At 36.8% G+C, this 143001-nt stretch overlaps 14 protein-coding genes and 2 long non-coding RNA genes across 38 annotated transcripts in view; 13 read left to right on the forward strand and 3 right to left on the reverse strand.

Annotated features, from left to right (window-relative positions):
• Nucleotides 1-6721: 6721 nt before the first annotated feature.
• On the reverse strand, nt 6722-7922 carry LOC125192336. Its single transcript, XR_007171367.1, has 2 exons — nt 7842-7922; nt 6722-7106 (listed from the first exon to the last, which is right to left on the reverse strand). It is a non-coding gene; the product is annotated as an uncharacterized LOC125192336 (long non-coding RNA).
• Nucleotides 7923-17169: 9247 nt separating this feature from the next.
• LOC125195565 (4-coumarate-CoA ligase 2-like) lies at nt 17170-18594 on the forward strand. Its single transcript, XM_048093702.1, is given in 5 exon segments — nt 17170-17308; nt 18141-18256; nt 18346-18374; nt 18376-18411; nt 18483-18594. Coding segments are annotated over 5 exon segments (432 nt in total).
• Nucleotides 18595-21851: 3257 nt separating this feature from the next.
• On the forward strand, nt 21852-22562 carry LOC125191659 (norbelladine synthase-like). The gene is made up of 2 exons (XM_048089054.1): nt 21852-22091; nt 22172-22562. The coding sequence occupies exons 1-2, from the start codon at nt 21908-21910 to the stop codon at nt 22459-22461; spliced, it is 474 nt and encodes a 157-aa protein (XP_047945011.1). The 5' UTR covers nt 21852-21907; the 3' UTR covers nt 22462-22562.
• Nucleotides 22563-23286: 724 nt separating this feature from the next.
• Nucleotides 23287-48826, forward strand: LOC125191660. 4 transcript variants are annotated; one of them, XR_007171201.1, is made up of 5 exons: nt 23482-23770; nt 25210-25347; nt 25669-25974; nt 26403-26472; nt 48688-48826. It is a non-coding gene; the product is annotated as an uncharacterized LOC125191660 (long non-coding RNA). The 4 variants fall into 4 exon arrangements; XR_007171203.1 differs by lacking the exons at nt 23482-23770; nt 25210-25347 and adding an exon at nt 23287-23405; XR_007171202.1 differs by lacking the exon at nt 23482-23770 and adding an exon at nt 23298-23405 and having other exon boundaries at nt 25210-25974.
• Nucleotides 43468-45412, forward strand: LOC125191658 (12-oxophytodienoate reductase 1-like). The gene is made up of 5 exons (XM_048089053.1): nt 43468-43594; nt 43671-43811; nt 43909-44039; nt 44238-44393; nt 44738-45412. Exons 1-5 carry the CDS (start codon nt 43521-43523, stop codon nt 45328-45330), a joined length of 1095 nt encoding a protein of 364 aa, XP_047945010.1. The 5' UTR covers nt 43468-43520; the 3' UTR covers nt 45331-45412.
• A 9545-nt stretch (nt 48827-58371) lies between the features above and the next one.
• Nucleotides 58372-67772, forward strand: LOC125192558 (histone acetyltransferase HAC1-like). 2 transcript variants are annotated; one of them, XM_048090169.1, is made up of 18 exons: nt 58372-58551; nt 59543-59891; nt 60039-60150; nt 60407-60689; nt 60789-61307; nt 61450-61613; nt 61686-63242; nt 63727-64023; nt 64102-64380; nt 64563-64691; nt 64956-65156; nt 65261-65403; nt 65475-65784; nt 65954-66093; nt 66322-66400; nt 66501-66887; nt 66968-67185; nt 67268-67772. In XM_048090169.1, the coding sequence occupies exons 2-18, from the start codon at nt 59698-59700 to the stop codon at nt 67377-67379; spliced, it is 5124 nt and encodes a 1707-aa protein (XP_047946126.1). In that variant the 5' UTR covers nt 58372-58551; nt 59543-59697; the 3' UTR covers nt 67380-67772. The 2 variants fall into 2 exon arrangements, with proteins under 2 accessions (XP_047946126.1, XP_047946125.1); XM_048090168.1 differs by having other exon boundaries at nt 61450-63242.
• An 882-nt stretch (nt 67773-68654) lies between these two features.
• LOC125196420 (probable disease resistance protein At1g58602) lies at nt 68655-78719 on the forward strand. Of its 3 annotated transcripts, none has more exons than XM_048094931.1 (6): nt 68655-68742; nt 69854-69955; nt 73467-74214; nt 76033-77788; nt 77868-78125; nt 78216-78719. In XM_048094931.1, the coding sequence occupies exons 3-4, from the start codon at nt 73491-73493 to the stop codon at nt 77763-77765; spliced, it is 2457 nt and encodes an 818-aa protein (XP_047950888.1). In that variant the 5' UTR covers nt 68655-68742; nt 69854-69955; nt 73467-73490; the 3' UTR covers nt 77766-77788; nt 77868-78125; nt 78216-78719. The 3 variants fall into 3 exon arrangements, with proteins under 3 accessions (XP_047950888.1, XP_047950887.1, XP_047950889.1); XM_048094930.1 differs by having other exon boundaries at nt 73472-74214; XM_048094932.1 differs by having other exon boundaries at nt 73472-74214; nt 76033-77724.
• An 841-nt stretch (nt 78720-79560) lies between these two features.
• LOC125193560 (probable disease resistance protein At1g58602) lies at nt 79561-83740 on the forward strand. Its single transcript, XM_048091383.1, has 3 exons — nt 79561-79658; nt 80514-81277; nt 81939-83740. Exons 2-3 carry the CDS (start codon nt 80533-80535, stop codon nt 83648-83650), a joined length of 2457 nt encoding a protein of 818 aa, XP_047947340.1. The 5' UTR covers nt 79561-79658; nt 80514-80532; the 3' UTR covers nt 83651-83740.
• A 6849-nt stretch (nt 83741-90589) lies between these two features.
• On the forward strand, nt 90590-94921 carry LOC125197055 (disease resistance protein RPP13-like). The gene is made up of 4 exons (XM_048095754.1): nt 90590-90691; nt 91565-91646; nt 92236-93017; nt 93104-94921. Exons 2-4 carry the CDS (start codon nt 91594-91596, stop codon nt 94828-94830), a joined length of 2562 nt encoding a protein of 853 aa, XP_047951711.1. The 5' UTR covers nt 90590-90691; nt 91565-91593; the 3' UTR covers nt 94831-94921.
• A 320-nt stretch (nt 94922-95241) lies between these two features.
• On the forward strand, nt 95242-99520 carry LOC125193827 (probable disease resistance protein RF9). Of its 2 annotated transcripts, none has more exons than XM_048091736.1 (3): nt 95242-95358; nt 96557-97312; nt 97698-99520. In XM_048091736.1, exon 3 carries the CDS (start codon nt 98196-98198, stop codon nt 99399-99401), a length of 1206 nt encoding a protein of 401 aa, XP_047947693.1. In that variant the 5' UTR covers nt 95242-95358; nt 96557-97312; nt 97698-98195; the 3' UTR covers nt 99402-99520. The 2 variants fall into 2 exon arrangements, with proteins under 2 accessions (XP_047947693.1, XP_047947694.1); XM_048091737.1 differs by having other exon boundaries at nt 96557-97308.
• A 1348-nt stretch (nt 99521-100868) lies between these two features.
• On the forward strand, nt 100869-106729 carry LOC125196141 (probable disease resistance protein At1g58602). Of its 7 annotated transcripts, XM_048094530.1 has the most exons (6): nt 100869-101267; nt 101627-101706; nt 101804-101864; nt 103701-104479; nt 104582-106328; nt 106397-106729. In XM_048094530.1, exons 4-5 carry the CDS (start codon nt 103717-103719, stop codon nt 106303-106305), a joined length of 2487 nt encoding a protein of 828 aa, XP_047950487.1. In that variant the 5' UTR covers nt 100869-101267; nt 101627-101706; nt 101804-101864; nt 103701-103716; the 3' UTR covers nt 106306-106328; nt 106397-106729. The 7 variants fall into 7 exon arrangements, with proteins under 7 accessions (XP_047950487.1, XP_047950489.1, XP_047950488.1 ...); XM_048094532.1 differs by lacking the exon at nt 101627-101706 and having other exon boundaries at nt 103696-104479; XM_048094531.1 differs by lacking the exon at nt 101627-101706.
• Nucleotides 106730-113746: 7017 nt separating this feature from the next.
• Nucleotides 113747-128971, forward strand: LOC125192539 (probable disease resistance protein At1g58602). Of its 5 annotated transcripts, none has more exons than XM_048090145.1 (7): nt 116553-116678; nt 122330-122488; nt 123070-123153; nt 124159-124245; nt 125218-125950; nt 126758-128550; nt 128640-128971. In XM_048090145.1, exons 5-6 carry the CDS (start codon nt 125242-125244, stop codon nt 128527-128529), a joined length of 2481 nt encoding a protein of 826 aa, XP_047946102.1. In that variant the 5' UTR covers nt 116553-116678; nt 122330-122488; nt 123070-123153; nt 124159-124245; nt 125218-125241; the 3' UTR covers nt 128530-128550; nt 128640-128971. The 5 variants fall into 5 exon arrangements, with proteins under 5 accessions (XP_047946103.1, XP_047946104.1, XP_047946102.1 ...); XM_048090143.1 differs by having other exon boundaries at nt 125223-125950; XM_048090144.1 differs by having other exon boundaries at nt 125232-125950.
• Nucleotides 128972-129800: 829 nt separating this feature from the next.
• Nucleotides 129801-134358, forward strand: LOC125193382 (disease resistance RPP8-like protein 3). 2 transcript variants are annotated; one of them, XM_048091157.1, is made up of 4 exons: nt 129801-129918; nt 130827-131569; nt 131681-133431; nt 133526-134358. In XM_048091157.1, the coding sequence occupies exons 2-3, from the start codon at nt 130837-130839 to the stop codon at nt 133408-133410; spliced, it is 2463 nt and encodes an 820-aa protein (XP_047947114.1). In that variant the 5' UTR covers nt 129801-129918; nt 130827-130836; the 3' UTR covers nt 133411-133431; nt 133526-134358. The 2 variants fall into 2 exon arrangements, with proteins under 2 accessions (XP_047947114.1, XP_047947115.1); XM_048091158.1 differs by having other exon boundaries at nt 129817-129918; nt 130818-131569.
• A 1019-nt stretch (nt 134359-135377) lies between these two features.
• Nucleotides 135378-136539, reverse strand: LOC125195566. The gene is made up of 3 exons (XM_048093704.1): nt 136390-136539; nt 135773-136263; nt 135378-135699 (listed from the first exon to the last, which is right to left on the reverse strand). Exons 1-3 carry the CDS (start codon nt 136537-136539, stop codon nt 135378-135380), a joined length of 963 nt encoding a protein of 320 aa, XP_047949661.1.
• Nucleotides 136540-137389: 850 nt separating this feature from the next.
• LOC125195567 lies at nt 137390-138997 on the reverse strand. Its single transcript, XM_048093705.1, has 3 exons — nt 138682-138997; nt 138001-138284; nt 137390-137875 (listed from the first exon to the last, which is right to left on the reverse strand). Exons 1-3 carry the CDS (start codon nt 138995-138997, stop codon nt 137390-137392), a joined length of 1086 nt encoding a protein of 361 aa, XP_047949662.1.
• A 1500-nt stretch (nt 138998-140497) lies between these two features.
• LOC125193092 (probable disease resistance protein RF9) overlaps nt 140498-143001 on the forward strand; it is a 9412-nt gene continuing 6908 nt past the window's right edge. For 3 of the 5 annotated variants that reach the window (XM_048090827.1, XM_048090824.1, XM_048090822.1), the window contains exon 1: nt 140498-140612. The gene's annotated coding sequence lies outside the window, so the exon portion shown is untranslated. The remainder of the gene's footprint in view (nt 140613-143001) is intronic. The other 2 variants (XM_048090823.1, XM_048090825.1) reach the window with 2 other exon arrangements.

Consider the following 143001-nt stretch of genomic DNA (forward strand, 5'->3'; position numbering starts at 1 on the left):
AGTGACACCGTAACACCACTTATACAACAATATTATAAACGCTACACAACAATATTCAATACGGTAGACAACAATCTTTAGATTGCTGTCTAGCGTGTTGGAAATTGTTGTTCAAGAAAAATTGTTGTATAAGGTATTAAATATTGCTGCCCGTCTTTTTTTAATCTTGAAAAAAACAAATCGGCCACGTGGCAGCTTATTATTCGTCCACGTGTACAAATGATTGGCTAGGAATGGTGGTATGGTGTTATTTTAAGGGGTGGTGGCACTCTAACACTCCTATATATATATATATATATATAGGGGTGTGATCAATTGCTAACTTTCTTAAGTTGCTAACTTGCTAACTCCTCAACGCAGTGCATTAAAAATGTCAACACGATGACATTAAAATATCAACACATAATTTTATTGAACTTCAATATAATGTGTTGATATTATGTATTGATATTTTGATGTCACCGTGTTGACATTTTTAATATTGATGAGTTAGCAGAGTTAGCAACTTAAATAGTTAGCAATATAACGCACCCATATATATATATATATATAGGGTTTTGATCTATGAAGACCAGATTTAAATACAGAAACGTAGAACAAAGTCATACGTAGGGCATTTTTAGGTCATAGTTAGTTTATTTTTAGGTCATGCTAACAAAGCATGACCTAAAATGATCTTAATATGACATAAACCCAAATCTTATAATATGACCTAAAACTACTTAATTATGACCTTCCGTATTTTTGGTTAATTATTGACCATTAGATCATCTAATCTTAGGGCCAAGATTTGGGCTGCATTTCTGGATTTAAATGCATTCTTATTTTGATCATCTCCATATATATATATATATATATATATATATATATATATACGGGTGCGCTATGGTCCATAAGTGAAATCCTGTCAAAAATCAAAGCGAATCTCAGCCCTTGGATCCTTAGATTGGATGATTGTGATCATAATATACGAGCTACATTATTACAGTATAAGCGTTACATTATTAGCCGAGTTACATTATTAGACTACACAATCTACATTATAAGACTAAAGCGCGTTACATTATTAGCCGAGCTACATTATTAGACTACACAATCTACATTATTAGATGACACGTGGCATTAATCTAACGGTTACATCACAAGATCCAATGGCTGAGATTTGCTTTGATTTTTGACAGAATTTCACTTATGGACCTGATCACATCCCTATATATATATATATATATATAGGGTAGTGATATAATGCAAACTTATATATTGTACAAACTCAAAACTCCTCAATACAGCTTCAACACTGTTTCAATACAATATCAGCACAGTGTAAAATTTCAAGATTTTACACTGTCATCACAATATCAACACAACATCAATCATTGACTACCATTGAAATTCTGTTGAAAATTTCCTGTTGATGCTTTTTTTTGATCTGTTGACATTTTTCAATGGTCCAGATCATAGTTTTGAGTTTGTACAATATTTAGAGTTTTCATTTGATCACATTCCTATATATATATATATATATATATAGGGGTGCACTATGGTGCCACCATAGATAGGATAATACCATACCACCAATATAGTCCGTTAGATCTCATTTATGGATGCCTAGGATTAAGTTTCGTGAAAAAACACGGGTTTGCAGTCTACTGTATTAGATATTGCAGTCGTGGTAAACTGCAATATTGTTGTGGTAAGACTGCAATATTCAATGAACAACACTGCAATCTGGTAACGTAAAATTAGAAATTTCCTATTTTACCCCTCCGTGTTTTTACACGTGGCAGCATGACAAGCACACGATTTTCAGATAAAATGGCCTAAAATGGTGGTATGGTGTTACAATAAAGAGTGTTGTCATCTTAATACATCCATATATAACCCATAATTATGGTGATAACCTAATAACCCTCATTTTATGGACGAAAAGTATCATTTTATGCATGCTGAAAAAATATCATTTTATCGTATATAAATATCATTTTTACTAAAAATGATACTTTTGACCCATAAAATGATAGGGTTATTAGGTTATCACATAAATATGAGATATAATCATATACTTTTCCCATCTTTTGTGCTTTTTCCTTTTTAATCTCCCCCATCCATTATTAAGATCTAAAGGCTGAAATTAGTTCCTGATTTAATCATTTTTATTCATTAAAAAATTATAGAAGGGCGTTTAGGGGATATGCATTGACGTCGGTTATGGTAAGTCCATGATTCTCTCCCTCACAATATCTTGCAGCGGTTTTTTTCATTCATAGTACAGAATTGTCTCTTCTCTTTCATCGTTCTCCATTCTCCATTCTCTTTCATCTTGCAGCGATTAATCTTTCATCGTTCTTCATTCTCGAAAATTCTGGTCTTAACAAATAGTGCGATCGTGCGAAACTTGTAGAATTATTTTTTGGAGAGTTTCGGGAAGAATATCTTTACTACAATGGAAGAAGGTGGTTCTTCAACAATGGACGAAGCTTATGATTCAACTATGGAAGAAGGTAAATTTGTCGAAAAGTATTTGATTATTGTATCAACGTTTCATTAATTTCCATATCACACATATTAACGCAACCCTTTTTGATTTGATGTGTTTTGTACCAAAAAAATTAGTTTTGCCTTGTATTCAGTTTTTATTATTTGCTTGTCTTAGTTTTATTATTTCAAATCGGAACATTTTATGATGAAAATTTTCTTTTTTGGGGAGTTAATGTGCTTTTGATTAATAGCCTTGCATTAATAATGATTTTTCGGCATTCCCTTTTTTTTATACCATTATTCCTTTTTGTTAAGGCATTATCGAACAATACCGCATTTAAGGGTTTTTCCTTTAAACCCCTTTTTTATTTTACCATTATTCCATTACTTTTTTAAAATTTGCATTATCGAACAATAGTCTTGATTAATAATGTTTTTCTGGATTACTCCCTTTATTTAAGTACAAAAAGTTAAGTGCTTGTGAAATAATGCAACTTGTTACTAATAATGTACATTAAACAAAAAAATGTATAATTATTATGCATAAATTGTTGAAAAGTGGTGGGATTAAAAAAACACATTCAAAACAAAATTTGATAACTAAGACTAAACCAAAACTAGAACTAAAAATTTTTTTTTGGGTACAAGATACATCAAGATTTCCTCTTGCCCTTATGAAGCTCTTTCTCCTTCGCCATCTCTTTAAACTTTGATGTTTCAGAGTCGGATGTTCCATCTCATCGCAAGCCTTGCACTGCCTAAGAGGCCTAGTAGCCCCTTTATACCCTTTTTTCCCTTTTGGAAATCGACGGGTGGCAATAGGCCCTTTTGCTCCAAACCAACCTCCCCCAATTTTTTGCGAACCCAAAGTGGAAGAACATCATCCCCCGGGGCTTCGTCAATATCTAACCAAGGCTCCCTTCCTGTCCCAAAATCAATAATGTACCCAAAATTAATGCACAATACTAACTGTATAATGTACAAAAGTAAGCAAATAATGCACCAATGAATATTACATTCTATCAACCATTGACCTTTTAAAAAACCAAGCATTTAAAGTAAAAAAAAAAACATAATGTACACCACTCCCTACAATAATGTACAAATGGCAACAAAAAATGAAAAATATGAATACAAATTTAAATTAATTTTGGGGCATTTTTATCAAACCGACCGATGTAAATTCAAAAAAAAAAAGTAATGCACACCACTACCTACAATAATGTAAAATTTTTCATCAAATAATGCACGAATGAAATAAAGGCAAATGCAAGACAAACCAAAAATAAACCCGATACGATTTCATCTACCCCAAAACGCCCCCAAAACATAATTGGGAAAACCAAAAAATTTTACTACAAACTTCAATAATGGACAAAAAAAACCCCATAAAAAAAGAACACGATTTTACCATTTTTCGGTGGGTATTAAGGGAAAAAAAGGCACAATTGGGGGTTTTTTTCTAAAAATGAACCATATCAATAATCGGATTTGGTTGGGTGGCAAAGGAAAATAGGCAATTAAAAGGTATTACAAAAATTTAATCATTAAAAGTGTCGACTAAAAGTGAAAAAATCGCCAAACGGTTTTTAAAGACCAACATTGACGAAAAGGTTCCCTTTCCAAAAAAACGGAACTTTTGAAACCTTCCTTTGGGCCCATCAGAATCTATCATCGCGGGGGCGAAGGTATCCCCATTAGAACTATGAATCTTAACGGGGGGTGTTTACCGGGAAAAAAATTTGGGGGAGGGGGTGCCCCTTCAATTTGGGGTAATGGTTGGGGGTTTTTCATAGTTTGAATTTGGGGGGGACTCCCTTTTGAATCGTTGATTTGGGGAAAAGACGCTTTTGGGGTGGGGAAAAGAGTGGGGCATATGGAAGGATTGCTTTAAAACTCGCCCCGGGGTTTTAATTCATGGCCCCTTTTTTAATTTTACCATATAATGCACAAAAATGAACCCAATAATGCAAAGAGGATTATGTGAGGCTTCATCTAGTCCATCCATCATACTAATCTAATGGATGTGATTAAGAAGGAAATAGTATCTAAAGGGGCAAAAGGAGTTTAATGCTATCCTATATATATATATATATATATATATATAGGGGTGCGTTATAATGATAACCTTTTATATTTAGGATAACCTAAATTTATCATTTTATTTCAAAAAATATCATTTTTAAAATATTTATACAGATAAAAGATATTTTTTCCCGCATAAAAGATACTTTTAATCCATAAAATGATATTTATACGATAAAATGATATTTTTTCAAAAGGAATAAAAGAAAACTTTTAATCCATAAAATGATATTCTGTTATATAAAATGATACTTTTCGTCCATAAAATGAGGGTTATTAGGTTATCACCTTAATTATGGGTTATCATATGATCACATCCCTATATATATATATATATATATATATATATATATATATATATAGAGTTGTGATCAATGTCGAACCAATTTTATTTATTCAAATTCATTGACATGGGTTTTTGCTTGATTAACATTTAAAAATGCAATTTATTCAAGGAAATTTTTTACTTCATTCAAACGGATTTCTTTATTAGATAAGATTTTTTCTTCATTCCAAAAAGGATTTTAAAGTTTTTACACATACTTCATTCCAATAATTTATTTTTCATTATTCCATGTGTTTATTTTAAACCATATTTTTGGCAAATAATGCAATGGGATAGAATTTGAGGGAAAAAAAAAACCAAATTTCGCAAAAACCCCATTTACGACCCAATGAAGTAAAAGCCTACTGAAGAAGTAAAAACCTACTAAAAGAAATAAAATTCTGGGCGAAGTTAAATCTTCGTAACATGTTAGTATGACTTATTTACCTTCGGGTGAATTAAAATAGGCTCGGGATGAAGGGAAAATAATTTATAAATTTCCTAAACTTATCCATAAAAAACTAGATCTAAAAACCCTAATTTGGTGGGGTTCCCCCGGTTCGGGCTTTAAGAGTGGATTTGTGGGTAAGGGGGCCCCTCTATATATATATATAGAGAGAGAGAGTTGTGATCAATGTCAACCATTCTTAAGGCCAACTTAGACTTAATTATGACCCCTTTATTTTTTTTATCTTGTGGTTAGGGTTAATTTACCATTATTTAATTATTTTATTTAAAAAAAACCCTTTTTGAGGGGTATTTTAGGGAAAACAATTTATTAACTTCCTAAAATAAAATACGGAGGCCCTTCTCCCTCAAATCTTCGAATTTTTTTCAATCTTGTGATCTCCATCGATTTTCATCGATCTTCTTCCTATAATCTACTTAAATCTTCATTTATCTCCATCGCGGACAATTTTGCTTCCTCAATTCACGATCGTTTTGCAATTTCACCCAATCCACACCGCATCGCGGACAATGCGATCTTCATCAAATTCTCGATCGTTTTGGGGGTGCGGAGGAGGTTGGCGGAAACGGAGGCTTCATCAGATCAGCCGAACGGTCCTCTTGCGGGTGATCTTCCGGTAGAGGACCGACGGATACAAATATAGCGCCGTTTCAGCGCGCAGCGGCTGAGAGAAGGGGGGGCGGCAACGACAAGATTGTCGTGAATCTGGATACAATCGGATAGAAGAAAATAAAAAATAGTTCATTCAGTACGATAGTTACTTCATCATGCTGAAATATTACTTCAAACAGAGTTAATAAAAGACAAGGTAAAAGATAGTTCATTCAGTACGATAGTTACTTCATTATACTTAAATATTACTTCAAACAGAGTTAATAAATAGTGCATTCAGTACGATAGTTACTTCATCATACTGAAATATTACTTCAAACAGAGTTAATAAAAGCCAAGGTAAAAAATAGTTCATTCAGTACGATAGTTACTTCATCATACTGAAATATTACTTCAAACAGAGTTAATAAAAGGCAAGGTAAAAAATAGTTCATTCAGTACGATAGTTACTTCATCATACTGAAATATTACTTCAAACATAGTTAATAAAAGACAAGGTAAAAGATAGTTCATTCAGTACGATAGTTACTTCATTATACGGAAATATTACTTCAAACAGAGTTAATAAATAGTGCATTCAGTACGATAGTTACTTCATCATACTTGAAATATTAATTCAAACAGAGTTAATAAAAGCCAAGGTAAAAAATTGTTCATTCAGTACGATAGTTACTTCATCATACTGAAATATTACTTCAAACAGAGTTAATAAAAGGCAAGGTAAAAAATAGTTCATGCAGTACGATAGTTACTTCATCATACTGAAATATTACTTCAAACAGAGTTAATAAAAGGGAAGGTAAAAACCGTTTAAACAATATGTGAAAGTTGTAAACCAAATCATCCTCACTATATAAACCCCATAACCAATACAAACTCTCCATTACAAAAAAAAAGGAAAAAACACAAACTTGTCCAATACAAGAAATCATCCAAAATTGACACACAAGCACATCTCAATCGGCTGAGCCGTGATTCTGGGCACCACCCATTTGTTAGGCGTGGGAACGGACTGCACAAATGTCCTCATCAGCATGTTACCATGACTCAACTACATCTCCCGAAACTCTTTATCTCGCTCCTCAAATTTGATTTCTCACCCAACTGTGAGTTAGAGGACCCCACTGTTTTCTTCACCTATATACAAGAAACACATAACAACAATTCAACATTTGAAACATAGTTTATGTTACATCATTAAAATAGTTCGGAACTTCATGATTTAGGTTCTTTAGTTCATTAAAGGTATAATTCACAACTAAATGTACATACAAAATAGGTCAGTTTATATTACTTCATTCCATGAGGTTATTACTTCATCAAATAGCTGAATTGGTTCATTCAACTGTTATTTCTTCACAAAATATGCATACAACACAGTTACTTCATCCTCTGAATACTACTTCATCAAATAGGTTAGTTAGTTCATTCAATGTTATTTTCTAGCAAAATATGCATACAACACATTTAATAAAATTTATACGAACATCAGACGAACTTTCCTTTGCGATTTGATCTCCAAATTATGAAGTAATAAATCACATTAAGAAGATGCATATTAGTTTTTGCCACATATTTCAAATGATTCAAGCACCAAACTCATAGCCTCATCAAATGAAGTAGCCTTGTGAAATGAAGTAACATCCTCATGAAATGGACTAAATCGATTTACACAGCCACATTTTTTTATACCTTTTCTCCCAAATATCAAAAGTATTGTGAAGTAATCGATTTACATTACTTCAGTACGTGAGGTTATAACTTCATCAAATAGGTTAAGTTGTTCATACAGTACAGTTAACAAATTCATAAAACACAGCTAACTTCATTCTATGAATTTACTACTTCATAACAACTTATCACTTCATTTACCTTTTGGTGGAGGGATTTGACTTGCAATATTTGCTTCCGACCGACCAGTAGAGAAACTTTCCTCAGGATTTGCTTTCTCGACCAGTTGTGATTTGCCCATCGGCCTATGAGTATATTTGAAGCTTATGTTGACCTTCCTCGGCTCTACTTGATAAACTTATAAGACAAAAATCATAAACCAATTTACAAATAGATGAAGTAAATTAAACTTTTGAACTATGCAAAGCTTCAAAACAGTGTATTACCTGATGCAGTAGAGTTGAGTGTTTGAGTCATTTTTGAATCGTCATCGGATTTGAACTCGTTGGCTGTAGATGTTGAACTCGGCGACTCGAGATGCTGAATCGTTGGTACAATCGATTTCAACTGTCATGAAGATGTTGAATCGATTACTGAGATGAAGTTGTTGAATCGATTTCAGTTGATGATGAATCGATTGGAGTGAGATGAATCGATTTGGAGATTTGGAGATTTGGAAAAGAAGAAGTAGCGCAGGAGCAGAGGCGGGAATATGAAATGAGTAAAATTTTTAGGATGGGTTTAACCCTAAATTTTTTATCTCCAATGCGAAAGGACCTAAATACCCCCGCATTGAAGTAAATTATTTATATAATGAACTACGAAAAATAACCCTTAATGATCTAATCTCATCCATCAAATTTAAGATCTAAGGGCCCAAATTTGGTCTCTAGTTCGGTCTTTAAGAGTGGATTTGTGAATAATGGGACTATATATATATATATATATATATATATATATAGGGGTGCGTTAGGCTCCTTTGCACCCTAAGTGTCCTATTTCCTTCTTAATCTCAACCCTTGGATCCTTAAATTGGATGGTTGTGATCAATGCATTATTAGTCTATAATGTTGCATTATTAGCCGCTGTGCATTATTAGAATGAAAATGTGCATTATTAAATGACACGTGGCATTAATCTAACCGTCAGATGACAAAATCGTGGGACTAGGATTAAGAAGGAAAAAGAACAAAAGATATGAAAAGGATTTGAATACATCCCTATATTTATATATATATAGGGTCCTGTTAGGTTGAGATTATTTAACTAAATTGAGAAATGAGATGCAATATGGGCCACTAATCCATAAGATTCATGAAATGTCAACAGCTATCATATTATGTCAACACGGGGGTATAAGTGCCATTTCGTTGTGTAATTTTTGGATTTGTTGAGGAAAAATTTTGGATTGAATTGGATGAACTTTGTGCAGTACCGTTTTTTCCGCAAAATTAAAGCTGAAGAATTTGTGCAATTGAAACATGAATATAGGAAGTAAACAGAAGTAGAGAAGACAATTGCATGGCGAGGAGGTAGGGGATGAAGACGAGCGTGTTGGCGATTAGGCAGGAGAAGAGGCGGTAGACGCCGTTGGAGGCTTCTCAGAGGAGGATTGGTCGCTCGTTGATGAAGATCAGGAGGGTTTCGGTGGTGGAGGAGAGGGGGAAGGTGAGTGTGTACGCGAAGAGACCTAATCTCTTCTCGATCCCCTATTTGACTAATCCGATGTTGATGTAGATCGTGCCGAGCACGATTCCGACTCCTATGGCTTGCAATGTGTTGGTGACGAGCAATTGCTTCGTTTTATAAATCATTTTCCAGAATCGGAAGGATAGGAGTGTGATTTCGTGGATTCTCGAGCTTCTAGATCTGATTTTGTGTTCAATTGGAGGAGGAGAGATGGATTCAATTGATTTTTCCGGCTTCTGCTCCGGCTGTTCCGGTAGTTGGAGGTCGGTGAGGATTTCCATGGCGAATTCGAGGGGATCGAGCTGAGGGGGGACGGTGAAGCCGTTGGAGAGGAGGAAGGCTTCGAGGGAGGAGATGTCGTCATGGTGGATCTCGAAGCAGCACCAGACGCCGCAGGGCGTGCCGCCGGAGCTCTTCTCTGCTGTAGTAGGTGAAGAGAGCGTTGGTGCCGTTCCGGAGCCACCAGCAGCGCAAGGGGCAGCGGAGGTGGAGGAGCTCGATCGGATTCTCCAGGTATTTGACGAATTGATTCGGAAGGTATGTGTGTTTGTGCGTGTGAAAGTTTAGAGTCATTTGTCTGGCTAATCTAATTATCAAGATTTGATTTTAAAATGTTCTTTTTTCTTGTTCACAGTGATGGTTGAATGTGTTCTGTTTTTCTAGCAAATGTTTCCTTTCTTTTAAATGAGGGATTTTTTTTGGTGGATTGTTTTTCTTATTCTTGAGCTGAAATTTTTCTTGCTTGCGTTGCTGTCTTACTTAATTCTGCTGATTTTTTATTGGTCTTGATATCTCACCATAGGTAATCTCTCTCTCAGTTTGCCTCTTGAGCTAAGATTTCCATAGCTTCTTGATTCTTGTAAGAAACATATTGATCTATTTGAGAGAGAGAGTGAAAAACATCTTGATCTTATAAGGAATAGAGTGAAAAGCAACACTCTTAATATTGATGATGACGATGATAATGCACATAGCCGTAAAATAGTTGTTATTTTTCAATTGCTTTCAATTAATGTCGCACTCCATGTCTAATAAAAACATACGCTTATTTACATTCAGCTAGTTAAATAGCACTACTTGCTATGAATCAAAATAGTTGTTTTGAAATTTGAATGTATTTAAAAAATTTGGTCAATATTGAATTTGTTGGTGGATTTAGGTGTGTACCAAGTGAAGAGAAGCAGAGCAACAAAGGGTGAGTGTTTCAGGCAACGTCGATTCCGCAACTCTGGTGAAGAAACTGATGAAGTCCGGCAAACACGCCGAGATCTGCTCTCCAAAATCCAACCAAAACCCGAAACAGAACACCGCTTCTATCAAAGAAAACAAGAAACTGCACGTGCCTAAAAACAATGAACAAGACGAGATGCAGCTGATCAGGAACAAGATCAATCAGCTCTCTCGCCTCAAGTCCAATAATGGGAAAACGAAGAAGAACGTTGCTGGTAAGAAAGGGAATGATCAGATGGCCAATACGAACGACATGTGTGTAAATGATATTAGCGCGATGATGAGTCTTGCCGGTTTTCATGGGAATGGTGTTTTAGGAATGGGAGATTTGGAGTACTTGAGCAGCAGCCTCATGGGAGTGATGCATTTGTGAGCCGGCATGGGGGTTACCCATACCAGCTGATGTTGTATAACTGGAGCGCGTTTGTGCCTCTTACCACCGGTTATTACTACAGCTATGGTGCTGGGGTTTGAATCCCCTTGCACAGCGGAAGACTTGTACAAAACAAATAAATCAGATAAGGATCTATTTGACTGATTAGGCGATTAATCAATTCACATGTTTAACAGATAATTGCATGCTAGAACGCAAATAATTCATGCTTAGAAAATAAATCCTAAACATGAATACTACGGTTTAGAGTTACCGATTTGATTCTCCAAAGAATCGACGATTGCTTGCGCCTTCTCCACGTTATGATCTTCAATACTAGACCACGGATCTTCTGACTGGTTCCCGAACTATATCTCGATATCAGGGTGGGCTGATCTTATCAAAATACTAGGACTCGAATAAAGAAGACAGAAAATTCCTCACGGAGAAGAGCTGAAGAATTTTCGAACTCCTCTACTAATTAGAGAGGGGGCGAAAATTACATCTAATAATTAATTGTGATTCTGTCTCTCCTTTATTCTCCTATTTATATTAAGTTCATATTGGGCCCAGTCAGGGATCTATAGAAGGTTTTGGATATGGGCTCTCCCAATTAGCTTTTTACTAATTAAATTAAACCCACAATTTAATACAAGCTTATATTGGAATATTACGAGCAGCCACTACAGAAGTAATATTGCACTCCCCATCCAAATCCGAAATTACAAGTAATCCGGGTTTCCACTTTTTTTATTATTTATTTCCCGCGCTTAAGATATAAATGTCCATTAATTAATTAATGTCTGCTATGGACTTAATTAATTAATATCTTATTAATTCCAAGAGTGGACTTAGCAAGAAGCACTTATTTATTATTTATAGAGTAATAAAACTCCAACTGGCCAGTTTCCCGAATAATAAAACCTTGTTCGAGCTCCTCTTGAGGACATTATCAAACGAGACTCACCTCGTGCGCGGTTCAACGTAATAGCAATCCTAGCACCGCTAGATATTAATCACCACTACCCAATATATCGGGATTATTGGGTTGCGAAAAACCCGCACCATTTGATAAGTCAAAGTAGTGCATAATCAATATCGTATGCTCAATGCTAACGTATGTAGATTAAGAAATAGTTATTTATCAAGACCTAGTCTTTCAGTAGATAGCATAAAGACACGTCTTGCTGTTAGATCCATTTAGTGCTATACCACACCAACGTCATTTTATTTCAGTAAGGCTAAGAAATAATCGGACTGACATTGCAACCTTTCACGATAGGTAGTCTAAGCCTATCTGGGTTGTGAAATTCTTCTTTTTCTTTTGCAAAGCATTGCATAGAACCGACTGTGTTACCTTAAAGTGGACGACGCCCACAACCAATCTACTAAGCAAAAGACTTAGACTTTGTTTGCTTCTTATACATTTAAATGTTTATAAAACATCTTATAAATGCACAAGCAAACACAATGTAATAATATATTGATTCTATTCGTGCGAAACTGCTCGAATAATACTGAATCGGGTTAAAAGTGGATTATAGAGTTTTACGTATACAAGCAAGATTCTATTCGAGCGAAACTTGCTCGAAACATGCTTTTCAGTATACCAAACCTAACATATGGCAGCGGTGATTATGCTGGTGGAGGTGATCATGTGTTTAGTGATGAGATTGGAGGTGGTTGTAGGGTTATGTAGTTTGGACTTTCTTGAATTTCTTCTCTTTTTTGCATGTGAGAGTTTTTATAAACTATTTATATTTTTATGTCAAGATGGTAGTGTTAGCTATTAAGCATAGTCTATTGCCTCATTTCTTACATCTCCTAGTGGATGTTGACACTATATACAAGTTGCATCAAATGTCAACAATTTATAGTTGACATTATATATGTATAGTTGACATAAATTGTATATGCAGTTGACATAAATTATATATGTAGTTGACATGGATTGTACACATAATTGACAAAATATTAGTGTAGTTGACATGAATTGTTAAATAGTTGACATTACATGTGTATAGTTGACATAGATTATATATGTAGTTGACATTAGGGATGTAATCAATTAAGATTTTTAAGGCTAATTGAGAAATGATGCAATATCAGCCACTCATTTTTATTAAATGAGTGGTCAAGATTTTGCCACATAAAAAATTATCTTTTTATTAGTTATACACAATTATGTTTTTATTTTATCATTACAACTTATTCACAACAAATCTAAAAAGAACATGCACTTTTTGTCCTTTAACAACTAAGGCCCTTCTTGGTAAGATGGAAAGAAATGTGATTCTTTTTTTCATTTGTTCATTTGATTGGTACGATGAAATAATGAGAAAATGAAATGAAAACACAAAGAAATTGTATTTCTACCTTCATTAATATTCCATTCTATTGTACCAAAAAGAGTGATTGCTCTCTAGAATGAGCATCCTTATTCAAACTCACTAGTCACAATAAACAACTGGGTACTTCTACACCTCTGGAGCTGTTTCAATGGTATACGTATGTGTATACGCACACAACCTTACAAGTATAATTTAATACTTATACGTGTCTCTCTCTTTTATTTCCTCAAATTTAAGCATGAAATATTTTGCACTCTGGGTGTTTGGTAATATTTCTCATTTGAAAATTAGTTGCTAAGATTTAGTTATCTCCCCTTTTTTAATATCAACTATGCATGTCAACTACCTATATAATCTATGTCAACTACATATACAATTAATGTCAACTACACACATATAACGTCAACTACATTTACAATTCATGTCAACTACACAAATATAATGTCAACTATGTGAACAATCCGTCCCTAATCTACTACCTCATCTCCGCAACCCGAAACCACCTCAAATTCATCGCTGATTACGCTGCCAAACCCTACCACCCCCTCCCCTTCCCTGCCGCTGTGGCTAATCACCACCGATTGCGGCACCTCCAGCTCCACCTCACCATCCTCTGCCTCCTAATCCCAATCGTCCACCACCTCCTCGCCTCCTCCGACGCCGATCCCCTCGTCAAAGGCCGCACCGCCGTCCACCTCTTCACCTCCCTCAATCCGCCACCCTCCTCTCCGTCGGGGCGGCGCCGACAAGGGGCTGACAGCTTCGGCTGACGCAACTGCTCAATGCTGTCGATTGGAATCGTTGGAATCCAATCGTTGGAATCGATTGAATCACAAATCTCACTGAAATCGCGATTCAAACCTGAAGACCCTATATTAAAACACGAAATGACCATTATACCCTTTCATAATAAATTAATCTAAAAATATTTTTTATGTGGCAAAATCTGGACCACTCATTTAATAAAAATGAGTGGCTGATATTGCATCTCATTTCTCAATTAGCCTAAAAAATCTCAATTGATCACAATCCTATATATATATATATATATATATATATATATATATATATATATATATCAAACCCATAATATTATAACAAGTGGCGGATGCAGGATTTTAATGGTGGGGAGTCTAAAAATAAAATTAAAAAATATTTCCTCCTTCCCACAAAAAAAGCATTTTTTCCTTTTTAGTCCATACCACAAGAATATGCACTTTCTAAATTTGAAAAATATTTTTTTCCTTATTACTTTACCAATTATGCATTAAAACTTGTGTCTAACCAAAAGTGCATATTCTTGTGAAACGCATGTGGTATATATATATATATATATATATATATATATATATATATCATAATGTATAAATATAAAAGTCAAAATACAATCATATCATGACACTTCCACTCTGGCGGGAACCGTCCCTCAATCATATCATGACACTTCCTTATATTGAATCGTGCGCATGGTGAGTCTCATTTGATAACTCCTCAAGAGGAGCTTGAAATAAGGTTTTATTATTCAGAACCTAGCTAGTTGGAGTTTGATTACTCTACGAATAATAAATAAGAATTTCTTGCTAAGTCCACTCTTGGAGTTAATAAGATATTAAATAATTAAGTCCATAGCAAACATTAATTAATTAATGGATGTTTCTATCTTAAGCGCGGAAAATAAATATCAAGCAATGGAAACCCGAATTACTTATAATTTTGGATTTGGATGGGGAGTGCAATATTACTTCTGTAGTGGCTGCTCGTAATATTCCAATTAAAAGCTTATATTAAATTGAGGTTCAATTTAATTAGTAAAAAGCTAATTGGAGGAGCCCATATCCAAAACCTTTCATAGATTCTTGTATGGGCCCAATATGTGACTTAATATAAATAGGAGAATAAAGGAGACAGAAAACACACTTGTTTACTTCAAAATTTTTGTCCCCCTATCTATATTCAAGAGGGACAATTTTTCTCTCCTCCGTAGGAAAGGTTTTTCGTCTTCTTTATTTAAGTCCTAGTATACTGGTGAGATCAGCCCACCCTGATATCAGTTTACAGTCTGGGAACCAGACAGAAGATCTGTGGTTTAGTACTAAAGATCTTCACGTGGAGAAGGAGCGTCATCAAGTTAAAATAGCTAAACCGTAGAAAAGCATGTTTTAGGTTTTAATAAATTTAAAGCATGATTTATTTGAGTAATGAGCATGATACATGTGATTATTGTATGAATATAATTTATCTAAATAATCGACTAAATAGATCTTGATCATCTGATTTATTTGAATGAAAAATTAGCGCACGCTTCCGCTGCTAGTCCCTTCACTACAAAGAGGAGTTGTGATTGAGAGGGTTATTATTTATAATAAGGGAGTGTTTGAATTGGTAAATATGGTCATTCATAAAGCATTTAATGGCCCAACGTAGTGTTTGATTCGTTGGTTAAATTTTCTGTATGACTCGTTTAATGAGCAAGGGCCTGTTGAATTAAGGCTGAAAATGACTGATTTGTTATCATGAAAAATTTAGTGACAATAATATGTGTAACACTATTTCAATCTTAAATATCCCTGAAACATCTATGTCAATAATAGTTCCGCTGGTGGATAACTTCGACCTGAGCTCGATTAGGATGGTTTCATCAGGGGCGGCACCGCTGAGGAAAGAGCTGGAAGAGGCTTTGTTCAGCCACGTGTCGCAAACGGTTTTGGATTGGTGAAAAGTGAAAAATAACTGATATACCTAACTTTGTTTTTCATGTCCTTTAAATGACCATTTAATACCGGAAACAGTAAATTCAATTTAATTACTCCCTATATTTGTGTAGAGATTATAAGAATTATACTAATAATTGATTTACTTTATATACTCTAAATTCAGTGTTAGGAAAATTAGTTGGGTAGGTGGAGGAATGTGAAGTTAGGTCAGATTAATTTGTCCTTACTCCTTATTGATGTGTTGCATATATAACTAATCGATTCAAATCCTTATTATGGTATCGCTTGCATCTAATACTTTGACAATTTTGAATTATAATATAACTAAATATTACTTACGAAAAAATATAGTATGGACAAACAGACTAGGAAATTTATGTTTATTAGGCAGCCCATGAATTTATTATTTTTATCTAATATCATGAATTCCTTGTGGTCTATCAAACCCACCTACAATAATGGACAAACAAGTTAGGAAACTTATGTTTATTAGTCAGCCCATCTGCCCATGAATTTATTATTTTTGTCTAATATCTTGAATTCCTTGTGGTCAATCAAACCCACTTAGAATAAAAAAGGATAGAAATTAATTTATTATACATGGCTAAGTACATAGCTTTGTGTACAAATTTTTAATATGCATGTTGCATGGTAGCAACTGCAGAGATTGCGAGTCATTCTATAATTAATTAAACAATTTATTGAAATTATCTGACTAAGACGCTGAGTCACAATAAAAGAATAGGTTAAATCAAATGAAATCAAATTAAGTAAGCCATTCTATTGTTCAATAAATTAAATGTTGAATTTGTTGAATATTCGGTGCAAAATCTCTCTCTAGTAACCGTGCAATTATTTTGTATACATCCAAAAAATTGCATTTTGATTTATGTATTTGGCAATAAAGTAGACTCGTATAAGAGCATCTTACACGGGTCTATTTTATTGCCAAATACATAGACCCATATAAAATGCACTTAAACGGATCAAATGTGGTTGGACGGAGGTAGTACTACTTCATGTATATATATATCTGTTTTATGTTACTTAATCTATTTCTTTAATTAAAGAAAATAAGTAGGTGTGTTCTGATAAATTAGGGATACGGCATGACTTAGGTCGGGCCAGTCTTATCTATGTTTCCGTCCTTCGCCAAGTTGCAACTACCAACCATGTCCGGCTCATGCGGCAATGTGATCCGCAACGCCGAACTCAAGGTCGTCGACCCGGACACCGGCTGCTCCCTCCCCCGCAATCAACTGGACGAAGATGATACGTTTCTTTTTCGGCAGGGGATTTTAGGAGTTGTTGGTCAATGTGTTTAATTAGAGAGATAAAAGGTGGGTGTAAGAATTAAATAGAGAGAGAAGATAGTTGAATATTTTAATTGGAGTGAGAAAAAATGGTTGTGTGTATTAATTGGAGAGAAAAGGTTACTAAAAATAGAAATGTGTCATCTTATTTGGGACAAACTAAAAAGAAAAGTGTGTCGCCTTAGCTGGGACGGAGGAAGTAGTAATGTGCAACTATACTAATATATGTAATTTATTTCATGAAACAATTAGTTGATTCATAAATATGTGAAAATAGGGTACTTGAAAATAGACATGGACGGGTGGCTCATATATTATTTAATACTCCTTTCACTATTATAAGTTCACATATATGGCAAGACAACATTATTTGCGGAGATAACCTTTTTGAAAATATTACAATATAAAATAAAATACTAATCAAACTTCAAAAAATTATTAAACTTTAATAGGAATGCTTGCCTCCTAATTAAGCCCTCTCATTTTCTGCTTATCCTTTAAAACTTTTGAAACTTATATATTATTTAATATTTAATTTTAGAAAATGAATGAAGATTAAACGAAAAAAATAGGATACCCATTTGACATCCTTTCAAGATCAACTAAAAAGATATGAAAAACTCGGGATGTTACAGAGAAAAAGTGATTAGGTGTATTAATTGGAGGGAAAAGTATACCAAAAATAGAAATGTGTCATTTTATTTGGGACAAACTAAAAAGGAAAGTGTGTCATCTTAGCTGGGACGGGGGGAGTAGTAATTTACAACTATACTAATATATGTAATTTATTTCATGCAACAATTAGTTGATTCATAAATATGTGAAAATAGGGTCACTGAAGATAGACGTGGATGGTTGTCTCCACACCGGATACATCGGGTATCTGGACGACGATGACGATGTTTTCATTGTAGACAGGGTCAAGGAACTCATCAAATTCAAAGGCGTTAACTTACTTATACTTGTACTAGTATTTATTATGTATATATGTGATTAAAGTGTAGATATAACTTATGTATTGTTTATGATGAGTAGGTACCACCAGCTGAGCTGAAGGCTCTTCTCATCCCATCTCCAAATTTCTGATGTTGTTGTTGTCTCGTAAGTCATCAATAAATAATTTTTTATTTGCCATCCACATATCTAACTATTTTGTTATATATATGCAATGGGAATAAAGATGAAGCTGTTGGTGAAGTTCTTGTTGCCTTTGTAGTTCCATCAAATAGTTCTGAACTTACAGAAGAAGTTGTTAAGGAATTCATCTCCAAACATAAAATTTAAATTAAAACCCTAATGATTTTTATATGCCATTTCTAGATATAAAAAAGTGTAGTATATATCATCAAATTGTATTGATATCGTATTGATTCTATGTTGATTTTAAAATCTGTGTTGATTTTTTTGTAGATTTTTGGTTGAATCTGTGTTGAATCAATCGTGTTGCTTTTCTGTTGCGTGTTGATTTTTTGCGCCGAAATTTCGTTGATTCTTTTGTTCTGCTATTTGTGATTTTTTGCGTTGAAATTGCATTGATTCTTTCGTTTTGCTGCAGCTTCACAAATAATCGTCGCCGCGGCCGTTGAATGAGGGTTGAGATAACAAGGGGGGAGAATAGTCGAAAAGGATAGAGAACGACAAAAAGGCAAAAGTTGGAATGGGGGGGGGAAGTAATTGAAACGATTTAATTAACATGAATAGTGGAAGGAGAGAGAATGACGAAATCGGGATTACACAATTATTCTATAATTAAATGATTCATAGTATTATGAAAGTGTCTAAAATACCCTCTATTAACAGTTTTATAAAAGTTATTGAAATTTTAATCTTGAAACATAATAAGCTTTGATCTATAATAATTAGTGGCTAGGATTAAAGTTTTGAGTTTGTATTAGATATATGGTTTTCATTATATCACTACCCTATATATAGGGGAGATGTTCAGATCCATAACTGATTTTATATCAAATATCCATTCAGATCTTATCCCTTCATTTTATCTATCTATCATTATTTTTAATGTCTGTTTTTGGTACTGGGTTTAATGACTTGGATCTAGCTAATATAATTATTGTTTTATCATATTCAAAGTTTTTGCGAAACCCTTTAAGAATCTAAGTAAAATTATTCCAACCTAATGATTCAATTGTTAATAATGTAACGATGCAGCTCTAGTAATGTCATTATGCAACACGTCTAATGTAATGATGTTGCACATAAAATTTAATGATACAACGCTTATAATGTAACTCTATTAAACACATTAACCAACAACTCCTAAAATCTCGTGCCAAAAAAGAAACGTATCATCTTAGCCGGGACAGAGGGAGTAATTAAGAAGTGCCTTTCATGATCTGGGGTCCACGGATGCAAATTTTGCCCGGTTGGTTGCGAGGGAGGGAGCAGCCGGTGTCCGGATCGACGACCTTGAGCTCAGCGTTGCGGACCACATGATTGCCGTATGAGCGAACTTGGTTGGTAGTGGCAAACTTGGCGAAGGACGGCAACATAGATAAGACCGGCCCGACCTCAGTCATGCCGTAACCCTAATTTATCATGAACCCACCTACTTATTTTCCTTAATTAAAGAAATAGATAAAGTAAAATAAAAGATATATATATATAGGGGTGCGTTAAAATGACAACACTCTTAAAATAACACTGTGACACCACGCTAGACTGCATTATTATAAATGTTAGACTGCAATATCCAATACACTAAATATTGCAGGCAAGAAAAATTGCAGTCTTGCGTATTGGATATTGCAGTCCGCAAAAATTTACCCTTGAGCAATTTTTATGATTTCCACATGGCAGCTGATTATTCGTCCATGTGTACAAATGATTGGCTAGGATTGGTGGTATGGTGTTACCTTAAGGGGTGTTGTCATTTTAACATAAACCTATATATATATATAGGGATGTATTAAGATGACAACCCTCTTTATTGTATCACCATACCACCATTTTAGGCCATTGGATCTAAAAATCGTGTGCTTGTCATGCTGCCACGTGTAAAAACACAGAGGGGTAAAATAGGAAATTTCTAATTTTACTTTACTGGATTGCAGTCTTACCACAACAATATTGCAGTTTACCACGATTGCAATATCTAATATAGTAGACTGCAAGGTGCCACCATAGATAGGATAACACCATACCACCAATATAGTCCGTTAGATCTCATCTATGGACGCCTAGGATTAAGTTTCGTGAAAAAACATACTATGTTAGATATTCCAATCATGGTAAACTGCAATATTGTTGTGATAAGATTGCAATATTCAATGAACAACACTGCAATCTGGTAACGTAAAATTAGAAATTTTCTATTTTACCCCTCCGTGTTTTTACACGTGGCAGCATGACAAGCACACGATTTTCAGATCCAATGACCTAAAATGGTGGTATGGTGTTACAATAAAGAAGGTTGTCATCTTAGTACATTCCTATATATATATATACACATGAAGTAGTACTCCCTCTCTTCCCACCACAAGTGATCCGTGTAAGTGCATCTTACACAGGTCTACTATGTATTTGGCAATAAAGTAGACCCACGTAAGTGCATCTTGGCCATGTATAATAACATCATAATTTCTATCATTTTTTCATTCTAGGTGGGTTTGATAGACTACAAGGAATTCATCATATTAGACAAAAATAATAAATTCATGGGCTGACTAATAAATATAAGTTTCCTACCTTGTTTGTCCATTATTCTAGGTGGGTTCGATAGACCACAAGGAATTCATGATATTAGATAAAAATAATAAATTCATGGGCTGACTAATAAACATAAATTTCCTAGCCTGTTTGTCCATACTATATTTCTTCTTAAGTAATATTTAGTTATATTATTATTCAAAAATGGCAAAGTATTAGACGCAAGTGATACCATAATAAGGATTCGAATCAATTAGTTATATATGCAACACATCAATAAGGAGTAATGACAAATTAATCCGACCTCACTTTACATTCCTCCACCTACCCAGCTAATTTTCCTAACACTGAATTTAGAGTAAAATAAAGTAAGTCAATTAGTAGTGTAATCTCTACACAAATATAGGGAGTAATTAAATTGAATTTAGTGTTTCCGTTATCAAATGATCATTTAAAGGACATGAAAAACGAAGTTAGGTATATCAGTTATTTTTCACTTTTCACCTGTCCAAAACCGTTTGTGACACATGGCAGAGCAAAGCCGCTTCCAGCTCTTTCCCCAGCGGCGCTGCCCCTATCAGGACCATTCTAATCGAGCTCAGGTCGAAGTTATCAACAAGTGAAATTATTATTGACATAGATGTTTCCGGTAAATTTAAGATTGAAATACTGTTGCACAAATTATTATCATTGAATTTTTCATGAAAATAAAACATTCATTCTCAGCCTTAATTCAACAGGCCCTTGCCCATTAACGAGTCACAAGAAAATTTAACCAACGAATCAAACACTATGTTGGATCATTAAATGCACTATGAATGCCCCTATCTACCAATTCCAAACAAACCCATATTATAAATTATAACCCTCTCAATCTCAACTCCTATTTGTAGCGCATAGACATCTCCTCCGCCACAACCGGAAATCGAAGATGTACGGAACAATATTCGATGAGAAGACGGTTGACGTACCGGCAACCGAAGCGTGGAAGCTCTTCAGTAGTCACCAGCTCCCCAAAGTGATGAAGGAAGCCATCCCCGACTTCATCAGCCGGGTCGACGTCGTCCAAGGCGACGGCGACGTCGGAACCATTGTCGAGATCGTTTTCCAACTAGGTACCATCCACATTCAATTCAATTAAATTCCACTAGATTTATGTAATTATCCGAATTAATTTAATTAATTAATTGAGCAGGAGGAACATGGAAGTCGCTTACGGAGAAATTGATGGTTTTGGATCACGAGAAGCGTGTGAGGGAGGTAGAGGTGGTGGAAGGTGGATTTCTGGATCTAGGGTTCACGCTGTATCGTGTGAGATTTGAAGTGATAGAGGTGGAGGGAAACGAGAAACAGTGTATAATTCGATATACGATCGAGTACAAGCTCAAAGAGGAAGCTGCAGCGAATATTGCACTTGTTTCCATTCAACCACTCATCGCCATCGTGCAACATGCTCAGTATTTGCTCCGCAACAATGGCAATTGATCTACTATAGGCCGCAACAATGACAATTGATCTACTAATAACTTGGGGCTGTGTGTTTTGCTTTCATGTTTACTAAAATAAATTTCTATCCGCCTACTATATATCTCTGTATTTTATTTTCTCTTTTCCATGCTTTTAATAACAACAATCAATATATATATATGGATATATTCATATCAAAATGCTAAGTATAAGTAAAACTCAAAACACTTGTCGTAACATCCCAAAAATGAGTCTAGATGAAAATTAATATTTTGTATATATATGCGTGTATGAATTAGTAATTTCGCTATATTAAGAGAATTTCGACCTCTACTTACTAAATGATCCTAGAATGTGGTGCAACAAAAGTTTGGAACAATATAAATAATCAAGTGATATGTATATTTAATTCAAATAAAAGGATTTATAAATATATTTTCCAATTTTGATGATACACGTGTTATGTACATAGAGTGGTGAAAATAAGTTTCCAATGTGTTGTATATGTGGATAAAGATTAGTTAAATAATTGTACCAAACTAAAAAATGACATTTGTCCACTCTTATCTCCATAAAAATAAACAAGTAGTTAATATATGAATATAAAGAAAAGGTTGCTAGAAACAAAAAAAATAAAGGGTTAGCAAAATAAAAGGCCTTCAAGTCCCTCTTTAGGGTACTCTCTCTCGGTCTCCCTCACTCAACAAAATTAAGAAAATTTTAATTTAGGACATATTTCAAAGAGAATTCGCTATGAGATCGTTTCTTTGGGAGTAATCGAGATTTGCTACGAGTTCATGTAATCGAGACCATGTTTCAAAGAGAATTAAACAAGATCATGTCTTTGGGAGTAAATTAAGTAGGGGTGCTACAAGTTTGGTATCAGAGCTAAAGGTTTAGGCGGTTCTGGGAAGAAAAAAGTGTAGTTATGCACCTGAACTCGTCTAATCTTGTGAAATAAGGTAAAAATATTCTTCTCTACATAGTAGTGCTATTATTTATGTCTTCTAAGCATACAATTGTTAAATATATTGGAGTTTCAATTTGGATTGAGGGTGGGTCACTGAAACTTTTCGTTTTCTTGATTCTTGATGGGTCTTTCTTTTTTTAATTTGATGGGGGAGAAATAAAAGTATATATATGAGATGCTGGAAGAACTTTGGCAAATGGTTGAATGGGTTTCTCTTTTAGAAGCTTGATAATTTTATGTTTTTTTTTAATCGATTGATGGAGTTATGTTTGTATTAGCAGATTAAGCATGAATTAAGGACGAAATCACATCTTGAGTAGAAAACGTTGAGTTGAACGAAAGCCTAAAGTTTATAATGTAGGATGTTACTTCGTATAATTGATTATGATTTGGAATTTTGAGTAATGATGGAGAATGAGTTGGAAATTAAATTTATAGGTTGAGTTAAGAATACTTTTTGACAAAAAAATCAATATGGGATAAGATCATAAGAATGATGTAGAATATAATATAGTAATCACACTTTTTAACAATATACAGAAAGGATAGAAAACTTGGTCATCTATTTGATGAAAATTTTGATCACATTGATGAATCTAAGGAATATAATTTGGTTTGAACTGATTATAAATTGGTCAACCTTATAACCGAGTTAGAATGCATGTTGCTGATAATTTAAGTATGATAAATAGAAGGAGAACTATGGATTATACAGATATGGAATTTATTTGCACAATTTGGTTTAGAATGTGAATCTGGAACTAGAATAAATGTTGAGCTTTGTCAAGAGTGATTTTATATATAGTGGAGACTAAGGTTATCAAAGTACGAGACATATCTTTTGATATGTGACTGATATAGTGATTGTGCGGATTCGGTGACTCCATATAACTCAAGTTTTGATAGCATACCCATCACTTAAAAGACTTGCTTTATTATCCAAATAATATGTGTGATTCTTATGATGTTATGTGCTCTTATGTGTGATATATTTAATTATATGTTAACTGTTAAGAGTATGCTTAATAAATTATACTCATACGGTATTTTATGATTTGAGTGAAATTAATTGGCGCTAATTGCTTGAATTTAATTCTAGTTGACAATAATATGAAAGTTGATATGTTGTGATCTGCAATAGGACACTCTGCGTTGATACTTAATTTTCTTATTTAAGTTAACTATAATGTTTATATGCTTACTGATGTATTTAGTGCTAATAATATGATTTGGTATGAGTATTATGTGTTAAACATGAAATTGGGTAATTGATGTAACTTTCTAAGTTGCACATTTTTTTTTGGTTGATATATGTAAAACAGATTTTGATTTTATATGTAAGACAATTTATGGTTTAAGCTGTAGGATCACGGTAAACAATGTAGTATAATCGTTATGAATATGATGATTAAATGGATAACAAATGAATTTAATCACTTATGTCTTATACCATGTGCTTAGTTGATATCTTTGGGTATAGGTGTTATATTATAAAACTGTAATACTGCTATATGATAAATGGTGTGATGGAAGGAAATATTATGACTATATATGGTGTGATGGATGGAAAATACAATGTGATACATGGTGTGAGGGGTGAAATAATATGTGATACTATATGGTGTGATGGGAGGAAATGTTATGTGATACATGGTGTGATGGAAGGAATGCGATGTTATATATGGTGTAGTAAGGAGAATACTATTTGCTCTTCGGAGCGTCTGATACGATTTGCTCTATAGAGCATCTGATCTGATTAGCTCTACGGAGCGTCTGATATGATTTTCTCTTCGTAGGTCTGATACGATTTGTTCTATGGAGCACTTAATCTGATTATATCTTTGGAGTGTTTGATAAGATTGGCTTTTTGGAGCGTTTAATATATTGGCTGACTGCACTATAAAAGGGGTGGTCTGTGTGGCATCCTCTCGAGGGTAATAGTCCGGCCTGTATTTGTTGAATTTGCATCTGATCTGGTATATGATGTGAATTGACTACTATGTGTTATAGTTGGTAGCTATATGATGTGATTTGGTAGTTGTATGGTGTAATTTGGTTGCTATATAAAATCCGTGCACGTGAAATTATGAGATCTAGGTTGAGAAAGATATATGTTACATGAGTTGGTGTGATATTGTATGATTATATGCAGGTGAAGGTAATTTGATCCCAGGTTGAAATATTAAATTATGGAATCCTATTAGTGAAAGGTGAATTGTGTGATTAGTAGTTTGACATATATGCTTTTGCAATAGGTACCGTGATCAATAATCGCTATGAGATGATTATTCACCGTATATGGGTTAGTGACATTAATATGGGTTATCGGTAACCCTATGTGGGTTAATGGCACCATCATATGGATTATTGTTGATGGATATATAGTTATGTGTTGAGACCAAACATAGAGTTGTAATTGTTAAAGGGGATACAGAAATTGTTGATTATATTGTGGTTATCACCTTGGACGACGTCGATCCGGCCGATTAAGTCGGGGAAGGCTTCCTTCATCACTTTGGGGAGCTGGAGACTGCTGAAGAGCTTCCACGATTCGGTTGCTGGTACGTCAACCGTCTTCTCATCGAATATTGTTCCGTACATCTTCGATTTCCGTACATCTTCGATTTCCGGTTGTGGCGGAGGAGATGTCTATGCTCTACAAAGAGGAGTTGAGATTGAGAGGGTTATTATTTATAATAAGGGTGTGTTTGAATTGGTAGATAGGGGCACTCATAGTGCATTTAATCGTCCAACGTAGTGTTTGATTCGTTGGTTAAATTTTCTATGTGACTCATTTAATGGGCAAGGGCCTATTGAATTAAGGCTAAAAATGACTGTTTTATTATCATGAAAAATTCAGTGATAATAATATGTGAAACACTATTTCAATCTTAAATTTACCTGAAACATGTATGTGAAACATCTATGTCAATAACAATTCCGCTGGTGGATAACTTCGACCTAAGCTCGATTTGGATGATTATGTCAGGGGCGGCGCCGCTGGGGAAAGAGCTGGAAGTGGCTTTGCTCAACCACGTGTTGTAAACGATTTTGGACAGGTGAAAAGTGAAAAATAACTGATATACCTAACTTTGTTTTTCATGTCCTTTAAATGATCATTTAATACCGGAACACTAAATTCAATTTAATTACTCCCTATATTTGTGTAGAGATTATAAGAATTATACTACTAATTGGTTTACTTTATTTTACTCTAAATTCATTGTTAGGAAAATTAGTTGGGTAGGTGGAGGAATGTGAAGTTAGGTCGGATTAATTTGTCATTACTCTTTGATTTGTTGCATATATAATCGATTCAAATCCTTATCATGGTACCACTTGCATCTAATACTTCAATTTTGAATCATAGTATAACTAAATATTACTTACGAAAAATTTATGTTTATTAGTCAGCCCATGAATTTATTATTTTTATCTAATATCATGAATTCCTTGTGGTCTATTGAACCCACCTAGAATAATGGACACACAAGCTAGGAAACTTATGTTTATTAGTCAACCCATGAATTTATTATTTTTGTTTAATATCTTGAATTCCTTGTGGTCTATCAAACCTACCTAGAATAAAAAAGGATAGAAATTAGGATATTATTATACATGGCCAAGATGCACTTACACGGGTCTACTTTATTGCCAAATACATAGTAGACATGTGTAAGATGCACTTACACGGATCACTTGTGGTGGGACGGAGGCAGTACTACTTCATGTATATATATATATATATATATATATATATATGTATATATATAGGGGCGCACTATGGTCCATAAGGTAAATTCTGTCAAAAATCAAAGTAAATCTCAGCCCTTGGATCCTCAAATTAGATGGTTGTGATCATAATACCCGAGATACATTATTACACTAAAAGCGTTACATTATTAACTAGACTACATTATTAGACTGCACAATCTACATTATTAGACTACAGCGTGTTACATTATTAGCCGAGCTACATTATTAGACTACGCGATCTACATTATTAGGTGACACGTGGCATTAATCTAACGGTTACATTACAGGATCCAATGGTTGAGATTTGCTTTGATTTTTGACAGAATTTCACTTATGATCACATCCCTATATATATATATATATATATATATATAGATATATATAGAGAGAGAGAGTTGTGATCAATGTCGAACCAATTTTAAAGACCGAACTAGAGACCAAATCTGGGCCATTAGATCTAGTTTTTTTTTATGAGATGTGCTGCTTGTGAAAATTTTTTCGGCTTCATTACAAGCCCATTTTACTTCATTATATAGGTTTATTACTTCATTCCGTACTTCAAATGCTTCTACACATACTTCATTCCAATAATTTATTACATTATTCCATGTGTTTATTAAACCATATTAGCGCCATGGCATTGGTGATAGATATTGTAGAGAGAAAGAACGGCACGCAACGGCGAAACCACATTTACGTACTGGAATGAAGTAAAAACCTACTAGAATGAAGTAAAAACCTCCTAGAATGAAGTAATATATTCTGGAACGAAGTTAAATCTTCGTAACATGTTAGTATGACTTATTTACCTTCAGATGAATTAAAATAGGCTCATGATGAAGGCGAAAATAATTTATAAATTTCTGTATCTTATCCATAAAAAACTAGATCTAAAAGCCCTAATTTGGTAGGGTTCGGTGGTTCGGTCTTTAAGAGTGGATTTGTGGATAATGGGACTCGACATATATATATATATATATATATAGGGGAGTGCTCAAATCCATAACCCAATTTATGTCAAATATCCAAGTCAATCTCACCCCTTCATTTTGTGGATCTGACGCCTAATATGGCTCCATTTTATAATTTTTTTAATATTTAAAAAAAGCTTAAAAGGGTACGGATGGCATATCATATTATCATGCAGTTATTTAGTTTCCAAGATTCATGCCACTCATTTTAACGTAAGATTTAATTTCTTATAATACTCACGGCACTGAGATTTTGTTCTTCCAGAACTTAAACACAACCATAGTAAGAACATCCGCGCCGTTTTTCATCATCTCCATTCTATTTTTGTTGTAATCAACGATGGAAGAATGTAAGTATTTTTTACGTTATCCGCGTCGTTCATTGAATTTACATTATCAAAATCGTTGCCAATTTTGTATATTACAAGATGAATGCAGAGCGTATGTTGGGTTTGGTTTTCGATTTAATGCTTTCTGTATTTCGACAACAATATATGAAGTAACCACTATAATCTCGCCATACCACTTTAATCACGCCATACCACTTTTATCTCGTCATGTTTGATGGAGTTCTACGGAAACATGGGACTGTGTTGCCCGTAATGTAACGTGATACATAGTATAATGTATTTCATTTTCACGTATGCAGTATCAGTTGTTCCCGAATGTTCTTTAGAGTCGAAGCCAGTTGTTGGTCAAAAGTTCATCTCACTGGATTTTGCAGTTGCATTTTATGACATCTATGCACGTGCGGTTGGTTTTGATACACGAAAGCAAGGTACGAGGAAGGTGGATAATGTCGTAACTTGGCATTACGTGGTATGCAACAGGGAAGGCGTAAAGAGGGCATCCAAGGAGTCAGACCAGATGAACGCTCTAAGTGGATTTACCGTGAAACGGAGGCGACTATCTAAGAGGTGTGGATGTAAAGCTGGCATATCGTTCACTTATTTCTCCGAAGGAGGGAATCCCGGTTACGTTGTCCATACTTTTAACAAAGTTCATAACCATGCAATGGTCGAGGTGCAGCATCAGCACTTCATGTCAAGTAATCGGAAATTGGATGACGTACATCACAAATTTATACTGGATTGTGCGCATGCTAACATAGGGCCCACGTTGACGTTCAAGGTTTTGAAGGAAGTCCTTGGTGGCTTTGCACATGTTCGATGCACCGTCGGGGACATACGTAATGCTTCTAGAGACTTAAAAGCATATGCACACGGTGTCGACGTCCAGATGGTTTTAGATGATATGGCTAGGAAGAAAGATTTGTCCGAGTCCTTTACATATCATTACGAAGTGAACGCTAGTAATCAATTGGTTGCCCTTTTCTGGTGCGACGGTTTGTCCAAGAGGAATTATCAAATGTTTGGCGATATTGTTGCATTCGACTCCACCTACAATACAAATAGGTATGCGCTATTTCATGTACATTATTGATTAAAACTGACCACATTTTAAAATAGGATTAAATGGTTGACCTTGTCACTGTTGAATTTTCAGTAAAATTCAAATATACTTTTTTGCATTGTGTTATTATACATTATTGACACTAACTGACTACATTTCAAATGATTTGAGATTAATGCGAATGCATATTAGTATTGTATTTACATTTCTGCATTAATTCCATATACATTATTAACCACTAATTACTACATTACGACTATATTCGCATTGATCTGATCCGTCCTTTAAATTATTTTTGTATTTACATTTTTTGAAAAATGTCCATTTACATTGTTGACCATTTATTACTACATTACGAATGAATGATTATGTAAATTATTTCTCCCAACGTTTTCACATTGTCATTTGTCTTTATGTTTACAGGTACCGTATGATATTCACCCCGTTCACGGGCAAGGACAATCATGGGAAGCCTGTAACATTTGCGGCTGGTTTGGTTTCCAATGAGAAGACAGGTGCATTTGCCTGGTTGTTCAAGCACTTTGTTGATTGCATGGGATCTGCACCAAAAATGATCGTGACCGACCAAGACAACGGCATGCGCTCAGCCATTGAGGAGATTCTTGTCGGCACCCGACATAGATGGTGCATGTGGCATATCACGTACAAGTTATCCATCAAGGTGCCCCCCAGACTACTCAAGGACGAGAATTTCAAGAAAGAATTCAACGCTTGTGTATGGTCTGATCTTTTGGAACCAGAAGCATTTGAAGAAACGTGGATTGACATCATTGAACGTTACGAATTGCATGACGTGGAATGGTTGAGCACGTTGTTCGAGTACCGTTCTTTCTGGATACCTGCATATTTCAGAGATTTTCCACTTGGTTCAATCATACGGACGACATCAATATCTGAGTCTGAGAATAGCTTCTACAAGAACTTTCTAAAGCCCAGCGCCAACATTGCCGAATTCTATTTAAACTTCAACATTGCGTTGGAATTCCAAAGAGATAACAGATCAAAGTTGGACTACGGGGATTCGACTAATAGGCCAACATGGGCTCTGAAGTTATCAATCGAGAAACATGCAGGAAAAGTCTATACAGACAGCATGTTCAGATTAGTGCAAGCAGAGCTCGTGGATGGTTGTCTTCATAGCCGGATTGTGTCGTTGACTTCTGTAGGCATGGTGGATTCTTACAGAGTTATGGATCGCTATAAAAACAAGTATCTTGTGATTCATGACAAAGGCGACGATTCATACGCATGCGAGTGTAAGTTGCTTGGAAGGCATTGATATCCTTGTAGCCATCAACAATAATGGGTTAGAATGTATACCAGATAAATACTGTGAGAGTCGATGGTTGAAGACTCCTTTAGTTAAGGCAGTGCACGGTGTTTGTGATGACACCTTACCCACCAGTTCCGTCGTGGATGAACGGGTCACGCTTTCGAATGAAGGCATCGTGATGTTTTATGGTTTTCTCCGTCGGTATGAGAAAGACGCTGAAGTACTACGCACTTTTCTTGATCGGGTAAAAGAAGTTGGTGTTTCTTTGCAATCAGGAGCACCAAGTACGTCTGCATCTGAGAAGAGGAGAATGTGTGTAGAGTACTATGGAATGGAAAGACCTGAAGATGTTGAGGTTCTCCCTCCAGATGTAGTGAGAACTAAGGGTTCATGTAGTGACCATAACAGTCGTTTGGTATACCAGAGGGAAAAGGCTATAAAGGAAGCAAGTAGACCCCTTCGAAAGTGTAGGACATGTGGAGACATGGTTCATCATGATTCAAGAACATGCCCTGAAAAAGATCCGGATACAGCCAAGGAGAAAACAAGGGAGAAGCGTTACGGCAAGAGGAAAAGCTGATTCTGTTTTTTTATTTTATTTTACATTACTTTATCCGTTAACATACATTATTGTTTGCATTAATCACGTATTATGTTTGACTGGATGGATTGTAACTATTGTCATTACTTATGGTTGGGCATCATTTTTGGTCGACATATTGCAATAAGCACGGATGGAGTTTGTATATTTGGAGTAAATTCTCTGGTCAACGAGTTTTTATTATTGAAGATTAGAGTCACAAATCACTAAGAACACACTTTACATTATTTAACTCTTACGGATACATCACATTATATGCGTTGTCTTATTACATTATACGCAATACATCAATACATTATTAGCGTTGCATCATTTCATTAATAGAATGACATCCTTACATTATTAAAAAACACTATACGTGATGCATCAATATATTATTAAAAACTGAACCTGTAGACATAAGTAAGAATACGAAGATTCATAAAGGTTTTCGCATAAACACTGAATAGGACAAAACAATAAGTTTAGTAGCTATATCCAAGTCATTAACCTTAGTACCAAAAATAGTCATTGAAAAAAAAAACAGGGTTTCACAATCTAAAACTCTGACCATACGACGCATTACAACCCATGATTCAGGAGCCAGTTTTCGAAACTGCCTTTGATCTTCTTCTCTTTCCAGTGTGCTGCTGCTAAATTTTTGATAACGTTTCTCCAGGCATTGTGCTCAGCCAGAAGCAAGGTACTATTCACCTTTATTCTCATTGTCTCTAGACTTTTGGAGCCCTTTGCTGTCAGTCCACAGCTCCATTCCTTCTCCTTGGATCCAAAGAACGTCTCCATGTGCCTCATTAAGTAAATGCCTTCATCTACTACGTTAACATTATTTCTCCAAGGCATTTCCACGACATTTGTTGCACACCGTTTGATAATTGCTCCTAATTTTGGATGTCCGCATTTCACCAGCATTTGAGCGAGGGAATGTCTCTGAAAAATAATAAAAAATACATTATCAACTAATGTATTCAAAATCACAATTTGAATGCAATTAATGAATACAATTAGTACATACCAACTTCGATGGTACTGCTCCGTACTTGGAACTGAATGAGGCATGTGTGTCAGCTAGGGTGCTATCTATGACATGCATTTTGGTAGCATCGATATCAAAGCAGATTAAGTAGTACCGTTGAGTTTCACAAATTGGGAAAAAAATCGGCATAATGAGTTGTACAATTAATTCTCACATTTAAGAATTTGGTGATGTAATCATTTTTTTAAAGCACCAACTTAATAATGTAACATCTCCATTAGCATAATGTATGTACACAACAACACTATGCCTAACAAAGCTCATACGGTCTACAGTTTTAACAAACATCGAGTGCTTATTATTCAATAACAGGTTTTCCAGATGACTAACCAATTTGTAGCTATTCCATTCGAACGCTGGTATGGCTTCTGTCTCTGCGTGAACCCTACTCTAGAATATTTCGAACCTCGTTTGTTCGTCCGAATCTTCTGCTGGATCAACAAATCCCTCGAACTGTATTGCATTTTAGGGAGGATCTAATATTAATTTATGTAAGTAACTACGTTTAGTTTATAGTAGTTTGTGCTGACACTTACGGCTGGGGATGTACTGAAAAAAAGCCTAGCAGCTGTTGTTGGAGCCTTTTTTCCTTCCATGATGTTCAGATAGGAACACCATGCATCCACTACACCGCCATCCACTATTTGGAACGGTGCTAGCGAAATAAAATCTTCCTTCGTTGCTTGCGTAAAACGATCTTTGTAAACAATAGCAGACCTACACAAAAACATTGCAACATCACAACATGAACAATTAGTTCATTATATATGACAAGTTATTACATTATTAGTTTTTACTTACGAATTTTTGTCCTTTGTTTCCAGCAACCAATAGTACATCTCCTTGTCCACCTGATTTGGTTTTGTGGTAATCTTCACAACCCTGTCGATGTAAGGAGACAGTAGGCTGTGCGCTGGCTTTTGTTGTAACTTTGTTCTAAGAGTTGTTTTTCTTCCCTGATTTATAATTTAAAAAATGGCGGACATTATCGTTTATGTGGTATAACTTGTAATTCATAATTACACAAGTAGACACAGTTGACTCACCTCATGTACTCCTGCCGGCCTATTTGTCACTTTTGAGTCTACCTTGCCCTTGTCCTTTAACTCATTTGTCTTTAATTTTAAAAGAGAATAAAGGTTAAGTATATTAAAGCGTGATTAATGTAATTAACATACTACTCTACTGTAATGTAACCTCATTCTCCAGAATATTGTTTGATTGTTGGACGCCTTTTCCTTTGTCAGCCTTGGTTGCAATGTGTTCTTGTAATACCTGATGAGGACTTTAACATTTAGAGGCAAGATAACATGATATTCTTGTAACAATAATGTATAAGGTGCTACTCAGTAATGTATCAACTTATCAACATTACTGTAGAATGTGTTGGAGAGTAATGTACCACTTTATCAGCACAAATGTAAAATGTGAAACTGAATTTACCGGCACGCTACTAGGTTTGTCGACAACTTTTGACTTGTTTGCACTGGCACTACTAGGGTTCGATTGTTGAACTCCTTTTTTTCCCTGTTTGAAAGATAATGAAAAATGCAAGTGACAATAATGTAGACTGAGCTGGATAGTAATGTAACAACTTATCAAAACAAATGTAAAACGCAACTTATGAAACTGAATTTACCGGCATACTGCTAGGTTTGTCGCCAACTTTTGACTTGTCTGCGCTTGCACTATTCTGCATTTTTACCAGCAATGCCAATGTTTTTAATTTTCATAGTTCATACAATAAAATGGAAATTGAATAATAATGTACAGAGCATAATAATTGAGTAATAATGTAATCAGACCTGAACATTGCTTGTTTTTTTACAACATTTGCCTTTGTGAGAGGCCTCACCCATGTTTGTGTCCTCATGTTCTGGTTGGTCGTTGGCAGTTTCATTGTTGTTAGCATCTGTACTAGCGGAACCATGCAGCTCAGGTGGGTCACCCTTTGGTGATGAAGGACCTTCTTCCGAATTATTGTTTGTGTGTAAAGCTTCTGGTGACCGGTTAATCCCACCGCCGTTGTCATTTCGGAAATAGTCCTCAAAATGCACATTTGGCTTCTCATCTATAGTTTGTACTACATCGTATGCTTGCATCATTTTTTCCATATCAGCGATCCATTGGGTACTGTATTCCTCTTCTTGATCTTTCGCCTGCGTTAATGTGGCTCCAATATCAACATCTTCACTTACGTTTTGTTCAATCACCCCTAGTAATTTCTTCCCTATTTTAATGGCCAATTTGAATCGGTCTTCTTCCATTACATCGGCTGGTAATTGCTTCAGTCGACGAATCCAATCCTCTATAGAATCTGCGATGCGAGCACATGCCGCTGACCACTCATCTTCTAACTTACTTGACTCTTTTCGGCTACACTCACCATGTTGCAGCTTTGCATCCCTTTGCTGTTTCCGACACTCTTCACCTTGGAGATATTCATCTTTATTCAAAGGATTCTCCAGACTGCCAATCCCAAACATATTCGTCTTCAACTCTAGTGCTTGTCTTTCTTGAAGCTTCTTTGTGGTCCACCCTTTAATCGTAGGCCATGCCCGAATTACGGTCCTTCGACAATGCACGATTCTGTCTACATACAAAGACTGACACAGATTGTGTTAGGTTTATGTTACATTATTCCTACCTTACAACTACATTATATAGAATTTGTAAACAATGCTTACCACAAGGAATCCAATTGGACCAGTAAATGACGCACTTTCACCTGGTTTCCAATTCTCATGCGCGAAATCAAGAACATCAATGAGGTAGCCACACCAATTGTAATTCTTTATCTCGTCAACCTCATCAATGTATCGCAAAATCTTTGGCTTGACCATTCCGTCGCTGGGTGTCTCTATCACCGCATTTTCCATCATGAAAACAAAAAGCTTCTTGAATTCATCCCCGCCGGCCTCGTCCTTCAGCATCTCTCCCACAATCTCCTTTGGTGTACACTTAAACTTATCCTTTTTTAGCCGCCTTGCTATTTCTATCTGGAATGACAAATCTGTCTGTTTAATTCTTCGGCTCATAAGTCCATCGCCCTTTGGAAAGCCGAACGTAAGATGCACATCATCCTCTGTGACACGAAGAAATTCATCTTCTGAAAATTGTAACCTAAGCCGCTCCCTCTTGTATACAGAGAGTATCCAAAGGGCCATTTCTCCAGGTATCTAGGGTATTTTGTAGTTCAAGATACCTCCGAACCCGATCTCATGGACAGCTTCGACCTGTCGGGGATTTAGCTTTGGTATCATGTCCACAAATTCCTTTGAAGTTCTCCGAAAATACAGTATATCGTCCCTCTTTTTTGGTCGAACCCCGTCCCCTGCATCATCTTCCTCAATCTCCACTTCCTCCTCTTCTATTTCCTTTCGATATTGTCTAGCTGCTGCTAAGGGAATAAAATCTTCCCATGAATCATCAGTATCATCTCCTACTCTTGACCTCTTAGACCCTACATAATGTAACAACACTAAGTGCATAATGTATATACACATCAAACTGAACACACATTAATTTACATTATTGCATTAAGTATCATACATTACTGCCTACGCTCTGTTTTAACTTACTGAATGAGCTTTATTAACACACATTAATTTACATTATTGCATTAAGTATCATACATTACACTTGGTTACACGATTGCATAATGTAGCAGACATTTGTGAACAATGAAATAGATAACATGCCAATAATGCATCCAAAAGGCTAAATATGTTACATTATTCAGAGTTCAAAGAGACAAAGCTTACCATTTACGGCGTTTGGATTGGTCTTGAAGGTCGACCTCTTTTGACCACGTTTTTCCCTTTTTCCATCTGTTGAAATTGAACGAAAAATGATTACAAACTTGAACAATAAATTGCTGAAAAAAAAAGTTCAAACAAAACAAACAAGCAACCAACCCCCATTTATAATGAATAATGTAATCAATCTTAATATATCTAGTTTCCTACGCAACATCTTACTACACTTTTCTTATGAAAACGACAACTCAGTCCGCAGAGGAAGCTTCAAATTCTTTCTACAACTCACACTGTATTCATAATAATGTAATCTTATTTGCCCTCAACAACTCATCGAATGTCAACAATGTAAACAACTGGCAAAAACAAAATTAAATTCAACCGGCAAAAACGAAAATTTTCCATCTGGGGGTTTCTACAAGAAACAGCAATAATAACCAACCACGAAACATTGCGAATCCATATAAAGTTTCGAAACTTACCGGAATATCGGCCCGACTGAGGAGCGAGCTTGAGGAATGGGTCGGATCCTAAACTTGCAGAGTCGACTTGCGTGATTATAAGAGGATTCAAACCGAAGCAGGAGGAATCTTCGAACTGTAAATATGAATTTTGGTTGATTCTTCCGCCGTCAATAGAAAGAAGACTAGGGTTGAATGTGAAGAGATTTTTAGGAATTTAGTTTTTGCATCGGTTGGGCTTCTTTGGAGTGAGAAATGGAGAGTGAGGAGAATGTGGGAGGTTGGTTGATATTAATTGGCGCTTGTTTCGGAGGTTCCTTAATTAAAACCGTCTGATGTAATTGATGTTCCCAATATACCCCCACAATGTAATTCGGAAGTCTTAATAATGTAACACGGAGCATGATCTACATTACAAATCTACACCGTACATCTGCTTAATCCTAAGGCTGTAATTATATTTGAACTTAACACTTAAGGGTGAGTTGGACCATAATGCTCCCCTATATATATATATATATATATATATATATATAGGGGTGTATTCAGGTCAGAACGCTAAGTATAAGTAAAACTTAAAACACTTGCAGTCCAATGGATCTTATGATCTAACGGTTAGATTAATGTCACGTGTCATCTAATGATGTAGAATTTTAGACTAATAATGTAGCTCGGATAATAATGTAGCATTTTAGTTTAATAATGTACAGTTTTAGTCTTACAATGTACATTTCTAGTCTAATAATGTACCTCGGCTAATAATGTAGATTTTTAGTATGATAATGTAACTAATCACAACCATCCAATCTAATGATCCAAGGGCTGTGATTAGTGCTGTGTTTTACACTAAGATGCTGTAAGGACCCTAACACACCCCTATATATATATATATATATATATATATATATATATATAGGGATGTATTCATATGCTTTTTACATCTTTTGTTCTTTTTCCTTCTCAATCTCCACCATCTATTTCCAAGATCTAAGGGCCGAAAATAGGGTCTGATTTAATCATTTTTAATCATTAAAAAAATAGAAAAGGGTGTTTAGGGTATTCACATCAACGTCAGTTATGGAAAGTGCTTGATTCTCTCATTCACAAAATATTCCAACGGTTTTATTCAAGAGATTACAGATTTATTTCTTCTCTGTCGCCGATCATTCTCTTATCATTCTCCATTGATGAAATTTCTGGTTCTAAAATATCGGGCGAATTTTTGCATAGGTTTTAATTTTCATTGAAATTATATTTTGTTGGAGCGTATCGGTAATTACTTCTGTACCCGTAATTATTTCTACAATGGAAAAAGGTTGTTCTTCAACAATGGAAGAAGCTTATGATTCAACAATGGAAGAAAGTAATCTTTTTCAGTAAAGTCTATGATTATTGTTTCCACGTTTTATTTATTCCCAATGAGAGATACAATCGTTAGGGCTTGGATGTAGTATGTAGGGATTACCGCAACCCGTTTCGTAATTGTGTAAGTGTTGATTGGTGCTAGTTCCACAATCGTTTACAAGGAGCACGAGTTTAGTAATGGTATCGGCTAGGGTTTAGAATCGAGGCGGCCAGGGTGTTGTGTTATTAGATAAACATAATGTAGATTTAGTACTGTATAATTTAAATTATTAAATATATAATGCATGTTTTGTTTGGGCTTGGCTAGGGTTTAGAATCGAGGCGCCAGGGTGTTGTTTTATTAGATAAACATAATGTAGATTTAGTACTGTGTAATTTAAATTATTAAATAAATAATGCACGTTTTATTTGGGCTCAAATAGGGTTTAGAATCAAGAATTCCAGGGTGTTGTTTTATTAGATAAACATATAGCTTTAGTACTGTGTAATTTAAATTATTAATCAAATAATGCACGTTTTATAATTCGTAGTGCGTATGTTAGCTGAGATTTTTTGTTTGTGATTGTATACAATGGTTGTTGTACCTGGAACTCTTACAACATCCGTCTCTGAGAAGAGGCGAATGATTGAACAGTTTTATGAAATGGAAAGACCGGAAGTCGTTGAGGTACATCCTCCCGATGTGGTAAATACAAAGGGGCACGCGAGCAGCTCAGCTAGTCGTCTGATTTCCAAGAGAGAAAAGGCTATCAAGGAGGCTACTAGGCCCCTTCGACGGTGTAAGGCATGCGATGAGTTGTGCCATCACGACTCTAGAAATTGTCCAATGCTTAAGGATCTGGAAGAGGAAATGTTGATGTATTTTGACTCTCACAACATTAGTTGTTTTTGTTTTGAGGTTTAGGCTTTAGTATTGAATTCGATGTCTTACCAATGTCAACAAGTTTTTGGTAATTATTGCTCATTTTTAATTGGTATTTGTGCATTATTATTATATAAATGTTACATTATTTATTTTTAGTACTTTGAAAATTTTCACTAATGTTGAAAGCAAACCAAATAATGCAGCAAATAAACAGAATAATGTGACAGAAAAAGGACAACAACAGAGATGAAATAGAGTTCTAATGCAAAAAATAAGGACAAAAATGTAAAAAAAAACATTAAATAATGCTGAAAACTAAGGGACAGGATACTATCAGCTTTGTAAAATGGCGCTGCAATCTCACCTTCGGTCTGCAATTAAATTTCATTTTTTAATGTGTGTATTAGATTTGGTACAGTAAATAATGTACCAATAGTATCTAATAATGTACATTCATAACAGTGAATAATGTACAGATTGTAGAGAATAATTTTGAAAGGAACTTGAATTCATGCATTTGGGTTTAACAATACATAGGGCTAGGTTGTAGTACCCACTCAAAAATGAAACCATCACCAAGGGCATAAAGTTTGACTCATTCCCCTATGGTTTATCAATCAATGGGGTTAGGGTATAGTATCACCACATGAATTAAATTTCGTTTTTAATGTGTTTTTTAGATTTGGTATAGTAAATAATGTACCGATAGTATCTAATAATGTACATTCGTAACAGTGAATAATGTACCAATAGTATCTAATAATGTACATTCGTAATAGTGAATAATGTACATATTATGCTTCCGTCGGGCATCGTCGGCAGTACATGTGGTTCTCTTTCTTCTCTCTAGGTTTTCTTTGAGCAGCTTCTTCTTGGGATCTACTAGACTATGTCTCGGTCAATCGCTGGCGAAACTTCTATGCAATGGCAAGAGAAATCACATCATCGAATGCTTCACCAAAATCCTAGGTTGCTTCGCTGCTGTCGAGAACAAGGCAACAAAACTGGATGAATAATGTATCAAATTAAACTAATGTAATGTACAAAATAGTATAAATAATGTACCAAAACAGAACCGTTTAATGCACATAACTGGCTAAATGATGTACATTAATATGATCCACCAAAATTGAACAATTAATGTACGCATCTGATTACATGATGCAACATGATCAAACAAATAATGTATTAATCGATTCACAATTTCACAGAAATACACAAATAATGCACTGCAAATTATCAAACTTCCACTATCAAGGATTTAGAATCATTGATGAATATAAACCCAAATAAATGCTAATGAACATATACCACAAAATTAAACACAATAATTAACAACAAACCAATCAATCAATAATGAAGAAAAACCCAATTGAAAAATCCAAAATCAGTAATGTAGCAAACCAAAATCGAAATCCAAAATCAGTAATGCACTGCAAATTATCAAACTTCCACTATCATAGAAGTGTTGATTTACAGAAAAAATAATAATAATAATGAAGACGAAGTGCTGATTTATAGAAAAACCCACCATAATAACTTTGCTAAAAACGTCGAAGCTTCATAACTTACCCGAAATCGCAGGCTTTGATTCAGTTTCCACCAAATCTGCACTGCCATAGCAACCGTATACTGACGAAGAAGGCTGAAAACGACTGAGAAACGTAGAGTTCACTTGGCCAAAAGGTTTTCACAGAGATAGAGCAGACCGCTTTGGTGGTCTCTTCTCGGCGGCTAGGGTTTTGACTAGGAGTGGAATTGGGGGAAAGGGTTTTGATCGAAATTGGAATGGAGGAGGCGTTTGGAATGAGTGAGAGAGAGTGGAAGGGAATATTCTGCTTAATTATAGGACCTGCAGTTTTTAAACGTGTGATGTAAATGATTTGTTTACATTTCTACCCCTATAATGCACCAATTCCACCAAATAATGCAACACGGAGTCAGTTATGAAATCTTAATCTAGACCATCCACCCTTTTAATCTAATGGATGAGATTAAGAAGGAAATAGACACTTAGGGGGCAAAAGGACCAGTGATCAGGTCCATAACTGAAATTCTGTCAAAAATCAAAGCAAATCTCAGTCATTGGATCTTGTGATGTAACCGTTAGATTAATGACACGTGTCATTAATAATGTAGATTGTCAAAACAAATCTCAGCCCTTGGATCCTTAGATTGGATGGTTGTGATAAGCTACATTATTAGCCCAAGATGCTACATTATCAGCCGAGCTACATTATTAGACTAAAATGTTACATTATTGTAACAAAATAGTACCTTATTAGCTAAGTTACATTATTTGACTAGCAATCTACATTACTAGAGGACACGTGACATTAATCTAACGGTCACATTACAAGATCCAATGACTGAGATTTGTTTTAATTTTTGACAGAGTTTCACTTATTGATCTGAACACGTCCCTATATACATATATATACATATATATGGATGTGTTAAAATGACAACCTATCTTAAAATAAAACCATACCACCATTCCTAGCCAATCATTTGTACACGTGGACGAATAATCAGCTGCCATGTGGCAATCATAAAAAATTCGCAAGGGTAAATTTACGCGGACTGCAACATCCAATACTCTAGACTGCAATATCCAATACTCTAGACTGCAAGGTGACGCGACCTGTAATATCCAATACGCTAGACTGCAAAATTCAATACGCTAGACTGCAATCTATAGATTGTTGTAGATTGTTGTCTAGCGTTTATACTATTGCAGTTTAGCATATATAATATTGCAGCCTAGCGTGGTGTCACGGTGTCATTTTAAGAGTGTTGTATAGGGATGTGATCAAATGAAAACCATATATATAATGAAAACTCAAAACTTTAATCCTAGCCACTAATTATTTCTAGTCAACGATTGATATTATTCCAGATTAAAGAGGAGAAATAGTAAATTAAGAGAGAGAATAATATAGAGAAGAGTCTTATCTACATTATTGTCTCTCTTACTTTACCATTTCTCCACGTTAACTATTTTTTATCATTTTTACAAAAAAAGGGCAGAAAAGTTAATGGGACTGCTAAAGCGGGACAGAGGGAGTACTATACTATACTTACTTAATATTTTAAATCCTTATTATAAAAATCAGAGAAAACGTGAAAAGTAAGTATGCATAGGAAAATATTTGTTGATGAGTTAAGGCAAAGGGTAGAATAGTCCCATAAATTATGATATTTTCTAAGTGCATTAAATTTCATTAAAATGAGCATTAAAAATCTGAGTAAGCCAGCTATAAGGTGGCAATTTAGCATCACTCTTCAAATAATAGATGCATGTTTTAAATCAAATGGAGAAAAAACCTCAACTTAAAATATTAATCTGGTCAAATTGCATTTTATAGTAGTAGGTGTTTACTTTAAAAATGGACCATTCTTACTCTTAATTTTAATCTCACTCTCTATCTCTGGTCCAGTTCGGCGCAGTTTCAGCGACGCTATAAGGCTTAGAGCATCCCCATCCGTGCTCTTAGCTAAGAGCACGGAGGTGGACCCGGACCCACTTTTACTCCTTGTCCTTAGCTAAGAGCACAACACCCATATCCGTACTCTTAGCTAAGGACAAGCTCAAGGGTCCCACTATTCTATTATTCAATTTAAATATTTCAATTACTAAAAACATTTTTACATTATAAAAAATATATTTAAAAAAAATTACATAATTAAAATCCTAAAAAATAAAAATTACATAATTAAAATTCTAGAAAATAAAAAAATACATAATTAAAATCCTACAAATTAAAAATTCCTATAATTAAAGTGTTATGGGAATTTTTTGTGTTGAAGTGGAGGTATTTATAGATGAAAATGTGAATTTTGGGGGAAAAAAATTGAAAAATAAATTAAAAGTGGGTAGAAAACGGATATAATTTTTTGGGAAGTGGGAAAATATTTTTTTTTATTTAAAAAAATTTTTTTAAATAAATTTCGAATTTAAAAAAAAATAAATAATATATAATCGAATTTAGCTGTTGGCCAATAAGAATACGCCACGTAGGGCTGCTCAGCGGCACGGACGTGCTCTTAGCTAAGAGCAGCACCGTGCCGCTGGCACGGACGGACAGCTCGCAGCAGCGGACGGACGAGCTCGTGCTCAGCGGCACGGACGGACGGACGAACGCCACCGCTGCGGATGCTCTTAAGCAGTCCACCATGCGCCGCCCTCTTGCGCCTCTTTAAACAGTCAGCCACCCCCACTCTAAAGTCAGCAGTCCCCCCACCGCTCAGATCAAGCCATTAAGGTAGGTGAATTTTGAAAAGTGAAACTAATGAAAATTCTACGTACCGAGATTTGCTTTATTTTTTAAAATGTGGATGCGGTACCTCAAATGAAAAACTAGACATGACACTTTGTAGGTGGTGTCTCATCCTCACTTTCCCTTTCCTGTTTGACTTTGAAAATGGCACCCTCTAATAACTGGGATAACTAACATAACATACAATGTCCACCAACTTCATGCATCTACTATAAATAGTCTACTATAAATAGTCCTGTGTTTTACCAAAACAAAAACAAAAACAAAAAACAAAAACAAAAACAAAGTTAAGAGAGACCAAATCAGAGTTATGGCAGCTGAAAATAATGATGTTATTCCTTTGCTCAGCCCACACAAAATGGGAGAATTCTCCCTCTCCCACAGGTTTAATTCCTTCATTGCATCTTTCTTACTAATTCTTCTACTTTTTTCTCACTATTTGGGTGGTGTTGATGAACAGAATAGTATTAGCACCTTTAACCCGGGATCGGTCATACAACAACATTCCACAGCCACATGCTGCCTTGCACTACTCTCAGCGAACTACCAAAGGCGGCCTCCTTATCGCTGAAGCAGCCGGTGTATCGGACACTGCTCAAGGGTACCTATACATTTCTTTTAATACTACTCATTTGGACTTTATATAGTTAGTTATGATTGAATTGCAGTATAATTTGTTTCAATGTTTATGTATGTAGGTTACCTGATACGCCTGGAATTTGGACAAAGGAGCATGTTGAGGCATGGAAACCTATAGTGGACGCTGTACATCAAAAGGGTGGTGTTTTCTTCGTGCAGTTGTTGCACGTTGGTCGTGCCTCTACTTATGGTATCCCGATCTAAAATTTATCGTTTGCTCATAGTATTGTTTCTATTGATGAGTTAACTAATAGAGTAATATCCCATTAATTTTAATAGACTCTGTGTTGGTCATATAGTGCTATTCATCTCCTTTGTAATTGCTGGAGACCTTGATCCCAACTCAAAAGTACAGTATTTTCATGACAATAAAATATTCATTGTGTAGATTACCAGCCAGGTGGCCAAGCTCCAATCTCATCGACAGACAAAGGACTGGCCCCTGGCCTACAAAACTATGCTCCTCCTAGAAAACTAGCCACAGATGAAATTCATGGTATTGTCAATGATTTCAGATTGGCTGCACGCAACGCTATTGAAGCAGGTTTGTCTCATCCCCTTGCCTGCCATGCTTTAGAAATAAAATAGTAGTACATAAACATTTACATTGGCAATATGATGAAAAAGAATGGAAAACATATATTTTCATCGTTTTCCACTTTTTTCACATGTTCTATAAGCTGAAACAAAATTTCCCATGACATCCTTTTTTCACTTAAATTCATCACATATCATGGAACTCTCGATGTGATAGTATTTTCCAATTTTCTCCATCCTAACGAATGTGCATAAAAAGTGGGGACCACTTATAGATGCTAAAAAACCGTCCTTTACATCCCTTGTTTTTTATTTGAGATAAATTTGTTTATTGATCCACAACTTGTGTAGGATTCGACGGAGTCGAGATAAATGGCGCCAACGGCTACTTGATCGACCAGTTCACGAAGGATCAAGTCAACAACAGGACAGACGAATATGGAGGGAGCCTAGAGAACAGGTGTCGTTTCGTTCTGGAAGTGGCGGAAGCTGTGATCGACGAGATAGGAGCAGGAAGAGTTGGGATGAGACTGTCTCCGTATTCAGATTTCAACGAGGCAGGTGACTCTGATCCGGACAGGCTTGGCCTCTACTTGGCCAATGCCTTCAGCAAGCTGGACCTCGTGTACCTCCACGTGATCGAGCCACGATCTGTTGGTGCAGATGTTATCGAAGGGTGCCCGGAGGGTCAGCTCCTCCCCATGAGGAAGGCATTTAAAAACACCTTCATCGTTGCTGGTGGCTTTGACAGGACTACGGGGAACGAAGTTGTGGCCGAAGGTGGCACGGATTTGGTAGCGTACGGTCGCATGTTCTTGGCGAATCCGGATTTGCCAAAGAGGTTCCGCTTGGATGCTCCGCTAAACAAGTATGACAGGAGCACATTCTACACTTCTGATCCTGTTGTTGGCTATAATGACTATCCATTTCTTGAGCAAGCATAGGATACATGGCGGATCCAGAAAATGAAATCCGTGGGATTGGATATAATAAAAAATAATACTAATAAATATAATATTTAAATAATTGATGTATTAATTAGTGATGAAATAACTTTATATACAACATCAATTCAAAAATTTTAGCACCAAATATTAAATAGTTTTAAAAGTTAGTAAATAAAATATAAATATAATAAAATTGTAGTTGATGAAACGAAAATTATAAAAATAAGTATGCTTAGTTAATCCACAAAATGACGCAGCCTATTTAATTAAGTATTAACTGCACTAAATATTCCTAACTTTTTGACTTTTTACACCAGTGAGTCCTAACAAAAAAAGTAGCGCCGGACGACCCTAACATTAAATATAATCACAAATTAAGTTTTCTTAGCCACTTTTCAAACGAAAATGCCCAAATAGCTTGAAGGGCATTTTTGGCAATCCCTAAATTTGCTGACATATGAATTCTGCCACATTTTTGTTGGCAACTTTTTATGTGATTTCATAATAAGTTTTGGTACTTCGTACGTGATTAAAGTTTTGTCAATATTTATAAAATAAAAATTTCTTATATCCCTCTATTTCTAGTTAGTGGTAACAATATACTAGTTATATCATGTAGAAAATTCATTGAGAAACAAAAATATGGAAAGTGAAGCTATTTATGCAATAAAATATGAATTAATAATACACAGAATAAAAAATATTTCACATTTAATTAAATGATACAATAATTATTTTATTGAAAACACTGACATTTAAAAATTATTTCATTATATATCATCAAACTAATTTGTTACTCTAAGCCTAACTTTAATACGATTTTTATGATTGATATTTTATTGAGAATTTTAATTTATCTCAAACTGAAATTTTTAACATCATATGAACATTCAATCTTTAGATATAAATTTGCATAGTTCCTTGCCATTCAGGATGAAATTGAAACATGAGTAATATTTTGAAAATATTCAAGCATGCGATATTAGCTATTTAATCCTTGGAGATTTTTTTCTTAATAATAGTATTTGAAATTAAGACAATATAAATTTATATATTAATACTGTAAAATTAGGATATTTTCATAATAAATAAAATTGATCCATAATTCAATGCAAATAAAACAAATTAGGGGAAAATACCAAAAATTGAGTTTTATAAGGAAGAAAGGATCTCATTTTATTATGTTCATATTAATTAATGTAGATAATGATAAATATTTACTCTGTCCATCCAACAAAGATTGTCTCACTTTGACCGGGTACGGGTTTTAAGAATTGTAATGAAAAATGAGTTGAAAAAGTTAGTGCAATGTGTGTCATACTTTTATATATTAGTTTTATAATAAAATGTGAGTATGAATGAGTAAATAATGACAAAATTCTAATTACGTATGAAGTGCCAGAACTTATTAGAAAATTACATAAGAAGTTGCTGACAGAAATGTGGCAGCAATCACATATCAACAATATAATTGTGTGACTAAAATTCTCTTTTAGGGCCTTAGGGTATTTTGGTCCGGAAAAACATGATTCGAGATTATATTTAACGTTAGGGTCTTCTGGCGCTATTTTTTTTTTGTTAGTGGTCACTGGTGCAAGAAGTCAAAAAGTTAGGGATATTTGATTTCACTCTTTAATTAATTGCCCCACTAACATTTAGCCCAAAGAATTTCACTCGTTTAACCTAGTTACTAAAGCAATAAAAATATTCCATCGTCTTTTTCATCCTTCCAACATCAGATTCTGCATTCTCTGCAACTCTTCCCTTATATCTCTCCTCTATTTTATTAGTATCGTTCCTCTATCCTCTTACTTTTTTGAAAAAGGCCTAAAACAAATTGAGATCCTCTTTCTGAAATCTCTCAAACAGAGAGAAGAGAAAATGGAACAATCTCTCTTACTTATTCTCTTTTCTATCTCTCTTACTTTATTCACCATCCACTTAGCACACTATTCTTTATCTCCGGTCGAAAACAAATGCCTCATTAACAAGGAATGAAGGAGTATATTTCCTCTGCAATTCCTCTATTTGGTTTTGTTCTCAAAGTTTTACTTTAAACTCTCCAAGCGGAATATATCTTTTTTCATCTCGTTGCTATGTTCGTTGAGTAATATACTCCATGTAGTAGCCATTCATTTTCTTTTATTGGAATGATTAAGACTTGCCTGTCATTTACCGCCCCATTGGCTGACTACCCGTCTCATGCATGTTATCTTAAAAGATAATTATTGTATTAAATCCTCCAATTGAAACGAGCTTAATGATCAGAGAGATGATATTCAGTGGTCCAATAAATATATACTTACAATTACAAAGCTATTTTCTCTAATCAAATACTCCCTCCGTCCGCGATTAGGAGTCCCACTCAATTTTGCGCACCCGTTTTATAAAATATATAAAAAAATAGTTAAAGTGGAGAAATGGTAATGTAATAGAGAGAATAATGTTGACAAGAGTCTTCTCAACATTATTCTAGGGCTTCTAGAAACACACTTGTTATTCTCCATCAACCAAAAATGCTTTTCTTCTCACATTTCTTTTGGTTGTGCTACTCTCCACATCTCTCTTCCTCTTCTTCCTCCACAAATGGCGCCGCCGAAGAAGGCTGCCTCCGTCTCCACCAAAGCTCACGCTAGTCGGAAACCTCCACCAGCTGGGCTCAAGCCCCCATAGATCTCTCCAGTCACTCTCCCGCCGCTACGGCCCCCTCATGCTACTCCACTTCGGCAAGGTCCCTGTCGTTATCGCCTCCTCGGCTGAGGCTGCGCGTGAGATCATGAAAAACCAGGACCTGATCTTCGCAAACCGACCCCAACTAAGTATCCCGGGCCGGCTATTTTACAACAACCAGGACGTGGCGTTTGCGCCGTATCGAGAGTACGAATTCCTTGTGGTCTATCGAACCCACCTAGAATAATGGACAAACAAGCTAGGAAACTTATGTTTATTAGTCAGCCTATGAATTTATTATTTTTGTCTAATATCTTGAATTCCTTGTGGTCTATCGAACCCAACTAGAATAATGGACAAACAAGCTAGGAAACTTATGTTTATTAGTCCGCCTATGAATTTATTATTTTTGTCTAATATCTTGAATTCCTTGTGGTCTATCAAACCCACCTAGAATAAAAAAGGATAGAAATTATGATATTATTATACATGGCCAAGATGCACTTACACGGGTCTACTTTATTGCCAAATACATAGTAGACCTATGTAAGATGCCCTTACACGGATCACTTGTGGTGGGACGAGAGGGAGTACTACTTCATGTATATATATTTATATCTTTTATGTTACTTTCTCTATTTCTTTAATTAAAGAAAATAAGTAGGTGGGTTCATGATAAATTAGGGTTACGGCATGACTGAGGTCGGGCCGGTCTTATCTATGTTGCCGTCCTTCGCCAAGTTGCCACTACCAACCAAGTCCAGCTCATGCGGCAATCATGTGGTCCGTAACGCTGAGCTCAAGGTCGTCGACCCGGACACCGGCTGGAGCTGTTAGAGTTTGTATACTAGAAATCACCTTTCGAGTGATTGAATACTGTTAAAACTCTTATTTTACTTTCCAAAGGAATAAACAGATTATTTTTGTCATAATGTTGTTATGTTTTACATTTAATGGATGTTTATTACATGTTTAAATGTATAAGTAATTAACAAAGTCTAAGTCTTTGGTTTAGTAGACCGGTTGTGGGCGTCGTTCACTTTAAAATAACACGGTCAGTTCTGGACAAAGAAAAAGAAGAATTTCACAACCTAGATAGGCTTAGACTACCTATCGTGAAAGGTTGCAATGTCAATCCGATTATTTCTAAGCCTTACTGAAATAAGATGACGTTGGTGTGGTATAGCACTGAATTGGATCTAACAGCGAGACATGTCTTTATGCTAGAAAGACGAAGTCTTGTAAATTATTGTTTGTTAATCAATGTACGTTAGCATACGGTATTGATTATGCACTACTTTGACATACCAAATGGTGCGGGTTTTTCGCAACCCAATAAGCCTGGTATATTGGGTAGTGGTGATTAATATCTAGCGGTGCTAGGATTGCTATTATGTTGAATCGTGCGCGAGGTGAGCCTCGTTCGATAACATCCTCAAGAGGAGCTTGAAATAAGGTTTTTATTATTCGGAACCTAGTTAGTTGGAGTTTAATTACTCTATGAATAATAAATAAGAATTTCTTGCTGAGTACACTCTTAGAATGAATAAGATACTAATTAACTAAGTCCATAGCAGACAATAATTAATTAATGGATGTTCCTATCTTAAGCGCGGGAAATAAATATCAAGCAATGGAAACCCGGAGTACTTATAATTTCGGATTTGGATGGGGAGTGCAATATTACTTCTGTAGTGGATGCTCGTAATATTCCAATTATAAGCTTATATTAAATTGAGTTTAATTTAATTAGTAAAGAGCTAATTGGAGGAGCCCATATCCAAAACCTTCCATAGATCCCTGTCTGGGCCCAATATGTGACTTAATATAAATATGAGAATAAAGGAGACAGAAAACACACTTGTTTTCTAGCAAAATTTTCGTCCCCCTCTCCTACACTGTGAAGGACGATTTTCTCTCCTTCGTGGAATAGTTTTTCCGTCTTCTTTATTTTAGTCCAAGTATACTGGTGAGATCACCAACCCTGATATTAGTTTACAGTCTGAGAACCAGACAGAAGATCCGTGGTTTAGTACTAAAGATCTTCACGTGGAGAAAGCGTCAGCTATCTTCGATTCTTTGGAGAATCATCAAGGTAAAACAGCTAAACCGTAGAAAAGCATGTTTTAGATTTTAATTAATTTAAAGCATAATTAATTTGAGTTATGATCATGATTAATGTGATAATTGCGCGAATAGAATTTGTCTAAATAATCTGCTAAATAGATCAGGATTATTATGTAATCGATTTATGTGAGCGCTTCCGCTGCCAACCCCTTCAGGAGTCCCCGCAACCAACCGGGTGAAATTTGCATCCGTGGACCGCAGATCATGAAAGGCACTTACTTCTTAATTACTCCCTTCGTCCCGACTAAGATGATACGTTTCTTATTTGGCACGGAATTTTAGGAATTGTTGGTTAATGTGTATAATAGAGTTACATTATAGGAGTTGTATCATTACATTATACGTGCAACATCATTACATTAGACGTGTTGCATAATGACATTACTAGAGCTGCATCATTATATAATTAAATGCTGGAATAATTTTACTTAGATTCTTAAAGGGTTTCGCAAAAACTATGAATATAATAAAACAATAATTATATTAGCTAGATCCAAATCATTAACCCTAGTACCAAAAACACACATTAAAAATAATGATAGATTGATAAAATGAAGGGATGAGATCTGCATGGATATTTGATATAAAATTAGTTATGGATCTGAACACTCCCCTATAGAGTCCCATTATTCATAAATTCAGTCTTAAAAGACCGAACTAGAGAACAAATTTGGGCCCTTAGATCTTAAATTTGATGGATTAGATGAAATGTTGTAGTGTTAATTTACGCAGTTCATCATGTACACAAATTACTTCTACACGGGGGTATTTATGTCATTTTGCATTGAGATTAAAAATTTAGGGTTAAACACATCCAAATCAAATCAAAATTACTCTTTCACGTTCCCGCTACTAATTCTTCTTCTCCAAATCTCAAAATTGAGAGTCGATTCATCTCCATCTGCATTTCATCTCAATCTCTGCTCTATTTCATCATCAACTGTAGATCGACTCAGCATCTTCATCTCAGATCTAGTAAGTACCTTCATCTCAACTGAAATCAACACCCAATCAATTAATTCTCGATTCGCTTCATATGACTTCGCTTAAATCCAATTAACTTCTCATCTCAAATCGATTTCATCAACGATTAAGCATCTCGAGTTGTCAAGCTCAACAACTACAGCGGCGAATTCAAATCCAACGCTGATTCAAAAATGGTTGAAATGCACAACACGTCTATAGAAGATGAAGGACGCCGATTGTGTTCCGGACAAATAGTTGCCTTAGGTAATACAATTTTAAAGCTTTGACGAGTTCTAAAACCTAATTTACTTCATATATTTATAAATTTGTTTCTGATTTTTGTCAACATAGCCACACAATACACTCGTAAGGTGAAGAGTGAATCAAAACAATCAAATCAGAAGGAAGCAGATAACTGGAGATCGTCTTCCGCAAGGTAAAAATGAAGTAAAACTCATTTGCTACAGTAAAATGATTTGTAATGAACTAACTAGCCTACTTGATGAAGGAACAGACTCTTCCAATGAACTACTCATAGAATGAAATAAACTGTGTTTTATGGGTTAAGGGTTTTAGGATTGTGCTTTATAAAAATAACTTTGTTGTTTGCTATTTTTATTAAGAAATAACTTTGTAATGAACTAAATATCCTCTTTGATGAAGTAACATACTCCTTCAATGAACTATCTATAACTATGGATCATATGTTGTATGTTTATTCTGTGTTTCTTCTAATATGAATGGAAATAATACTTGTAATGAATCAAATATCATATTTGATGAAATAACAGACTATTCCGGTGAACTAACTATAACTGTGGGCCAAATATTGTATTTTTATTATGTGTTTTCTTTTGTATAGGTGAACATTTCCCTGAAGCAAAGAAGGATGTAAGTAATTCGACAGAAATCCCTCATACCAAAGGTAAAAAAATGAATTTAAAGCGTGGATGCATGAGTATATGGTCTAGGAGCTGTGTTGTGTTTATATTTTTTGAACTGGTAAACTCTTGGTGAACTAAATAACATCATTGGTGAAGTAATAATCGATGGCAGCGTCTACTTCTTCATCTCCATCCAACCCCAACTTCCTCTCCATCTCTTGATTAGTACATGAATCTCCCCGTACGTTTCTCGCTTTTGAATTACTTTGTCGATCCAATGCTTTTCATTGTTGTAACTTGTAATACACTCGTTTGAAGCTTTATAGTTTTCGAAATTCTAATTTACTTCACCTATTTGTATTTGATTTTTTTATTTTTGTCCGGTAAGTTCATGAAGCAACGCGGGAAAAGGTCAACATAGGCGTCAAATATACTCATAGGCCAGTGGCTAAATCACAATCGGTAGAAAAATCAAATTAGTAAATTTGATTCCAGTCGAAACAATTTGGTACGAGGTATGCTATATAAATTCCAGTCGAAACAATTTTATCCCAATTATAAAATTTAATACAAATATAAATTGATAATCACCTTTTAATTTCTAATATCTATAATTACCACTTGAAAGTTTGTATTGGCTATTGCACAAAGCCACAAACAATAAATATTACAATCCCATTGATTTGAGATTTCCCTTTAATTTTCTTGAATCAGTTACGACTATTTTTATCTTTATTGACTATACAATAAAGATAACAATCCCATTTATTTTGGATTAAATTATAAATTCTCAAATTATATAACAAGGTTTATAAAAACACTCATAAATAACTTTACTCAATATATGGACGAATTCTAGAAATTTTGAAAATGGGATATTTCAGTTAAGACCATCTCCAACCGTACACCAAAACTCATTTTTGGTGTAGACCAAAACTCAGTTAAGAACATTTGATTGAAGAATTTTGGTTATAGTGTACTGTTTTATCATATAGTGAAGTATGTTGCCCATAAAGTGAAGTATATTGAGCATATAGTGAACTATTAAATACTTACAGTGAAATATATTGAGCATACCTTATGGAGTACTATTTTTCATTCTAGTGAAGTAAATATGATTTTTAATATTGCATAAAGTGAAGTATATTGAGCATAAAGTAAATTATATTATGCAAAAAGTGTAATGTTCTAATGATGTATTGTTTTTTTCATAAAGTGGAATATATTGTGCATGCCTTATACTTTACTATTTTTTTCATTTTCAGTTAAGTATATTGTGCGTATAGTGATGTGACAAGGCGAGGTTTTATATATGGGGCGGCGACTCTTTGTGTGTGCGTGTCAACTGGCTAGGAGTGTACCTAGACCTAGCTGTGTCGTTGGGTCTGTGTCTAAAACTCTTGTCAACAAAAATACCTCAACCCACTTCTACTGGCTAGTATAGTGGAGTAAGGGTCGATCCCACAGAGATGGATGTAGGCGAAGTGCAATTGCAAAGACATTTTGGAAGGGTTGGTTTGCTACCACGCTTTTGGGGTTGAGTTCTACCTAGGCGTAAAATTAAAATGAGACTCTACCTATACTGACCAGTAAGTAACTAAATGCTTAATGCTGCTGGATGTGTACGTGAATGTGAAAGTTGGACACCTAGTTATGCATATGAGAAGCTATTAGACGAAACTTACTAAAAATGGCTAGACAAATGTAAAGGGAATCAAATGACATGCTGGTACACTGGCTGCTGGGTTTGCAGAAGAGCTGAAAAAAGTGCAAGTACAAAAGCAAAAAGTAACAAAAGCAACATATCTTTGATTGTGACATTTTCTTCTTCACCAAGCTAAACTAACTAGATCTAACAAACTCCATTGATGAATTCTCAAGCTCAAAAATTCGTAAATGCAATATTTAACTTGAAATCAAGAACGTAAGCAAGAAAAACTGAAATTTACGCATACTGGTCAACAGGACAGGGTGACAGAAACAAGCAGAAACGAATTCCATGCATTTTTTAGAAACTTAACCATGTTAAAACTTGTAAACATTAAGGAAAAACTAGATCTAACAAAGCTAGGCAGATTCAAGCACTTAAACAACATAAATCAACATAAAACTATCAGATCTAGCTAACTAGAGAGATTTAAAGCAATAACAAAGCTAAAACTCAAATAAAACCATAAAAACTTAACTTCATTCAAACGTTCAAACCAAAAGATGCTTCAAACAGATTAACTACTGAAATCCGAGACAAATGCAAGTAAAACAAGTTCTTAAACTAAGAAAGCATTAAAAGAAAGCATGTAAATAGCTGATGGCCTCTTCTGACTGGAACTAGACTATGGCGGCTGGAATGATTCAGGCATGATGACTCCCCGCCGGCTGGTGGCCGGAATCTTCATGGCAGGCTGCTGGATTTAGAGAGTGGAACTTAGAGCTAATGGAGCTATTCTCCCACAAAGTGTTCTCAAAGTGATGATAAAAGTGATAAGTCCAAAGTGATGATCCAGTCATTCCTACTTATGTTCAGCTCCTATTTATAGGGTGGCTTGCTCTAATTTCTAGGGCTGCCTCTTCATGCGAAATGACAATTTTGCCCCTCTTTAGTAGTTGATTGTTCCAAGCAAGTCCTTCCTTCTCGTGTCCAGTTCCGTAGCATCAATCCTGACCAGTTTGCACCTTTTTTGCCGATAATTGTCAGTTTGCACTTTTTCTGCTCATACTGGCCAGTTGCACACTTTTTGCTTCACGCCAATATCTTCTGATCCTTTCCTCCTGATTTAGTACCTCAACCTGCACACTTTAGCAACTATTTTGTAGATATTATCCAATAAATCACGTTATACTGACCAGTAACCAAGGCTTAGAACGAGACTCATCATGATGTAAATTGAACATGCCATATAGTTTACTATTTTTTCACTACAATGAAGTATATTGTGCATATAGTGAACTATTATATGTTTATAGTGAAGTATAATGCAGTGAAACAAATATGCTCTATAATGAAGTAAATATACTTTACAGTGAAGTAAATAATAACATAATCTTTAATTTAATTGAAACGGATGAGCTTTATATTGAACTTAATGACAAATATTATGAGTACATCATTTTCATACAAATGGGCATGAACGCTTGAAGTTTACAATAATTTTGCCACATCTATCTCCATGTTGTTGCTACATTCTTGATAATGCTTTGATGTTATCGCCAAGTTATTCAATGAATTATGGTTTGTTTCCGAAAACATTAATGCGCTGCAATACTTTGCTTTTAGCCTTTGGAGTATTTCCTTGCTGCTTCTTTTAGGTAAATACATTTCCAATCTTGTCTCTGTTCACTATAGAAACAGTCATCATATACTTCACTCTAAGGTCTATACACTTCACTGAAACCAGAAAACACAAAACACTATAAGACATACATCATATACTTCACTCTAAGCATAAACTAATTCACTGCAAAGGTAAAACACTTCACTCTTAGCATTCATTAGTTCACTTTAAACTCTATAAACTTCAGAGAAATTAAAAAAAAAAAACTATAAGACATGCATCATATACTTCACTCGAAGCATAATTTGTTCACTCTAAACATACTATTGAATTTAAATGAACCGAATAGGGCTTACAGTTAATTAAATGAAACATGTTATGAATATATCAAATTGGTACATCTTCGTCTTCATAGACGCCAAGCTTCCAATCATCATCTTAGCCTCTGCTTTCATTGCTCTAGATCTTTCTCTTCGTCTTTCTTTAAGTATATCAAGAGCTTTTGAAAGATTAATAGTTGTCCTTTCATTTATAGAAACTATAAGCATGGATCACAAACACTTCACTCTAAGCACGTTTTGCTTCACTGAAATGAAAAAATAGTGCACTATAAGCATTGATCTCAAACACTTCACTCTAACCATGAAATACTTCACTCTAAGCACGTTTTACTTCACTGAAATGAAAAAATAGTGCACTATAAGCATGGATCAGAAACAATTCACTCTAACCATGAAATACTTCACTCTAAGCACGTTTTACTTCACTGAAATGAAAAAATAGTGCAGTATAAGAATGTATCACAAATCCTTACTTGTCACCATGAAATACTTCACTCTAAGCACATTTTACTTCACTAAAATGAAAAAGCAGAGCAATATAAGCATGGATAACAAAAAATTCACTCTAAGCATGAAATACTTCACCCTAAGCACGTTTTACTTCACTGAAATAAAAAAACAGAGCAATATATCAGTTCACTCTTAGCATTTATCAGTTCACTTTAAGCTCTATACACTTCACTGAAATCACAAAAACTAAAACACTATAGGGCATGCATCATATACTTCACTCTAAGCATAAACTGATTCACTTTAAGCAGAATAAACTACACTAAAATGAAGAAAATCAAAGCAATAAATATGAATGACCCACGATCGGTGATTTTGAGTATACAGCCGGATTCTCCGGTTGTACTTCTGTTTTGACGTTTAAAAGCTACAAAATAAAATTAAATCAAAATCAAAATCAAAATCAAAATCAAAATCAAAATCAATCGAAGAAATGTTAATGGAAAATGAGTTCTAAATTGGTAGGAATGATTTCTTACATTTTGAGAAATCTTTATGTTTTGATTACATTTGTTCGACGTTGACAACGACAGAATGTTGAGTTCTAAATCGATAGGAATGTTGACGATAACGGAATGAGGCAACGACGACGGCGCCGACATTGACGTTGAGTGAGAATGGATCGACCATGGGAGAACGAAAAGAAGGGAAGAGAACCGAAGAGAAAATTGAGCTGGAGAGATGATTTTCATAAATGAGAGACTAATTAGAGTTTAACCCTAATTTTGTCTGTGAAATGACCATTATACCCCCGCCTTGTTATAGTGAAGTAACTCTGTGATAGAGTGAACTGATTTCTCCTTCAAATTTGAAAATCACATGTATTAATACAAGCTCTTGATTTTCTTGATCTTATGGTTGTGATTTGTTCTCTAGTTATGTGTTTAATGGGCATTTGCACTATATCACTACTCTATATATATATCTTCAAATGTCTTCATAAGTAGTATATGCTGATTTTTTTTAATAATTTCATTTCGTTTGATCTAAAATATTGAGTGTGCAATCTTTGTAATACAATATTTCTAAAAATTATCGTATATTTGACCTCAAGTTGCTACAATTCACACACTTTCGTCTTTTATTATTTAATTCTCACACTATGGTAATCAATCTACATATTTCTTTCAATTTTTTTTTTTCACATACTATTACCTAAGTATTACATCTGTACCATACTTAATAAAATTAATACCAGTTTGTTAGGAATTATGAAATTAATAGTATTACCCATTTAACTTTTTCTGAATATTTTCATAATTTAAGTTGTAGCAAAAAGTATTAATTTTTCTTAACTAAATTAGTGTTTCGTTGACTGATGGATTTTTTCACAAAGTTTTTTCAGCAGTTGAGGTTATCCTGATAGATCCGAATTTAAAATAAAACAATTGAGGATTATGATGATAAATACTAAGAATTGATTATGCTTATATGAAAAATGAAATGTGGAAATGAAATATTGTTAATTTAGTGTTATTCTATTAATAACAACATATATCTTTTTAATCCAGTTTAATTTGTAACAAGACATTTGGTACGAGATACTATGTAAATTCCAGCTTTAATATAAATTGATAATCACCTTTAATTTCTAATATAAATTGATAATATAAATTGATAATCACCTTTAATTTCTAATATCTATAATTACCACTTGAAATTTTGTATTGGCTATTGCCCCAAACAATAAAGATTACAATCCCATTGATTTGAGACTTCCCTTTAATTTTCTTGAATCAGTTACGACTGTTTTTAATCTGTATTGACTATACAATAAAGATTACAATCCCATTTATTTTAGATTAAATTATAAATTCTCAAATTATATAACACAGTTTAGAAAAATACTCATAAATAACTTTACTCAAAATATTGACGAATTCTTGAAATTTTGAAAATGGTATATTTCAGTTTCTTAGAAACACAAAAGTAAAAAAAGTAGTAAATACTTTTCATTTTTGTTGAAAATATAATACTACTATCAAAGAATGCATATAAAATTAAAGAATCATAAGTAAAATTAATCACTCAAAATTATTTATTTTTTTTCGTTTCTAAATTAAAATGTTTGAATAAAGATTTACAAACTGCATTGAACATTTCTGCTTTACTTGAGTAAAAATATAACAGACACTATTAAGGAGTAATTTAAATCGACTATTGTATTGGGCAATAGATAAAGTCACAAAGCAATAATAATTTCCATAGAAATTCATGAAAAAGAAAAAAAGAGAAAAGAAAAAGTTAAATACCGCCCATTCTACAGTCAGAAAAAAAGAAAATTAAACAAAAATACACAAATTCTAAATCAGCCCAATTTTTTCCCCAAATCACCGTTCTCCGCCGTAATCGTGGCGCGACCGCCGGTTAAGCTCAGCGCCGACGTAGCTGGCTAGTTTGGCATTTTTTACAACTTATTTGCTTATTTATCTCTTCGTTTAAGCTCCGGTAAGTGACGCGTTCAGTTTTGGTGCGTTTTTTGGTTGCCTTGTTAGTGTGTTCATCTTCTTGCTCTGTTGTCTTACTCGATTGCTCGCTGAAATCAGTCTTACCTCCAATTGAAAATATAGCGTTGGTCTGATCGGAAATGATGCCCTAATTTGATTTCCCCCAATTTGGTGAAGCCCTAGTAATTTTGAAAATGACCGATTTTGAACTGATTTTGACTTCATCGTTTGTATGCAGCTGACACGGTCTGTATCTATGCGACAATTGCAGTTTGTATGTGTTTTATGTATGCGATCATTTCTGAGAAATTTAATGCTGCAGAATTGCTTTAGCTTTTGTTTGGTGTGGGAACTCGAGTTCTGGAGAAAAGAACTGGGCTTTTTTGCTGTGCTGCTTAGATTAACTATGAATTAAGCGCAATGCTGTTGGTTTCATCCTGTTCGGTATATGTGTGTTTTTGCACTCTGTGAGTGTTTGTCCTTGCAATTATTCTTATGGGAAATGTGTAATACTATGAAATAGGTTTTGGTGTGTTAGATGTGGGTTCTTAGATACCTTAGTTTTCTCGAAGAGCTTAAGTTTTGTCGTCTTTGGGGTGGCATTTCTCTCTCTGGAGCCCCTTTTGGGGATCAGCTAGAAATGGTTCTAATTAGAGATAAATGGCTACTGAATTTCACAATGAAGTGATCTTTCAGTTCTGTTCACTGTTTTACTGTGTGGTTCTTCTGGATAAGTGCTGAAGAGTTAGGCAGGTCATGAAATTTACGTACTATATTTTATATTACATTCCATGGGCAAAGGGATGGGACTTTTTAGTAAACATTTTTCATCCATCGATTAATCTGTGCTTTTGAATGTTTATAAGATGATCTATGTTTGATTGTTAATATCTTCAAGCTTACATACAGATCTTTTCAGTATTTTCAGAATCTTCATCAACTCTCTTCTTGTACCCGTTTTATTTTCTCACACTATTGAATTTACTTGACAGGTATCTGTGTCTGGCTTGGACGTTTGCGGTTTAATTGCTCTAAACTTGATTAGATCACATCAAACTTTGTTCGAATCCTTTGTTATGGTCTTTGGCTCTAGTTGGGGGCCAAACTTCATGTTGCAAAGAACATATTATATTGGTTTAAGATAAAGATGAATTTACAGACACACCATACAGGGCAGATCTCGGGCCAGGTACCCAACCAAACTGGTACTATGTTGCCTGGGCTACCACAGCAAAATGGAAACCCTATGGCCAGCCAAATGCAGAATCCTAATATCCATCGAAATGTACCCAATATGGATCCAGAAACTATTAAAAGACGCAAATACATGCAAGAGAAAATGTAAGGAGTTTTCTCGGATTATTTCTGTCTTGTGCTATTTCTAGTGCTTCCTGGTTTGTGTAGAAATAGGTGAAGGTTACTTCTGAAAACATGCTGTAAAAACTGCTTGCTTGATTTGTGCTGAGGTTTAGTTTCTCTGTTCTGCAGTTGGAACTTTCTTATGCAGCGGCGTCAACAATCACCTGAGGTTCCCAACAGAAAAATGGTTGATATAGTGAAACGTCTGGAAGACGGTCTATTCAGAACTGCTGCAACAATGGTTTGTTGTTTTCTAATCTGCTTCATCATGCAATTATCCTCCTTGTATAGCTAATGTTTTGTTGTGCATAGCATTACATAAACAATTTTCGGGTTGACATTAAAGTTAAATATAAGTTTCAAGAATCTTCAAGTATATATGAGTGTAATTGTGTATGCATGTTGGAAAATTGTTAGCATAACTACTTATACTATTGAGTTACTATTCATAAGTTCCTTATTGCATTTCTATTTCTCATTATGTCATTTAATGGCAGGAGGAGTACCTAAACCTGGAAACTTTAGAGAGGCGTTTGCACATTCTGATTAAACGCTTCCCTACAAGTAATAACAATCAGCAGATGCAACATGCCAATTCTTCCACTCCCGTCGGTACAATGATACCCACACCTGGGTTTCAACAAAACTCAAGCTTTGTTGGAACTTCATCAGTGGAAAATTCTTTCGTGAACAATAGTAGTTCCAACACAATCACATCGTCTACCATGAATTCGGGAAGTTTTTTTCCAACTCGAAATGGGTCTCCTGGAAGTGCACATGGTAGTTCTTTTAGTTCATCTGATGGTCTTTTTGGTCTTTTCATCTATGGAGTATTATCTGGTTGACTTTTCACTCATCTAACGGATTAATTTTCTGCAGGACCTTTGGCTGGTGGGTATCAGCAGTCACCTAATACTTTCTTGGTCAATCCCGGTGGAAATAACATGATGACGTCCATGGGTTCGCAAAGAATGGCAAGTCAAATGATCCCAACTCCTGGAATTAGTAACTCCAACACTAGTGATATGATTACTAACACTAGCAACAACAATTCCATGAAAATTGAGCCATCAGATGTTGGAGCGTGTCCTGATGTTGACTCTACAACTGCATCACAGCCTATGTTGCAAAAACAACATGTTGGGGGTCAAAATTCTCGTGTCTTACACAATATTGGTGGGCAAATTGGTAGTGGAGGCAGTTCTACGTTACAGCAGAAATCCTTTGGAATAAATCATGGGTCCCTAAGTGGAGGGTTTGGAATAATGGGAAAGAATATGTCTGTCATGAACAGTTCAGGAACCACCGAGGGATATTTATCTGGAACTATATATGGCAACTCCACCAAACCCTTGTCTCAGCATCTTGACCAGCATAACCAAAGACCAGTAACACAAGGTACTTTACTTTATCTTCACCATTACAACCAGGCTTCTGTGTCCTAACGTGTTTTCCCAAATCCTTAATGTAACGAGAGTTAGTCGAGGATACCTCTGGAGCTTCTAGTTTGTATAATTTTTGACAATATTCCATTTGACAGGTGATGCCTATGGAATTGGCACTACTGATGCTTCTGGGTCTGGAAACATGCATATTCCTGTAACAACTGTTGGGTCAACGATTAACAACCCAAGTTTGAATGCCATATCCATGCAATCAATGCACAGGACAGATTCTCCTTTGATGATCAATAACCAACCAAATGTATGTTCTTCTCAACAGGCAACTGATTCTCATTCAGTAGATCAATCACAAAAGGTGAACTTTCAATCGCAGTATACAGTGAAAGAAAATCTTGTGCAACCTCATCAACATCAGCTGTTTCAACAGCCGTCCCAGCAGTTTCAGCAACGGCAACCTTCTCAGCATCAATTGCAACAAAAAAGCAAAATGCAAAACCAGTATTTGTTGAGAAATGATTCTTTCACTCATTCCCATTTATCGCCCAGCATGGCATCTGAGGTGAAGCAGGAGATTGGAACAGAGCATCATAATGAAGGTCTACAGTCAAAAGATACCCACTCCTTCCATTCCGATACCCAGAATCAGTTCCAGTCAAACTCTCTGGAGGGCCATTCTAGATCTTCTCAGCCCTTTTCTCATTCATCTGTGCCGCATGATACCCCATCACTGCATCCACAGCAATTTGTTTGCAACGCTCAAAGTGATTTTACTGGTCTTTCTGGTGGTGTTCAACCAGATGCAGCATTGGGCGGTCAGCAGTATTCCAAGCCTCAAGATATGGATGTATCAGGAAGACTCCCACTTAATCAGACTATTCAAGAGGAAATTCATCAAAGATTAACCAGGCAAGATGGAGCTCAACTAAATAATTTATCCTCAGAAGAATCTGTTATTGGCCACTCTGGAACTTCTAGATCAACAGAACCAGTGAACACAGGTGACCCAGCACCTCGAACTTATAGCATTATTCGCGAAAAACAGTTCAAGAACCAACAGAGGTGGTTGTTATTTTTGAGGCATGCTCGTAGATGTCATTTCCCAGAAGGGAAATGCCCTGAGCCTCACTGCTTAACTGCTCAGAAGCTGTTGAAGCATAGTGGAAGTTGCAACTCTCTTGAGTGTACATACCCTCGTTGCCGTGCGACAAGGGTATTAGTCAATCATCATAGGCGCTGTCAGGATACAAATTGCCCTGTTTGTATACCTGTTAAAAGTTTTATGCAGGCTCAATTCAAGACACTTGCTCGTTCTAATTTGAGGCCTGGGTTGCCTACAGTAGTCAATGAATCTTCTGGTGTCCATGATATAGCTGGAACAGTGGGAAGGTTTACTCCAAAGATAGACCCAGTGATAGCTGAAACTCCCAAAGATCTAGAACCTTCTACTAAACGTACAAAAGTTGAGCAAGGTTTACAGTCTCTTGTCCCTAGCAGTGGATGCTCTGTGGCAGTGACCTCTACTGTAAGTGATTGTCATGTCCACGATCTACGTCAAGGTGAAAAGGATAGCAATTACCATATTCCAGTAAAATCTGAAATTAGCGATGTGAAAGTAGAGGTGAAAGTCCCTGTAAACGTTGCACAGGAAAGTCCCAAAATTGAGATAAAAAAGGACAACTTGGATGATGCATACATCCAAACTCCAAAAGGTGATGATGTCACACCTAGTGATTCTGTTGGATATGGTGTTCATCAGGTCACGAAGACAGAAAATGATTCGGCACAGACTAAACAAGAAAACACTCCATTACCTCCCGAGAGTGCATCCAAGTCTGGGAAGCCAAAAATAAAGGGAGTATCAATGATTGAATTGTTCACGCCAGATATGGTCCGCCAACATATTATGGGTCTCCGTCAGTGGGTAGGACAGGTCAGTGTCATCCATTTTCTCAACCTTATTAGGCATATGATTAAATTACTCTCCTTGGTTAATTACTGTCAAGGTGCTCTCTGTATGCCTATTGAAGGCTCCTGAATGCTACTTTAAGCAATTTAAAGCATTTAATGAAATTTCATCACAGTTGTAGTCTTTGAATTTGCATGCATTTATCTAATCAGACAGTTAGAAGCTCATTTGTGTTCTCTTTTGCTTTATTTTGTTGTATTTGATATGGACTAAGATTACACTTATAATATGTCTTTCTTGATCTGAGATGCTTTGAAAATTTCTTCCCCTTGGCAAGCTTGATAACTTAAACATCTGGAGGCAACTCTGCTTGCTTTTAACAATGCGTGGATTAGATCTTACCCAGTCATGCCTTCACCTTCCTCAAAGCATCATACGTCATATATGCTCTTCAGAAATGTCATTCATCATTTCCTCTGAAATTTATAATTACTCTTTTCGTCTACAGAGCAAAGCGAAGGCAGAGAGAAACCAGGCAATGGAGCATTCAATGAGTGAAAATTCTTGCCAACTATGTGCAGTTGAGAAGCTTACTTTTGAACCTCCTCCTATATATTGTACTCCCTGTGGTACTCGCATTAAAAGAAATGCAATGTATTACACCTTTGGATCTGGTGAAACCCGTCATTGCTTCTGCATTCCATGCTATAACAATTCTCATGGAGACACCATTGCAGTAGATGGAACACCTATTCCAAAGGGAAGGGTGGAGAAAAAGAAAAATGATGAAGAGACTGAAGAATGGGTAATGCATTATTTGCTTGCAGAGTTGTTCTATTTTGATATTTAATCTTATACTACGCTAAGTAATTGTTTCTTGCAGTGGGTTCAATGTGACAAATGTGAAGCTTGGCAGCATCAAATCTGTGCATTGTTTAATGGTAGAAGAAATAATGGTGGAGAAGCTGAGTATACTTGTCCAAATTGTTATATGGCAGAAGTTGAAATGGGAGAACGCGCACCATTACCGCAGAGTGCTGTTCTCGGTGCTAAAGATTTGCCTAGATCACATCTAAGTGATCACTTGGAGCAGCGTTTAATTGTAAAATTGAAGGAAGAGAGGCTTGGCAGAGCAAGGATGCAAGGCAAAAGTTATGATGAGGTTATTGACTTACACTGTGTAGCATATTTTTATATTCTTTGCTTGCACATACACTGACATATATATATGTGTGTGTATGTGTGTGTGTGTAAATTATCAGTATTGTGGTTTGTGCATTTGTAGCAAGTTTTTTTTATTGAATGGTTACTGTCTAGGTCATAATTTTTTGTCCATTTTTCCAGATCCCAGGAGCAGAAGAACTTGTAGTAAGAGTGGTATCATCAGTTGACAAAAAGTTGGATGTTAAGCCTCGCTTCCTGGAGATTTTCCAAGAGGAAAACTATCCAACAGAGTACCCTTATAGATCTAAGGTATGTCTTTACATTTTGATACAATGCTTCTGAATTCTTCCATATGAACTTATCTAAGATTTCAGAAAAAAACACTATCAGTATTAGTCACGAAAAATTTGAAAAATATAACTGGAGATTTGTTTCTTGATATGCCTCCTTACTTAAGGTTAGTGGCTTCTTTGTTTGCATATACTGGAAGCTTAGTTAAGCAAGAATGAATTAATTGCTATTGCAAATTAGCTGGTCCATTAATGTGTTGTAACTGTATTTACCATGTTACAGGTGGTCCTGTTATTTCAGAGAATCGAAGGTGTTGAAGTGTGCTTGTTTGGCATGTATGTTCAAGAATTTGGATCTGAGTGCCAGCAGCCAAATCATCGAAGAGTCTACCTCTCTTACCTGGATTCTGTTAAGTACTTTAGGCCAGATGTCAAAGCTGTCTCTGGCGAGGCTCTTAGGACATATGTGTACCATGAAATTTTGGCAAGTTAACATACTCTTTCTATTCTCCTTATAGTTGATGGATTTACAAAAGAAAAGATGTTAACATTTCTTTATAACTATGCTGATATTTATTTTTGATTCAGATTGGATATTTGGAGTACTGCAAAATGCGTGGTTTTACAAGCTGCTACATCTGGGCATGCCCTCCGCTGAAGGGTGAAGACTACATTTTGTATTGTCACCCAGAGATTCAAAAGACACCCAAATCTGATAAACTTCGAGAGTGGTTGGTGTCATTACTGTATAAATGTGAGCGATTATTCATAGCAGCGTTTCACCTTAATTGTTCTCTTTCAGGTACTTGGCCATGCTACGAAAAGCCACAAAGGAAAACATTGTCGTGGAGCTTACTAATCTGTATGAACATTTCTTTGTTTCAACTGGTGAATGTAAAGCAAAGGTAACTGCAGCTCGTCTGCCATACTTTGATGGAGATTATTGGCCTGGTGCTGCGGAGGACATCATCTATCAACTGCAACAAGAAGAGGATGGGAGAAAACAATCTAAGAAGGGAACTTTGAAAAAGATCACAAAAAGAGCTTTAAAAGCATCTGGCCAAACCGATCTTTCTAGTAACGCATCAAAGGATCTGATGTTAATGCACAGGGTAAGATCTATGCCATAATTGTATTTTAATTATTTATTCAGAAATTGTGCTCAACTTGTGGGTATGCGTCACTTTGTGTATTTTGTTGTTCTTTTTCATACTTGCAAGACTAAGCAATTACTGCTGCTAATTTCTTAGTGATACTAAAATATATTCTTTGTTTCCGTAGCTTGGTGACTCCATAACTTCAATGAAGGAAGATTTTATCATGGTTCACTTACAACATTCATGTACTCATTGCTGCATCCTAATTGTTTCGGGAAAACGGTGGGTCTGCAAGCAGTGCAAAAAATTTCAGATTTGTGACAAGTAAGGATTTTTCACTTTCTGCCTCAGTTATCGATAAACGCTTTCATGCTGATTTCATTTCCAAGGGATTTTCTATTTCCATCACTCATATCAAAATGTTACTCCATATCTCATGTATTTACTCTTTTATCTTCTTGAGATATCCAATTTTTTTGGTTGATTGCATCTGGAATACCACCATGCTGCATGTTATATATGTAGAGCAGTGTACTAATCGACTCCTTTCAGATGCTATGACGCTGAGAGGAAACGTGATGATAGGGATAGACATCCTACAAACTACAAGGATGTCCATGCACTTTATCCTGTAAGCCTCTACGATCATAATGATGGTTGACATTTATCGATGGCATATGATTTTTTGCCAGATTTGTAGCATTTGGACTGAGAAATTTATGGATCTGCAGGTTGACATTGCTGAAGTTCCTGATGAAACTAAAGATAATGAGAATCTTGAAAGTGAATTTTTCGACACAAGACAGGCATTTCTCAGTCTTTGCCAAGGAAACCATTATCAGTACGATACTCTTCGCCGAGCTAAGCATTCTTCCATGATGGTCCTATATCATCTGCACAATCCGACTGCCCCAGCTTTTGTCACAACATGCGTCAAATGCCACCTTGATATAGAGAGTGGGCAAGGTTACCGATGTGAGACATGCACTGATTATGATCTATGCAATGCCTGCTATCAGAAGGATGGAGGAAAAGATCATCCTCATAAGTTAACTAATAATCAGTCCATTGATCCTAATGCACAGAACAAAGAAGCCAGGCAATTACGAGTCACACAGGTAAATTTTACTCCGAGATCACACACCCACCTTTCTAGTGCCCGAGTCCTGACACAAATTTCTTGGACTTGTTTTTGCAGTTGAGGAAAATGCTCGAGCTCCTGGTGCATGCTTCTCAGTGCCGGTCACCCCTTTGCCAGTATCCAAACTGTCGCAAGGTCAAAGGCCTTTTCCGCCATGGCATCCAGTGCAAAAAGCGTGCTTCAGGAGGCTGTCATTTGTGTAAGAAAATGTGGCACCTCCTCCAGCTTCACGCCCGAGCCTGCAAAGAATCCAACTGCGGTGTACCACGATGCTGGTTTGTTCACAAAGCTACTCTGTCAACATGGTACTCCTCCCTTTTGAAAATGCTCGTCTAAATCCTCTCATGTTCGATGCAGGGACCTGAAGGAACACCTGAGAAGGCTGCAGCAACAGTCAGATTCACGACGAAGGGCTGCTGTAATGGAAATGATGAGGCAACGCGCAGCAGAGGTCGCCGGCAGTTCTTGATCACCCCAAGTTGTACATAGCGATAGCGAGGCAGAAAATACTGTAGTAATTGGAAAAGCTACATTTCCCTTTTCGTCTCATTCGATGGAAATTGAAGAAGTAGGATTGGAATCTGTCACGACAGCCTGATAGCAATAGGAAAAGCAAAGGAGATCGGCTTCACCATCAACGATGTTTCTCGATATTATCATAGGATGTTTATAGATCAGCAACTTCTTTTCTTCTGCTTCAAAACTTGCTACTGTAATTTAAATGGGAAAAGAAGGTACAGAAATCAGTCTTGAATTTTTTGTATTTGTTTACTCAGTATTTCTTCCTTGCTATCATTTGATGGCTGAGTGTATCATAGTATCTTTTACTTTCATAGTTTAAATGGAGAAGAACATTTTTCCATATGTTTTAAACCTTTCTACAAAATATTTCTCTACATTTAAACATAAAGATGAAGGAATTGACCAGTGAATTAATCAGATTTTGATTTTGGATTGAATAATTTATTTACCCAATATATTTGTGCCCAAAAATTATAAGTATCGGATATGGGCTTCTCCAATCCTACATATTCTTATGGGCTCCAAATATTCAAGTAATTAAACTCTCTAATTAAATTACAAGGTGAAGGAGTAGTATACAATTGAATAAATTGCTATGACATGAAATATATTTAACTTTTTAGCCCATATAAAAATAGGAACTATGATAAAAGAATTTAGCATTTGATGATGAGAGTTCTCTATCTACCAACTAAAGAGGCTGTATTATTATTATTATATGGAGTACTCCCTCCGCCCCTATGTGGATGAGTTGTATTTTTTTTGGATTGTTCCATAATAGCTGAGTCATTTCTTTTTTTCGGCAAAAAGTATTTTACTCTCTCTTCATCTTTCTACCTATTTCATTTCTAATTTATTCTCCTTTACTTAACTCATTTAAAATAATTTTTCTTAAATTCTGTACATAAAAGAAATGCCCATATTAAAGAGGGATGGAGGGAGTACTAAATAGATAAAGATGAAAATAAAGTTGTAGAAAGATGATTGCTCTTCCACACCTAATCCAGCAGAATAATAATTAAAGGAGACTCATTTTCTTAAAATAATACTAGTGCATTGTGATAAATAGCATGTGAAACAAGAATTAATATTAAGTATTAATACAATTGTCGAAGCCACCTAATTTTGTCCCCATTATCAGGTATTGTTTTTGTCTGGTATTGGTGTCCTCATAAAATTTATAAATAATAAATATTTTTATATTCTCCACTTAGTCCTAATTAAATCACTAGTGGAATTTGAGCACCTGTAGATCAAAATCACTTCAAACTCTGAAATCAGCAACGCTCAGAAGAAAGATTCACAGAAAGGTATTTTCTTTTCTCTCTTTGAATAGTTTCAAACTTCATCAGATAACTATGTTGTTTTGCTTTTTTAATCCAGAAGTTTGAATATGAAATTTTTCATATCATAAATTTGATTCAATTTAGAAGATCTGGTTAAGTATACGAATTATTCAATGACCTTTTTGTGAATTTTTTTAATATTTGAGCTAAGCTTACAAGTGCTGAAAAATTTGTCTGGATTAATTGATCACAGTCCATATATAGTTTGTAACAATTTAGTGATAATTTTGGATTTTTAACCGTTTAAAATTAATTTAGACAAGTTTGAATCCATGTTTTGAAAATTAATGCTTCGATTATCAAATTAACGTGCATATATCAGATTTTATGATTGAAGGGAGCAATTAAGTGTACACAACAAAAAAAGCGCTAGATAGTGACGGAAATTAGGACGGCGGCTGCTAATCAACAACTGCTGACGAAAAAGCGTCAGTCACTAAGACAATTAGTGACAGATAATTCCGTCACTAAAGCAAAACTGTCATCTATGTTTTCTGTCATTGGTGGGATCCGATTAATAGTTTTAGTGACAGATATGTCTGTCACTAATATTTTTTATTGGTATTGGAATGAAGCGGTAATTGATATAAACTTGTACCATTCTACTTTAAATCTGATTCTTTTGTTTGATTAAATGAAGTAATTGGAGTATAAAATTGTATTCTTATTTCAAATTCTTTGTTTCATGTACAACCAAAATTAACGTTGGATTTTAATAGAATATGTTGAAAATATTTATTTATACATTATAGATCTCTACCATATTTTTTCAATATATTTTGAGTCGCTTGAGTGAGCGTGCAGCATTTTGTGTGTGTGTGTGCAGTGATCAATGTCGTGTTTCTGTGACGTGTGTGCATTATGTGTATTGTGTATTGTGTATTGTGCGCATGCGCACTGTGTGCTCTGTGTGTGTTTGGGAGGTGCTCACTTTTATATCTATTTGAATTCCAAATATTTACTTTGGTTATGAAATTCAAATGGTAGAATTGGAAGGATTTGGATTTGGATTTGGAATTCACAGTTAGTACCCCACTTGCAAAAAGTTGACCAGATTGAGTTTATGAATTTGTAGTTCAAAATCCTCCAAATCTGAAATAAATCGAAAGAGAGTGTGATTGAATCCGAAAATCAATTCGAAACCAGCACAGATAAGAAGAAAGATTCACAAAAAAAGGTATTTTCTTTACTCCATTTCAATAGTTTCAGAATTATTTAGATAATTATATGGTGTTTTTCTTATTTAATCGAGAACTTTGAATTTGAAATCTTTCATTTCATAAATTTGATTCAACGCAGAATCATTTCGTTAAATAGAAAGTTGTTAGAAGATTTGGTTCAGTAAAGTTTGAAGTTAACATTAGCATAAAATTGTCAATTAAATTCGCCTGATTTAGAACTTGTTAATTATACTCATCCGCCCTACTCTAATGGATGCATTTCTTGATCGGTTCGAAATATTATGCAGTGTTGTTTTCTTATTTAATATTATCCCCTTGTTGTTGTGTGTTTGCAAATTAATTAGTTCGTTTAGAGTTTTTATCACCAAAATACTATTTAAATTTGTTGAAAAAGAGCCTGAAAAACACTTCATCTTCTTCTCGAGTAATGCTTACCATAGGGGAATCTCATTAAACATTTGAATCATTTTATCAAACTGTTCAAGTGCCTCAATGTTGGCCAAATTCCACTCATCTCACCGTCTTAGTCGAATTTGATGATATCCACTCCTCAAGTCGATCTTCGAAAATACCATGGAACCATGTAGTTGATCCAATAGATCATCGAACCGTGGGATAGTAAATCTGTATTTGATCGTGATTTTGTTGATTGCTCGACTATCCATACACATCCTCATCAACCCATCCGCCTTGGGGACCATTAGGGCCAGAACCGCACACGAACTCATACTCTCACGGATGATGCCCTTCTCTAGCAACTCAAACACCTTCAAACACCTGCCTCAGCAACTCCTCGTGTTCCTTGGGCTTTAAACGGTAAGGTGCCTTGTTTGGGATTGAAGACACGGAATGAGATCAATGCAGTGTTGTATGTCCCTCATTGGCGGTAATCATGCAGGAATAACTGCTGGTAAGACATCTTGATACAATTTCAAAAGTGGTTGAACTTTGTCTAGAATATACATATTATCTGCATTTACTTCAACCACCACAAGCACGAAGAAACTCTTTACATCAGCTACCGCAGCAACAAAAGATGATTGGGTCAACAGATTGTTGCTCCCTATAAGCTTCTTCTCGCTACTAGTGATAGGTTCGCTCTTTTCTTCTGACTGGGGCAAGGTGATAATTGCTCCATTCTTCTTGAAGGTATAAGAATTTTTGAAACCATCATGTTTCACTCTGCGATCAAAATGCCACGGATGACCAAACAAAATATGACAAGCGACCATAGGTATAACATCACACCATACCTCATCTTGATACCGCGTCCCAATGGAAAACTGAATGAGACATTGTTTATTGACTCTCAGTTCACGTCCCTTGATTAACCACGATAGCTTGTATGGTTGTGGATGATCAATTGTTTCCAACCCCAACTTTTCTACCATACGTTCTCAGAGCTTCCTCCATCGATAATCACATTACATATCTTCCCTTTTGTTGTGCACTTAGTTTGGAATATATTATGCCGCAACCACCGGTCATCCTCTGTAGTGGAGTTGCTAAGCATCCCACGGACTACTAAGGCAGGCCCTCAACCTGCATACACCTCCTCGTCGCCCAGCGGTTGGGACGATCACCTGCATATGACCAAAGCCCTGACACTTAAAACATCGCACCGGTTGTCGCGCTCTTGAACTAGATTCCACAGGTTTGGTCGTGATTTGTTGTTTAGCTGCCACTGGCGTTGCTGGTTTGCTCGATCCCGTGCAACTACTACTTCCATGAAAATTGGTTGAATCTCTGGCTGACCAACGACTCACAACTTTCCTTCCTTTCAACTGCTTCTCAACTTTAAGCGCAAGCCTGCATACATCTTCATAACTGAAATATTGTTGCAGTTGAACAACGTCAAAGATTTCAGAGCGAAGCGCCCCAAAAGAGCTAGCGATGGTTTGTTCCTCTTCTTCCTCGACATCACAACGCATTCGTAGATGATCAAAATCATTAGTCAAATCTTCCAAAGATAGATCACCATACTTACAGACATGGTATTCAATAAACGCATCCTATCGATAGTGTGTAGGAAGAAATTTTCCGTGCAATAGCTTTTTCATCTTTTCCTAAGATTGGATTTTCGCATTTCTTTCCCTCACCCGTTTCTTCTTAACATGTTCCCACCAAATTAAAGCATGTTTCTTTAATTTAATACCAACCAACTTGACCTTGTTGTTGTCACTGATGTTCTTGATTCTATCGTATTTAACCAATCAATGAACTCACGAGGTGGAGCCTTACCCTCTAATTATGGAATCTCAATCCGCATGCCGATATCACGTGCTGGGTCAGCCCCCAGTACCAGCCCACAATACCAATTGTCGTGTTCCTGCTTACGAGCAAAAAGGTTATTACCATTATCATGGTCATGATTGGAAAGATCTGAATCCGAATTTGCGTCGGTTGAGGTCTCCCGTTGCGCTAGTCGTCACTGGAGGTCTCGAACCTGTTGTGTTAATCGTCGTTCTCGATGTCACTTAGATCACGTTGCCGTGCAACCTCTTCGTTTTGGGGATCTCCACGTCCACCACGAGCACCACCACGTCTACCTTCAATCATTGATAATTAACCTGGATCGTGATACCAAATGATGCAGAAATGTATACAGAATGACTGAACAGGTAAGTAGAGTACTCAATGGATTGATTATTATTCAAAGTCTCTCTTTTATGTTCAACAATGAGGCTTTTATATAGGTAAAGGAAAATCCTAAACTTATAGAAACTAAAACTTAAAGGAAATAATTAAAAGAATATAAACAAAAAGAAAATCCTAATTTGGTAGAAGGAAAAACAATTACTTATTTTTTCACTCATTAATTCTACTAACTAGAAAATAAATAAAACAAAAAATAACTTGCTTAACCCCCAAATCATGCTGGAACCCACTTTCAGTCAAATGACAAATATGAAATTTTATCAATAGGTAGGAATAGACCATAATTCTTTAAATAGATTTAATATATTAATCGACTAGCATAGCATCAATAATTGTACCCAACGCTCTCATTGACATCTACATTTCAGGGATCTCCCACTTGGCCTGGTATATTTCAGAAATGTCACACCATTTTCATACCTGAGAACTAGTACTATTATGACAAATGATAAAGCATCATCATAATTGCAAAAAAAAACGTTAATTATATTCTATTGAAATCTAGTATTTTATTATTTGTAATCAGGTTTTTTAATTCTATAGTTAAATAATGTCAACTTGCGCATTGTACATCTGGATATGCTGTGAAATTAGCTAATATATTAAGATTAACCAAATTTAAGTTGCATGGAAATCTTAAATAGAGTAAAAAAAGGAGGATCAGAAGTTGACAATCTTTCTTTGAAATATTTGGTAATTTTCCCGTTAAGAAACGTGTCACTTTGAGTGGGACATCCTTTATCATAATAATTCTCTCAATTTTTGAAACAAGACACAAATAGGGGAAAAGAAAAAAAAGGCTAAATAGAAAGTTGTAAATAGGGGAGTAATTATTTTGATCTTGTTAAGTGCAGTTACCGTAAAAGCTTAAACATGGCGGAGGCCGAAGTCTTAGGGAAAATTCAAGATCTCGAGAGTTTACATGTTACATGTACCGATATGGACGAGCGTGAGATGCTCGAGGGCAAAATTGAAGTGCTGAAAGAGATATTGGATTTGTTGAGAGACATGAAAATGGAAGAGAGGAGCATGCCAAAATATTTAATAGATGACTTGGTTGAGTTCGGTCAAGATTATATGGAAATGATTAGCTTGAATGATTGTTATAAAACTGCCATGTTAAGGGGCCTCAGATATCAGATCGAGATGATAAACTTTGGACCTGATGAGAAAAATATTGGAGATGAAAAAAAAGAAGAAGAAGTTGTGGTGGGGTTGGAGGAAATCGTTAAGAAGTTGGTTAAGAGAGCGATTTTAAAAAATTCTAATGGCTCACAGATTATGTCTATAAAAGGCATGATTGGTATCGGGAAGACAACTCTGGCCAGACAACTGTACAAGGCCGGCGCTAGCCAGTTCCAGTGTCATGCTTGGGTATGCATTACTAGTGGCACGACTAACAAAGAGATGCTTATTAAACTGATACATCAAATGGTGGAAGGATATCAAAGAGATCCGTCATTGGAAGAAATGGACAACCGGAGTCTCCAACATATGCTTCGCCAGCACTTGCAAGGATTGTCATATTTCATAGTTTTGGACAATATGTTGAAGGAAACAAAATTGAAGTACATCTTGAAATGTCTTCCATCTCCAGGTATATATCTTCGTTCGTTTTGTTTATCTTCGATGAAATTTTAACCGGACCATAATTGGAAATTTTCTCAAAATTCAGGCTACACAAAAGTAAATAAACACTCATGCTATAAACTAAAATTGATTGGAAAATTTAGACTATAAATTATATTTAACCCAAATTAATTATGTTAAGGGTTCTGACGCCCTAGCATAGGGTCGACAAAAAATTTAGTTTCAGACTGTGCGCGGTTTTTCCGTCGGGCAGCGTGAGAACTAGGGCTTACGAAATAATCACAATATGTGTGGAAAAATAATATTTTCATTCATAATTGAGAGTATGAACAAAAGCCCTATTCATAGACTAAGGACCTCAGGGTTGATTCGACCTCCTAGTCATCTCGGGAAATAATCAACAAAGATAACCCAAAACGGAGCTTATAACTACGCTCGACACTTACTAAAAATTAAATAATAATAAAAATACTAATATCCAAAAATAATAAAACATAAAACGATTATCTAAACAATGGTTTATTTGGGAACGAAGTCGCCCAACTTCTCGGGCGGACGTACGTTCCTCTTTGGCTTCATCGTTGCAATGGATGGTTCTTGTGGCCATTGTTGGGTTACAAACCCATCCCACATCGGATGAGGGAGGGAAGTTGCAAGGTGTATATAATTCCTGTGCAATCCCAATTAGTTTGAGGCCTTTTGGGAGTGACCCAAAAACAAATCCGTGCGGCCTTGACCCAAAGCGGACAATATCAAACTAATGTTTCAGTCGACGATTCTAACAAATGGTATCAGAGCCCAGGTGGCTATGGGTCGGGCCTGGATGAGCCCCGGTAAGGGTCGGGCCCTGAAAGACTCGGGTTAGAGTCGGGCCCTGGATGACCTAGGGGCCACGGCTGGAACGACCCATGTTCGTGTCGACTGCACATTAGTTTGATATTGTCCGCTTTGGGTCAAGCCCGCACGGATTTGTTTTTGGGCACTCCCAAAAGGCCTTAAACTAATTGGGATTAGACAAGAATTATATACACCTTCCATCTTCCCTCCCTCATCCGATGTGGGATGAGTTTGTAACCCAACAAACCTCCCCTCAAACCGAGACCACATCGGGAACACAGTCGACACGAACATGGGTCGTTCCAGCCCTGGCCCCTATATCATACATGGCCCGACTCTAACCCGAATCTTTCAGGGCCCGACCCTTACCGAGGCTCATCCAGGCCTGACCCATAGCCATTTGGGCTCTATACCATTTGTTAGGATCGTCGACTGCAACATTAGTTTGACATTGTCCGCTTTGGGTCAAGCCCGCACGGATTTGTTTTTGGGTCACTCCCAAAAGGCCTCAAACTAATTGGGATTGGACATGAATTATATACACCTTCCAACTTCCCTCCCTCATCCGATGTGGGATGGGTTTATAACCCAACAGCCATTGCTCACGACCTTCCGCTCTTGTCTCCGGCGTTGCTTTCATGATCTCGGCTGTCTGGGAGCCGGCAGTTGTGGGACCGTATCAAATTACTACATCAAACAATCTACCATAATAATTAATCCAAATTTCACTGTTCATTAGCCTTCCAAGTTTCTTTTTGTAATAATTGTTCTTGTCATGTATCATACAGGGTCACGTTATAATAAACTAATTTCCAGTACAGAACGTATAACTCTTTCAGTTTTGAATATTACAATTATTAACATAAGTTGATAAACTTATGGCTTTATGTTCATATTTAAATTTACATCATGTCTTTGTGATGATAATTTTAATTTAAATTGAAATTAGTTATTATTTGATCACAGCTCTATATATAAATATATGCAGACATTTTTGGAAGCAGGTCGATTTTGCTGTTAACAAGTCGGTATGAGTTTAGAACACCTGATGTCAATTATACTCATGAGATGAAAGCTTTGGATTCTGATAACAGCTGGAAATTGTTTTTGAAAACAATTAATAAATTTACAAGTGAAGAGATTAATTTCTCCAAAGAGTTGGAGAGGAAGGGCAAAGAGATGCTGACAAAATGTGGAGGTTTGCCGATAGCTATAATAGATGTTGCAAGGAAAAAGGCAAAACAAAGACTTTCGGGGATTAAATGGGAAGAACTTTTTGATTCAATTGATTTGAGTGAATCGTTGAAATCATTGGAACCGATGTATCATGAATTGGAGGAAGAACTCAAGCCACATTTCTTGTATTTTTCCTTTTTTAAGGAAAATGCAATAATGAGAGAAGAAAAAATGGAAAAGATATGGGCTGCAAATGGATTAGATGTTGTACTAGCTACAAAAATTTTTGTTGATAGATCGATTCTTGAAGTAGTGAAGAAGAAAGTTACGAAAAGAACGTGTCGCCTCCATCCCCTGTTACACATGATATCAATCCAAAAAGCGGAAGAAGGAATGGGCTTAGAGATCTTAAGGAGCAATGGAAACAGTAGGCCCTCTCAGAATGCCCGTCATCGTGTTATCGTTTGTGGCAGAGACAAATTTAATCATTTCTCAATTGAAGGTAGCAAACATCTTATTTCTCTTATCTTCCATGGAGGTGGTGGCTACTTATACGAAGCTAGCTCGTCTTATTGGGAGAGTTTTCAACTACTCAAGATACTTGACATGGAAGATTTTGGAGTGAAGACTTTATCCGAAACAATCGGTGCAATGGTTGAATTAAGATACTTGGGATTGAGAAACAATTACTTACAAGTGATTCCACACTCGTTGGTGCACCTGGAAAACCTTGAGGTTCTTGATATAGCTTTGAACTTTATTGTGGAGGTCTCGGATATTATGTGGCAAATGAGCAACCTTCGTTTTCTTCACATGTCTGATGTGATTTTCCAGAAGCCTTTGAAAGTAGATGCGCTGTGGAAGTTGGAGACCCTAACATATATCTCGATTTATGATTGGACATTTGAGGGCCCGGGCTTCAATATAATGTATGACTTCCAAACTTTGGGCATTGAAGAAGTTGATGATAACTCCGATGTAGGCACGCTCTTTGCAAAACTAGCTGAGCTTCCAAACTTAAGATATCTATTCTTAAGAGGGTCTCGTTTTAGAAGCATGCCGTGTTTGGAGGAAATTGGTGCTATACAAGGACTCATGGTATTAAAAGTAGATGGGCGTATAGATAGGCTACCAAGTGCTGATAAGCTACCTAAATGGATTACTTACATAGCATTGGTAAATACTTGTCTTGATAAAGACCCCATGCCAATATTAGAGAAGCTCGGTATCCTATACAAGCTCAAATTGCGAAATGCATACACTGGTCGAGAAATGGTGATCCAGCAAGGCGGATTTAGAACACTCAAAGTGCTTTGCATCAATGAATTGTGGAATCTAAGAATGATACAAGTTGATGATGATGCAATGTGGAGTCTCGGGAAACTAGAAATCAACAACTGTCCATATCTGGAGACACTCCCGGAACGGATTAGGTGGATGTCTGAACTGCAAAAGTTTAAGATGGTAACAACAAAACACATTGCAACAAAGATCAGAAATTCAGGTTTGACCTCTGAAATTATTGAGGAGGATATCCATCCATAGTTTGAAGTTGATATATCTATCTGGTTAGTTGAGTGTATATTTTTCGCCAGATTTAATTTGTTTGAGCTTACGATTTGGACTGAGAAATTTATGAATCTGCAGGTTGACATTGCTGAAGTTCCTGATGAAACTAAAGATAATGAGAATCTTGAAAGTGAATTTTTTCCGCCATGGCATCCAGTGCCGGTCACCCCTTTGCCAGTATCCAAACTGTCGCAAGGTCAAAGGCCTTTTCCGCCATGGCATCCAGTGCAAAAAGCGTGCTTCGGGAGGCTGTCATTTGTGTAAGAAAATGTGGAACCTCCTCCAGCTTCACGCCCGAGCCTGCAAAGAATCCAACTGCGGTGTACCACGTTGCTGGTTTGTTCACAAAACTACTTTGTCAACATCATAGTTCTCCCTTTTATCGTCTTAAGCATGCTCGTCTAAATCCTCTCATGTTCGATGCAGGGACCTGAAGGAACACCTGAGAAGGCTGCAGCAACAGTCAGATTCACGACGAAGGGCTGCTGTAATGGAAATGATGAGGCAACGCGCAGCAGAGGTCGCCGGCAGTTCTTGATCACCCCAAGTTGTACATAGAGATAGCGAGCCAGAAAATCCTGTAGTTATTGGAAAATCTACATTGCCCTTTTCGTCTCATTCGATGGAAATTGAAGAAGTAGAACTGAAATCTGTCACGACAGCCTGATCGAATAGGAAAAGCAAAGGAGATCGGCTTCACCATCAACGATGTTTCTCGTTATTATCATAGGATGTTTATAGATCAGCAACTTCTTTTCTTCTGCTTCAAAACTTGCTACTGTAATTTAAATGGGAAAAGAAGGTACAGAAATCAGTCTTGAATTTTTTGTATTTGTTTACTCAGTATTTCATCCTTGCTATCATTTGATGGCTGAGTGTATCATAGTATCTTTTACTTTCATAGTTTAAATGGAGAAGAACATTTTTCCATATGTTTTAAACCTTTCTACAAAATATTGCTCTACATTTAAACATTAAGCAAAAACTGAGGATCTAAGGCCGATGAAGGAATTTTCAACCTTGGAACTCAAAGATAATTATTATTTGTTGACTAGTGAATTAATCAGATTTTGATTTTGGATGGAATAATTTAATTACCCAATATATTTGTGCCCAAAAATTAAAAGTATCGGATATGGGCTTGCCCAATCCTACATTTTCTTATGGGCTCCAAATATACAATTATTCAACTCTCTAATTATACTACAAGGTCAAGGAGCTTGTAGAATACAATTGAATAAATTGCTATAACATGAAATATATTTAATTTTTTAGCCCATATAAAAATATGAACTATGTATCACTTGGGCTGGTTGTCAACTATATATTTTTTCTCATCAATGAATCGATATCCCGGCCCAGTCTAAACTTCTAGCAAGGCCCAAATTTCAAACATGATTATAGAATTTAGCATTTGATGATGAGAGTTCTCTATCTACCTACTAAAGAGGCTCTATTATTATTTATTATATGGATTACTATATAATGATAAAGATGTAATAAAGTTTGTAGTAAGATGATTGTTCTTCCACACCTAATCCAGCATAATAATAATTAAAGGAGACTTATGTTCTTAAAAGAATAGTGCATTGTGAAAAGTATCATGCATGTGAAACAAGAATTAATACTATATAGTATTAACACAATTGTCGGAGCCACCTAATTTTGTCCCCATTATCAGTATTTTTTTTTGTCTAGCATTGGTGTCTTCATAAAATTTATAAATAAGAAATATTTTTATATTCTCCACTTAATCCTAATTAAATCACTAGTTGAACTTGAGCACCTGTTAATCAAAATCACTTCAAACTCTGAAATCAGAAAATCAATTCGAAACCAGCAAAGATCAGAAGAAAGATTCACAAAAAGGTATTTTCTTTTCTCCCTTTGAATAGTTTCAAACCGCACTATGTTGTTTTGCTTTTTAATCCAGAAGTTTGAATTTGAAATTTTTTGTTTTCATAAATTTGATTCAATTTAGAAGATCTGGTTCAGTATATGAATTACTCAATGACCTTTTTCTGCGATGGTGCTGAATTTTTTTAATATTTGTATTAAGCTTACAAGTGCTGAAAAATTTGTCTAGATATTAATTGCTCAAAGTCGATAGTTTGTAACAATTTAGTGATAATTTTGGATAGATTTAACCGTTTAAATCCATGTTTTTAAAATTAATGCTGTAATTATCAAATTAAAGTCTATATACAAAATCTTATGATTGAAAGAAGCAATTGATACCATGGAATTGGAATGAAGTAATTGATAAATATTTATATTCTAGTTGAATTCCGAATCATTAATTTGTTAGGGTGAAGCAATTGATATAAAACTGTATTCTAATTTTAATTTCTTTGTTTCGTATGCCGAAAAAAAAACAACCAAAATTAACATTGGCTTTAAATTGAACATTTGGAATTTATAATTTATTTACATTATGGATTTCTACCTTATTTTTCAATATATTTTGAGCCGTTTGGGGGCGAGCTTATGTGTTTTGTAGTGCAATGTGCAATGTTGGGTTTGTGTGATTTGTGTAGTGTATGTTGTTTGTGTGTGCTCATGCGCTTTGTGTGTATTTGGGAGGTGGTCACTTTTATATCTATTTGAAATTCCAAATGGCAAATATTTACTCTGGCTATGAAACTCAAATGGGAGGATTTGGAATTGGAATTCAATTGCAAATGCAAATGCAAATTCTTAAATATGTTGTATACATAAGTGCAGTTTCTCTAAAAGCATAAAAATGGACGCGATCTGGGATATTATTAACGAGCTGATGGATGCGCGTTATATTTATGAGAATATCAACTCTTCCATGCTGGAGGCCAAACTCGAAGAGATGGAAAACATGAGCTATTTCTTGGGACGCTTGGAATCGGGAGAGAGGAGTAAGCTAAAATATTTGATTGCGGACCTTGTCGAGATTGCTCAAGATGTCGCGGACATTGGATGTGAAGGCACTGACATGGATAATTTCTACAGGGAGTTGAATCCCCTCCAAGATCAGATCAAGATGTTAAAATCACGCATGATAAACTTTGCAACCGATGAAAAAAGAGGAGGAGGAGAAGAAGCAGAGGAAGTTGTGGTGGGGTTGGAGGAAGCCATGAAGCAATTGGTTGAGAAAACGATTTTAAACAAGGATATGCGCTTTCAGACTTTGTCTATCAAAGGCATGATTGGTATCGGGAAAACAACTCTTGCCAGGCAAGTCTACAAGGCCGTTGAGGGCCAATTCCAGCGTCGTGCGTGGGTATGCCTTTCTAGTGGCACGAGTAAGAAAGAGATATTAATGGAATTGATACAACAGATGGAAGTTGGATATGGTGGACTAATTGAACGTGATTCGTCGTTGGAAGAAATGGACAATCGAAGTCTCCAACGGATACTTCGCCAGCATCTCCAAGGAATGGCATATTTCATAGTTTTCGACAACACGTTGGAAGAAATGCTATTGAAATCCATCTTGAAAGTTCTTCCGCGTGAAGGTAAATATCTCCTCCTTTTGTTTTATATGTTCTTCTTAGAATTCTTCTTAAAGTGATATCGTGGAACCAATCCTATATTGGAGGGGTGTGTTATTATGCTAACTTTTCTTAAATTGCTAACTTGCTAACTCATCAACACAGTATATTAAAAATGTCCACGGTCACATTAAAATAACAACACAAATTTGTGTTGACATTTAAATATACCATGTTGACATTTTAAATATCGATGTCAATATAGTGTATTAAAATATCAACTAAGTTTATGTTGACATTTCAAAGTGATCGTGTTGATATTTTTAATATACTGTTGACGAGTTAGCAGAGTTAGCAACTTAAGAAAGTTATGTATTAAAATATGAACTAAGTTTTGTTGACATTTCAAAGTGATCATGTTGACATTTTTAATACACTGCGTTGACGAGTTAGCAGAGTTAACAACTTAAGAAAGTTAGCAACGAATCACACCTCATCCAATATATCATTAACATGTCACATGACATTTAATTAATTATGATTTCTAGTGATTTTAACATGTATACTTATACTGTGTAAAACAAATTGATATTGTGTTCTACATAAATTGATATTACACATACAAAATACCGATATATACCGATGTATATTAGTACACTAACATAGAATACTCATATATATGCAGAGTGTGGAAGTAGGTTGTTGTTCACAAGTTGCTATGAGTATAGAAGAATATACGTCTATCATACTCATGAGATGAAAGCTTTGGATTCTGATAAAAGCTGGCGATTGTTTTTGAAAACAATTGATAAACTTACAAGTGTTGAGAATAAATTCTCAAAGGAGTTGGAGAGGAAGGGAAAAGAGATGCTGAAAAAATGTGGGGGTTTGCCGATAGCTATACTAGATGTTGCAAGGCAGAAAGCAAAACAAAGGCTTTCAGGTATGGAATGGGAAGAACTTTTTGATTCAGTTGATTTACGCGAATCACTGAAGTTATTAGAACCGATGTATCATAAATTGGATCAACTAGAAAAGCCACGTTTCTTGCATATGTCCCATTTTAAGGAAAATGCAATAATAAGGGAAGAAAAGTTGGAACAGATTTGGATGGCAAGTGGATTCGACCAAGCAAGAATTTCGGCTAACGGCTTAGTTAGTCAATCTATTATTGATGTCCTTCCTGGAGGGAAAAAAAAGTTTCACCTCAATTCTGTATTACATATGCTATGCATCCAAAAAGCAGAGGAGGAAATGGGCTTTGAGATATATAGGAGCAATGGAGATAGTAGACCCTCTCAGAATCCTCGTCATCGTGTTATCCATTGTGGCAGAGAGGAGTTTAAACATTCCACAAATCAAGACGGGAAACACCTTATTTCTCTCATTGTCCACGGAGGTGGTGGCTACTTAGACAATGCTAGTCCGTCTTATTGGGAGAGTTTTGAACTACTCAAAATACTCGACATGGAAGATTTTGGGATCAAGACGTTATGGGATGATATCGGGAAATTGGATGAATTAAGATACTTGGGATTGAGAAATAATTATATAAAAGAGGTGCCACGGTCGTTGGGGGGCTTGAAAAATCTTCAGGCTCTTGATATATATCTGAACTTTTTGGTCGAGATGCCGGATATCATAAGGGAAATGGGGTGCCTTCGTAACCTATACATGCGCGATGTGATTTGCCGGAAGCCTTTGAAGATAGACGCTTTACCTCATCTTGAGATCTTGACCTACATCTCGATTTATGATTGGACATATGAGGCCTCATGCTTGGAGACCATGGAAATTCTCCTAAAATTGGGTGTTGAAGAAGTTGATGAAGACTCGGATGTCGACAAGCTCTTTGCTTCACTAGCTAAGTTGGTGAGCCTTGATCACCTTATCTTGAAGGGATTCCGTTTTAGAAGTATGCCGTGTTTGGATGGGATTGGCGCTTTAGAGGGAGTCTTTCAACTCAGACTGGATGGGCACCTAGCTAGGCTACCAAATTCCCTTGAAGGTATTTCTTATTTGACTTTGGTAAATAGTTGCCTTAATGAAGACCCGATGCCGGTACTAGAGAAACTGCCCAACCTACAAGAACTCAAACTGCGGAATGCATACACTGGTAGGGAAATGGTGATCCAGTGCAACGGGTTTCCCTGGCTTAGTGTCCTTTGCATCAATGAGTTGTGGAATCTTAGAAAAATGCAAATTGGAGAAGGTGCAATGCCATTCCTTAGGGAACTAGAAATCAAGAACTGTCCACGTCTTGAGACCCTCCCGGAGGAGATTGGGTCAATGGAGAATCTGAAGAAGTTTACGATGGTAACAACCAAACAAATTGCAACAAAGATCAGAAACTCAGGCCTAACATCCAGAATAGTGGAGGAGGATATATATCCATGATTTGAAGCTTATGTATTTTATTCTCCTTTCTCAGTTTACCACCCTTGTTATTGTGTGTTTGTATATAATTTGGTTTACAGTTTTCATCTACAATTAAACTATCTGAACTTATAAAATATGTTGAGAAAGAAATGCGACTCCTATTTGCAAACGGAGGGAGTACTTTCTTTCCCGAAAATTCGTGTTTGTAGCTATGATATCATGTGCCATTGGAGCACTGATGCGGACGTTCTCTGCATAGACTGGAAATCGATCGTCTCGTGAAGGGATAATGATCGACCCTTTGACAAACTCGTAAGGGAGATCACGACTCTGCTGGTTCACGGACGTATTCCGTCAACGGCAAAGGAAAATTAAGAGAATTCTTGATGCACACGATAGTTTTTAGGGTAAAATATTCCATTCATGAAATTGGCAAATGAAATACCCCTTTTTATACTAAGGACCCTAGGGCGGTTCGACCTAACTTAGGCATTCGGGAAAGAACCGCAAAGAAAACCCGAACGGGGCTTATAATTAAGGCCCGACTCAACAATAATTAAAATAGAGTTCAAAATAACAAAAGTTCAAAAATAATAAAATAAAAGAAACTCTCGCTCCTTCAACTCTGGAACTTGCTCGGCGGTTTCAGCTTATCTCTTGGCCTCAGTGTTCTTGTCGTCGCCGCTTCACCCTTCTCTCGATCGCTCCTTGCTGGTGGCGTCTCCCCTGCTACCTCGGGCTCTGTTTCATGCTCCTCAAGTGTCTTCTCCTGCTGCACGGGCGGTGTTATAGGGGAACTCGTATCAACCCCCCCTCCGTTAAGGATCGACTTGCCCTCAAGGCGAATATCCGGAAATCGACGACTCATTTCATCCACGGGCTCCCAAGTCGGCGTGGCCTCATCATCTTCCCACCGAACCAGAACTTGCCTTTCTGACTTTCCATCACGCCAACTGACTCTTTCCTCCAATATCGCCACCGGTAATATCACCGGTCGATTACCCACAAACTCCGGCGGAAGTTTAACCCCGTCTACATCCCCATCTCCGGCCACAAATTCCCGCAAGAGACTCACATGAAAGACGTTGTGAATTCTGCTCCCCTCCGGCAGGCGCAGGTTTGTACGCCACAGGCCCCACTCTCTCCAAAATCTCAAAAGGACCATAGTAACGTGGTGCGAGCTTTGCAGACAACGGCTTGGCCACCGAATGTTGTCGATAGGGTTGCAGCTTCAGCCAAACCACATCTCCCACCTCATACTCGACGTGGCGGCGGTGGCGGTTAGCTCCTTCCACCATGCGCTGCTAGGCACGAAGAAGATTCTGACGTAGTGTCACCAACAACTCCCCCCGCTGCCTGATCATCTCTGCCACGTTGGGGGGCGTTTTGGCCGACGGCGGGGTGGCCACTAACGAAGGCGGGTCTCACCCATATAGTGCTCGATAAGGGGACGTGCCCAAACCCGAATGATGAAAACAATTTAAGGCCAGTTCAGCCCACGGTAAAAAAATTTCCCACTTTGACGGCTTCTCCGCTGTAAAAGCCCGCAGATATTGTTCCAAGCCCCTATTACGAACCTCTGTTTGACCATCCGAGTGGATAATAAGCCGTAGAAAAATGAAGTCTGGTGCCACTCAATCGCATCATTTCCTCCCATGTCGCATTAAGGAAGACCGAATCCCTATCCGAGACCAAGGTCTTAGGAAAACCGTGGTGCCGGACCACCGCATTCACGAACAACTAAGCAACTCGAATAGCGTCAAATCTGGTGGGTAGAGGCGCAAAATGAGCATATTTAGAGAGTCTATCTACCACCACCATAATAGAAGTATATCCACGGGATTGAGGAAGCCCCGTGATGAAGTCCATCGACACATCCTCCCAAACTTGCGACGGGACTGGCAGGGGCTGCAATAACCCGGCCGGTTTCCGTGTAGAGTGCTTCGTGGACTGACACACCACACATTCATTCACAAAATTAACAACATCTTTGCTCATCTTCGGCCAAAAGAACCCTGCTGCCAGCAAACAGAAAGTTCTCTCGTGTCCAGGGTGCCCCGCGATCGGCGAGCAATGATGCTCCTCCAATAAAGTACGTTTCGCCTTAGATCTCACGCTTACTAACACCCTGCGGTTATAATATATGAGGCCATCTGCCCATGCCAAATGCGGCGGAGCCTTTCCGGCCTTAATCTTACCCGCGAGTTCCAACAGCTCGGGTATGGAAGCGGTCTCATCTCGCAGTAACTGCATCATGCCTGGAATTGGCCTCGCCGTGATCGCTAGCAACTGATCGGCTGTAGTGTAATGTTCGTCGGGGTCCACGCCGCTGTTTGAGGTATTTGAACGTGCCCCTTCGGGCTGGTCAACACCCGCTTCGTGTTGTCTAGACAATGCATCAGCTATTTTATTGGTGATTCCATGCTTGTACTCGATCACAAATTTGTATCCCATAAGCTTCCTGACATATAATTGTGATCCGGAGTCTGTACGACTTGCTGTAGCAATTCCTTGAGACTTTTCTGATCAATCCTAATGATAAACTCCCTCCCCAAGAGATACTGACGCCATTTCTGCACGGCCTCCACAATGGCGTATAATTCCTTGTGATACGTCGAAGCGACTCGACGCCGGGGACCCAACTTCTTACTAAAGAACGCAATAGGGTGACCAAGCTGCATTAATACCGCTCCAATTCCCACATCCGATGCGCCCGTCTCCACACAAAAAGGCACACCGAAATCTGGGAGTTGTTGTAACACCGGGGCCGAAGTCATAGCCTTCTTAAGTTCTACAAAAGCTGCCTCGGCCTCAAGAGACCAAACAAATGCCTCCTTTTTTAGCAAATCTGTGAGGGGAGCTGCTATCATGGCATAGTGCTTGACGAATCTGCGATAGTAACCCGTCAGACCCAAGAAACCCCTTAATTGCTTTACTGTACTCGGCGTTGGCCAGGCTGTCATTGCTTCCAACTTAGAGGGATCCGCCTTGAGCTGGACCCCCGAAATGATGTGACCCAAATACTCGACCGTCAAACTACAGAAAGAGCATTTAGACGGTTTAACAAAAAAACTGTTCTGGCGAAGCAGCTTCAAAACTTCCGTCAAATGTTGCCCATGCAGCTCGAGCGTCGGACTGTAAATCAAAATATCATCGAAGAATACGATAACACATTTCCGGAGTAAGGGCTGGAAAATTGCATTCATGGCAGCCTGGAAGGTGGAAGGCGCATTTGTGAGGCCGAACGGCATCACGAGGAACTCAAAGTGGCCGTCATGAGTTCGAAATGCTGTTTTGAATATGTCGGTCTCCTTCATACGAATTTGATGGTATCCGGAACGGTGATCCAGCTTAGTAAAATATTTGGCCTTGCCCAACTCATCAAACAGTTCGTCGGCTGTCGGAATCGGAAAATGATCCGGGACGGTAGCCTTATTAAGAGCTCGGTAGTCTATACAAAAACGGAAGGTTCCATCTTTCTTTCGAATTAGGAGCACTGGGGACGAGAAAGGGCTGTGACTGTGTCGAATGATGCCTTGCTCCAACATATCTCGTACCTGTTTCTCGATTTCTGCCTTCTGAAAATACGGATACCTGTATGGACGAACATTAACTGGCTTCGTGTTGGGCAACAGATGAATTCGGTGGTCAAATGGGCGCGAGGGGGGCATGCCGCACGGCTGTTCAAAAACTGCCCAGTGTTCCTCCAAGATTGTCAAGATATCAGTTGGAAGGTCAGCGGGAAAATCCTCATGTGCGTTGTGTTCTGTCGGCCCCACTCCGCTGTCGAGAGGCACAATTTCATAGAACTCGTGTTCAGCCGCCTGTGCCGTCAATATCGATAATGAGTGTAGGGAAATCTGTCGTGGGCCTGGCATTATGCCCCGTAAAAACACCGACTGCCCCTCCTTAGTAAATTCCAAAGTCTTCTCGACAAAATCTGCGGAAATTTTCCCCAATGATTCTAACCACTTCATCCCCAAAATGACGTTGGTCCATGGTGGGCAAGAATATGAAGATCCACCAAAAAACAGGTACCTTGCAGAGAAAGTTTTGTACCACGAGATATATGAGTACAAAGTAATGACGCACCGTTACCTACTAACACCCGAAACGGGCGAATCGGTGTCAATTCCAATTGTAATTTCTCCGCAATCCTCGGGTGGAGGAAATCGAGCGTGGCACCCGTGTCAATTAATACTCTCACCGGAGTTGCTCCCACTGTGCCCTGTACAATAAACGGCTTCGAGCTCCCGCGGCCATCCAGCGCGTGTAAGCTGTGATAAGTCAGCCGTGATTATCTCCTCCTCTGGAATCTGCTCACCTCATCTGTCCTCCTGGTGCACTTCAACCTCATCGTCCATGTAGCAGAGGAGTTTCACTTTGCAAATGTGGCCCGGAACCCATTTTTCTGGGCAATGATAGCATAACCCCTTTCGAGCTCTCTCTGATTTTTCGGCATTGGAGACAAGAACCGGCTGCACTCGATATCGATTGGGTTCGCGACTTTGCAATTCGGTGGTCTGGGCCACTGGAGTAGGTCCTCCCGAGACAGGTAGCACATTTGGAACAGGGGCTGTGGACAATCGATTGTCCCTGCTCGTCCACTGTCGTCGAGAATATGATTGCCCCTGTTGAGGTCGTTCCTCCTGTGTTGCTGCCAAACGCAGAGCCAAAGCCATCGCCTCGGCCAAGGAATTCTGATGCTGCAACTCGACTTTTTCTTGTAACGGTTGTTTAAGCCCTTGAATAAAAATCGGGATCAGGGCTGATTCGGAAAGGTCGTCCACACGGTTAAGATATCGTTCAAACGTAGCATGATAGTCCGCTACTGTTGTCGTCTGAACTAGCTTAACAATCAATCCATAGTAGTTCCTGAAACTATGCGGGTCAAAACAGTATCGAACATCCTCCAGAAACTCAGGCCAAGTAAAGAATCCATTGTTCGCCCGATAATTAAAGATCCATTCTGAGGCGGGATGGTCGAATAACATGACCACATAATGGAGACGATCTGTTTCTGGAATCCGTTTATGGTCGAAGTAGTATTGGACCCGCGAAATCCAATTGGCCGCATCAGAGCCGTCAAAATGTGGCGCGTCCATTTTTACACCTGTGGAGGAATCAGAATATTGGCGATTATAGAGCCCTCGTCGTTGTGGTGGGTCCCACACTGTCATCGCATGATCGTCATACTGTTCTTCGTCGCCCCAATCATCATACCCTCGTGGAGGGGGATCCCAATTATCCCGCCGGCGATTCATCCTTCCATCCCTGTCACCACGCCGGTGATGGTCACGCCCCCCACGGGCCGAATACAAACCTTCGCCGCCGCGATCCTGCCGGCTGCCGCGAATGGCCCTGCCTCGACCACGACCTCTTGGTAAATAGGAGCGGTCATCAAATTCCCTCCCACTCCCGGTCGGCCTTATCAAGGTCAGCATCGTCGACCTCAATGGGAAAAGGGCGAGGACGCTCTAACGAATCGACACAGCGGTCCAAACTGTCAAAACGAGCGTTCAGCCGCTCGAACCCTACTGTGATCGGATCCGTCGCCTTATCCAAATCCAACTGATTTCCCAGTACGGTTCGCCGTGGATGCTCAATCTAGAGTGCTGGTGTGGTCTCGTTCATCTGTAATTCTGATGAGGATGGTCCTAGGTTTGTTGTTGTCATTGAGTACGGGATGAAAGCACCAGTTGATGCGTATGTTCTCCGCATAGACCGGTAATCGATCGTCTCGTGAAGGGATAATGATCGACCCTTTGACAAACTCGTAAGGGAGATCACGACTCTGCTGGTTCACGGACGTATTCCGTCAACGGCAAAGGAAAATTAAGAGAATTCTTGATGCACACGATAGTTTTTAGGGTAAAATATTCCATTCATGAAATTGGCAAATGAAATACCCCTTTTTATACTAAGGACCCTAGGGCGGTTCGACCTAACTTAGGCATTCGGGAAAGAACCGCAAAGAAAACCCGAACGGGGCTTATAATTAAGGCCCGACTCAACAATAATTAAAATAGAGTTCAAAATAACAAAAGTTCAAAAATAATAAAATAAAAGAAACTCTCGCTCCTTCAACTCTGGAACTTGCTCGGCGGTTTCAGCTTATCTCTTGGCCTCACAGTTCTTGTCGTCGCCGCTTCACCCTTCTCTCGATCGCTCCTTGCTGGTGGCGTCTCCCCTGCTACCTCGGGCTCTGTTTCATGCTCCTCAAGTGTCTTCTCCTGCTGCACGGGCGGTGTTATAGGGGAACTCGTATCAAGCACCTCTCAGCGTACCAGATTCATGAAGGCACTTCGTCCAACAAGTGGACAGCATTTCGGTTGGCTGTGATATAACCTAATGGAGATCATAATGGAAGAGCTAATATAACCTAATTGAGATCATATTGAAATGTACAACAAAAAAATTGCCATAAATAACAAACGTAAACAGTCAATGATAAAAAAAAAAGCCCGGGTCTAAAATTTAGGCCCAATTACATTGGGCTGATTCCGGCCCAGTGCCAATTTAATTAGATTTTATTTATGATGAAAGGTGCATTGAAACTTGAAAGCTGTATAAAAAAACAACTTATTAAAAAAATTATTATTTAAATCACAATTTTTGACTAATTTCGTATCAATTTTATAACTTTTCAAAGTGAAAAATGAAAAGTAATTTTCTAATCCTAGTTTTCATCATAAAATAAATATGATTGGTTTTTACCTTTTTCACACCCAGCGAAATAATTATATAATCAGAGGAGACTGAGTTATGATCTTGAGATTCTTAAGGAAATTATATAATCCAGCTATTTTCCCCTTATTTTATTGTCAATTGTGTCCCTTTCACATGGTTTACATTATTAATTGTCTAGTCCAGCTATCCTTTTTGGCAAATTATTGTTATATTCTCCATTTACTTAACTTGCTAAAAGTTGACCAAATTGAGTTTATGAATGTGTAGATCAAAATCCCTACCAATTCTGATATTATTGTGAAAAGAGAGTGTGATTGAATCCGAAAATCAATTAGAAACCAGCAGAGATAAGAAAGATTCGCTAAAAAGGTACTGTATTTCTTTTCCTCATTTCAATAGTTTCAGAATTATTTAGATAATTATGTATGACGTTGTTTTTCCTATCTAATCGAGAAGTTTTAATTTGAATGCAAAATAATTTGTTGTGTGTTTGCGAATAAGTTCGTTCATCGAATAGCCGGAGTATTCCCCGAATATTCAATTTTTTAAATCCATGGATCATTGTAACCGAAGCCGTTTTACAAATAAAATGATATAAATGCGAAGAGCATTTTTATGATTATGCTTGATAAAATAATAGTAGTAATTTCTAAAGTTGGATATTTATTTTTCCCTTAAGAAGATCATATTATGGCCATTTCCAAAAGTTGGGTTAAGTTACTAGAAATTTTATTTTGGGCTAATTGGGACGTAACGTTGTTGTTTATTCTGAAATCGCACTATAATTTTCTGGTTTTCTTGAAATTGTTCTAGTGTTGTTTCTAGCTTATGATCAAATCAAAGACATGTAGCGATTAATTGTTTTAAATTTTCGATTCCAAAACTTATATTAAGTCAATTCGTATGATTTCTCTTCCACACCTAATCCACCACATAATTATTATTTAGAGTAGACTTTTGATTAATTAAGTTATGTTGAAAATACAAACATCATTTATTGAAGAAAATTGGACATTGCTTCTTGATGTGAACTTTAATTATTTTAACTGTCTAAACCGACCTAACTTTTTTTTATATATACAATTATTTTATTGCTAGATTCAGTTACAGGTGGACTCTCAAATTACATTAAAATTTAAGTATTTTAAATTATCGTGCTAAAATTTGACCATATTGAGTTTATGAATGTGTAATTCATACATAGTCTGTTTCAACTCTGAGAGATATCACAATTGCTCGTAGATACATCGAAAAAGTGAGTGACTGAAATAATGGGAAATTCAATTCGACGGCGGCAAAGGAAAGAAGAGAATTTAAAAAATAGGTATTTTCTCTCTCTTTTTTTTTTTAATTTTTTTTTATGGTTAAATGAACATATAAATTTAAAGGTAGCACCACGGAGGACTCGAACCTGAGGCAAAAAAGTATTTTCTCTCCATTATGTTATGTTGTTTTAAAATTCTTGATTGCAAAAATAAGCTAATTAAATTTTACTGAATATTTATATTTTTTTTTTCAAAGAGGATTTATAGATTTTTAGTTTATAATGTTAATTTGTCATAGTTAAAATTTAAATTTGGCAGTGTACAGTACATCTGGATAGGCTGTGAAATTACCTAAAAACATTTGCCAATTTAATAGAGAAAAGGTATATAATAACAACATGAATTATATACATAAAAAACCTAAAATATTTGCATGTATAACCTTAGTAATCATTAGTACTATGATATATATACAGGTGCAACTAATCACCGAATTCTGAATGAAATGTTTGTTTTTCGGCACGTGAAAATGCTGTTTATATTGTGTAAAGTGGAGAAAAAATAAAATAAAGAGTCGTTCTATTTTTGAGAGTTGGGAACAAGAAAATAAAAGCCTAGGGAATAAGTAATTATTTTGTATACATGCAGGGCTCTTATTGAGTGCAATGATTGTAGAAGCATAAACACGCCAGAGGACGTGATCTTAGGGATGATACAAGATCTCGAGAGTTTGCAAGCTGAATGTACAACCATCGACTGCGACTGGATGTTCAAGAACAAAATTAAAGAGCTGAGAGGGGTGTTGGATTTCTTGAGAGACTTGAAAATGGAAGAGAGGAGCAGCCTAAATTATTTAATCGCTGAATTGGTCGAGTTCGCTTACGAGCTCATGGACATGGACATTAATCATTTCACAGAAGGTACCCTTTATAACCGTAGGGTCAAGCCCCTCCAAGAAAAGATCAAGCTGACAAAGATGCGGATGATAAACTTTGGAGCTGATGAGAAAAATACTGGAGACGAAGAAGAAGAGGAAGTTGTGGTGGGGTTGGAGAAAGATGTGAAGAAGTTTCTTGACAAAGTGATTTTAAAAAAATTTAGGCTCTTTATGGTTTTGTGTATAAAGGGCATGATTGGTATTGGAAAGACGACTCTTGCTAGACAAGTGTACAAGGTTGGCGCTAGCCAGTACCAGCGTCATGCTTGGGTATGCATTTCTAGTGACACGAGTGACAAAGAGATACTTATGAAACTGATAGAGCAAATGGTGGTAGGATATGAAAGAGATTCGTCATTGGAAGCAATGAACGCGCGAAGTCTACAAAAGATGCTTCACCAGCACCTGCAAGGATCGTCATATTTCATAGTTTTGGACAACATGTCGAAAGAAACGCAATTGAAGTACATCTTGGAATGTCTTCCATCTCGAGGTATATATATATCTTCATCGGCCTTCCAAGTTCCCTTTATGTGATAATTGCTCTTATCATGCTTATATATATATACACATATGCAGGCCTTAGTGAAGGCAGGTTGCTGTTAACAAGTCGTTATGAGTTTCGAACAAAGAATGTCAATTATACTCATGAAATGAAAGCTTTGGATTCTGACAAGAGCTGGAAATTGTTTTTGAAAAAAATTGATAAATTTACAAGTGTTGAGAACAAATTCACAAAGGAATTGGAGCGGAAGGGCAGAGAGATGTTGCAAAAATGTGGCGGTTTGCCAATGGCTATAATAAATGTTGCAAGGCAGAAAGCAAAACAAAGACTCTCAGGGACTGAATGGGAAGAACTTTTTGATTCAATTGATTTGAGTGAATCATTAAAGTTATTAGAACCGATGTATCATGAATTGGGAGAACGTATCAAGCCACATTTCTTGTATTTGTCCTTTTTTAAGGAAAATGCAATAATGAGAGAAGAAAAAATGGAACAGATTTGGGCTACGAATGGATTAGATTTTGGACAAGTTACAAGGGATTTTGCTAGTAGATCGATTCTAGAAGTTGTGAAGCTGCAGTTCGAGAAATCAAAGTGTCGTCTCAATCCTCTACTACACATGATATCAATCAAAAAAGCAAAAGAGGAAATGGGCTTTGAGATCTTAAGGAGCAATGGAGACTGTAGGCCCTCCCAGAATGCCCGTCATCGTGTTATCCAGTGTGGCAGAGACAAGTTTGATCATTTCACGAATGAAGATAATAAACAACTTATTTCTCTCATCTTTCATGGAGGTGGTGGCTACTTGGACGACACTAGCTCGTCTTTTTGGGAGAGTTTTGAATCACTCAAAATACTTGACATGGAAGATTTTGGGGTGAAGACTTTATCCGAAAATATTGGAGCATTGATTGAGTTAAGATACTTGGGATTGAGAAACAACTATATACAAGAGATCCCACACTCGTTGGCGCATCTGGAAAACCTTGAGGTTCTTGATATAGCTTTGAACTTTATGGTGGAGGTGCCGAATACTATAGGGCAAATGGGAAACCTTCGTGATCTCCACATGTCTAATGTGATTTTCCGGGAGCCTTTGAAATTAGATGGGCTGCGGAATCTGGGGACCCTAACATACATCTCGATTGATGATTGGACATACGAGGACCCAAGCTTCGAGCCAATGTATGACTTCCAAACGTTGGGCATTGAAGAAGTTGATGAAAACTCGGATATAAGAAAGCTCTTTATGTCACTAGCTAACCTTCCAAACCTTGAAAATCTTTTCTTAAGAGGGTTTCGTTTTAGAAGCATGCCATGTTTGGATGAAATTGGTGTTATAGGAAGACTCAAGGTACTAAAACTAGATGGGCGCATAGGTAGGCTACCAAGTGCAGATAATCTACCTCAATGGATTGAGTACATAGCATTGATAAATACTTGTCTTGATGAAGACCCCATGCCAATATTAGAGAAGACTGGTCTCCTAAAATACCTCAAATTGCGAAATGCATACACTGGTCGAGAAATGGTGATCCAACATGGTGGATTTCACATGCTGGAAGTGCTTTGCATCAATGAATTGTGGAATCTAATAAAGATACAAGTTGGTGAAGATGCAATGTGTAATCTCAAGAAACTTGAAATCAACAACTGTCCACATCTGGAGACACTCCCGGAACAGATTAGGTCGATGCCTGACCTTGAAAAGTTTAAGATGGTAACAACCAAACACATTGCAAAAAAGATGAGAAATTCAGGTTTGACCTCCGAAATTTGGGAGGAAGATATCGATCCATAGTTTGAAGTTGATATGTATATGGTTATAGTTGATCGTATGTTTTTTTCTTTCATTTTCCATTTTGTATATATGCAAATAACTTGTATATGAGAAAATTATATATCTATTTCTTGTTTTATTTAACCTATTTACCAACTAAAGAGGCTTTATTATTATATTATATATAGATAAAGATGAAAGTAAAGTTGTATTAAGATGATTGCTCCTCCACACAGAATAATTATATAATTAAAGGAGACTAATGGTCTCGTGATTCTCTAAAGAATACATTGTGAAGCCAACTTGTTTTAGTTAACACAATTGTTGAAGCCAGCTAATTTTTGTCCTCATTATTAGGTATTGTTTTTTGTCTGGTATTAGTGTCTTCATAAAATTTATCAACAACAAATATTTTTATATTCTCCACTAATTAGTCCCAATTAAAGCACTAATTGAATTTGAGCATTTGTAGTTCAAAATCACTTCAAACTCAGAAATCGGAAATTCAATTCAAAACCAGCAAAGATAAGAAGAAAGATTCACAAAAAGGTAAGTATTCTCTTTTCTCCCTTTGAATAGTTTCAAAGTTCATCATATAACTACTTACTATGTTGTTTTGCTTTTTTAAATCCAGAAGTTTAAATTTGAATTTTTTTTCAGAAATCTGACTCAATTTAGAAGATCTGGTTCAGTAATAAATTACTCAATGACCTTTTTTTTGCGATGGTGGTGATTTTTTAATATTTGTACTAAGCTTACAAGTGCTGAAAAATTTGTCTAGATACTAATTAATTGATCAAAGTCGATAGTTTAACAATTTCGTGATAATTTTGGATTTTTGACCGTTTAAAATTAATTTTGACATGTTTGAATCCATGTTTTTAAAATTAATGCTGCGATTATCTATTTGAATTCCCAATATTTACTTTGGTTCAAATGATATAATTGGAATTGAATTTGGAATTCAATTTCAAATCTAAACATATTTGTGAAACTAAGCCTATAATACAAATCCTCACTTCCATGGTACCAAATAAACCCTAACTGTTTTTGAAAAAGCTGCTTGATAAATGTCGTGTATGCTTAGGTAGTATTCGGTTTCCTAAATAGTACCAAGATATAATCTAGAATTGAGTTGTGAGATTATTTTAGTTGGAGAGGTTAGCTATGACTAATTACCATGTGATTACCCATTTAGGATTGAGTTGTGGGATTGAATGTCATGAACCAAACAGACTAAATACATATTTAATCTCGGGATACAATCTTCCAAAAGGAACACCGCCTTAGTATGTTGAATCGAATACTCACCATTTAAAAAAATAGGATTGAATTTAGATATAAGTTTAAGAGTAAAAGACAATTTAGGTTCTAAACATATGACCAAAATACAAATTTGGTCCAAAATATTCACTTTTTTGAAAAACAGGTCCATAACAAATGAAATCCTTGTTGGAGTGATCCTTTTTTATGGTTCCGTCAAAAAACTAACGGTCATGCCACTGTGCAATTAGCGTTGACCGTTAGCTTTTCAACAGAACCGTAAAAAAAAGGACTACTTTGTCTACATTTTCATTTGTTATGGACCTATTTTTCATAAAGTGAATGTTTTGGATCAAATTGTATTTTGATCATATGTTTAGGGCAAAATCTGACCTTTACACTAAATTTAAACTTATATCGAATGAACATAGAGTGATGAATTCTGCAATTTAAATTGTTAATTATGTTCTATACATAAGTGCAGTTCCTCTAAAACCATAAACATGGACGAGATGTTGCATATTATGCATCAACTGCGGTGTTCCCGTTGCGAAAATAACAACTTTTCCATGCTGGCGGACAAAATTAAGGAGGTGGAAGAGATGTATGATTTCTTGGGATGCTTGGAATTGGGAGAGAGGAGTAGGCTAAAATATTTGATCGCTGACCTTGTCGAGATGGCTCAAGATGTCGTCGACATCGGATATGAAGGCATTGACGATGATAGTTTCTATTGCAAGTTGAATCCCCTCCAAGAGCAGATCAAGATGACAAAATCGCGCATGAGAAGCTTTGGAACCGAAGAAAAAAACGTTGTTGTAGAAGAAGATGTTGTGGTGGGGTTGGAGAAAGACGTGAAGCAATTGGTCGAGAAAGCGATTTTAAACAAGAAAAAGCGCTTTCAGACATTGTCTATCAAAGGCATGATTGGTATCGGGAAGACTACTCTGGCCAGGCAAGTGTACAAGGCCGTGGAGGGCCAATTCCAGCGTTGTGCATGGGTATGCCTTTCTAGTGAAATGAGTAACAAAGAGATATTTATTGAATTGATACAACAGATGGTCATTGGATATGAGGGGCTAATTGAAAGAGATTCGTCGTTGGAGGAAATGGACAATCGAAGTCTCCAACGGGTACTTAGACAGCACCTGCAAGGAAAGGCATATTTCATAGTCCTCGACAGCGTGCAGGAAGAAATGCAATTGAAATCCATCTTGAAAGCTCTTCCGAAAGAATGTATGTATGTATCTTAGTCCTTTTATTTATCTCAGGAATAAAATTTTATCTATCCAAATGTCACAATTCAAAAGTAGCTTGCCTTCAATTATCTCTTTTGTATTACTCCTCCCGTCCCAGATTAGGACTAGGAATTCTATTTAGTTATGACACGAATTTTAAGAAATGTAAAGAAGAGTGAGTTGAATCGGTTAGTAGAATAAGAGTCCCACCGATATAAATTAGTTTTATAATAAAATATGAGTGGAATGAGTTGATGGAATGTGGGGTCTACTTACTATTAATGGTAAAAGTGAAATAAGACTCTTATTGTGGGACAGACCGAAACGGCAAAATAGGACTCTTATTGTGCGACGAAGGAAGTAATTGTTCTAATCATATGTATGCAGAGTGTGGAAGCAGGTTGTTGTTCACAAGTTGCTATGAGGCTAGAACAACAGACATGTATTATACTCATGAGATGAAAGCTTTGGATTCTGATAAGAGCTGGCAATTGTTTTTGAAAAAAATTGATAAATTCACAAGTGTTGAGAACAAATTCTCAAAGGAGTTGGAGAGAAAGGGCAAAGAGATGCTGAAAAAATGTGGAGGCTTGCCGTTAGCTATAACAGATGTTGCGAGGCAGAAAGCAAAACAAAGACTATCAGGTATTGAATGGGAAGAACTTTTTGATTCAGTTGATTTACGTGAAACATTGAAGTTATTGGAACCGATGTATCATAAATTGGATCAACTAGACAAGCCATGTTTCTTGCACATGTCCCTTTTTAAGGAAAATGCAATAATGAGGGAAGAAAAGTTGGAACAGATTTGTATGGCAAGCGGATTAGACCATGCAAGAATTTCTCTTAACAATTTAGTTGGTCAATCAATTATTGATGTCGTGAATGGAGGAAAAGTTTCATCTCAATCCTCTATTGCACATGCTATCCATCCAAAAAGCTGAAAGTGGAATGGGCTTTGAGATCTTTAGGAGCAATGGGGATAGCAGACCGTCTCAGAATCCTCGTCATCATGTTATCCATTGTGGCAGAGAGGAGTTTAAACATCCCACTAACCAAGACACCAAAAGTCTTGTTTCTCTCATATTCCATGGAGGTGGTCGCTACCTGGACAATGCTACTCCGTCTTATTGGGAGAGTTTTGAACTGCTCAAGATACTCGACATGGAAGATTTTGGGATGAAGACTTTATCAGATACTATCGGCAAATTTGGTGAATTAAGATACTTGGGATTGAGAAACAATTACATACAAGAGGTGCCACGGTCGTTGAAGGGATTGAAAAAGCTTCAAGTTCTTGATATTTATCTGAACTTTTTGGTCGAGATGCCGAGTATCGTAAGGAAAATGGGATGCCTTCGTAATCTGTACATGCGTGATGCGATTTTCCGGAAGCCTTTGAAGATTGGCGCTTTACATGATCTTGAGATCTTGACCTACATCTCGATTTATGATTGGGCATGTAAGGCCTTGAGCTTGAAGTCCGAAAATTGGGCATTTGAAGAAGTTGATGAAAACTCGGATGTAGGCAAGCTCTTTGCATCAGTAGCTAAGTTGGAGAGGCTTCGTCACCTTATCTTGAGAGGGTTTTGTTTCAGAAGTATGCCGTGTTTGGATGAGATTGGTGCTGTAAATGGAATCTGGGAACTCAGACTAATTGGGCGCCTAGCTAGGCTACCAAGTGCCAATAATTCCCTTCAAGGTATTTTTTACTTGACACTGGTAAATACTTGCCTTGACGAAGACCCGATGCCATTACTAGAGAAACTGCCCAACCTATATGACCTCAAACTGCGAAATGCATACACTGGTAGAGAAATGGTGATCCAGTGCAACGGGTTTCCCTGCCTTCACATCCTTTGCATCAATGAGTCGTGGAATCTTAGAACAATGCAAATTGGAGAAGGCGCAATTTCAAAGCTCACGCAACTAGAAATCAAGAACTGTCCACATCTGGAGACACTCCCGGAGGAGATTGGATCAATGGAGAATCTGAAGAAGTTTACGATGGTAACAACAAAACAAATTGCAACAAAGATCAGAAACACGGGCCTAACATCCAGAGTATTGGAAGAGGATTTATATCCATGATTTGAAGCTTATGTATTTTGTTTTGTTTGTTGCCTGTATTATATACTCCTGTCGTCCCAAACAAGATGACTCATTCCTTGGGCGGCACAGAATTTATACAATTTTATTTTGTGTGTGAAGTGGAGGGAGTAAAGTAAGAGAGAGAATAAAGTAGAGAAAAAGATGTATTTATTTTTAGTAATAAGTCATCTTAGTTGACAAACCTAAAAGGAAAGTGAGTCATCTTCAAAAAGTGAGTCATCTTCAATGGGACAGAGGGAGTACTTCTTTCTCAGTTCACCTTTGTTATTTTTGTGTTTGCAGATACTCCCTCCATCCATAATAGGAGTCACTCTTATTATGGACACAGTTTTTAAGAAATGTAAAGAATAGTGGATTGGAAAAGTTAGTGGAATATGAGACCCACTTTTTTATATTGATTTTATAATAAAATGTGAGTGAAGTGAGTCAGTAGAATGTGAGACCTACTTACCATTTATGGTAAAAGTGTGACTCTTATTGTGAGACAAACAAAAATGGCAAAGTGTGACTCTTATTGTGAGATGGAGGGAGTAATTTGGTTTCCAACTTTTGTTATTTTATTAATTCATAAAAATCAAAGCTTAATTTATTAATTTAGTTAAAATCATAGAAAAAACGAGCGAATCGAGCTTTGACTTTTATGAATTTTGTGAAATTCAAATTTTTAATAACATTTTTTAATGTATTAGAATCAAACTAAATATATAACTCGAAACGACAACACTAAACATACGTCTAACGAGTGTGATGCTCACATAAGAAATGTAGCATTTTATGTTTATCTTAGTGCTCCGTAACAATTTAATTAATTGTGCATCGAATGGTGGGTAAGTTAAAAGTAAGTGAGAAAAATATTTATCTAATTCTTAGTTTATATATAAAGATAAAGATGCAAGTGAAGTTGTCTTAAGATGATTGCTCCTCCACACACCTTATCCAGCAGAACAATTCTATATAATTAAAGGCGACTAATGTTCTCATGATTCTTTAAAGAATACATTGTGAAGCTGATACAATCCTTAGATATCTCAATTATTTAGTACTCCCTTTGTTCCATAGTAGTGGAGGTATTTCTTTTCGGCACGGAGATTAAGAAAAAGTTGTGTTAGGTGAGTTAAATAAATGAAGATAAAGTAGGAAATGAAAAAGGTAGAGAGATGTAGAGAGAATAAAGTAAGAGAGAGTAAAGTAGGTGGGAAGAAATGTGTTGACTTTTACCAAAAAAGAAAATGACTCTACTACTATGGAACGTACCAAAATGGCAAAATAACTCTACTACTATGGAACGGAGGGAGTATCTTTTATTTTACCATATCTTTGTTTTTTTATTCAATAAGTTAGGGTAGTATTCTAGTATTTATAGAGAGCTTGTTATTTTTTTTAAAGCAATGAATGAATAAGAAAATATAATTTTTGCCCAACTCCTCGTTGAAGATTCCTCGAGCCTAGATATTGAGCTTCCCGACGGAAAGGCTTCCGCGTACAGCTAAATCTTGCCTCCGCCGATCCTACGATTGGACGCCGGAGAAGTTATTGATAGCCGAGTGCGATCCGCCGATCACAGTTAAGGGAAGGGCCCTTAACAGAAGCCAACTTGTTTAAATTAATCTAAAGTATTAACACAATTGTTGAAGCCAGCTAATATTCGTCCCCATTATTAGGTATGCTTTTTTGTGTGGTATTGGTGTCATCATAACATTTATCAACAATAAATATTTTTATATACTCCACTAATTAGTCCCAAATAAAGCACTAGTGAATTTGAGCACCTGTAGTTCAAAATCACTTCAAACTCTGAAATCGTATTTGAAACCAGCAAAGATAAGAAGAAAGGTTCACAAAAAGGTAAGTATTTTCTTTTCTCCCTTTGAATAGTTTCAAAGTTCATCATATAACTACTTACTATGTTGTTTTGATTTATGAATTTGAATTTTTAAAAATTTGATTCAATTTAGAATATCTGGTGCAGTATATAAATTATTCAATGACCTTTTTTTGCGGTGGTGGGGATTTTTTTTTAATATTTGTACTAAGCTTACGAGTGCTGAAAAATTTGACAAGATATTAATTGATCAAAATTCGATAGTTTGTAACAATTTAGTGATAATTTTGGATTTTTAACCGTTTAAAATTAATTTTGACATGTTTGAGTCCATGTTTTTAAAATTAATGCTGCGATTATCAAATTAACGTGTGTATATCAGATTTTGTGATTGAAGGGAGCAATTGTAAGGGTACGTTTGATACCATGGAAATGAAATTTTATTGGTATTGGAATGAAGTGGTAATTGATATAAACTTGTACTACTATTAACTATTCTACTTTAAATCTGAATCATTTGTTCGATTAAATGAAGTAATTGGAGTTTATGAATTTGTAGTTCAAAATCCACCAAATCTGAAATTAATCGAAAAGAGAGTGTGATTGAATTCACTAAAAAGGTATTTTCTTTACTCCATTTCAATAGTTTCAGAATTATTTAGATAAATATAGTACTCCCTCCGTCCCAGATAATTCGGGACACTTTGACCCGGCACGGGTTTTAAGAAATATAATGGAAAGTGAGTTGAAAAAGTTGGTGGGATGTGGTTCCTACTTTTAAAGTATTAGTTTTATAATAAAATGTGAGTAGGAATGAGTTAGTGGAATATGGGGTTGATACGAGCAGCCCCGTAACATCGGCTATGGAGAAGGAGAGTATGAGCGAGCAGGACGAGACAGAGGCTGACGTGGTGCCGGAGGCAAGAGTAACGGAGCACGGTAGAGGAACTGGAGACGCTACGAACACAAGGGTGTTGAGGCCGCGAGAAAAGCTGAAGCAGCCGAGCAAATTCAAGAGCTGAAGAGAGTCAGACGCTGCTGTTAGAATTTGCTCTGTTTTTTTTATTATCTTTGCTTTGATTTTATTTTGAACTCTTATTTAAATTATTGTTGAGTCGGGCCGAAACTATAAGCCCCGTTCGGGTTTTCTTTACGGTTCTTTCCCGAATGCCTAAGTTAGGTCGAACCGTCCTAGGGTCCTTAGTCTATAAATAGGGTATTTCGTTCAATAACTTTTTCTCCATGAATGAAATATTTTACCTATAACCTAACGTGTGTTAAAAGAACTTCTTCAAATTCTCGCTGTGAAACGGAATACGTCCGCCAAACAGCAGATTCGTGATTGAATTCTCGAGATTGTCGAGGGTTTGATTAGCGTCTACCCACGAGAAGAGAGATAACCGATTAGTTGGGGAGAACGTCTCCAACAGGGGTCCACTACCAAAAATGGTAAAAGTGAAGTGGGACAAATTATGTGGGACGGGCCGAAATGGAATACTGGGTCGAATTATCATATGTCTCCTAATTTATTTTCTTTTCAATTATCTATGTTACTTTTACTTATCTAATTACTTTCTTCCCAACTTAACTTATTAATACAATTAAGATGGAGAGCCTTTGATCAAATCCATGTATTCCCTCCGTCCTACAAAAGATGTCACACTTGTGGGATGACATAGAATTTTAAAAAGTTTTGTTTTGTGAGTTAAGTGGAGAGAGAAAATATAATATTTATAATAAAGTGAGAGATAACCTTTTTCCATAAATGGAAATGTGACATCTTTAGTAGGAAAAATTAAAAAGGAGAGTGAAACATTTTTTATGGGACGGTGGGAGTAGTATTTAATCAGGATAAAATATGTATTTATAAATGAGCTGGTTTAATTAATTAAGTAATTGTTTTACAATTTCGTTTACACAACTTAATTGAAAGTCAATTTAGACTTTCGATTAAATTATGTTCTCTAAAATGCATAATTTATACTACATCCGTCTCCAAAATTAGTCCCACTTTGATCCGGTACGGATTTTAAGAAATCTAATGGAAATTGAGTTGAAATAGTTAGTGGATTGTGGGTCCTACTTTTATTTTATAATAAAATTTGAGTAAGAATGAGTTAGGGAAATATGAGGTCCACTACCAAAAATGGTAAAAAGTGAAATGCGGCAAATTTTGGGGACGGACGGAAATGGAAAAATGGGACAAATTTTCAGGAAGGAGGTAGTATTAAATTATGTTCTCTAAATTCCATAATGTATATCGGGATCGGAATTTGACCATCTTATGCGATTTATTTGGCAATTTGTTGTGTCACTTTATGTTAGACATCACGTATCATAATAACACTCGCAATTTTTGAAACAAAAACAAGAATGAAAATTATATTACAAAGTTCATTTAAAAATGGAGGGAGTAATTATTTTTTCTATACATGCAACGATCTTATGAAGTGCAGTTATTTTAGCACAAACATGGCGGAGGCCACGGTCATAGGGATGATACAAGATCTCGAGATTTTGCATCGTACAGGCTCTAACGATCGTGCATTCATCGGGATAAAAATTAAAGAGCTGAACGAGATGTTGGATTTCTTGAGAGAATTTAGTATGGAAGAGAGGAGCAGGCTAAAATATTTAACGGCTGACTTGGTCGAGTTAGCTCAAGATGTCATGGATGAGAAATTTAGAGTTATGACACGTGAGGCATTAATAAAATATAGTTTCTCATTCAATCCCCATCCCAAACTCAAGCGCCTCCATGATGAGATCAAGGTGATAAGGATGCGGATGATAAACTTTGGAGTTGATGAGAAAAATATTGGAGACGAAGAAGGAGAAGAAGAGGAAGTTGCGGTTGGGTTGGAGAAAGACGTGAAGAAGTTGCTTGACAAAGCAATTTTTAGAAAATCTAATCGCTTAAGGAGTTTTTGTATAAAAGGCATGATTGGTATCGGGAAGACAACTCTGGCCAGACAAGTGTACAAGGCCGGCGCTAGCCAGTTCCAGCGTCATGCCTGGGTATCCATTTCTAGAGGCACGAGTAGGAAAGAGATACTTATGAAACTGATACAGCAAATGGTGGTTGGATATGAAAGGGGTCCGTCATTGGACGAAATGGACAACCGAAGTCTCCAACAGATGCTTCACCTGCAAGGATTGTCATTTTTCATAGTCTTAGATAATATACAGGAAGTAACGGATTTTAATTACTTCTTCAAATTTCTTCGATTCAAAGGTATACATCTCCAAATCAGTCCAAATTTCACAGTTCATTAGCTTTGCAAGTTTCCTTTAGGTAATAATTGTTCTTATTATGCATATATATAAATATATGCAGGCCTTACAGGCAGGTTGCTGATAACAAGTCGCTGTGAGCTCATGGCAAACGACATCGACTATACTCATGAGATGAGTGCTCTGGATTCTGATAAGAGCTGGCAATTGTTTTTGAAAACAATTAATAAATATACAAGGGATGAGAACAAATTCACAAAGGATTTGGAGAGGAAGGGCAAAGAGATGTTGAAAAAATGCTGGGGTTTGCCAATGGCTATTGTAAATGTTGCAAGGCAAAAAGCAAATCAAAGACGTTCAGGGATTGAATGGGAAGAGCTTTTTGATTCAATTGATTTGAGTGAATCATTGAAGTTATTGGAACCAATGTATCATGAATTGGAAGAAAGTGTCAAGCCACAGTTCTTGCATTTCTCCCTTTTTAAGGAAAATGCAAAAATGAGACAAGAAAAGTTGGAACATATTTGGGCTGCAACTGGATTACATTTTGGAGGAGTTGCTAGGGGTTTTGCTTGTAGATCGATTCTTGAAGTCGTGAAGCTGCACTTTGAGAAAAGAAAGTATCGCCTCCATCCCCTACTACACATGATATCCATCCAAAAAGCAGAAGAGGAAATGGGCTTAGAGATTTTAAGGAGCAATGAAAACAATAGGCCCTCTCAGGATTCCCATCATCGTGTTATCCACTGTGGCAGAGACAAGTTTAATCATTTAATGAATGAAGATAACAAATATCTTATTTCTCTCATCTTCCATGGAGGTGGTGGTTACTTGGATGACACTAGCTCGTCTTATTGGGAGAGTTTTGAATCACTCAAAATAATTGACATGGAAGATTTTGGGGTGAAGACTTTATCAGAAGCAATGGGTGCATTGACTGAGTTATTATACTTGGGATTGAGAAACAATTACATACAAGAAATCCCACACTCGTTAATGGGTCTGGAAAAGCTTAAGGTTCTTGATATAACTCTGAACTTTATTGCGGAGGTGCCAAACACTATAGAGCAAATGGGAAACCTTCGTGATCTCCACATGTCTAATGTGATTTTTCGGAAGCCTTTGAAAGTAGATGCGCTGCGGAAGCTGATGAACCTAACATACATCTCGATTTATGATTGGACATATGAGGACCCGAGCTTCAAGTCAATGTATGACTTAAAAACGTTGGGCGTTGAAGAAGTTGATGAAAATTCAGATGTAGGCACGCTCTTTGCAACACTAGCTAAGCTTCTGAGCTTTGAAAGACTTTTCATAAGAGGGTTTCGTTACAGAAACATGCCGTGTTTGGACGAAATTGGTGTTATAAAAAGACTCAAGGTACTAAAACTACATGGGCGCATAGGTAGGCTACCAAGTGCAGATAATCTACCTAAAGAGATCAGGTACATAGCATTGATAAATACTTGTCTTGACGAAGACCCCATGCCAATATTAGAGAAGCTCAGTTCCCTAAGCAAGCTCAAACTGCGAAATGCATACACTGGTCGAGAAATGGTGATCGAAGAAGGCGGATTTCGAAGGCTCGATGCACTGTGCATCAATGAATTGTGGAATCTTAGGATGATACAAGTTGATGAAGATGCAATGTGTAATCTCACGAAACTTGAAATCAACAACTGTCCACATCTGGAGACACTCCCAGAAAGGATTCGGTCGATGCCTGGACTGCGAAAGTTTAAGATGGTAACAACCAAACACATTGCAAAAAAGATCAGACATTCAGGTTTGACCTCCAAAGTTTTGGAGGAGGAAATCATTCCATGATCTGAAGTTGATATATATATCTGGTGAGTTGACTGTATTTTTTCCTTCTTCCATTTTCCCTTTGTTTATTTGCAAATAACTTGGTCTACAGTGTTTGTAGAAGGTGCAATGTCGACCGATAAGTGTACCTCGACCACAGAGATAGAGGCTGAATCACCATCACCAGTTCGACCATTCCAATTCTTCTCACTCCCCCGAGGGCCATCACCAGACCTCACCGCGAAGTTCATCAACCATGGTATCTTGCAGATTGTTGAAAAGTAAAATGTGGAAAATAAAACTCAAGAACTCTTGAAGACTACATTGTGATTGATTTGAATTGGTGTTGTTGATCCTATTTATAGGACTAGAGAAGTAAATGTGCCTAGGGACTTATAAACTTGGGACTCTACCATAGTAATGATATATTGCCTTGAGACCCTAAGGGCACGTTTGGTTACTAAGCAGGGTAATGTTTATAAACCAGGTATCCTTGGGTGTATAATCTGTGAAAGTCGTGACTACTCACAATGCAGCCATTTGGTTGAAAATAGGCCCAATTACAAACAAAGCCAATCCCCTCATTTGCTTGACCGTATTCAAAGAGATTGTATACTTGTGATCCCTTTTTTGCCCCTAGGGTTGCAGAGGAATTTCAGGATTGCACAGTCATAAAACCGCGAATCCCTTTCAGAATTTTGTCATTCTCGCGGTGTTTTTTGGGAGCAGTCTCCCACCCATCGGCGGCGACTGCAAAAATTCTCTTATTTTGACGGTCTAAATCCCACACAGGTTAGATTATTCGAACGTTTATCACTCACTCCTTGATCGAAATATGATTTTATGCTTTGCGTATCGGTTTTCCATTCCGTTATGCACTCTTTGTTCCCCGCCAATTTCATTGACTAGTTAAACCTAGTGGTGTTGATTTGCGATGAGTGTCTGTTACTGCATTTTCAATGTAAATGTTGGTTTGAATGTTTACACTTTCTGGCTGAATTTGTTGCAATGGATGCTCTTTCTACTTTGTTTAACGAACTCTGCTGCAAATGTGTGTTATGTGATAAAATAGATTTACTGCTTGCCTCAGTCTGACTCTTGCTCGTTCATTCTTCGAAGCTATGTCGGATTCTCGAAGATTTGTACCTTCCGGCGATGGTAGCCAGAACACACAAGGTTTGGGTTTTGTATGAACATATTCCTGTCCAAAGCCCGGTCGCGTCTGCATACGTACATATTTTATTTTACCTTGCTGCCATTTTTACGCTTCATTTTGTCCCAGGGAGTAGCCAATACCGAAGGGGAAATGATCGCCGACCTGTTGTTCCCCGTCGTTCTTGGTCTGACCGTGAGGAGGCCGTCCTTATGGTTGCCATGAAGGATTTGGTCGCCCGGGGTGGAAATCGGATAATGGATTCCGAGGAAACTACTTGATCAAGGTAGAGGAATGGATGAAAAAGGAGTTTCCGAGAACCGATTTGAAAGCTAATCCGCATATTCAGTCCAAGTTAACGGCTGTGAAGAAAAACTACAACTCACTTGCAAAGATCCTTGATCGTAGTGGTGTCGGGTTCAATGTGCATGGAGATTTTAAGATTGACTGCGACGATGATCAGTGGGACTAAATCGTGAAGGTTTGTTATATTTATCTAGCCCTTGAATATTAATCCCTTCTGATAATCTCTGTGGCATAGTTTCTGATAGTCTCTTTGGCATAGTTGTTGACCTTGTACACACTTGTATGTTTTCTCGCAGCAAGACAGCCATGCTCGCGGAATGCGCACAAGGTCCTGGCCCTACTGGGAGGACTGGAAAGTTATCTTCGGCAAAGATAGGGCAAATGGTGGCCATGCCGAATGGGTTGCTGATGCGGCTGCGAATAGTTCGCCAGATGCTCCTGTTACGGAGATAGGTGAGAGTAGTGATTATCATCCTAGCTTCGAAGATTTTCTGGGTTACGACGAGCAGATGCAGGCTACGTTTGCGACTGCAGGGGTTGATGAAAGTAGCACGCAGAGTGGGGCGAATGCTACTGCGAATGCTACTGCAAATGCTCAGGTTCCTCCTAAAAACAAGCGCAAACTACTCCGAAAAAATTCTCTCTGAAACGTCAGCATAAAGTCACAATATGGTTGTAGAATGACGAAATTACCTTCAATGAGCTCAATCGATTCCCTGTCGCCTTCAAAATACCGCCGATTACTGCTAAGGATCTCCAATTTCTTCTACTACGAGGGTTTAGCTTTGGGCTGTTTCCTTAAATCCGACATAAAATGACGAGTATGAACAATTGGGGAAAGATCCAACAAAAACGTCGACAAAACTACACAACGTAGTCGATAGAGAAGGGAATTACCTTGCGCAGACTAAATCGGACCTTTGTGCATAAACTTCTGTCTCTGAATAATGAGGAGTAGCACTTTCTTCCAGTTTTGAGAAAGGGGTTTTCAATTTGAGCTGCTTGCCCAAAATCGATTTGAAATAATTGGGATGGGCAATTGGGGGAAAAAGGGTGTTAATAAGGCACGCCGTTCAATGTCGGCTAATAAACAGCCGAAAAAATCACGATTCCAACCCATCGATTATTGCATGAATAGTGCGGGCCTCGGCGATTAAAACCGGGCCATGAACAATGTCGCTTAAGTAACCAAACAGTGTGTATATTGCAGATAAAAATTATAATCTGGCTGGAACCTTGTAACCAAACGACTCCTAAAGGTACTCTTCCCCACAATCTTGAGACTCTAATATTAATTTTCCAACACTCTCCCTCAAGTTGAGTATCGAACTTTTCTACACTTAACTTGCACGATCTTCACTTTGATAAATAGTTTATACTCATATTCGGGAGTTCTTCACTTCGACAATTTACGCTCGTATCATAGAGCTTCTTCAATTCATCATTGATAGTTTATACTCGTATCAAGGAGTTATCTTTTTTTCATTGAAAGTTAAGACTCATTTCAAGGAGCTTCTTCATTTTTCTTCATTGAAAGTTTAGGCTCTTAACAAGGAGCTCTTCATCATTGAAAGTTTAGACTCGTTTCAAGGAGTTTCTTCATTTTTCTGATGGCAGTTTTAACTAGTGTCATAGAGCTCTTCAATTTTTGGTTGGCAGTTTTAACTCATATCGAGGAGCCATCTTAGACAGTTTAAGCTCGTATCTAGGAGCCTTTTCATTTTTTTTTAATTTTTTTTTCTGACTGACAGTTTTTACTCATGTAGAGGAGCTTACTCGTCCTTGGACTAAATTTAATCTGTAGCCCAAAGCTTAATTTTGGAGGACCACTCCCAGCCCTTATGAGCTCAAACTATGAGCCCAATATTATTTTCCCTTCTTTTTGTTTTTTTTAACTTTCTGGAGCCCAACACTAGCCCAATGGTGAGACCCTCTAGTCAATCCTTCACTTCGGTTTCCCCTCTCGCCTTCATCATGGCGGCCACCTTCGAAGAGTCACAACCAAACTTCATGTTCCTGTGGGCTTTCTCAGCGTCTACTCGTTCCTCTATTGTTGGCTACCTGTGCCGACCAACATTTCTCCAGCAGTCTTTGTGGGCTTGTTAGTGCCTACACCAACATCGGCTCTTTACAGCCTTCTCGCTGCTGCCTTTCCACATGATCCTGTTGTACTCTGCTTCCTTTGTCTTCTCCTTTAACCTGTTCCTTGGTGATGGCCTTCTCAGCCTCTCTTCTCCTCGATAAGCAGGCTTCACATCCTCTCCATTCACTTGCCTTCTTCGGCAGACATACATTTTGAGAGGGATTGTTCGATCGAATACTTTTCTTCTCCCCCTCAGCCGGACAAACCGAGGAATCATTCTTTGTTTTCTTCTCTTGGCTGCAACTGAGTGACACCGCTCCATCGGTGACCACCAACAAACTCTTTCCCTTTTGGCATCTCCATCTCAAAGATTCTTGATCTCTTGGTTGGGCTGCTACCTTCTTGACATTCTTCTAGGCGCGAAGAATCGTTTGGCAGTGTTTGTCGTCTCCCCCTCGCCGGACGATTCATCGAATTCTCTTCTTCCATTTTTTTGTGTTTGTAAGATTGTGAAAGTTGGCTTGGTTGGTTATTTTCGAGGCTGTCGAGGTGGAGACTCAGTTCTCTTCCAACCACTCCTCTGCAGCCTTCTTCTCCATCCGTGGTGGCTCCTCCGCTGACTCATGGGTGTAAACTTCGGCCAGCCCTTAGTCTTCAGCTTGGCCACCATGGCTCTCCAGGCTTGCTTTCTCAGAGCTTCCCTGTCAGCAACCTGAAAGGGAGCAAATCATATCCCACATCGGAGAATGAACAAGAGTTGCAAGCATATATAATGGCTAACCTAACTCCATTAGTATGAGGCCTTATGGGGAGTACTCCAAGAGAAAAACCGTGAGGGTTTTGCCCAAAGCGGATAATATTATACTAATGTGGAGTTCGGGTGAACACCACCGATACCCTACAGCGGGGTTCGGTGGTTGCGCTTGCAAGTTCTCCGAGCTCTCTGTGTGAGCTCGACTAAGACCTGTGGGTGACCTATAACATGGGGTAGGCATGTGGTCTGTGGCGTCTCTAATAATCCCTACGAGTAGCGTCTCTTCTACTCATCTCCCCCTTTTTTTTCTCAATTCGCCAAAACAGTGGCCTTGTGAGGTCACCCCCTCTGATTTTCCCATCGCCTTTCTATGGTGACAACACCGTTGTTCGCGTGGAAAATGATTCATTGCTTCTAGTGTTGCCGCTTCAACCGTCTAGTGTTGCCGCTTTTTCACTTAGCGGGAAAACGATTCATTGCCGCTGCCAGAGCTGTTCAGCCGCCAACATTGCTTCTCGCTGCTGCCATCCCCACCACGGTCTTCTCCGTTGACGATGGCCATGACCTTTAATTTCTGGGTGGCATGCTCTTGCTCCCTTTTTGGTTTGAACCCAAAATTTTCATAGCTGTTTGGTATACTTGGGGCAGATTCTCGGCTGTATATTAGGGAGGATTTTTATTTTGGACCATAGAGATAGATTGATTCATGCGAGGGATCGAACCTGCTCTGATACCATGTTGAAAAGTAAAATGCGGAAAATAATACTAAGAACTTTTGAAGAATACATTGTGATTGATTTAAATTGTTGTTGATACATAGTGCATTCCTATTTATAGGACTAGAGAAGTAAATGTACCATAGTAATGGTATATACCCTTGAGACCCTACTCTTCCCCACAATCTTGAGACTCTAATATTAATTTTCCAACACAAATTTTGTCCAAGATTGTTTCCTTGATTTATCCTTTAATTTTGGTATCTAATTGATTTCCCTGTATCGAGTCGAGCATAATTATATGCTTCGTTCTGGGTTTTCTTTGACGGTTCTTTCCCATATTGCAAAAGAGAGTCGAACCGCATAGGTTTAAATAAGTATAAATAGATTTGTATTTAATCTCAATTAAGAAATAAGTATACAATATAATTTGTCAATTTCTTCTTCCCATTTCTCTCTATCTCTCTTGTTCGTATGTGTTATTTCAATGTATATTTAACGCTGAAGTTCAATTATTTATCCTTAAACATACAACTTATGCAGAATACGACCCAGAATATGAATATACACTATATTGTCAAGTTTTGTATGCATTTAATTTTGAATAAAGCTTTTTCTATGTTGGAATATTGACTACCAAACATACCCTTCATCAATGTGTTTACTTGATTCAACCATTTTTATTGGTCATTGAGGTAAAATTTAAAACACAAGGTTAATGCAATTAGGACTTAAGTGTTAATAAACGAGACTAATGTACATGACTAATTTGAAAACTTTTTGTCCAACCTCATTTGCTTTTTCCGACGAAGCCATCACCGTCAACCTCATTTGCTTTTTCCGACGAAGCAATTAAATTTCAATTTTGAATTTTGAATCTTGAATGTAAGCCACTGAATTCCGACAATGTTGAAATGATATTAAGGTTTTGAAACTGGAGTTGAAACATCCATATAGCATTATGGACTACAATGTCGTCGAAGATAAAGCAGAAAAATAGAACAACCTACCGTCAAACTAGTTCAACATATTCATTATCTATATCAAATACGTCCGGAACATTTGCAATAATTAGATGACTAATAATCCGAGATTAAGCTTAATTGGGTCAAAATTTTGCTAATCGACGGTTGACTGTAAAAAAATAAAGAAGCCGTAAAAAATGGACCTGATCGACACGAATTTCATTTGTTATGAATCCGTTTTTCAAAAAGTGAATGTTTTGGACCAAATTCGTATACCGGTCATATGTTTTAGACCAAAATTGACCTATACTCTTTATTAAAAACTCGAAAAGAAGGTACTAATATTCCCCTGCATATTGATATGTATAAGAAAAACGCAAAGAATTGCCATGCATAACTAACAAATGCTGATAGTCGAAAATTTAGGCCCAATAAGATTGGGCTGATTCCGGCCCAGTGTGAATTTACCAAGATTTGATTATTGATGAAAGTTGCATTGAAAGCTGTTACCCAATTAACTTTAAAAAAATTACTCCCTCCCTCTATTCTATATTAATAGAATTATTTTCCTATTTTAGAAAATTTAAAGTTTATTAAATTATTTCTATTTTTGGCAAAAATTAATTTTCTTTTTTACTTTATTCACCATCCATTTAACACATTATTCTTAAACACCATACCGAAAAGAAAAGTCTCTATTAACAAGGAACGGAGGGAGTATCATTTTAAAGAAAATTTTTGACCGTCCATAAAAAATAGTCCCTCATTTTGCCATTTTAGAATGTCCAAAAAAATAGTCTTATTTCTAAAAGTTTATATACTTTACCTACTTTTCATCTCTCATACTTTATCCACTTTTTTCACCTATTTCTCATACTTTACCAAATTCTTATTAATGCTCGTACCGTACATAATTGAACTTTTTTTCTTTTTTATTAAGGGGGTATATCTTTTGAAAGTGAGTAATTTTCTAATTCTAGTTTTCATCTTCTAAAGAAACCATAAAATATACTGCCTCTGTTCCAATATAAGTGACTCATATTCCTTTCTGGGACGTTCCAAGACAAGTGACTCATTTCTTTTTTGGTACTCTATCTCTTAATTTTTCTCTCTTCTTTAATAACTCTCTTACTTTATTCACTTTCTACTTCACTAACAAAACCTCATTTCCTTAAATTTCGCACCAAGAAATTTATAGTCACGGACGAAAGTGTATTTGATTGCATTTTTACACCCAGCAATTATTATATAATTATAATATGAGGAGACTTACTTATGATCCCGAGATTGTTAAAGAAATTTATTGAGATAAGCAGCAGAAAATTAATTTATCTGACTGCCTCGTTTAATCCAGCTATTTTCCCATTATTTTATTGTCAATTGTTTCCCTTTCACATGGTTTACATAATTAAATGTGTAGGCCACTAATCTTTTTATTTTTATATTCTCCATTTATTAAATGGAGTAGTTAACTTGCTAAAAGTTGACCAGATTGAGTTATGAATTTGTAGTTCAAAATCCCTTCCAATTCTGAAATAAATCGAAAAGAGAGTGTGATTGAATCCGAAAATCAATCGAAACCATCAGAGATTAGAAAGATTCACAAAAAAGGTACTTTCTTTACTCCGTTTCAATAGTTTCAGAATAACTTATTTAGATAATTATATATGTTGTTTTTCTTATTTAATCGAGAAATTAGAAGAAATCTTTCACTTCAGAAATTTGATTCAACGCTGAATCATTTCCTTAAATAGAGAATTGTTAGAAGATTTGGTTCAGTAATGTTTGAGCGATCGACTCAATCATGTTAACATTAGCATAAAATTGTTAATTAAATTCGCCTAATTTAGATCTTGTTAAGTAAAATGAGATAAATGCAAAGTTATTTTTATAATTGATTATGCTTGATAAATTTATGATTTCTAAAGTTGGATATTTATTTTTCCCCTAAGAATGTCATATATATTGTGGCCATTAACAAAAGTTGGGTTAAATTACTTCACATTTAATTTTGGCTAATTGGGACATAATTTTTCTGGTGTTCTTGAAATTGTTGTAGTGTTGTTTCTAGCTTATGTGTACAAGTATTTTTCAATTAGGATTAATATTTGATACTCTATTTGTCCCATTGTAGTTGAATCGATCAGTCATTATTTTTTGTTCGTCTGGCTATTTTGATTGAATATGTCCTCTAAAATCCATAATTTATTGAGGAAACTAGGATGCATAAACGATGATAAAATTTCACATGGCTTACATTATTTAAATTGTCTATTTATTGTTTTTTTAGGTACATGGGGCTCTTAAATTTTGCAGAAATTATAGTATTTTTATTTATCATGCTAAAAATTTGACCATATTGAGTTTATGAATGTGTAGTTCATAATCTCTTCCAACTCTGGAAGATATCACACTTGCTCGTTGAAACATTGAAAAAGAGAGAAATCAATTCCACACCGGCAAACAAAAGAAGAGAATTTCACAAAAAGGTATTTTTTTTTCTCCTTTCGAAATTATTTTAAAATTCCTTACATGATTGTAAAATTTTCGACTTTTTAAATCTTCCATGAAGATTTGCAGAAGATTTTGTTAGGTAAAACATGCTTGATTCATTCAGCGTTATCTTCATCGTGTACTTAAGAAAGCATTATCATAATTGCAAAAAATATGTTAATTAAATCTTATTGCGCATTGAAATAGGCTGTGAAATAATTAGCTAATAAGATTGACCAAATTTAAGTTGCATGGAAATCTTAAATGGAGAAAAATGGTTTACAAAAAGCATGAATTTCATATTCTGCGAATTATGTATATTAAGAAAAATTGTCTTTATAACCATATTAATTATTAGTATCATACAAATACAAGTACAACCAATTACCAAATTCAGAAAGAACTCACTCCATCCCATTCAAAGTGAAATATTTTTTTTCAGCGTATGATGTTATGCAATGTTGTTTATATGTAGTGTGTAAACTGGAGAGATAAATAAATTAGAGAGTGTGTGTTTCTATTTTCAAAAGGGGGAAATTAACTCACTTCCTAAGGTTGACATATGTTTATGTGGTGATAATAGGTTACCACAACATTGCATATTTCGATGGAAAGAAGGCACATGGGATATTCGAAAATTGTGAACTTCGTTATTTTATAAGAGTAAAGGTCAATTTTGGGCCAAAACATATGACTAAAATACGAATTTGGTCCAAAACATTCATTTTTTGAAAAACAGGTCCATAATAAATGAAATCATTGTCGGGTTGGTCCTTTTTTATGGTTCCGTAAAAAAACTAACAATCATGCCACTATGCAATTAGCGTTGACTGTTAGTTTTTTACGAAACCCTTAATGAAAGGACTACTTGGGTGACATTTTCATTTGTGATGGACTCATTTTTCAAAAAGTGAATGTTTTGAGCCAAATTCGTATTTTCGTCATATATCTAAGACAAAAATTGACCTTTTTGTAATTCAGAAGTTGACTATCTTTCGTGATTTAGTTGATAATTTTCCCGTTATGAAACGTGTCACTTTGAGGGGGACATCCTTTATCATAATAATTCTCTCAATCTTTGAAACAAGACACAAATTGGGGAAAAGAAGAAAAAAGGCTAAATAGAAAAATTATGCTAAAATGGAAGGAGTTATTATTTTGTGATGCAACGATCTTATTAAGTGCAGTTATTGTTGAAGCATAAACATGGAGGAGGCTGCAGTCTTAGGGATGATACAACATCTCAAGAGTTTGCATATTGTATGTCCAGATAGCCAGCGGTTGACTATGGGGCTCCAAATTAAAATGCTGAAAGAGATGTTGGATTTTATGAGAGAGTTCAAAATTGAAGAGAGGAGCAGGCTAAAATATTTAATGGCTGACTTGGTCGAGTTGGCTCAAGATGTCATGGACTCACAGAGCAGGTTTACGTTATGGGACCTCACAGATGATATAGAGATGACAAAGATACGGATGATAAACTTTGGGGCTGATGAAAAAAATGTTGGAGACGAAGAAGAAGCAGAGGAAGTTGTGGTGGGGTTGGAGGAAAACGTTAAGCAGTTGCTTGACAGAGCGATTTTTAAAAAGTCTTATGCGTTAGAGATTTTTTGTATAAAAGGCATGACTGGTATCGGGAAGACAACTCTGGCCAGACAAGTGTACAAGGCCGGGGCTTGCCAGTTCCAGCGTCATGCCTGGGTATGCTGTTCAAGTGACACGAGTAACAAAGAGATACTTATGAAACTGATACAACAAATGGTGGTAGGATATGAAAGAGATCCTCCATTGGAAGAAATGGACAACCGGAGCCTCCTCCGGATGCTTTGCCAGCACCTGCAAGACATGTCATATTTCATTGTTCTCGACAATATTCCAAAGGAAATGGGATTGGATTACATCTTCGAAGGTCTTCCATATCGAGGTATATATCTCCTTCCCTTTTGTTTATCTTTGAAAGAAATATTTAACCAGAACATAATTGGTGATTTTCTCGAAATTCAGGCCATACAAAAGTGAAAAAAATTAGACTATAAATTATATTTAATCCAAATGACTACATCAAATAATCTACTAATACTAATTATTGATTAATCCAAATTTCATAGTTCATTTGCCTTCCTAGTTTCCTTTATGAAATAATTGTCCTTATCCTGTATAGGGATGTATTCAGATCCTTTTTCTATATACTGTCCAAACATTCTATGAAATAATCTACACAGACTAATAATGTAGCACTATAGTCTAATAATGTAGTTTATCACAACCATCTAATTCAAGGATCCAAGGGCTGTGATCTGTTTGAAGCTTAACACTAAAGAGCTATGAGGACCCTTATACAGCCCATCATGTATATGTATAAATATATGCAGGCCAGGGAAGCAGGTTGCTGTTAATAAGTCGTTTTCTGATTACAACAGCCGGCATCAATTATACTTATGAGATGAAAGCTTTGGATTCTGATAAGAGCTGGAAATTGTTTTTGAAAACAATTAATAAATTTACAAGTGATGAAATTAAGTTATCGAAGGAGTTGGAGAGGAAGGGCAAAGAGATGCTGAAAAAATGTGGGGGTTTGCCGATAGCTATAATAGATGTTGCAAGGAAGAAAGCAAAACAAAGACTTTCCGGTATGGAATGGGAACAACTTTTTGATTCAATTGATTTGAGTGAATCATTGAAAGCATTGGAACCGATGTATCATGAATTGGAAAATGATATGAAGCCACATTTCATGCATTTTTCCTTTTTTAAGGAAAATGCAATAATGAGAGAAAGAAAGTTGAAACAGATTTGGGCTGCAAATGGATTAGATAATCCAATAATGAGAGAAATAAAGTTGGATTATATAACAGTTACAAGGGAATTTGTTAATAGCTCGATTCTTAAAATCGTGAAGCAACACTATAGTCAAATGTCGTGTCACCTCAATCCTCTATTACACACGATATCAATCAAAAAAGCTGAAGAGAAAATGGGCTTTGAGATCTTAAGGAGCAATGGATACAGTAGGCCCTCTCAGAATGCCCGTCATCGTGTTATCCAGTGCGGCAGAGACAGGTTTAATCATCTCACGAATGAAAATAGCAAAGAACTTATTTCTCTCATCTTCCATGGAGGTGGTAGCTACTTGGACGACACTAGCTCGTCTTATTGGGAGAGTTTTGAATTGCTCAAAATACTTGACATGGAAGATTTCGGGGTGAAAACTATATCCGAAAAAATTGGAGCATTGACTAAGTTAAGATACTTGGGATTGAGAAACAATTACATACAAGCGATCCCAAGTTCGTTGGTGGATCTGGAAAACCTTAAGGTTTTTGATATAGCCCTGAACTTTATGGTGGAGGTGCCGAATATTATATGGCAAATGGGCAACCTTCGTCATCTCCACATATCTGATGTGATTTTCCGGAAGCCTTTGAAAGTAGATGCGCTGCGGAAGCTGAAGACCCTAACATACATCTCGATTTATGATTTGACATATGAGGTCGCGGGCTCGGAGAGAAAGTATAAAATTCAAACGTTGGGCATTGAAGAAGTTGATGAAAACTCGGATGTCGGAAAGCTCTTCGCATCTCTAGCTAAGATTTCAAAATTTAGTAATCTTTACTTAAGAGGGTTTCGTTTTAGAAGCATGCCGTGTTTGGATGAAATTGGTGTTATAAAAGGACTCGAGGTACTAAAACTAGATGGGCGCATAGGCAGGCTACCAAGTGCAGATGATCTACCTCAAGAGATTGAATACATAGCATTGATAAATACTTGTCTTGATGAAGACCCCATGCCGATATTAGAGAAGCTCACTTTCCTAAGCAAGCTCAAACTGCAAAATGCATACACTGGTCGAGAAATGGTGATCCACTGCGGCGGATTTCCCAGGCTCGATGCACTTTGCATCAATGAATTGTGGAATCTAAGAAAGATACAAGATGAAAATGCAACGTGGAAGCTCAAGAAACTTGAAATCAACAACTGTCCACATCTGGAGACACTCCCGGAACAGATTCGGAGGATGGCTAAACTGCTAAAGTTTAAGATGGTAACAACAAAACACATTGCAACAAAGATCAGAAATTCAGGTTTGACCTCCAAAATTGTTGAGGAGGATATCTATCCATAGTTTGAAGTTGATATCTATCTGGTTAGTAGACTGTATATTTTTCTTCTTTCATTTACCCTTTGTTTATTTGCAAATAACTTGGTCTCAGTCTTCGTAGAAGATGCAATGTCCACCGATAAGTGTACCTCGACGAGCATAGAGATAGAGGCTGAACTTTGATACGAATCCTGTATCATAGGATCTTCCAAATTATTTAGTTATATTTTGATTCACCACATCTTTCTCATATTTGTTAGATATTTGTTTGTTGTTGCTAGTATTCTAGTATTATAAATAGGAGAGCTTGTTATCATTTTAATCAATCAATGAACAAATATTTTCCCTAACTTGTCTTGAGCAACAAGAATATTATCTTTTGTTTCCTAATTGTTGTTCATCGGAGAACGTCCGAAAATCAGCAATTCATGGTCTATCTTTCGAGAACGTCGAAGGTTCTATCACCTTATCTCTCCGAGAAGTTAGTTAACCGGCCTCGTTACGGACAACGTCTGTAACAACGGGTGGTTTCATTGAGAGAACGTCTGAAATTGTTGTTCTTCAGAGAACGTGCTTTCATTTTTTTCCCTAACTTGTCTTGAGCAACAAGAATATTATTATCTTTCGTTTCCTAATTGTTGTTCGTTGGAGAACGTCCGAAAATCAGCAATTCGTGGTCTATCTTTCGAGAACGTCGAAGGTTCGATCACCTTATCTCTCCGAGAAGCTAGCTAACCGGCCTCGTTATGGAGAACGTCTGTAACAACTGGTGCTTTCATCCCGTACTCATCCTCCATCTTCGTTCATCTATACCCCCCCCCCCATCCCGTACTCATCCTCCATCTTTCGAGAACGTCGAAGGTTCGATCACCTTATCTTTGAACGCCTGTGTGGACTCAAGCAGGCAAGCAGGCAATGGTATATAAAATTTGATGAAGAGATGCATAGGTTGGGTTTTGTTAAATCCAAGTTTGATGGTTGTGTCTACATCAAGTATAGGAATGAAGTGGCTATCGCATGGTTGTTGTTGTATGTCGATGACATGCAGATAGCTGGTCCATACATCAGAGAAATTGAGAAAATAAAAAGGCAGTTGAACTTAGTTTTTGAGATGTAAGATTTGGGCTGTGCTAAAAGGATTCTTGGGATTGATATTGTTAGAGACCGAGCTTTTAAAAGGTTGTGGCTATTGCAAAGTGATTATCTTGCAAGGATGTTGAAGAAATACCAGATGAATAATTCAAAAGGTGTGTCAACACCTCTCAGTCAGCAGTTTAAACTTTCAGCAGATCAAGGTCCAAAGACAGAACAGGAGAAGAAGGAAATGGATATGATCCCATACTCAAACATTGTGGACAGCCTGATGTACACCATGGTTTGCACAAGACCAGATATGACTCAAGCAATGAGTGTTGTGAGCAGATACATGAGTAACCCAGGCAGAAGCCACTGGCAAGCCGTGAAGTGGCTGATGAGGTATACTAAAGGGTCTCAGGGTGTTGGAATTATGTATGGAGGAGTATGTGAAGAAGCTTCTGATCCCTTGGTGGGATTTTGTGATTCGGACTATGCGGCTAATCTGGATAATAGAAAGTCACAATCCGAATACATCTTGACACTTTTTGGTTCTGCCATCTCTTGGAAGTCAAGCATGCAGTCAGTGGTGGCCTTATCCACTACTGAAGCTGAATATGGGGATAATGGAGGACTTTGGGATACTGCAAAAGAGTGTTGAGATCAACTGTAATAGCAGTGGTGCTTTGTGCCTTGCAAAGCATCAGGTTTTTCACGAGAGAAGGAAGCACATAGATGTGCGAATGCACTTCATCAGAGAGATGAGGTGGAGAAGAGAGAGATCAGAGTAGCAAAGATCAGCACAGAGCATAATCCAGCTGACATGTTGACAAAGCCTCTACCAGCTACCAAGTTTAAATACTGCTTGGAGTTAGTGAAAATGGTGGAGTTAGCTACCAAATTTTTGAAAATCGGTTATCCACGTCAGCTCAAAATTGCCGTTGGAGGTTCATGAGCGGAAGTAACAGCTGGAGTTTGTTACGTGAACTACCTCTCTTTGTTTCCACTTCATAGCATTCATATAAAAGTAGATCCACACACACATACACACGCTTTGTAACACGAAAGAGGGCTCACACAATCTCACTCTGTTTTTAGGTTAGCTTCTTGCGGTTAAGCTCTCGGTTTTACAGTGGTAGAGAGGGCTCGATTGAGTGTGTGTAATTCTTGGTAGAGAGGTGAATAAAGTTTCGTTTTGTTGTCCGTGGACGTAGTTCGAAAGATCGAACCATGTAATTCCTTGGTGTGCTTTACGTTCATCGCTTTATTGTACTCCATCTCAATTAAGAAATAGTACAATATAATTTGTCAATTTCTTCTTCCCTCTTCTCTCTATCCCTCTCGTTCGTATGTGTTTTAGAGCACTCTATTTCAATATATATTTATTATTTAACACTGAAGTAAAAGAGAAAAGGAGTAAAGTATAAGAAAAAGTTTTTATTTTTGAAATGATACTATTTTTTCACGACAGAGGGAGTGTTAATTGGTGATTAATATGCATAAGATAATTTATTTGAAAAGAGACTTGAAGGGGAAGGAGAGAAAGAGAAACCGTAAATGAGAAAATGCTAAATAATTTATTTAATTTATTCTTGTTAATAATAATTTAAAATTTCATACTTATTTATAATAGTGGTACATAAAAATCTCCTATAAATCAATAAAACAAATAATCAAATCCTAAGTCACTGCCTTTTTTTGCAATTTGACCTTAAATCAATTCATTGTTTAAGAAGCATAGTCCGCATTAAATACAGTAGTTATTAATTAGAGTAGACTTTATGATAGAATATTAGTATTCACATGGCTTACATTGTTATAACTGTACAAGTTGGCTAAGTTTTGTTTTTTTACCATTATTTTATTGTTTTTAATCGGGTTTAATCGGGTATTAGTTGGGTACCCTAATACCCGAAAAATATAACATTAACTACCCAAATCTGTACCCGAACCCATAATTTCGGGTTTCGGGGTATTGGGTCGGGATCGGGTATATCCAAAACCCACGGACTAAATTTGCAGGCCTAGTCGCGACGAGACACCCCAACTTCCCATATAATAAATATCTGCATTAGCTTCACCGCCAATCAAAATGCGCCACACAGGGTACGTGCGTGGCGTGTTGTCTCGTGCGGTCGCGCCCCACCGTCACGACGAGACACCCGGGGTCACTGCCAATTTTTTTTTTGGCAATTTGACCTTAAATCAATTCATTGTTTCTTGTTAGAAGCATCGTCCGCATTAATTAGGGTAGACTTTATGATAGAATATTAGTACTATTAAAATCTCAGAACATCAAATTGCCTCCCTTCACATGGCTTACATTATTTTAACAGTACAAGTTGGCTAAGTTTTTTTTTTTTGTTCTTTTTTTTACAATTATTTTATTGTTTTTTGGTCAGGTACGAGGTGGCCTCATAAATTTTGTCCAATTTAATTAAGTAGCTGAATTTGACCATTCTGAGTTTAGCAATTTAAAGTTCAAAATCCATGCATAACTCTTGGTGCGATTGAATCGGAAAATCAATTTGAAACCGGCAAAGACAAAGATTCACGAAAAGGTATTTTCTTTTTTCCCCTTTGAATAGATTCAAAATTCATCACATAATTATGGAGTATGTTGTTTTTCTTTCTTAATTTGAAATATTTCAATTCAGAAATTTGGTTCAACCCATGAATGCTAGGCTCGTTAAGATTATTTTTCAGTTTGGATTTATAAGGTTATATGTCATGCAATATTAATTTATCCTAGTAAAACATAATTATGATAGTACATCACATCTGGTTGCATCATATTGAGTCTCAATTTTGTCATAAAAATATAATACACCAAACTTTTACTACTAAAGTTGAAGAAGCTTAAAAGAATGATATAGCCGCAGTGTTATAAAATTTTATGTAGATATTGAATTTATGATATTGATTTTTCAACGGTGGTGAATCTTTTTAGCAATTATTGAGTTGATGAATTTGTATTTCAAAACCTCTTTCAACTCTAGAAGATATAACAACCTCCAACGTTTAAATCTCACTGTGATGCAGGTGTAAGGTCTCTAATAAATACTTGTTGTAGGATTTTATGTTTTGGTTATTTCTAGTTTCGAATTTAATTATATTATTTGAATTGTTTTTATTCATTAAGGTCGTAGATCTAACTAAACAGAGAGTGATTGAATCGGAAAATCAATTTGAAACTGGGAAAGATAAGAAGAAGAATTCACAAAAGGTATTCTCTTTCTTTCCTTTAAATATTTAGTTTTAAATCAATTACATCATTCTACATCTGCTGTTTTTTCATTGTGAAGTTTAAATTTGGACTCTTCAGTTTGAAATTGATTCAATCCCATTTATAGTCCCATTTTAACTTAACATAGTTTAAGAAATTATTTAATTTTATGAAGAAAAAGGGGAATATAAGTTAATGGAATGTGAATCCCAGTTTTACATATTGATTTTATAATAGAATATGAGTGTAATAATTTTGGTGAATGGTGGTGTCCAATTAAATTGCGGACACCTTGAAATGACAAAATCAGACATTTTTTCATTGATGGAGGGAGTATTAACACAATGAAATTGGATATTACCCTAAAATCACTATTGCCGGCAAAGAAACCATGTAAATTATACTCCCTCCGTCCCATATAAATAGGGACTTTGGGAACCACGCATAATTTAATGAAAAATTGGTAAAGTATGAAAGATAAAAAGAAAAAGTGACTAAGTATTGTTACGCCACTCACAATAGTGGACGATAGCCCGAACGATTGCCTCGTCTGGGCTATCGTCCACTATTGCAGCTCCTCGCCCAGACACCCGCCATCCGCTTGAGATGCGCCCAAGGCCGGCCGATCGATCAGGCTCGCGATCGTCCGCTATTGCGGGCGCCCGGACGTTTGCATGCCAACTATTTTTGTGATTTTTTTTCTTCTTTTTTTCATTACTAAACAAATATCCCTTGCATATGAAATCGAAACCCTACGCGGTGCAATTTTTTAATACGACCCAAGAAAAAACCGACAATGAAAACCCGAAAACTAGAGCTTATAATTTGCTCTGACTTGATTACAAAAGATAGGCTGAATAAATAAAGATAAGAAATAAGATAAAAAAAATATCTATACACTAAAGAGAGGCGATCAAATTCGGAGATTAGAAAACAATCAAAATAATTTTGAATTCCAAAAATCTAACCTGATTGGTCGTCCCAATTATTCGTAATCTCTTGCAGCTCAGAAAGAAATTGTAAGAAAGGGAGTGATTGAATCGGAAACTCAATTCGAAACCAGCAAAGATAAGAAGAAAGATTCACAAAAAGGTATTTTCTTTTCTTCCGTTGAATAGTGTCAAAATTCATCAAGATAATTATATATGCTGTTTTTCAATTCAGAAGTTTGAATTTGAAATCGTTAGCTTTAAATATTTGAGTGTTGTTACTTGTTAGAGGATTTAGTTCAGTAATGCTGAACGGTTTAATCATGTTTACATTAGCAAGCTTAATCTTAATTGAATAAATTAGTTAAATTAAATCCGCATCGACTTGATTTGGTTGCATGTATTGTTTTCTTCTTTCCTATTTTGACCTTTATTATTGTGCCTACAAATCCCTATCTTCCCCTTGAGTAATGCTTGCAGTAGACCCACCCACGTTGTACCAACTTTTTCAACCCACGTTCCATTATAATTCTTAAAATTCGTGCACGGTCAAACTATGACAATATTTACCCCTTGAGTAATGCTTGCAGTAGACCCACCCACGTTGTACCAACTTTTTCAACCCACGTTCCATTATAATTCTTAAAATTCATGCACGGTCAAACTATGACAATATTTACCCCTTGAGTAATGCTTGCAGTAGACCCACCCACGTTATACCAACTTTTTCAACCCACATTCCATTATAATTCTTAAAATTCGTACACGGTCAAACTATGACAATATTTAAGGGATGAAGAGAGTAATATTTTCTTTGGATTCTCAAATTTGATAGAAATTCATGGGTTCCATCCTAAAACCAATTGGTGATAGGAGGAGGGCCCATGAGACTTATATACTAGTTTCAGTTTTCTCTTGACACCGATGTGGGATAGTCATATGTTATATTTTTAGTTTCAATTGCCAACAAAATTGAACATCGTACATGCACTACTGCGGACCACTAGTACTGTTAGAGAAGTCTAGTTGCTACACGCGTCCTACTGTATTTTCATGTTAAATTTCCTCATTTAAATTTCTAGTTCCGTCCCTGAGTACAACCGATTACCAATATACATGCAACGATCTTATTAAGTGCAGTTATTTTAGAAGCATAAACATGGCGGAGGCTGCGGTCTTAGAGGTGATACAAGATCTCGAGAGTTTACACGTTACATGTGTCGATAGCAGCAAGCGATCGATTTTAAAGAGAACAATCAATGAGCTTACAGAGACACTGGATTTCTGGAGAGACTTGAAAATGGAAGAGAGGAGCAAGCTAGAATGTTTCATTGCTGAATTGGTCAAGTTGGCTCGCGATGTCATTGACGTGGAATTTGAGTTTTACAGTAACAGTATCGATCGCACATATGAGAACCTCGTAATTCAGATGAAGACGACAAAGATGCGGATGAAAAATATCGGAGATGAGGAAGAAGAGGAAATTGTGGTGGGGTTGGAGAAAGACGTGAAGAAGTTGCTGGAAAAAAAAATCTTAAAAAATTCAAAGGACTTTGAGATTTTGTGTTTAAAGGGCATGATTGGTATCGGGAAGACAACTCTCGCCAGACAACTGTACAAGGCCGGGGCTGGTCAGTTCGAGCGTCATGCTTGGGTATGCGTTTCTAGTGACATGAGTAATGAAGAGGTAGTTATGAGACTGATACAGCAAATGGTGTTAGGATATAAAACACGTCGAACATTTGAAAAGTTAAACAACAAAGATTTCCTTCGCCAGAACCTGGAAGGATTGTCATGTTTCGTAGTCTTGGACAATCTGTCGAAAAAAACAGACTTAGATTACATTTTGGATTGTCTTCCATCTCGAGGTATGTGTCTCCCTCCGTTTTGATAATCCTTGATGAAATTTTAACTGGGCCGTAACTATATATGGAGTAAAGGTCAATTTTGGTACTGAACATATGACCAAAATACGAATTTTTTGGTCATGCCATTGTGCAATTAGCATTGATAGTTAGTTATTTGACGGAACCGTCAAAAAAGGACTACTTCGATGACATTTTCATTTGTTATGGACCTGTTTTTCAAAAAGTGAATTTTTTGGCCAAATTCGTATTTTGCTCATATATTTAGGACCAAAATTGACCTTAATCTTAGTTTATTGACAGAACAGTCAAGTAAAGGACTACTTCGGCGACATTTACATTTGTTATCGACCTGTTTTTCAAAAAGTGAATGTTTTGGACCAAATTCGTATTTTGGTCATATGTTTAGGACCAAAATTGACCTTTAGACTTATATATAACCCAAATTAATAACTATATCAAATGATCGGGGGTAATCAAATGGTAACTTATTCCCAATCACTTATTCCCAATCCAGATCCCAAACTTCAACATTATGTTGGAAATTTCTCAACACATAGATATAACTTTATCAACATAACAAGTAAATTTAAATCTCAACACAAGGATATAATTCTATTGAGAAAGTTTTGTCTTTGTGTTGATAATTTTAATACATAATATTGAGATAGTTCTGGATTCTGGATTAGAAGGTTGGTTTTATTTTAACGCCACCCTCAAATGATCTACTACTATAATAATTAATCCAAATCTCACAAGTTTCCTTTATGTAATAATTGTTCTAATCATGCCAATATATAATATATGCAGGTTGTACTGGAAGCAGGTTGCTGTTAACAAGTCGCATTGATCTTAGATCAGCCAACATGTTGCTGTTAACAAGTCGCTTCCAGTTTAGAACAGTCGACGTCGGTTATACTCATGAGATGAACGCTTTGGATTCTGACAAGAGCTGGAAATTGTTTATGAAAACAATTGATAAGGTTACATGTGATGAGAACAGATTCTCAAAGGAGGTGGAGAGAAAGGGGAAAGATATGTTGAAAAAATGTTGGGGTTTGCCGCTTGCTATAATAGATGTTGCAAGGCAGAAAGCAGCGCAAAGGCTCTCGGGGATTGAATGGGAAACACTTTTTGAGTCGATTGATTTGAGTGAATCATTGAAGTTACTGGAACCGATGTATCTTCAATTGGATGATAAAATCAAGCCAGAGTTCGTGCATTTGTCCCTTTTTAAGGAAGATGCAATATTGAGAGACGAAAAGTTGGATCAGATTTGGGCTGTAAATGGATTAGGTTTTCCAAAACTTACCTCGGTTTTTGCTCGTAGATCGATTCTTGGACTCGTGAAGCGGCTGTTTAGTAAAAAAAGGTTTCGCCTCCATCCTCTGCTGCACATGATATCAATCAGGAAAGCAGAAGAGGAAATGGGCTTGGAGATCTTAAGCAGCAATGGAAACAGTAGGCCCTCTCCGAATGCCCGTCATCGTGTTATCCATTGTGGCAGAGACAAATTTAAGCCTTTCACAAATGAATATAGCAACCAACTTATTTCTCTCATCTTCCATGGAGGTGGTAGCTACTTGGACGACACTACCTCGTCTTATTGGGAGAGTTTTGAATCGCTCAAAATACTTGACATGGAAGATTTTGGGGTGAAGAATTTACCCGAAACAATCGGCACACTGGCTGAGTTACAGTACTTGGGATTGAGAAATAATTACATACAAGAGATCCCACACTTGTTGGCGGAGTTAAAAAAACTTGAGGTTCTTGATATATCTCAGAACTTTATGGTGGAGGTCCCGGATATTATATTGGAAATGAACAGCCTTCGTGATGTCCACATGTCTAATGTGATTTTCCGGGAGTCCTTGAAAGTAGCTACACTGTGCAAACTACGGACCCTCGAATACATCTCGATTAATGACTGGACATATAAGCGCCCGAGCTTCGGGAGAGTAATGTATGACTTCGAAACGTTGGGCTTTGAAGAAGTTGATGAAAACTCGGATGTAGGTACGCTCTTTGCATCACTAGCTCAGTTTCCACATTTTAGTAATCTTTTCTTAAGAGGGTTTCGTTATAGAAGCATGCCATGTTTGGACAAAATTGGTGCTATACGAAAGCTCACGGTACTAAAACTAGACGGGCGTATAAGTAGGCTACCGAGTGCTGATAGTTTACCTGAAAGGATTTTATACATAGCATTGGTAAATACTTGTCTTGATGAAGACCCCATGCCGATATTGGAGAAGCTCATTTTCCTAAGCCGGCTCAAACTGCGAAATGCATACACTGGTCGAGAAATGGTGATCCAACACGGCGGATTTCCTAGGCTCAAAGTGCTTTGCATCAATGAATTGTGGAATCTTAGAAAGATACGAGTTGATGAAGATGCAATGTCGATTGTCACGGAACTAGAAATCAATAGCTGTCCACATCTGAAGACACTCCCGGAACGGATTCAGAGGATGTCTGAACTGAAAAAGTTTAAGATGGTGACAACCAAACACATTGCGACAAAGATCAGAAATGCAGGTTTGACCTCCGAAATTTCGGAGGAGGATATCGATCCATAGTTTGAAGTTGAGATATATCGGGTTAGTTGAGTGTATTTTTCTTCTTCTTTCATTTTCCTTTTGTGTATTTGCTAACTTGGCTTACTGTTTTTGTGAACAAAATACATTAGAAAGATACAAGTTGGTGATGGTGCAATGTTGAACGGTGCGTGTACCTCGACGAGCAGAGAGATAGAGGCTGAATTCGCTGGCTCAGCTGTCGCTCCCGAGGGCCATCACTAGACGTCTCCGCAAAGTTCATCAACCACGGTGTCTTGAAGATTTTGTCTAAGATTGTTTCCTTAATTTATCTTTTATTTTTGGTATCTTATTGATTTCTGTGTATCGAGTCGAGCATAATTATATGCTCTGTTCTAGGTTTTCTTTGTCGGTTCTTTCCCGGAATGCAAAAGAGAGTCAGAACCGCATAGTTGTAAATAAGTATAAATAAATTTATTGTATTCCATCTCAATTAAGAGGTGTACAATATAATTTGTCAATTTCTTATGCCTCTTCTCTCTCTCTCTCTTGCGTGTGTTTTAGTGGTCTTTATTTCAGTGTATGTGGTCTTTAAACAGATTTGTATGGCAAGTGGATTTGACCAAACAAAAATTTCTCTTAGCAATTAGTTGGTCAATCAGTTATTGATGTAATTGCATAGAAGAAATTTATTGATTGACGAAAATAAAAAGAAAAATGAAACATTTAATGCCGGACGTTAGAGATAAGAAAAACGTGAAGAATTGCTATGCATAACTAACAAACGCAAACATTTAATGATTATTAAAGCCCGGGTCTTAAATTTAGGCCCAATAAGAACGGGCTGATTCTGGCCCAGTGTTAATTTACCTAGATTTGTTTTATGATGAAAGTTGCATTGAAAGCTGTATAATAAATCAACTTAATAAAAAAATACTTACTATTATTTAAATCTGATTAATTTCCTATAAATTCTATATTAATTTTGAAAGTGAAAAATGAAAAGTAATTTTCTAATTCTATTTTTCATTTTCTGAAGTAACCACAAAATAAATATGATTGGTTTTCCACACCCAGCAAAATAATTATATAATCAGAGGAGATTGACTTATGATCTCTGATTCTTATAGAAATTTATTGAGATAAGCAGCAGAAAATTAATTTATCTGATCCAGCTATTTTCCCATTATTTTATTGTCAATTGTTCCCTTTCAATAATAATTGTTAGGCCAGCTAATCTTTTTTTGTAAATTATTTTTGTATTCTCCATTTATTAAATGGAGTACTTAACCTGCTAAAAGTTGACCAGATTTGGTTTCTGAATTGGTATTTCAAAATCCTCCAAATCTGAAATTAAATCGAAAAGAGAGTGTGGTTGAATTCGAAAATCAATTCGAAATCCAGCACAGATAAGAAAGATTCACAAAAAAGGTATTTTCTTTACTCCATTTCAATAGTTTCAGAATTATTTTGATAATTACATAAGTTGTTTTTCTTATTTAATCGACAAGTTTGAATTTGAAATCTTTCACTTCAGAAATTTGATTCAACGGAGAATCATTTAGTTAAATAGAGAGTTGTTAGAAGATTTAGTTCCGTAATTTTTGAACGATTCAATCATGTTTACTTTAGCAAACTTGATCATCTTAATTGCAGAAAATTGTTAATTAAATCCGCCTAATTTAGATGCATTTCTTGTTGGGTTACAAATATTTTGTAGGTTTGTTTTCTTATTTCACATAAAGGTATTTTCTCTTCTTTCTTTTTTTATTGTTTAAAAATTCCTTACATAATTGTAAAATTCTCCAACGTTTCTAAATCTTCCATGAATATTTTCAGAAGATCTTGTTCGGTAAAACATGCATGATTCATTCAGAAATATTTTTTTTGCCACGTGATTTTATGCAATGTTGTTTATATGTAATTTGTAAAGTGGAGAGAGAGAAATTAGAGAGAGTGTGTTTGTATTTTCAAAAAGGGTAAATTAAGTTGACACATGTTTATGTGGTGAGTAACGTATTCAAAATAGGCTACCACATCATCACATATTTCGATGGAAAAAAGGCGGATGGGATAATCCAAAAGTTGTGAACTTTGGTATTTTTTATAATTCAGTTTTTTAAAAGTGCATGTGGGATGGATCAGAAGTTGACTAACTTTCGTGATTTATTTGATAATTTTCTCGTTAAGAAATGTGTCACTTTGAATGGGAGATCCTGTATCGTAATAATTCTCTCTAGGGGAAAAGAAAAAAAAGGGTAAATAGAACGTTTATGTAAAAATGGAGGGAGTAATTATTTTGTATAGATGCAAGATCTTATTAAGTGCAGTTATTGTAGAAGCATAAACATGGCGGAGGCCGAGATCAAAGGGATGATACAAGATCTTGAGAGTTTCCATATTACATCTACAGATACCCGCGCGCGTTCGATTTTCAAGTTCAAAATTGAAGTACTGAAAGAGATGTTGGATTTCTTGAGAGACTTGAAATTGGAAGAGAGGAGCAGGCTCAAATTTTTAATGGCTGACTTGGTTGAGTTGGGTCAAGATGTCATGGACTTGGCCAATGCCTCATGGATTGGTTTCAGATTAAAGTGCCTCAAAGATGAGATACAAATGACAGAGATGCGGATGAGAAACTTTGGAGCTGATGAGAACAATATTGGAGACGAAGAAGAAGCGGAGGAAGTTGTGGTGGGGTTGGAGGAAAACGTGAAGACATTGCTCGACAGAGTGATTTTAACCGAGGTTAAGGAGTTACACGTAATGTGTATAAAGGGCATGATTGGTATCGGGAAGACTACTCTCGCCAGACAACTGTACAAGGCCGGGGCTGGCAAGTTCCAGCGTCATGCCTGGGTATGCGCTTCTACTGACATGAGTAAAAAAGAGATACTTATGAAACTGATACAACAAATGGTGGAAGGATATGAAAGAGATCCGTCATTGGAAGAAATGGACAACCGGAGCCTCCAACAGATGCTGCGCCAGCACCTTCAAGACATGTCATATTTCATTGTTCTCGACAATATTCCAAACGAAATGGGATTGGATTACATCTTCAAAGCTCTTCCATCTCGAGGTATATATCTCCTTCTCAAAATTCAGGCCATAATTATTGATTAATCCAAATTTCACAGGTCATTAACCTTCCAAGTTTCCTTTATGTAATAATTGTTCTTATCATGCATAGATGCAGGCCTTACTGGAAGCAGGTTGCTGTTTACAAATCGCTATGTGCTTAGAATAGCCAACATCGATTATACTCATGAGATGAGTGCTTTGGATTCTGATAAGAGCTGGCAATTGTTTTTGAAAATAGTTAATAAGATTACAAGTGATGAGAACACATTCACAAAGGAGTTGGAGAGGAAGGGCAAAGAGATGTTGAAGAAATGTGGGGGTTTGCCGTTAGCTATAAGAGATGTTGCAAGGCAGAAAGCAGAACAAAGACTTTCCGGGATTGAATGGGAACAACTTTTTGATTCAATTGATTTGAGTGAATCATTGAAAGCATTGGAACCGATGTATTTCGAATTGGGGGAAGAATTCAAGCCACATTTCTTGCTTCTTTCCCTTTTTAAGGAGAATGTAATAATGAGAGGAGAAAAGTTGGAACAGATTTGGGATGCAAATGGATTAGATAATACCGTTACATGGGAATTTATTCGTAGCTCGATTCTTACAATCGTGAAGCAGCACTTTAGTCAAATATCGTGTCACCTCAATCCTCTATTACACAAGATATCAATCAAAAAAGCAGAAGAGGAAATGGGCTTAGAGATCTTAAGGAGCAATGGAAACAGTAGGCCCTCTCAGAATGCCCGTCATCGTGTTATCCATTGCAGCAGAGACAGGTTTAATCATTTCACGAATGAAAATAGCAAACAACTTATTTCTCTCGTCTTCCATGGAGGTGGTCGCTACTTGGACGATGCTGGCCAATCATATTGGAAGAGTTTTGAAGCCCTCAAGATACTCGACATAGAAGATTTTGGGGTGAAGAGTTTGTATGAAACTATCGGCACATTGATTGAGTTAAGGTATTTGGGATTGAGAAACAATTACATGCAAGAGATCCCACACTCGTTGGCAGAGCTAAAAAACCTTGAGGTTCTTGATATAGCTCTCAACTTTATGGTGGTGGTGCCGAATACTGTAGGGCAAATGGGCAACCTTCGTGAACTCCACATGTCTGATGTGATTTTTCAGAAGCCTTTGAAAGAAGATGCGCTGCAGAATCTACGGTCCCTAGCATACATCTCAATTTATGATTGGACATGTGAGGACCCGAACTCCAGTAGAAAGTATAAACTTCAAACGTTGGGCATTGAAGAATTTGATGAAAACTCAAATGTAAGCAAGCTCTTTGAAACACTAGCTAAGTTTCCGAAGTTTAAAAATCTTTTCATAAGAGGGTTTCGTTATAGAAGCATGCCATGTATGGACGGAATGGGTGTTATACCATACCTCAAGGTACTAAAACTAGATGGGCGCATAGGTAGGCTACCAAGTGCAGATTGTATGCATCAGTTTCCTATGCACATAGCATTGGTAAATACTTGTCTGGATGAAGACCCCATGCCAATATTAGAGAAGCTCTGTTTCCTAAGACACCTCAAACTGCGAAATGCATACACTGGTCGAGAAATGGTGATCCAGAAAGGTGGATTTCCCAGGCTCGAAGTGCTTTGCATCAATGAACTGTGGAATCTTAGAAAGATACAAGTTGATGATGATGCAATGTCGAGTGTCAAGGAACTAGAAATCAATAACTGTCCACATCTGGAGACACTTCCGGAACAAATTCGGAGGATGTCTAAACTGCAAAAGTTTAAGATGGTAACGACAAAACACATTGCAACAAAGATCAGAAATTCAGGTTTGACGTCCGAAATTATTGAGGTGGATATCCATCCATAGTTTGAAGTTGTTATATATCTGGTTAGTTTGACTGTACTTTTTTTTCTTATTTTATTTTCCTTTTGTGTATTTGCAAATAACTTGATTTACTGTTTTTGTGAACAAAATACATTAGAAAGATACAAGTTGTGGAAAGTGCAATGTTGACCGATGCATGTACCTCGATGAGCATAGAGATAGAGGTTGAATTCGCTGGCTCAGCTGTCGCTCCCGAGATGTCTCCGCAAAGTTCATCAACCACGGTGTCTTGAAGATTTTGTCCATGATTGTTTCCTTTATTTATCTTTGAGTATAATCCCCTTTTGATTCTTTAAATATGGCCGATTTATGATTTTGGTCCAGAACACTCACTTTTCAAAAAGTAAGTCCGAAACAAATGAAAAATGATATCTTTTGCATCCTTTTTTGACGGCACTGTCAATTCTCGACGGTCAACCGTCAATTAGCAAAAATTTGACCCGATTAGCTTATTTTAATTACTGTAGCTAATTTAATATTTTTTTAAAAAATTTTCGGCTTTTATATTTTTAAAGTGTAGCCGGAACTCCGTCTCCGTCGACCGCGTCCGTGACTTCGGAGACTTCCGATTTAGCTACGCTTTATGCTATTGTAAGAAGATGGCGGCGCTCCGTATTGTCATCGGACAAGGTAAACCGTCGAGGGGGAAGCTTTACTTCACGTGAGAGACGAAGGAATGCGGTTTCTTCAAGTGGTGCGAGCCGAATCGTGATGTCGAAATTACGAGCCAAACCGGGCCTCTTTTTTGTCATCCTCGGTCGGTGGTGCCGATTTTGAGGAGCTGGCTTTGAATTTGACCGAAATTACCAAAAAAATCCAGAAATTAATCAATGTTTTGAGTTTTGTTGTTCTTTGTTTTGTTGTTGTTGCAACACTTATTTGTATATTCAAGTAATTTGATGTAGTATTTGTGAATCCTTTTTGAATGTTGAAGTAGATTTGAATTTGTTGTTGTGTTGCTCGTATTTGAATTCTGCAGTGATGTTCTAAATCGTCAGAAAGCCCTAATTGGAGAATCGTAAAGTATAAGTCAAAGTAGTCCTTCCTATAAATTTTTTACTTCCATTTGGTCCTTAACATTTAAGCACACATGTACAAAATTTTGTAAGTGATGTTGGGTTCATACCTTATGGGATTGCTTCCTCTATGTGATTGTGACTGTTTTTTCGTCGACTATGTCAATAAATTGACATCAAATTGAACAAATAAATGGATAACAAAATACAATACAAAGTGGTCCTTCATATTCTTTTTTAACTTCGTATTGGTCCTGAACATTTAACCGATCAAAAAGACATAGGCATAAGGTACTGCATACAATAGATACAAAATAAGCCGTTTACACCTGATAATATCATAAGGTAATGTCATAAGCCATTTACACCTTGATGCATGCTCAAAAACAACGAAAGTTACTTGTTACATCCAAAAAAAAATATTGTCATAAGGCAATGTATCAACCTAAACACCATCAACACCCAAAAAACATCAAAATCCACAAAACCATCAACACCAAATATTCATTGTATTTGTTACACAATATCAAACACCCTTCTCCTTGCTGGGTGGTTTCTTCTTCGCGGGAACAGAGGCAGCAGAGGCAGCAACATTTGAGAAGCCGGATTCTGCAAACATATCCGCAACCGCACTTGAACAACTTGCCATATTGTGGCTGGGTTGGTGGCACAATGTACAAGTCTGATGTTCTTGATCACGAGTACGCTCCCTCCTAACTGTCGACCCTACAAATAGTTTAGAAAAGAAGTGTCATTGATTAGGGTTTACATTTGAATGAAAATAGTTAAAAAAAAAGTTTTACCTTTCGATTTGCCCAATTGAATGCCTTGGGGACATCTCCTTTTGTTGTGTCCCTTTTCACCACAAAGCCGACACTTGTACTCTGGCATCAGCCCCTTCCTCGACATTTTCTGGCGTCCATCCTCTCCATCTCAGACTGTGACAACTTGATGGGCTATCCTTGCTGCCTTTGCTTTGATCTTGCTTCTTGCAGCTAGCTCTTCAGCGGTCTTTTTGCTTGCTCCTTTCGCACGTCCGGGCAATCGAGTAAGGTCTGGTGGAACGATATCGGGATGAGGAGTCCTTGGCCACATATGTGGTCCATGTACCGAGTAGATGATGGGCGCATACACCAATTGCAATGTCTCCATTGAGCAGCATTTAGCTACAAAGGAGTCCACATCCTCCCCAGTCATCTGAATAGCAGCAATCGCGTGTTGGCACGGTAACCCGGTCAACATCCAACGCCTACAGCTGCAAGTACAATCCCGTATATCGACCATGAACTGCTCATTGAATTTAGTGTTCACATGATACACCCATTCACCAGCCTCTCTCACCATACAATCGCCAATCTTCCTTTATCTTCTCAATTTTTTTCCTTATCTTGGGCCCGACACAATCCTCCAACTTTGCAGCCATCTTCCGTCGGGTGGTGAACCTGTCCATCAAATACATTCGGATGCATTCTAGCATGCCATACAAAGGCTTCTCACGCGCAAACAATAGGACTTTGTTGTAACATTCTGAAATATTGTTAACTAGAATGTCACACTGGGCCTCAAAACGAAAGAAAGCTCGACTCCAGCTCTCTTTGGCAGTGTGCACGGTAAGCCACGTGTGTGCAGCGGTGTTCAGCTGTTTCACCTCCTCCATCACCCTCCCGAAGGAGTATTCATTTGTTGAACGGGTTACTTCCCAAATCTTGTCTTTTAGCGTTGGAGATGTGAACACCTTCTTGAAGTTGTTGTGCATATGCCACACACAGAAGTGGTGTTCGGCTTTATGGCAGCAGCTTCGGACAGCATTGATAAGGCCCTGCCCATGACGAAGAAAAAAGATTAGGTAATAGTTAACTGACTAATTTACAATGTAATTGTGTACCTTCTGTCAATCGGAGATGAATGTCCACTTGCTCGAATCCTTGATGTCCAGATCCTTAACCAACAAACTTAAAAACCAGCTCCAAGTATCCGTATTCTCAATGGCAACAACACCATAGGCGACGGGAAAGATCTGATCATTCGGATCTAATCCAATGGCAGTGAGGAGTATGCCCTTCCCTTGTCCTTTTAGATGCAACCATCCAATCATATAATACGCCTGCAATGCTGCTTGAAGGAAGTCTGACAAGCTTCATAGGCTATGTAGATTCCATTGAACTTGTCAGTTCCATCCAATAGGCACCTAGTTGCTAGGACAACGGTACTCCCTGGATTTGTCCTCAAGATCACTGCCCTATAATCATGCAGCCTCTTGTACTGCTTGATTGTATCGCCCTCGATCAGTTTCCTCGCACGTGCCATTGCACGCTTCACCTTTCCCACCGAAATTGTTATCTTCAACTCCATATGCACTTTCTCCACAAATTGCGCAACTGTCATTCCAGGAAATAACCTCATATCTTCCTTGAATAGTCGTGCCAAATACTTGGCATTAGCACAACCGTGGTTGTAAGAAGCAACCCCACACTTGTGTATATCACGCAGAGCTCCAATCTGCCAACATCCAAGTTCACTCTTATAATACAATGAAACCGTCCAAGGACAACCAACTTTAACCTTCTTACTTCGTAGCAACCCCTTGCAGTAGGCAATACAATGAACGTTGTCATTCTTCTTGAGTCTCAACTTCTTACCCAATTGGACACATTGATGACGTATAAGGTCTGTAAAATCGGCATTGGTATTGAACCGCAACCCCACTTCCAACCTTGGATCATTTCTTTCCCTGGTAGGCTTATATCTTCGGCTCAGATTTTGCACGACATCACAGGCACCGTCGCCTGTCAAACCAGCCTCATCTATGTCCGAGCTAGGTGAATTACTCTAAAGAATGTCACTTTCTCCACCATCATCTAAATCACCAAGGACTCTCATGTAATTAACAACATTCTTCCATCCCTCAACTTGAGAAGTCATTATGTTTTCCTCTTCCTTATCACTTAGATCATAGTCGCTGTCCACAAATGTAGCTGCCCAGCGTTATCGTCATCAGAATCAGCCTTCTCTTTTTCCTTTCCTTTCTCATTGCAGGTCCCCTTTCCCTTTCTTTTTCCCTTCACAACATCATTAACTTTCCCTTTTCCCTTTCTCACAGCCTCAGCCTTTCCCTTCCCTTTTCCCACAGCCTTAGCCTTTCCCTTCCCCTTTCCAGCCTTTTCTTTCCCCTTTCCATATCCATTCCCATTGCCTTTCACAGCCACAAGACCCTCTTCCTCAGATTCTTCCTCACTCTCCACCTCATACTCACTAGCTGAACTCTGTACTAACCAATCATCTCCACCAATTCCCTCACCCTCACCTACTCCAGTTCCCTCACCCTCACCAGCTCCCTCATCCTCACCATCATCAGTTCCCTCATCATCACCATCACCAAACCCCCAATTATCACCATCACCAAACCCCCCATCAGCACCATTACCATACCCCTTAGAATTACATTCCTCTTGCTCTGATCGTCTTCACTGGACTTTTAATTTTCTCCTCTGTTAATTGACTAGCGGGCTGTGAGCCCGTTAACACCTCACCAAAACCCCCGGGGTGAATGACATACATCAATCACCCCAGCCCTGATCCCTAACTCTGCCATGTCTATTGCAGACTTGTTGTCAAAAAGCTGCGCCATTCCATCCTCAAAGTTCATCCCAAGAATCCGATAGAAGTACTCTAACCCAGTCACATCCATCCCCAGCTTCTCCAACACATCATCAACCTCGAGCTTCGACCATTTGTCTAGATCACAGTTGTGAACATATTGAAGTTCAGCATTGACATAGTTCTTCCCAAACCCTTCCTCAAGGACACCATTGTAGTACAATCTTGTAACGAAGGTTCCATCTGCATGAGTACATGTAAAATGATATTAGTCGTCGTAGCTAAACAATATAAGATAACAGATTGGTCCAATATTTATGCTCTACATAACAGCTTAGTCCTACACATTTACAGACAAGAAAAATGGTCCCCTGTTGTCTGATTCCCCCACACCCAGTCCACATAACACCCTTTTACAAGTCAAAATTGTATGCAGACAAATAAACCCTTTTCCACATAACACTAAACCCTAAAAATTCTCAAAATCATTGGCATATACTCAAATCATACTCAATGGGACCACTTAATAAAGACAACACCATATTAAATACACCACAACCAATATATGCAAACCCTAGTAAGCAAACATTCAATCAAACGATTTTCAATCAAATTTCAAACAAATTTCAAACAACATTACCTTCTGAATGAAATTCAGGAACTAGATTTTCAGGCGGAGGAGGAGGAACTGGAATTTGAGGCGAAGGTCTTCTCCATTCAGAACGACGAAGTAGATGCAGCGAAGGCTTCCGGTAAAAATGACGGGGATATCGGGCCTTCTTCGTCCTCTCAAAATCGGAGTCGCTTTCTTGAGAAGCTCGACGATCACTGACTGAACAAGTAGGGTTCAATTTCAGAGAAGAATGGACATCCGTGTCGGAGCTAGGGTTAGAACCAACAAATCCTGATGCAGCCGACGGTCCTTGTTCGGTGTCAAGCGGGCGTGAATTGCTCATTTCAGTCTTCTTCCTCTTCCTCGCATATGATTTTTTTCACGCCGGCGAGACCTTTGGTGTAATGGTGGTTTGGGTACGGCGACTTCCAACTCATGGCAACCAACAATAATCGGTTGGAATCGGTCGGAATCGGGTGGCTTTGGTTTGAATCGGGCTTCTTGACCGGAATTCAGAACTAGGGTTCTTCTAAGAGAGTGACGAGAGAGATGCAAGAAAAGAGAGAGAGTGTCGTTTGATTTTCCAACTCCATACTTAGTGAAAAATGTTGTTTGATTATTCATATTCAAAAATATTAAAAATTTGAATTATTAGAAAAATAATTAACATAATATTAACCAACTAATAATCTCAGAATAAGTCTAATCGGGTCAAATTTCACTAACTAACGGTTGTCCGTCGAGAATTGACGGTGCCGTCAAAAAAGGATGCAAACGACATCATTTTTCATTTGTTTCGGACTTACTTTTTGAAAAGTGAATGTTCTGGACCAAAATCATAAATCAGCCATATGTAAAGGACCAAAATGGTACTATACTCTTTATCTTTTATTTTTGGTATCTTATTGATTTCCATGTATCGAGTCGAGCACAGTTGTAAGCTCCATTCTGGGTTTTCTTTGTCAGTTCTTTCTCGGAATGCAAAAGAGAGTCGAATCGCATAGTTGTAAATAAGTATAAATAGATTTATTGTATTCCATCTCAATTAAGAAATACCAGTACAATATAATTTGTCAATTTCTTATGCCCTCTTCTCTCTATCTCTCTCTAGTGTGTGTTTTATAGTGGTCTTTGTTTCAGTATATGTGGTCTTTAAACAGATTTGTATGGCAAGTGAATTTGACCAAGCAAAAATTTCTCTTAGCGTAGTCTAAAATTTAAGCCCAATAGTATTGGGCCGATTACGGCCCAGTGCTAATATACTCATATTAGATTTATGATGAAAGTCGCATTGAAAGCTGTATAATAAATTAACTAAAAAAAAAATTATTATTTAAATTTTAATTTTAATTATTTTCTTTCCAATTCTACTCCCCCTTTCCCAAAATTGATAAATTAAAAGAGAAATATAGAGAAAAAATAATTAAAGTAGTGTTAGTGAAGAATGAATCCCACCATATTACGAAGGAAATTGTTTCTAAAATTGAAAAATGCATATATTTATGAGACAAACTAAGAAAGAAAAAGTATATATTTTATTGGACGGAGGGAATATAACTTTTGAAAGTGAAGGGTAGCTTTCTAATCCTAGTTTTCATCTTCTATAGTGACCATAAAATAAATATGATTGGTTTTCCACTCCCAGCGAAGGTTTAATTATGTAATCAGAGGAGGCTGACTTATGACTGCCTCGTTTACTCCACCTATTTTTCCCTTATTTTATTGTCAATTATTTCCCTTTCACATGGTTTACATTATTAATTGTCTAGGCCACCTAATCTATTTACCAAATTTTTTTATACTCCGTTTACTTAACTTGATAAAAGTTGACCAGATTGAGTTTATGAATTTATAGTTCAAAATCCCTACCAATTCTGAAATAAATCGAAAAGAGAGTGTGATTGAATCCGAAAATCAATTCGAAACCAGCTCAGATAAGAACGATTCACGAAAAAAAGGTATTTTGTTTACCCCATTTCAATAGTTTAAGAATTATTTAGATAATTATATATGTCTGAATTTGAAGGATTAAACGTAGAATCATTTCGTTAAATAGAGAGTTGTTAGAATATTTAATTCAGTAATCTAAAGGATTCATTCATGTTAGCTTTAGCAAGTTTCATCTTAATTGCATAATCTTGTAAATTAAATCCGCCTTATTTAGATCTTGTTAAATATACTCTCTTTGTCCTACTCTAATAGATGCATTTCTTGCTCAACACGAAACATTATGCAGTGTTGTTTTCTTTTTCTTGTTCGGCAATCTATAGTTTTTTGGTTTTCTTGAAATTATTGTAATGTTGTTTCTAGCTTAAGCATACATATTACAAATATTTTTCAATTAGGATTAATATTTTTTATTCTATTGTTTTATCATAGTTGATTCTTATACATTTTTTGTTTGTCTTACTATAGTCGAGTCATTTCCTTTAATTCCAATCAAGATTATTATTTTCCTAATTTATTCTCTTTTCAGGTAGTATCTATTTTACTTTATTTTTTTTCTCTTTACTTATATCTACTTAATTTTTTCTCAACTCAACTTACTAATAAAAATTTATTCCTTTTACTCCATATTCAAAAGAAATGTCTCAACTAAAGAAAGAATTTTTCATAATTTGAAATTTTCTGTCACTAAGTGTTAAGAGTATTCCTCTCAACGTGATGCTAGAAGTAGAATGTAGAAGTCCCAGGAGGCGGAATCCCGTCGACAACTAGGGTTTGTGCAAGAAACGTAAAAGACAAGGAAAAAAATAGGCGAAATATCAGATGCTCTTTTATTGATTTTAGCGCCTATTTATAATCTAAGGACCCTAGGATTGGTTCGACTTACGGCCTGGGAAAGAACCAACAAAGAAAACCCGGAACGGAGCTTATAATTGGCTCGACTCAATTGTTCAAAAATAATAATAAAAGAAAAACAATAAATCCAAAAATAACAATAAGAGATTCTACTCTACTCCACGCCTTATTTGGAGACGAAATCTCCAAATCTGACAGGTGGTCTTGTCCTTCTTCTTGGCTTCTCTTGCTTGCTCGTCACCCTCGGGGAAGGCCTTCCCCGCTCCACCGTTTCACAATCCAGCTCCGGCACCTGCGGCTCCTCTGACTCTCCTTCCTCTATGACGACTCGGCGCTGTTCTGCCTGCTTCGGAGGTGTGCCCGTATCAACTCCCCCCCGGATAAGAGCATCCTTGTCCTCAAGGATGAGGGTCGGAAAACGGTGTCTAACTAATGTCAATGGCTCCCATGTCGGATTTTCGCCACCATCATCATCCCATTGAAGCAACGCCTCCTCCACCACAGCTCCCTCTCGCCATACCGTGCGACTGTAAACCCATTTTAGTGGCCTCGACACCAGGCGGCCTCGCGCGAACAGAGGCGACAGCGCTGAGGCCTCGGGCAACGCTCCTTCAACAAATGGCCGGAGCAAACTCACATGAAACACGTTATGCACACGACTACCTTCCGGTAAACAGCTGGCCAATACGCTCTAACACCTCATATGGCCCAAAAAACCTGCGCGCAAGTTTCGAAGATAGCGGTTTGGCCACCGAATATTGTCGATATTGTTGCAATTTAAGCAACACCAAATTACCCACCTCAAACTCCACATGACGGCGATGCTTATTTGCAGCGGCTCGCATACGCTGTTGTGCCTTCTCCAAATTCGCCCTCAAGGCGACGATCAGCTCCCCTCCCCCCCGCTGTCTGATCAGGGATGCCTCATCCGCCGGGGTAGTGTTTGACGGTTCTGCTGCCACCAATGGAGGGGGGTCACGCCCATACAAAGCCCTGAACGGCGAGGTCCCTACACCCTCGTGATAGAAACAGTTTAGAGATAATTCGGCTAGGGCAAGAAGTTCACCCACTTATTCGGCTTATCAGCCACGAACGCTCGCAAATACTGCTCCAGCCCCCTATTTCGCACCTCAGTTTGGCCGTCCGATTGCGGGTGATACGCGGTTGTGAAGTGCAGTTTAGTACCGCTCAAACGCAGCATATCCTCCCATATATCGTTTAGGAATACCGAATCCCTATCTGAAACCAAGGTCTTCGGAAAGCCATGGTGCTTCACCACTGTCTCTATAAAAAGGTTCGCCACCCGCAAGGCATTGAAATGCGACGGCAAAGGCGCGAAATGCGCGTACTTGGTCAGCCTATCCACCACCACCATAATTGTCGCAAAGCCTCCGGACTGGAGAAGACTCGTCACAAAGTCCATAGACACGTCCTCCCAAACCCGTGAAGGGATAGGCAATGGCTGCAGCAACCCTGCGGGTTTCTGTGTTGAATATTTGTTTGTTTGACACTCCAAGCAAGGCTCAACATACCTTTGGACATCAC

This window comes from Salvia hispanica, chromosome 6 (genome assembly GCF_023119035.1).
Source record: "Salvia hispanica cultivar TCC Black 2014 chromosome 6, UniMelb_Shisp_WGS_1.0, whole genome shotgun sequence".
In the NCBI taxonomy this organism is placed as follows: domain Eukaryota; kingdom Viridiplantae; phylum Streptophyta; class Magnoliopsida; order Lamiales; family Lamiaceae; genus Salvia; species Salvia hispanica.

Bases quoted from the DNA above. Each gene is read 5' to 3' on its own strand.
- LOC125191659 (XM_048089054.1), top strand. From the start codon at position 21,908: ATGTACGGAACAATATTCGATGAGAAGACGGTTGACGTACCGGCAACC. The intron at 22,092-22,171 runs GTACCATCCACA...TTAATTGAGCAG, and splicing joins CGAGATCGTTTTCCAACTAG to GAGGAACATGGAAGTCGCTT.
- LOC125191658 (XM_048089053.1), top strand. From the start codon at position 43,521: ATGGCAGCTGAAAATAATGATGTTATTCCTTTGCTCAGCCCACACAAA. The intron at 44,040-44,237 runs GTATCCCGATCT...TTCATTGTGTAG, and splicing joins TGGTCGTGCCTCTACTTATG to ATTACCAGCCAGGTGGCCAA. The intron at 44,394-44,737 runs GTTTGTCTCATC...CAACTTGTGTAG, and splicing joins ACGCAACGCTATTGAAGCAG to GATTCGACGGAGTCGAGATA.
- LOC125192558 (XM_048090168.1), top strand. From the start codon at position 59,698: ATGAATTTACAGACACACCATACAGGGCAGATCTCGGGCCAGGTACCC. The intron at 64,381-64,562 runs GTTATTGACTTA...CCATTTTTCCAG, and splicing joins AAGGCAAAAGTTATGATGAG to ATCCCAGGAGCAGAAGAACT. The intron at 65,404-65,474 runs GTTGGTGTCATT...GTTCTCTTTCAG, and splicing joins TCTGATAAACTTCGAGAGTG to GTACTTGGCCATGCTACGAA.
- LOC125196420 (XM_048094931.1), top strand. From the start codon at position 73,491: ATGGCGGAGGCCGAAGTCTTAGGGAAAATTCAAGATCTCGAGAGTTTA. The intron at 74,215-76,032 runs GTATATATCTTC...AAATATATGCAG, and splicing joins GAAATGTCTTCCATCTCCAG to ACATTTTTGGAAGCAGGTCG.
- LOC125193560 (XM_048091383.1), top strand. From the start codon at position 80,533: ATGGACGCGATCTGGGATATTATTAACGAGCTGATGGATGCGCGTTAT. The intron at 81,278-81,938 runs GTAAATATCTCC...ATATATATGCAG, and splicing joins GAAAGTTCTTCCGCGTGAAG to AGTGTGGAAGTAGGTTGTTG.
- LOC125197055 (XM_048095754.1), top strand. From the start codon at position 91,594: ATGGGAAATTCAATTCGACGGCGGCAAAGGAAAGAAGAGAATTTAAAA. The intron at 91,647-92,235 runs GTATTTTCTCTC...GTATACATGCAG, and splicing joins GAAGAGAATTTAAAAAATAG to GGCTCTTATTGAGTGCAATG. The intron at 93,018-93,103 runs GTATATATATAT...ACACATATGCAG, and splicing joins GGAATGTCTTCCATCTCGAG to GCCTTAGTGAAGGCAGGTTG.
- LOC125193827 (XM_048091736.1), top strand. From the start codon at position 98,196: ATGGAGGAAAAGTTTCATCTCAATCCTCTATTGCACATGCTATCCATC.
- LOC125196141 (XM_048094530.1), top strand. From the start codon at position 103,717: ATGGCGGAGGCCACGGTCATAGGGATGATACAAGATCTCGAGATTTTG. The intron at 104,480-104,581 runs GTATACATCTCC...AAATATATGCAG, and splicing joins CAAATTTCTTCGATTCAAAG to GCCTTACAGGCAGGTTGCTG.
- LOC125192539 (XM_048090145.1), top strand. From the start codon at position 125,242: ATGGCGGAGGCTGCGGTCTTAGAGGTGATACAAGATCTCGAGAGTTTA. The intron at 125,951-126,757 runs GTATGTGTCTCC...TAATATATGCAG, and splicing joins GGATTGTCTTCCATCTCGAG to GTTGTACTGGAAGCAGGTTG.
- LOC125193382 (XM_048091157.1), top strand. From the start codon at position 130,837: ATGGCGGAGGCCGAGATCAAAGGGATGATACAAGATCTTGAGAGTTTC. The intron at 131,570-131,680 runs GTATATATCTCC...TATCATGCATAG, and splicing joins CAAAGCTCTTCCATCTCGAG to ATGCAGGCCTTACTGGAAGC.
- LOC125195566 (XM_048093704.1), bottom strand. From the start codon at position 136,539: ATGATTGGATGGTTGCATCTAAAAGGACAAGGGAAGGGCATACTCCTC. The intron at 136,264-136,389 runs GTTAAGGATCTG...CGTCATGGGCAG, and splicing joins GCTGGTTTTTAAGTTTGTTG to GGCCTTATCAATGCTGTCCG. The intron at 135,700-135,772 runs GTGAATGGGTGT...TTGTACTTGCAG, and splicing joins TTGTATGGTGAGAGAGGCTG to CTGTAGGCGTTGGATGTTGA.
- LOC125195567 (XM_048093705.1), bottom strand. From the start codon at position 138,997: ATGAGCAATTCACGCCCGCTTGACACCGAACAAGGACCGTCGGCTGCA. The intron at 138,285-138,681 runs GTAATGTTGTTT...GTACTCATGCAG, and splicing joins TCCTGAATTTCATTCAGAAG to ATGGAACCTTCGTTACAAGA. The intron at 137,876-138,000 runs GTATGTCATTCA...TGTAATTCTAAG, and splicing joins TCAGGGCTGGGGTGATTGAT to GGGTATGGTAATGGTGCTGA.